This window comes from Neovison vison, chromosome 3 (assembly GCF_020171115.1).
Source record: "Neovison vison isolate M4711 chromosome 3, ASM_NN_V1, whole genome shotgun sequence".
In the NCBI taxonomy this organism is placed as follows: domain Eukaryota; kingdom Metazoa; phylum Chordata; class Mammalia; order Carnivora; family Mustelidae; genus Neogale; species Neogale vison.
In genome coordinates this window covers 130,283,434-130,427,612 of record NC_058093.1, presented here as the reverse complement: position 1 = coordinate 130,427,612, position 144,179 = coordinate 130,283,434, and positions in this window count along the sequence as shown.

Genomic DNA, 144,179 nt, shown 5'->3' with positions numbered 1-144,179 from the left:
AATTTTACCCACATGACATCCTCTCATAATCTGCATTTTATCTTAAAGGTTTAAAAGAAGATAAAATTAGGATAAATATTATATATGGAATGGTTTTAAAGATGCCCTGTTTTGTGTGCTTGGAAATTATCTTCTAGTTATCAAGGTACCAAGTATATCCATCCTTTTCTTAAGCTTCATGGAGTGAGGTCATTGGTAAAAATGGAAATTGATGTCTAAAGAAATTAGCTCAGTAATCCTTTATGGGAAAGGCATTGTCCTAGATCCTCTTTCTGTAGTATGAGTATCACCCACAAAACCATGATGTTGGTATTGGCATACCTGTTGTATAAATTATATATTTAGACTCAGTAAATTGTATAAACTTTCAGGCATAAATAAATGGCAGAATTAGAGTTTTAACATCACTCTTCCTGATTCGACTGCTTGTACCCTTGCCATGCTGACATGCTGATGGAAGCTCCTGTAGACCTCTATTTACTCTGAGTAGCTACGTTGTCATCTCATATGATTTTGTGAGAATGGAACCCCAGGCAGTTATATTTTACTGATTAGAGGAAGAAGAAGGGCAAGGTTAAAGAAAATAAGGACAATTACAAGTGCTCTTAGGTAGTGTGCTCAAAGTGGGGGAGGTTAGTACTGGTCACCAGTCATCAGAGCTAACTGGGCTCTTGAAAAGCGGGCTTTATACAGGGACAAAGGGGAGGAGGGAAGAGGAGTTCTGGCATGGAGGGGGCATTATTTTTGAAGTAATGTGGCCTATTAATAATTTATCAAGAATAAGCACAACTGTTTGCATAGTGTCATATATACATTTGGAACATGTGACTTAAGCAATGTATATATAAATATTTTCAACATAGGAATTGCTATGATATTAACCCAAGTCAGTGCATTACTAAACAGTACCTTTGCAATGGAGATCAGGTTATTTTCCTGTGAGAGTGTAAGTTTCACCAGCCCATTAAGTCAGCACCCACTTTAATAGCTGTATGTGTGCTTGTCATATAAGAGGTTCAGTGTCCTCATAAATTGCACCAATTTTCAAGTTTCTTTGGTCTTTTTGAAGAATTTATTTTATTTTAGGAGGAAGGAGGAGCAGAGGGAAAGGGAGAGAGAGAGTCTTAAGCAGGTTCCATGTCCAGCATTAGAACCCGATGCTGGGCTTGGTCTCACGACCCTGAGATCATGATCTGAACTGAACTGACATCAAGAGTTAGATGCTTAATTAATTGAGCCACCCAGGCACTCCATCTTTGGTCTTTCTGTAGTAATAAGACATATCGTAATAGCAAAAGAAAATGAACAAAACCATAATACTAGTGCATACTGGCATGTACCATATTACATACAAGTTATTCTTGGGTCTTCTCACCCACTGTATTGTAAGCTACTTTAGGGAAGGGGTAATGTTGACTCTTCATTTTCTCTTCAAAGGAGGTAAACGGTGTATTATAGGAAGATTGTAAGTATTTGTCATGTTGATTGACAAATAAGGCATTTGTTTCTGTTTTGTATGGTTTGAAAAGGATACACTTTAAATATGAGAAATTACCTCCTATCACAGTTTTCTATTAAGTTTACCCATTGAATATTTTATAGAGTGGCAGAAAAAACAAAACAGACATCAAAATTGGAACCATGAGAGACTATGGACTCTGAAAAACAATCTGAGGGGTTTGAAGTGGCGGAGGGGTGGGAGGTTGGGGTACCAGGTGGTGGGTATTATAGAGGGCACGGCTTGCATGGAGCACTGGGTGTGGTGAAAAAATAATGAATACTGTTTTTCTGAAAATAAATAAATTGGAAAAAAAATTGGACCACTTAAGTTGGAAAATATGCCAGTTAATGCTTATTGGAGATTTCCTTATCAACTTTTAAAGAAAATGTGTCAAATACAGTCTTCATTCAATAAAAATGGAAAAGAAACACAGAGACGTAAGTCTAACAAGTGTATAGTCAATTTTCAGCTGGATACACCTTGTTTGAAATTACTTATTGTGAATTCTTCTTTAAACTCTATTCTATCATTGACATCTGTACATATATAGAGCAAAGATATTCCTCACATAGGATGTATGAGGATATGTAGGATAGGCTATAGCTCATGACGGGATGTGCAATTTAATATTTACCAAACTATAATGATGAAGCTTAGGTGATAATACTTAGGGGAAAAATGTGTTTTTTACCTTCCCATATAATTGAAACCCTTGTATAATGATTTTTAGTTAATGTCTTAATTTTGATTTAATATAATTAATGTCCATCTGTCTTTGAGATTCTGTGACTAGTAATGAATACCAGATAGTAGTAATGAGCAAATAAGTAGGAAGGTAATAAAATGTTCTTATGTGCTGGTGATATTATAATACCTAGACTATTCCCACGAATGACACAGATTTTTTTTTCTTTCTTTTTTTTCTTTCTTTCTTTCTTTCTCTCTCTTTCTATATATATATATGCACACACCCCCATACACATATTATATGTACTTAAGTTTTAATTTAGATTCTAATTTACCTACTGTGTAATATTAGTTTCAGGTGTACAATTTCGTGATTCAACGCTTATATAAAACAATCAGCGCTCATCACAACACATGCACTTCTTAATCCCTGTCACCTATTTTAACCCATCCCCCCACCTCCCTTCTTGTAACCATCAGTTTGTTCTCTATAGTTGAAAGTCTGTTTCTTGGTTTGTCTCTCTTTCTTTCTTCTTTGCTCATCTGTTTCTTAAATTACACATATGAGTGAATTTTAAGTCATATGGTATGACTCTGACTTACTTGGCTTGGCGTAATATACTCTAGCTCCATCTTTGTCTTTGTAAATTGAAAGATTTTGTTCTTTTTATGGCTGAGATTATACCAACCACATCTTCTTTAGCCGTTCATCAGTCAGTGGACACTTGGGCTGCTTCCATAATTTTGCCATCATAAATAATGCTGTTATAAACATCTGGATGCATGCATCCTCTCGAGTGAGTATTTTTATATCCTTGGGTAAATACCTTGTGTGTGAGTGTTAGATCATGGGGTAGTTCTATTTTTAACTTTTTGAGGAACCTCCACACTGTTTTTCACAGTTTGCATTCCCACCAGCAGTGCATCAGGGTTCCCTTCTTCTCCACATCCTCACCAACACCTGTCGTTTCTTGTGTTGTTGATTTTGGCCATTCTGACAAGTGTGAGGTGACATTTCATTATAGTTTTGACTTGTATTTCCCTGATGATGGGTGATGTTGAACCTCTTTTCATGTGTCTACTAGCCATCTGATGTCTTTGGAAAAATGTATATTCATGACTTCCGTCCATTTATTATTTGATTATTTGTTTATTGAATATTCAGTTTTAAAAGTTCTTTATATATTTTGGATACTAACTCTTTATCAAAGTAAAGTGAAGGAAACAATCAACAAAACTAAAAAGCAACCTACAGAATGGGAGAAGATATTTGCAAATTATATACCTGATGAATGGCTAGTATCCCAAACATAACTATCTTTATTACTAAGGAAAAATTGTATGGAAAACTGTCTGCTCACTAAGCAGCCTTCATCAAGATGGTATAAGTAGTATAATAGCAATTTAATGGAAAATAAGAGATGGAATCTGTGAACCCCCCAAAATGGGGCAATAAAAATAAGAAGCATAGTAGTCTTTCTGGCTAGTAAATACCCATATACAAATACACTAATAAGCAGAACAGATGAAAAAAGTGATTGTTTGTGAAGAATAAAGATATTCAGAATAGCAATCTTATCTCTACAGTGGCATCTCATGAATAAACAGCAAGAATCCATTGTTTTCAGACAGTTCTTTATGTAAAACTCAAATCTGGTAGGTAAGTATCTCCTAAAAGAGGAGATAAGGCGATGGGAACAGTTAGGGGAGTATGGGACTATGGACATAGATACAGCTTCTCTGCTAATTTTAGGAATAAACTATAATTTACTGAAGTTAGTAATTGTCATATTCTTTTAAAAACTGAGTAACTAAATAGAGCATTTCTAAAAGCTGACCAAATGCTCTTCTAGTATGAATCTTTTCATTATTTTTGAAAAATACCATACTATATTAAATATACTTCATTAAAGTGATGCAACTTTTAAAAGGGCTTTGTTTTTCCATCTGTGCATGCTGGAAGCACTCCTTTGAATACTGAATAACAGATGCCATATGCAAGCTCAGTAGATAAAATCAACTCTTTATTCCTATTGCTGTGAAGGCATATTTCTATGTCCAAAAACTCTACAATTAAGATTTTCCATATGTGAGACCAACTGAACAAATACATTTATGCCATAATCAATTTTCTGTTAAGGTGTCAACAGAATTTATATTGTAACGGTTCACTTAATATCCAGTAATAGTACAGGCGAGCTCGAGACTTGTGTAGTGCAGCATCTGAAACTGAACTTTTGTTTGCCGTGAATTGATCAGCAATATGAAACAGGAAGAATTTGATATATACATGTAGATGTTCCCCAAATCCGCACTGTTATTTCAAGAAATATTTTAATCCAATTGTACTTGATGCAAATTTAATTGAATAACAGCTTCCCAAAGTCTTTCGAAGAGATTTACTGAACAGAATATTTAAAATGAGTCTTGCCTCTGACATTATCGTTACATGCATTAATCTTTGTACAGCAGAGAAGGAGCTGGGGTCTTGGAGCTGAGGAGGTGGTTTTTGCTTCCACAAGAGATCCCAGAATTTTGTGCTTCCATAACTGGGTGTTTTACTCTTGTCCATCTGCTCGGGTTTGTCACTTTTTCCCCCACCCTGCAGATGTGAATGCTTCTGATGTTCAAACTCACTTCAGACACGACTGTCTCAGAGAAACCTTGAGGGCAGCTTGTCCTCCTGTGGAGGAAAATTCCTATCATTTATGAAAGGATTTCGCCGCCAAGACATCCTTGCCCTACAACTGCAGGAGGCAGGCAGGCAATGTTCTGTAGCTCTGAGATCCCAAGAACCATCCTCTCTGGAGAGAAGAAGAGGGGTCTTCAGAGCAACCACTGGCTCCCTGTTTACTCTGAGTTGGTGATGGTTGTAGTATAAGCCAACAATTATTGAGGCTAACTCTTTCCTAATTCAGCAATTTCTTATGAGCACCAAATACTTGCCAAATACTGAGCAGGCAGTGTAAATTCAAGGGCAACAAGACAGGGGAAATCTCTATCATGGAGTTTGGATTCTCTTGTGATGTGGACAGACAGAACGCAACGTGGGGACTTGGGTGGAGAAATGAACTTCTTGGAGTCAGTGAAATCTCAATTTAAATTTTGATTCCACCTGTGTTTTCACTTTGAACAAAGTAGTGAAGTTTGGATCTCCATCTCTTCAATGGCAAGATTTTATGGTCTCTAGTGAGAGTTTCATTGACTTGTCTCAAATAATTTGGGTTTATAGTAAAGATACAGATAGAAATATGGAGGTAGAAATCTAAGATAGTTGGTTGACCTCAGGCGGACTACACAGTACTTTCAGCACTGGAGCAGATCACAGTACATCAGATAAATTAATTTTCGCCTCTATCAGCCATATATAGATCCTCCTTTGTGGCAGAAAAAATAGCTCATTTAGCCAGTTTTCGACTCTTCATTTGCCAGATTCTCTTAAGATCACTGAGAACTTAAAAAGCAGTATCTCCATTGTAATAATGCTTTTCTCAATCCTTAAGAGTGGCAGATAGAAAATAAACATGTTAAGATTTTTGTGACATTTTTGTATATCATCTCTGGATACTGTTGTCAATTTTAGAATACTTGGTAAGGGTCCTTAGATATCATTATGGCCTGTAAGAAGCTAAGAGTTACTATGTGTGGTGTTTTTTGTTTTGTTTTTATATTGGGTTAACTGTCTCATTGAGAAGAGAGATGACATAAGTAAAGGTATTTTCTTTTTGAATATTTTATTATCATAAGAACATGTAATATGAGATTTACCCTCTTAAAATATTAAATTTACATTATTTTTGACTTTAGGTCCAAAGTTATACATGAAATCTCTGGAGCCTATTCTGAACAGATGTTTATGCCACTGATACCCCTTTCCCCCTTAGTCCTGGCAATCACTATTCTACTGTTGGATGCTGTGAATGGTCTATTTTAGTTTCCTCAGTAGAATCACTGCAACATTTGTCTTTCTGTGCTTGGCTTATTTTAAGTTAGTGTAATGTCCTCAAGGTTCATTCATACTGGTGCTTATTACAGAATTTCCTTTTTTTAAATTCTGCAAAGTAATCTATTTCATGTATATACCACACTGTCTTTACCTGTTAATTTGTTAAAGGACATCTTGAGTATTTATATTGTTTCCAGATCTTGAATATTGTGAATACTGCTGCAATGATCATAGCTGTGCTAATATTTGAGATTTTGATTTCAGTTCTTTTAGACAAGAGGGATTGCTGGATAGTTTCTGTGTAGTCTGAGCTGCTAACATGTAGTCGAGTCTCATACCAAATCTATATACTTTCACTTCTACTTGATATTATTGACCCAATTTACATCTATTCATATTGTCTATCTTTGAACATGTTTTATCATTATTTTGAATAATTTTGTCTTTTAACTTCTATACTAGAGTTATGAATGATTTACCCACCCCCATTATATGAATGCAGTATTCTGTATTTAAATATTTACCTTTTCCAACAACTTTCTTATGCTACTATGTTGCTGTTTATCATAATCTCTTTTCAACTTGAAGAACTCCCATTAGTAATTCTTGTAGGACAGTCCTAGTTTTGACAAACTCACTCATTTTTTTTTCTGCAAAAATCTTTGTCTCCTTTATTTATGAAGGACACTTTTGACAAGTATAGTATTCTTAGTTGTCAAGTGCCCCCCGCCCCCAGCACTTTGAAAACATTATCTCACTCCCTTCTGGACTGTACTGTTTCTTCTGAGAAACCCAACTCACAGCCTTATGGGTCTTCCTTGTAAGTGACACATTGCTTTGCTGTTGGTGCTTTTAACATTTTTTCTTCAAGGTAGAATTTTGACAAGTTGTTTACAATACGTCAAAGTATGGATTTCTTTAGACTTCTCTTTCTTAGCATCCTTTGGGCTTCGTGGATCTGGATGTGTATTTCCTTCCCCAGATTTGGGAAGCCATTTGCCATTTTTCCTTTGTATAAGATTTCTGATGCCCTCTTCTTCCCTTCTGGGACTCCTAAATATATATATATATATATATATATATATATATATATATATATATATCCGTTCTTTGGATGGTATCCCATAGTCCCTTAAGCTTTTTCATTTTCTCTCTTTTTGTTTTTCTGACTGAATTAGCTCTAATGGTTTGTCTTTGAGCTCATTAATCCTTTCTTCTCCTTGATCTAATCTGAAAGTTGAGCATCTATCATGAATATATCAGTTCAGTTCTTATGTATTTTAGGTCTGTGATGTTTATTATTTGCTTTATATTTCCTATTTCTTTAGTGCAGTTACTACATTTGTTCTTGCATTGTTCTCTTCATCTCAGTGAACATCTTTAAGACAGTTACTCTGAATTCCCTGTCAGGTAAATTCAGTAGCTCCATGGGATCAGTTTCTGGAGACTGGTCTTTCCTCCTTGTTTAGAACATTTTTACCTGATTCTTCATTTTCATTGATTTACTCCTTTGCTGTCTACACATTAGAGAAAGTAGGCATTTCTGTCCTCACAAACTGGCCTTGTATAGAAGACTTTTTTCAGTCAGTCTGGCGAGAGACTGTGGGGGCCTTTACAAACTCTTACCCTTACCAAGGAGAAGCAGGAAACTAGAGTCTTTGGCCAGTTGCTATGTGCTGAGCTGCTGAGTGGGGAGCTGTGTTGTGTATTAGTTCAAATTGCTATCTGTGTTCTTCCCGAGGTGGACAGATTGTGTTAGACTCATCAGAACAACAAAACAAGTAAAATACCAATTTTTTGCATAGCCCTGGAGTATTTGTGGCTTTGGATATGTGGACCAATTCTTCTTTCCCAGAGGGGAGCTAGGATTGCTGTTTTTCATCTGCCTTCCCTGTAGGATGCATGGGAGAGGATCTCTGACTTTCACCAGTTTTTTTACCAGTTTGAAATATTATCTCTGTTCTCACCCAGGGGGTTAGCCAATGCCACACCCGTCAGATCTCTAGGAGACACTACTCATTCGTTGGTAGAAGTTGGAACACTGGATGCACAGATTGAGCACTTCCCTCTCCTGGGTGAAGCAGAGAGCTACAGAATTATTTTCTGGCCCTATGGCATTGTGTCATGGGACAGTGGCTTTAGCAAGCTGGCATCCCAAGTCTCCCTACCAACTTTAATGAATCTGGATTCATGTTCTGGATGCAGAGGCTTTTTGTTTAGTTTCTGAATTTCTGACAAAGAGAATTTCCCTGTGCATTTTTGCTGCATTAGTGTGTTTTGGGGGATAAGGAGGGTCCAGGTTTTCCTACTTTGCCATTTTTCTAATGTTCCTCTTATGTGAAAGTATTTTTTAATTTGACTTTAAAATTCATCCAGTAAAAATTTGATGACCTTAGGAAATGGGATTTGCTTATTGCAACACATTTTCTAATAGGGTAGGGCTTCTAACTCTGCTTTCCTGACAAGTGATCCTATGCTTTTCCTTCACACCATGACTTCATTGCAAGATTTTTCTAACACTACCTTACTATTTCTGTGACTCCAGTGAATTTGATCTCTAATTTATTTTCTCTTAACTATTTTTAATGCGTGATTTGATATTCCCTTCCTGTCTTTAGAAGGTAATTATATACCACATGGATTTAATTCTGGGACTTCAAATGTCATTTATAAATGTTCTTAGATATTTAGAAAAATTTTACCCAATAATGCATCTATATATATTAATGCATTTAACCAAATGATAGGGGCAAGTTTACAAAAACTCCACATATAAATGACCAAACACTGACAGTTTGAAATCTAGTAAGGCATAGCATTATCTCTGCTAATTACTGCCATTGCAAATTAATGGAAGCCTTTTAAATCTCTTGACAGTGGTTATGCAACTTTCTACAGATAGGAAACTCTAGGCAGAACGTAACAGATGCAGTCATTAATATGCAGCTGCATATGCTTCAAAGCTCTGAGTTTTGTGAGTCTTTCCCTGCCTCATTATGTCTCACTGCCAAAATAGATCAATGAGTCTTCCATCTAAGAAACTGCGGAATGGTCCACTTTAAAGGGGTCTTACTTCTTTATGTTGAAACTTCAAAATGTAAAGATTAAACTGTATTCTCTTAAAAAATTCTTGTTTTCACAAAACATGTGGTTTATTATTTTAAATTTCAGAGCTAAAATTATTTATTCTTGTTCCAGTTGCAAGGGTATTTAAAATTCTCTGAATTCACAGGGAAGAATTGATCTAGTCATGTAAATCATCATTGTTTACAGTGTTTTCAGAAAGGGAGCAGGTACATGTTACAGAACTTGTTTTAAACAAAAACAGTTAAAGTTTTCTAAGACTCTTGCATTTTGTAGCCATTTAAAAATGTGCATGTGTATATAAATGTGTATGTTTGTAAATATATATGCACAAGTGTATGCATATACATGAACTGAAGATACCTAGGACTAAGCAAATGAGTAATATTAAATTTATATTTTTGACTGTTTCATATTAAGCCAAGACCTGGATTTCAAGTACTCACAAATCCAACTTGAGATGTCAGACCATCTATGGCAGACTTTCAGAGGAATGCTCTAGTGTGTTTCCATGTGGTAGGGCATTTTCTTTTTTTCCAGACTACTCCTCCCTGCCCCCAGGACAAACCACCAAAAAAAAAAAAAAAAAAAAAGAGAGAGAAAAACATCCATGAATTCTTTGTAGGACTAGTAGCAACACCCCAAGGGATTAGCAATCAGCAGTTCTGGGGAGAAAGAAAGAAAGCCCCAACAGGAGAGTCATTGCTGACCATCCCTCTCTCTCTTCCACATGACATATTTTCCCATCCGACCAGCCATCGTTTTGGCTCTGCAGTCAAACTGTCAAGACCTCACCACTTCTGATCAGCATCCTATGATAATCTCTCTGGTCTGCCTGCCCGTATTGTCCTCTTCACTCTTAATCCTGCTCTAAGTCTCCCCATCCAGCCTGGATTCCAAAGTGTTTCTGCAGAACAGTCAGAGTGATCCTTTCAACAGTGAGTCTCTCATACCTCATCCCTTACTGAAACTGTAGTGGCTTTTCATTCTCTCAGGTGGCACTGATAATTGATCTAATGACCCTATATAATCCTGCTTAATGTTATCTCTTGCTTTTGTAATTATTATATCTCCCTATTCAACTTCTATTCTAGTCTCACTAATTCCAGTCTCATTAGTCTTACTAATTTTTCTTAATCTTTCCCCAACATCTCTCTCCTAGGTATACTCCTCAGGGCTTCTGAATCATTTTTCCTTTTCCTAGAATGCTTTTCCCCAAGTTGACATATGGTTCACTCCTTTTCCTCCTTCAAGCTTTGGGAAATGTTCATTATGTCTCTTTTTTTAACGTTATTGATATGCCTTATTCTGCTCTATTTTTATACCAGTTTAACACATGACATAACATTCTTCTCTTTTTCTTTTAAGATTATTTATTTATTTACTTATTTGACAAAGAGCAAGAGAGGGAACACAAGCAGGGGAAGTGGGAGAGGGAGAAGCAAGGTCTTCAATAAGCAGGGAGTCTGATGTGGGGCTTGATCCCAGGTCTCTAGTATCATGACCTGAGCTGAAGGCAGCTGCTTAATGGCGGAGCCACTCAGGCACCCCAGAATATAGGTGTTTTAATGAACAAGGATCTTTTACTGCTGAGAAGTGATCTCAAGTCTGATCATAGCAAATATTTATATAACATTAAACCACTTGCCAGGTTTTTCTCTAAGCACTTTATGAATTCAATTGATCTTGCCAACAACTATGAGATAGTCTCATAATTCACATATTAAAGTTGAAACAAAGGCCTGAAGTTATTTAGTTACTTGTCTGATGGTAAGTTGATAAATGGTGGAGCTAATATGCAAAACAAGAATTCAGATTACACAATCAGTCTCTATATATGTATTTCACACAGTATAGTTTTGTCTAATGTATATGTATTCTATATGCATATACATGTTTATTTTATGTATGCATACATATATACATTTAGATTAACAGGTGCAAATCTGCATGTAGCATAGAAAAAAAACTGATAGGAAATATGCCAAAATATTTAATGATTTTTATGTTTTTTAATATTTAAAAATTATCTGTTTTGGGAAATATTAATGACAACTAGGTTAATGGAGATTAGGGGATTAAAATTGAAAAGTATTGATAAATTTTAATTTAATTTAAGGGAGGCTGAAACATCTTTAAGTGTTGATGGAAATAGTACTGAGGGAAGTTGGGGAGGGAGAGCAAGCAAGAGAGAATAAAAATATAAAATACAAGAAAGTGCTAATTGATACAAATGAAAGAAAGATGAGGTCTCTGAGATCCTGGTAAGGGAGGTCAGGAGCATGCATGGAAGATAAATGGAGGAACACCTCTTTGGTTGTAGCAAGGAGGAGGAAGGACTATGTGGCTGCGAATGCTAGAAAGCTATGAGGGAATTTGAGAGATTATTTCTGATTTTTTTCCTATATAGTATAAGGATGGATAATATTTTCAGTATTAGAGGTGAGTTAATGGAATTAGATGCTTTAGAACAGAAAGAATATAAATACATGATGCAAGGGGCACCTCGGTGGTTCAGTTGGTTAAGCGGCTGCCTTCGGCTCAAGTCATGATCTCAGGATCCTAGGATTGAGTCCCACTTCTGGCTCTCTGCTCAGTGGGGAGCCAGCTTCTCCCTCTCCCTGTGCTCCTCCCTCCCATTCTCTCTCTCTCAATAAAATCCTATAAAAAATAGACAGTGAGAGAAAAATATAGTTGCAATGTATGAAATAAATACTCTGTCAACTTTGAACTAACAATGTGCATAATACAAATAGGTTCTGTCACAAACTGATGAACAGATACTATTATTCCATTTCTGTGTGAAATGTAAGATAAGTAATTTACCTAATGTCACATAGTTAATAAGCAGTTTCACCAGTATTTATGCACAAGTAGGCACATTCCAGACTCCATGTTTTTAACCACTTAAGTGAGAGCCTCCATAATGGAAGAAATGACTAATTAGAGAAACAAAGAAGAAAAGAGAGGGATGTGTTTGAAGGCACCATTAAAACTGGAGTTCTATTTCTTAAGGTGTCTATTCAGTAAGGTTGTATGATTTTTTTTTTAAAGGTATTTAGAATTCCAGTTGCAAGGGCATAGGCAGACATTTGAATTGATTCATTGTTGCAGTCAAATTTTGGTGTGGGGAACAGAGTGGTGAGAAAAGTCTTCATAAAGTGATAAATAGATTGCATTGAAATAATAGTGATGACTTATCGGGGAATAAAACCCAAGCAGAATCTCTGTCCCTCTCCACCCTAGCATTTGCCTTCTTTCTGAACATTTTGGATGATGACGTCTTGCTGTGCATCCCAGGCCCCCTCAGACTCCATGGGACCTCTGTTCTCCTGGTCAGTTACGTGGGTGCCATCTTGGTAGGAAGGAATTACTGACATGCTCATTCTTGAGTCTAATAACCATACGTAATTAAAGTACTTGAGACTCTTGATTGCCCTCCTACTAATTATTAGTGGCATAATTTACTCTGCTTATACAGATAATTTTAAGAAATCAAAATTCTACTGATAGAATGTGATTTTCAATACCCTTTCCATTTAAGTTTCCTAAGTTGTGCTAGTATATATTTTAAGCAATTTAATAAAGGAAGCAATATAAAAATATGGACTCTAGGTCATATGCAACTATTTAGAAACCTTTACCAAAGTCCATTATAAGTTTTTGGAAGCCTAAATTGCATTCTTACTGAGATTGTGGGGCGTCTTACTGGAGCAGAGGAAAGAGCTGTAGTGTCTTTGAAAGGCAAAATAAAAATGAGCTTTGAATCTAAGCTCTTAAAGGAATACTTATTTAAAGAGTCAGAATGTTGCAACAAATAGCATGGACAATATTATTTTGGTCTGAATGGATTTTGAAGCATCATCTAGCTCTGTGGGAATTTTCTTCATAAGAGGGAACCTTAGCATGGTCTTGAGAGCTCACCAGCTTGGGTCTGCTTCATAGTGAATAGATTCCCAAGTGAGGAATGAGGAGCTGGAGATTTACTTCATTATCGTAAAACCAATTCTAGAGGAAATTTCTGAAGTGATTTTAAAATCATGGCACAGACATTCTGAACTAAATGTCAGAGCTTATTTTCTTTTTTTTTTTTTTTGGGGGGGGGTTTTTTTAGATGTTATTTATTTATTTGACAGAGAGATGACAAGTAGGCAGACAGGCAGGCAGAGAGAAAGAGGGTAAGCAGGCTACCCACTAAGCAGAGAGCCCCATGTGGGACTCAATCCCAGGACCCTGGGATCACGACCTGAGCCAAAGGCAGAGAGCTTATTTTCTGATGAGTTCAAATGTGCTTTCAATAACAACAGGGCAGAATCTTTTAAATTGGGACTTCCCTAGATTTTCTAATACCTTTAGTGATCATAGGGATAATTGGAGGTGAACTTTACTTCCTGACAAGAAGTGGTTTTGTGTTAGAGAGGTATGGTTTCCGTGAGCAGCTCCTACTATATTGCCCTTGGTACCATGAGATAGGAGCATGATATCAGTTCCAGATGAACTCTATTCCTCAAGAAGATCAAGTTCTAGCCCTATTATCTATCTATATATCTATGAATGTGATCTTATTGAGAAATAGAGCTTTAGGAGATGTAATTAAGTGAAAATGAGATCTTACTCCCTTAGGGTGTGTTTTATCCCCATGATTGGTGTCATTAGGAGAACTTGTGAAGACCCAGAGGAGAGCTACCAATAGGAAGGAAGCCTATGACTCTGGAAACAAAGACAGGAATGACGCCGGCAAGCACTGGCAGCTAGACAGGGTTCCCTGAGAGTCTCTGGAGGGCAGTGGCCCTGCCAGCACCTTTGTTTTAGACTTCTGGTCCCAGAACCATGACAGAGCCAGTCTCTGATGTTTTAAACCACCCAGCTTGTGGTAATTTGTTCCAGAAATGTTAGGAAAAACTAATGCAGTCCCCTTGGCTTTCATGGCAAAAACTGAACTCCAGTGTAGTTCTGGTGTTACTCTGTTATAATAGTAAGCGAATCCATTCAGTCTAATCATAGGCTTGTGTAAGAAATTTTAAAGAGAAAATTTCGTAATGGCATCTGGCTAGAAATTCTTTTTTTTTTTTTTTTAAGATTTTATTTATTTGACAGAGATCACAAGTAGGCAGAGAGGCAGGCAGAGAGAGAGGAGGAAGCAGGCTCCCCACTGAGCAGAGAGCTTCATGCAGGGCTCGGTCCCAAGACCGTGGGATCATGACCTGAGCCGAAGGCAGAGGCTTTAACCCACTGAGCCTCCCAGGCACCCCTGTCTAGAAATTCTTTTGTGTGAATCTTGGCTTATTTGTAACTGAGTACAGCATTTAGTAACAACTATTTATTTTCCTAGATATTTGGAAGAGGTGGGTAATCAAACCACATAAGGTCTGCGGTCAGATAAGCTTCCACTAGAATAGGGAGAAATGGGTAGTAGGCAAGGAAACGAAAATGCAAATGACAGCAAGTGCAAATAGGCAGATGGAAAGAAATAATGGGATGTATGTAAAAGACTAACAGACTCACTGGAAAGGGAGGCCAAGTTGGGTTTTTGAGGAAGTCCTCATGAGCAGGTGACCCCAGAGCTGAAGTCTTAACAAAGCAAGAGCACTTCGAGAGCACTGAAGAAATGATGAATCCTGAAAGTCCAGGGCAGGGGCAACTTTACAAGTTAGTGTAATACAGAACAGAAAGCTGGTGCATCTTGACTGTGGAGTGTATGGCAAGAAGAATGCTAGTGATGAAGTGGGAGAGGTGGGGTTGGGACAGATCATGGGGGCATTACATAATTTATGTGACAAGTGGGATTTTTTAAAAAATCCCATGGCACTGGAACATTTTCAGGGAGAATGTCAGGCTTGACCTGATTCATATTTCTGAAAAATTATTTTGGAAGTTGTTTGGAAAGTGCATTCTGTGTGTATGTGAGATGCAACCAGTATTTGAATTAGGCTCTATCTATTGTCCACATGGCTTGGAATAAGATGGTATTTCTGGATGCAAAAATTAGAAGATCTCTGGGATTTTTTTTTTTTTTTTTTTTTGGAGGTTGTGACTTTAGGTTTTGATAGTAGAATTGGGTTCGGTTGGGTGCTTGCAGGAACTAACAGCTGAGAAAGGCTCCAGATTTTTTTAGTTGAAGCAACAGGATGTCTTTTCACGAGTACATAGAAGTGTTTCTAAAAACTGCAGCTTAAAAAGATGTTGTGTTTGGGGCACCTGGTGGCTCAGTGAGTTAAGCATCCAACTCTTTGTTTAGACTCAGGTCGTGATCTCAGGGTCCTGAGTTCAATTCCCTAGTCAGGCTCCCTGCTCAGCAGGGGGTCTCCTTGAGATTCTCTCCCTTGGTGCCTCCCCTCACTTGTGTGACCATGCATGCGCACGCACATACACACACTCTCTCTCTTTCAAATAAATCTTTTTTTTTTTTTTTTAAAGATTTTATTTATTTATTTGAGAGAGAGAGACAGTGAGAGAGAGCATGAGCGAGGAGAAGGTCAGAGAGCGAAGCAGACTCCCCATGGAGCTGGGAGCCTGATGTGGGACTCGATCCCGGGACTCCAGGATCACGCCCTGAGCCGAAGGCAGTCGTTCAACCAACTGAGCCACCCAGGCGTCCCTCAAATAAATCTTTAAAAAATAATAACAAGGTGTGTGTTTATGCACATTCCTTACAGACATTTATGCCAAGAAAAGCCTCTGAGCTAAAACATGAGATTAAGTTGGAAAAGATTCATATTTTCTGAGCATAGCACATCACAACAAAATTATTGATGCCTGTTTATAGTTTGGACTGCTAGTGGAATACTCCTCTGTATATATTAAAATTAAGAAGAAATAATATGAATGTAGTAGAATGAAGGTATAAAATAGTAATACCAGTGAAAAAATAAGCTATCTCACTGAAAGGCCAATAAGAGTTCTTGGCTAAACTAGCCGACTAAAAGCTGCTGGCAGGGGCCCTAAGGCAATTCAGGAGATGAAACAAAAATTCTTCACTGGGGAAAATCTTCCTAAGAGGAGGGTTATAGGCCAGACACCCTGGTCAGAGCTTAAAGGTCATGTACTCGGCAAATTCAGCAAATGGTTATGGAGGTCAGGGAAACACAAGGAGGGGTCCCTGAGGCTCCAGTCCCCAGGCAAAGCCTTGCTCATTTCACACCTGAGGGGAGAAGGACAAGCCGTGCACCTTCTGAACTCCCCTGCCGGCCCCCAGCACATCTCCTTAGCTGTTGAGCTCTCTTCCCATTTGTAGAAAATGCCTGCAGCCAGAAGCTTGTTGTTTCGGACCATATAGAAAGGCCTGATGCCTCGTTGAGAAAGGCATCTCTGCTGGGATGGTACAGAATCCTCCACCATTTCTCCTTTACTTGGGATTTGATGACGATGAAGCCTTAGCTTTATATCCTCAATTATGAAATCCTTTTGTTCTAAGTTCTCTCTTATTAAACCTTCAGATGGGAGTGGATCTTTCCCCTACAGTGAAAGTAATAAGCTGACAAAGTAACCGCGATGAAGGGAGGCTAGGGAGGACATCGTCTTCCTTGTGTCATTCCCAGAAGTTCCAAAACGGAGTCATTCTAGTTGCAGCCAATGCAGCCATCGTTTCCGTAACCCTCACCGCATCCCTTGTGCTTGGGGCACTGGGCGAACCCACACGAGTGGACACAAGTGGTTAGGGAAGAAAAGAAGGAAGTAGGAGACTGATGCGTCAGGACCTTTACGGTGTGATTGATGTTGGGTACGGAATCAGAATGGCCACACCAGCCTTCAGTTAGTGACGAAAATTGACTTGATGAACAGAGAGTAAGCGCATTCTTGGGAAAAGAAAGGGAAAGTAAGGGAAAATATCGAGGTATGAGAGAACATGAAACTAATAAGAGAAAGGAAACAAAAATTTGGCTTTGTCAAAATTTTAAGATTCTCAGTATAAGAGGACACATTTTGGATTTAAAAAATGTTTCAGAATGTCATCTTTCTTCATTTATACCTAATTGTTTAATACTAAATGAAGCTAAATCTTAAAGTTTAGTTTTACACACAAAAATATGTATATATCATTGGGATGCCTGGGTGGCTCAGTGGGTTAAAGCCTCTGCCTTCAGCTCAGGTCATAATCTCAGGGTCCTGGGAATCGGGCTTTCTGCTCAGCGGGGAGCCTGCTTCCTCCTCTCTCTCTGCCTGCCTCTATGCCTACTTGTGATCTCTGTCAAATAAATAAATAAATAAAATCTTTAAAAAAAAGAATGTATATATGGTTATTCTGATGCTTTAGTGGGAAGAATACACTTAAATTATGGAATTTCATATAATAATGAAAAACGAATATATGGTTTAATATGTTAAAATAGGTTAATAATTTTGGGAAAATCGTACTTTAACAAAATTCAAAATAAAATTACTTTTATATGTATTCATATTTTATTAAAAATTAAATGGGGGTATGCCTGGGTGGGTCAGTCAGTTAAGCCTCTGCCTTTGGCTTGTATCATGATCCCAGGTTCCTGGGACTCATGGAGCTCCTTGCTTCTCCTTTTGCCTGCTTCTCCCTCTGCCTGCTGCTTCCCCTGCTTGTGCTTGCTCTCTTTCTGAAAAATAAAATCTTAAAAAAATTAAATGGGAGAAGTACATATTAAGAGAAATATGATGAGGGAACTGTGTGACATTAGAGCAGATTATGACTTTTGTTAACTTCCTATTGCTGTAGGCCACCAAAGACACATGTGTAGTTGAACAATTTTGGTTTGTCATGTTTTGCAACATGGAGAACACGTATCTTGGAGTCCACAAGGTGTCTTAGGAGAATGCTGCAAATAACTTGGAAGATCCAGGCTTATTAGCTGATTTGCAAGGAAAGTTAAGGAAGTGGGGCTTTGCTCTAGAATTGGATGCTGTCAGGAAGCAAGGTATGATTGTGTATCTTTTTAAACTTTATCTGCATGACCAAAGCTATAACTGCCAAAGTAGAAGTGATCACGTATATTAACCAGATTAGGAGACATTTGATCATTTTTGCAACTTGGACAAAGTCGATTCTGTGTTCAGATGTTGGTGTAGTACAGTCTTGTATTTATTTGGATCCTTCTTGTTCACTGAACAGAATTCTGAAATTGAAGTTCTATGAAATTACTGTTTTCAACACAGAATGCTAAGGCCCAGCTGTGACAGTATCAGATAGGATCCTGGATATCAGGGGAAGCTTTATTCTTTTTCACCTTCAACTTGTGATTCTAATGGCAGGTACTAAAATGGAGAATATGGGTAGCTATTACATAAACCTTTATAATCTCTATGAAAGAATGTATAAACAAAATTTAAATGCTCATGTTAAAAATAATTTTTATAACATATAAGGTAGGTTGGTATTTGTAATAAAATTCTTTTTCAGATCAAGGTGATAAATTCTTTTGAAATCAAACAAAAAAGACATAGGAATTTAATAGGTCATTGTGCGAGATTCCAAAAACTAATAAGCCTGTATTCTTGAAAAGTGAATCCCAGTAGTAAGTCAAGAGATAGAAGTTAACATGGTGGTATACTGCATTTTGTCTGCAAGTACAGTGAAGACTGATGATAACCCTTTAACAGGAGTTCTAGCTATTTCTACATGTAATTGACTGTGATATAAAGTGTAATAACCTTAAGAAATACTTTACTTTTGATTCAGTGGTTCAGTTTCTAGGAATTTATCCAAATAAGTAACCACAAATATTATGGGCTTGAGCACAAAGCCATGAGCAAAAAATAGCCATCATAACATTTTTGATCTCTTATTATGAAACTTTTCAAATGTGCACAAAACTAAAATTCTATAATGAACCCTTATGTACCCATCACACAGCTGCATCAAATAACAATTTTGCAAAGTTTTATCTGTGTGTATCCATCTTTGTTACTCTGTAGTATTTTGAAACATATCCCGGACAACACATCATTGAATCAACAGACATTTCAATGTGCATCTCTAACTTAAAAGGTTTTTAATACTAAACACCTCATCATTATCACACCCCAATATTCTAAAATTACTTGTAATGTCTTTAATCGCTTTTAATAACTAGTTTTTACTCAAATTTTAAAATTTTATCAAATTTTATCCTATTTTTACTCAAATTTTATCTTATTAGAATCCAAGTGAAGTCTTCATCTTACAGCATTCTTTTTTTTTTTTTTTTATATATATAAAAAAGTGCCAAGGATTTGTTGGGGAAATCTGGTTATTTAATCTGTTGAAGGTCTCTTGTCCTGAATTTGGCTAAAAGCTTCTGTGGATAGCATTTAAATTATTCCTTTATCTTGGGTATTTCCTGTAAATGCTAAAAGATCTAGAGGCTTGGTTATATATGTTGCTCAACTTTTAGAATACTTTGTAGGTGGTACTGTGAAATTTCTCTTGCTTTTCTATTGCACAAAGTACAGAATGACTGTATGTATCTCTTTTAATGATGCTAACATTGATTAGTATTACAAGGTGGCATTAGCCATCTGTTCCTCAACAGTATGTCACATAAAGAGTTAGCATTCATTGGTAATTATTGTCTTGATCCATATTTATTCAAGAATAATATTTAACAGTTTGGATGGAAAACAACCAAATTTGATTATGTATGAATATGTCATATGATATATGAATATATATGTGAATATATATTTGATATGGTTAAATTAATTGGTGTGGTGTTTTATCATGGAGCACTATAAAACTGCTCAGAAAAAAATTTATATATAAAATAGATGGAATTGTTTAACTTTTTTTTTTTTGCTATTTTTTAAAAGTCATATGAGCTTTAAATGTAATCCAATTTCCAGGAAAATAAGATTTTATATAAATATATGTTAATCTCTAATATTTTTTATTTTGGAGTCTTTATGCAAAATAATGGTTATTTCTACAATGATTATATGTATTTCTTATTTAGTATATGATCAAGTATCAATTATATTAAGAGGCAAATAAAGGCAAAATGCTGACATCTTTGCATTTACATGGTCTGATACATCTACTAAAATATGTTACTTTTTATACCATCATAAGATAGAGTGCATCCTCTTCCTTTTGAATGCTTTCCAAATTGAGGATAATTTGCCTGAATTTAATATCTATTCTAAATAATGCAATAATAAAAAAGTAAGTATATAAAATTATATTTTCTTAATGTTTAGCCAGTAAAAACTGTTGGGTATTTTTCAGATGTTAAATTTCCTTCCTCATAATCAGATCTGGCTACTCTGATTAGGCATCAGTTTTGATTTCTGTGAATCAGTAGGTGAGGGGTATACCCCATGAAAACACCTTCCTTAATTCTGACTGGAGTGTCTTCTCTAAATGTACATCTGACTCCTGAGTTTGATATTATAACTCAGATCACCCAGGATCTCCAGGTCATCCCAATTACAGTCTCTTTTAACCCCAAAGTAAGGGTCAGGCTTCAGCTTCTAGAGTGGAAGCATGAAGGTACACTGGCCGTATACTGACCATCACAGTTGTAATAACCATTGCACCTAGATTGTTTTATTGATACTCTACTTCCGGTTCCAACAGCGGAAATACTGAAGAAGGGACATTGAACACAAGGCTCTTTTTTGAAGCTAGTGAGTGTCTAGGATGGGGTGGAAGAGAGGGGTGAGTTACTGCTCAAAGTGGTCATTGCTACTAATAACTAATATCCCCCTGGAGTTCTGTGGTTCTCCTGGTCTTCCAGATAATTTATTTATGTCGAATTACTCACACTTGAGAAAAAGCTCTTAATATTCCATGTTGGTCAAATGTCAAATGCCACAGTAGCTAAACATCTATTCACTAAATGATGTTGGCAAGAAAATGTCATTTACACAGTGAAATTAAGTGGGTGTCAAATAAATAGTGCCACACATTGTTATGATACCTGAGTCTTGCAAAGTGTTTATTTTGCAGTTCACTATCACCTACCAAAAGTTAATTATTTCAGCATAGAGTTTACAGAATGCATAATAATACTGCATGAATTCCTTTAGTAGTAGGTAGAAATAACAAGTGTCTGAATAATAATTGTTGTAATTGCTCTTTATAAGAAACTGCTGAATATTGTATGAAACATAATTGTGACTGTGTAAGTATAATGTCATTTGATGAGGGTATATGTCTCATTTAAATTTCTTAATGACTCAAGAAATAAAATTGAATATAATTCTTGAGAAATAGATCTTTAGAATATGAATGTGTAACAGATAATTTAATTATAATATTTGGTGTACAATTCATATCTAGAAATGTTGAATAAAGAAAATTCTTGCTGTGTAAGTGTAGTGGAAAAATCTGCAAGTGTTATCATAGATTAAGGAAAACTCAAGTCATTGTTACCCATCTTTTTTTTTTTTTTTTTTGGGTCCCAACCCAATTAATGTTATGTTAAACCTGGTATTTTTAAGGACATAGAGTAGAGGACTTGATATCCTGAAGTGATCAACAAAATAACTGCCTTTTAAGGTTAAAATTGAAGCAAATCTTGTTACTTTTTCTGAGGAGATATGGTCCTAAAGTCTTTTCCCTGTTTAAAAGTATAATAACATGCTCTCAACTATTTGGAAATATAAGAATTGTCAAAATACAGGTTCTCACTTTGGGGTAGATTAATTTAATCTGAAAGAATCTTCTTAGCACGGACAACAAAGAACACAGTTCCTACAGACACAAACTAACTGTTCTGTCATTGTCATGCTATCAAAGTAAATGTTTTTAACCACTGCGTTTTTCAGATAATTCCGTGTGCCCTGATTTTGCGCTATGGGTTGATTATAACTTGTTTCCGTTCTAAATTCTCTCAGAACAGAAGCTACACCCATCAGAGGCATGCTTGCATAATCTATGCAATAGTTCTATATATACAAGTTAATAAACTGATTGGTATGCTGATTTTTTTTTTTCTCCCAAATAGTGAGTTTGATCCCTGCATCTGTGTCTCCAAGCTGGACCTTAATCTTGGATGGGTTACAAAGCAAACATCTAGTCTGTGCATGGGGTAAACCAGCTATCGGAATCCATGAATTGCTAGGGTGTCCAGTTTCCTAGATCAAAGCTTCCAAGTGGGCGGAGGTGGGTAGGTTGCAATTTGTGCTGAGCTCTTGATCCCTCAGCACAGAGAAACAACTGGGGCAGCCTGAATTTTGGATGGTGAACTGCCTCTTCTGTGTCCTCCAGGGTGTGGTATATATTATCCCTTTTTAAATTGTATTTATTTTTTAATTCCAGTAAAACTAACACACAGGGTTATTGTATTAGTTTCAGGGGTACAGTGTTGTCATTCAACAATTCTGTACATTACTCAGTGCTCATTATGTAGGTGTACTCTGGATCACCAACCCCTATTTCATCATCTCCCCACCACCCTCCCCTATGACCATCACCAGTTTCTTCTCTATATTAAATGTCTTTTTTATTTTGTCCTGTTTCTTAAATTCTACATATGAGTGAAATCATCTTGTGTTCTTTTTCCTACTAACATTTCACTCTAGTATTATACCCTCTAGCAACATCCACTTTGTTGCAAATAGCAAGATTTCAATTTTTTTTTTTTTGAGACATTGTGTGTGTACCCCTCTTCCTCTTTATCCATTCATCTACTGATGGACACTTGGGTTGCTTCCATTATTTCATTATTGTAAATAATGCTGCTAGAAACATAGGAGTCCATGTATCCCTTTGAATTGGTGTTTTTGTGTTCTTTGGGTAAAAACACAGTAGTACAATTGCTAGATGGTGGAGTAGTTTTATTTTTAACTCTCTGAGGAACTTCCGTACTGTTTTCCACACCAGCTTGCACTCCCACCAACAGTGCGGGAGGGGTCCTTTCTCTCTACCTTCTTGCCAACATGTTATTTCTTGTGTTGTTGATTTTAGCCATTCTGACAGGTGTGAGGTTGATCTCTCATTGTAGTTTTGATTTGCATTTCCCTGATGATGAGTGATGTTGAACATCTTTTCATGAGTCTGTTAGCCGTCTGTATGTCTTCTTTGGGGAAATGTCTATTCAGTTCCTCTGCCCATTTTTAATTGGATTATTTGTCTTATGGGTGTTGAGTTTTATAAATTCTTTATACATTTTTCATACTATCCCTGAATCAGATATTGTCATTGGCAAATATCGTCCCCATTCCATAAGTTGCCTTTTAGTTTTGTTGCTTGTTCCTTTGCTGTGCAGAAACTTTTTATTTTGACGTAGTCTCAATAGTTAATTTTGCTTTTCTTCCCTTTCCTCAGGGACATACCTAGTAAAAAGTTGCTATGGCCGATGTTGAATGTGTTCTCTTTTAGGATTTATATGACTTCAGGTCTCACATTTAAGTGTTTAATGCATTTCCAAATAATTTTTGCATATGGTATATGAAAATTGTCCAGTTTCCTTTTTTTTCTTATTGCTATCTAATTTTCCCAACACCATTTGTTGAAGATATTTTTTCCCATTACATATTCTTTTTTTTAAAAGATTTTATTTTTTATTTGACAGAGAGAGATGCAGTGAGAGAGGGATCACAAGCAGAGGGAGTGGGAGAAGGAGAAGCAGGCTTCCCGCCGAGCAGGGAGCCCAATTCAGGGCTCAATCTGAGGAAAACAAAAACACAAAAATATGGAGATTAAAAAACATGCTACTGAACAATGAGTGGGTCAACCTAGAAATAAAAGAGCAATTAAAAAGTACTTGGAAACAAATGAAAATGAAAACACAATGGTATAAAACCTCTGAGATACAGCAAAAGCTGCTCCAGGAGGGAAGTACAGAGCAATGCAGACCTACCTTTCAAACAACCTAACCTATTACACCTTAAAGGAACTATAAAACCGAAAAGCAGCAGAAGGAAGGAAATAATAAAGATTAGAGCAGAAATATACACTGTAGAAACCAAAATGAAACCAGGTGGTGGTTCTTTGAAAACATCAATGAAACTGATAAATCCTTAGAAAGACTAGTCATAAAAGAGGGAGGGAATTCAATTAACATCAGAAAAAAAGAGAAAAAAAATAACTTCTGACTCCATAGAAACACAAAGGATGATATAAGAATATTATGAAAAATTATACATCAAGAAATGGGACAACCTAGAAGAAATGCATAAATTCCAAGAAAGGTACAACTATCAAAACTGATACAGAAAGAAGTAAGAAATTTGAACACACTGATAACCAGCAAAGACACTGAACAAACCAAACTTCAGAACCAGATGGTAAATTCTACCAAACATTTAAAGAAGAGTTAATACCTATTCTTCTCATCCTATTCCCAAAACAAAACAAAACAAAACAAAACAACACCACCAACAACAAAAGAAGGAAAATTTCCAAATTCATTCTGAGTCCAGCATTAACCTGATTTCAAAACAAGATAAAAACACCGCTAAAAAAAGAGCTATAGGCCAAAATCCCTAATGAATACAGATGTAAAAATCCTCAACAAAATACTAGCAAAATCCAACAATACATTAAAAACATAGTTCACTATGATCAAGTGGGATTTATTCACAGGATGCAAAGGTGGTTGTTTAATATTCACATAATAATCAACATGATATATCACATCAATAAGAGAAAGGACAAAAACCATATGACCATTTCAATAGATGCAGAAAAAGCATCTGACAAAGTACAACATCTATCCGTGCTAAAATGTCTCCACAAAGGAGGTCTAGAGGGAATCTATTTCAACATAATAAAGGCCGTATATGAAAAACAACAACAACAACCACAACAAAAACCACAAACAAACACATAGCTAGAATCACCCTCAATGAGGATAAACAGAGATGGTTTCCCCAAGGGCCAGGACAAAGACAAGGATGTCCACTCTTACCACCATCCAACATAGTACCAGTAGCTCTACCCAGAGCAATTACAGAACATAAAGAAGTAAAATCTATTTTTGTCTAATATGAGTATTGCTATCTCAGTTTCTTTTTGCATCCCATTGCATGATAAATGCTTTTCCATCCCTTCATCTCAGTTTGGAAGTCTTTAGGTCTGACATATGTCTTGTAGGCAGCGTATAGATGGGTTTTGCTTTTTTATCCCTTCAGTATCCCTGTGTCCTTTTTTTTGGAGCATTCAGTCCATTTACATTCAAAGTAATTTTTGAGAGGTATGTACTCACTTCCATTTTTGTTACTTGTTTTATAGTTTTTGTAGTTCTGTGTTCTTTTCTTCTCTTATTCATTTGCCTTGTGATTTGATGACTTTCTTTAGTGATATGCTTGGATTCGTTTTCTTTTTACCTATCTATTACAGGTTTTTGATTTGTGGTTGCCATTAGGTTGGTATAGAACATTCTACGCATGTACCAGTCGATGTTGAATTGACCTTTGTTTAAGTAAACCCATTCTAAAGCCTCAAAATTTTTACTCCTCCCCCCATAATGGCTTATGTATATGGCATCATAGTTCACATTGTTTTATTTTGTGAATCCCTTCACTGATTTTTATAGATATATTTGATTTTTAAGCTTTTGTGCTTTCATCTCTGTACTGGTTTTATAAGTGATTAATCTACTTTTATATATACCTGTGAAATTCTTTCTTCGCCTACTTTTTTAAGTCCTGCTTAACATTTCATGAAAGGCTGGTTTAGTGGTGATGAATTCCTTTAACTTTGGTTTGTGGAAACGTCTCTATTACTTCTTCAATTTTGAATGATAGCTTTGCTGGATAGGCTATTGTTAGTTGTTGGCATTTTTCTGTAAGCACTTTGAGTATGTCATTCCACTCCCTCCCGGCACTTTCTGCTGAAAAATCAACTGATAGCCTTATGGAATTTCTCTTATATGTAACTGTTTTCCTGTTTCTTGCTGCTTTTAAAATTCTCTCTTTATTGCTACTTTTACCCATTTTAATTATTATGTGTCTTGGTGTGGACTTCCTTCAGTTGATTTTGTTGGGAGCTCTCTGTGCCTCCTGAATCTGGAGGTGATTTCTTCCCAGATTAGGGAAGTTTTCAGCTATTATTTCTTTAAGTAATTTTTCTGCCCCCAAATTTCTGCCCGCTTTTCTTTGTTTTCTTCTTTTGGGATTCGTATAATGCAAATGTTACTACACTTGATATCACTGAGGTCCCTTCATCTGTTCTTTTTGATATTTTTTTCTTTTGCCTATTCAGTTTGTTTGCTTTGTAGAACTTTATTTTTCTGATTTGTTTCTTTTTTATTTGTTACATTTTGTTTGTTATATTTATTTGTTATATTTTACTGATCTCTTCTTTTGCTTCTTCTCATCTTTTGATTCCTCCAGTATATTTTAAATCCAGCTGTTGAGCTCATCTCTGATTGGTTCTTTTTTTTTAATTTTGTATCTCTTTATTAAGGGTCTCACTGAAATGCTCCACTTTTTTTTTTCAAGTTCAGTATGTATCTTTATTGTTATTACTTTAAATTCTCTATCAGACATACTGATTATCTCTGTATCATTTAGTTCCTTTGCTGTGATTTTGTCCTTTTCTTTCATTTAGAACACACTTCTTGTCTCCTTATTTTGTCTAACGCTGTTTTTGTGTATTAGAAAAGTCAGCTCTGTTTTCTGTTCTTGAAAATAGTGGCCTTATGAAGCACATGTCCTATAGTGCCCTGTCTCCTGTACACTAGAACCATGTGCTTCAGGAGTATGTCTTATGTGGGTTGTGTGTGCCCTAATGTTGTGGCTGTGCTGTATTTTCCTTCAGCAAAGTTGGCCACAGTGACCCACTTTGTCTGTTGTGAGCAGGGTTTGGTCCCTGTGTGGTTAGGGGGGCAGTCTTGGACTGCCTTAGGCTTGTAATTGGGTCAGACCATGTACCTGCCCTCAGCCCATTTGCTCTTGTGGTCAGACCTAACTATAGGACACTGTCCTTGCCTTGTCCCTTGAAAGGCTTTTACTAGTGGTTGGGGCCTGCTGTCAGACCAGATGTCTGTCCCCCATCTACTGCTGGGGCTGCAGTGGACCTGGTGTGTGTTTATCTTCCCTTCTCCCCAAGGCAGTAGTCACTTTGGAGTGACACTAGTTGCTGTTGTGGCTACTTGCAGAGTGAGGTGAGTCAGGAGCTGCTTTGAAGAGGCTTCTGCCTTCTCAGGTAGGTTGGATGGGGTGGTCTGCAGGAGAATGCAGAGGCAAGGCATGTGGTGTTAGTGAGGTAGGAGGAAAGTGTGGTCCCAGTCCCAACCAGGCATAATTATACTTTATAATTATATTGATTTATACTTTACTAAGTGCAAACATAAATGAACAATACTTGTAATCATGACTTAATGCAACTTAATCTAACTTCAGAAATGAAACTTTAAAGTTACAGTTGAAGCCCTTTTCCCACCCCTCTTTCATCTCTTCCCCTCGTAAATATATCCTTATAAGTAAACACTATCCTGCATTTTTTGTTTTTCATTCCTGTATGAATTTGAAGTGTTGTAACAGGTAAATACATTTATGAGCATCTAATATTGTTTTGTGTGTTTTAACACTTTCTATAAATGTCATTAAATGACTTAGAAACTAGCTTTTATTTTGTTCAACACTAGCGTTTTGGTATTTATTCATGTTGACAATTACAACTTTAGTTGATTTATTTCCCTTATAGAGCACTGTGTGACATGCATATAAAGAATATTCATTTTATATCTTGTGGTCATTTCCCTAATTATCAATGTTTTGTTATTTTAAACTGTGTTGCAATAAATACTTCTGTATACTTGTACATATTCTTATTGTATCATCATATATCTATGGAAAATTGGGTCTTAGGACATATTAACCTCCATGTTTACTAGTTACAGCCAAATGATACTTTATAGTGATTATAGCAATCCCTTCTTCCATTAATAGTATTCAATAGTATTTAATATTTATTGGATGATCATTGAACTAATGACTAAAGAAGGAAAAATAAATTTGTGTTTGATATTGATACTTCCACATCCCATATTGATAAAATTATCAATTTATTTAGGTCTTTGTTGATGTTTTTCTTTCTTTTTAAGATTTTATTTATTTATTTGATAGAGAATAAGACAGAGAGAGAGAGAGAGAGAGAGAGAGCGAGCATGAGAAAGGGGAGTGTCAGAGAGAGAAACAGACTCCCTGCTGAGCAGGGAGCTGGACTCCAGGATCATGACCTAAGCTGAAGGTAGTCACTTAACCAACTGAGATACCCAGGCACCCTAGTGCTTTTTAATAGTATCTTGGACTTTCTTCCAGATAGATTTTATGAGTGCTTTGTTAAATTCATTTTTATATGATTCTGATCACATTAAAGATTATGCGATTATTTTAAATTCTTGCTTTTGTAAGAGATTTAATTTTTATCAGAATTGAGTATTATATTTTATTCAACACATGTTATGGATGCATTGGTATATCATATAGAGTTTAGGTATTAAAAAATTATACACTTAGCATGAACCATGACAGTAACATTTTATAAATTCTTGGATCAGGTTGCTAATTGTTTCTTTGGATATTTTGTTTCTAAGTTAAGTAAAATTGATTTTCAATTTATTTTTTTTCTTATTTTTCTTATTTTGACATTGGGGTTGTATTTGCCTCTTAAAAAAGTACAGTTCCATTTTTCAGTTTCTTGGTATAGTTTTTGAAAGCCGTTGGTGACTTATTTCTGCAAAGTCATCCAGGTCTCCCCCACTCCTTTATATGTCTTCTTTTTTTTTGAAGGCTGTATTTTCATCATTAATTGAATAATTGTTTTAGAAATATTCATCTTATTTATTCTTATTAGCTTGAATTTGATATATTTTGGCATATTTTTCTAGGAAAATCACCCTTCTCACCTAATTCCAATGCATTTGTCAGTGACATTTTACTATACTCTAATATTTTTCTAATATCTGCTATCACTATAGTTATTCTTCACTTCTCTTTGCTGCTTATAACTCCTTTAAAAGTCTTGTCTGAGACTTCCTACTCTATTATTTTTCCTCAAATAACCAAAGAAATAACATTTTTAAATACTTTATTTTCTTTTGTAATTTCTTCTCAAGTTCATCTTTACCAGCTTTTCCTCTCATTCCCTTTTAATGACCAAAATTTTTATGTTAAATATTCAGGTATTATTTTCAACACTTTTTAAAAATACTTCATTCTATAAATAGTTGCCCTAAAAATTCTCTAAAAAATTTAATTAACTACACCTAAATTATTGTTAGTATTTTATTATTTTTCACTTCTAAGTGTTTTATAATCCCATTAAGATCTCTTCTTTCATAGAAGAATTAATAGGTATTTAGAAACAGATGTTTTTAAATCTGTGTGTGTCCATGTGATTATTATGTGTGTCTTAATTTCCAGGCATTTCTTTAAATTTTTGTTGATTATATTGATTAGTTAATTCTATTTCAGTAAATATTTTATTGCAGTACCAGTTGAAAAATTGCCCAAATCATAAAGGTATGGCTGATGAATTTTCTTAAAGTGAATGACCTACTATACAGCTAGCGTTCAGATCAAAAAAAGAAAATGTGATAGATTGTGGTCTCAGAAAACACCTTCCTATTTTCACAAAGTCATTGTCCTTTCAGGTAAGAAGTCACTACCCTGACTTCTGCCTGCTTCTAATTTTGATATAGATAGAGTAATATAGTATTCATTTTATCACATGTTTTACCTTTTAATCTCTTCAACATGTAAAACACGGTTAAAGTCTGTGTCTGATGTCTGTATGAATTGTTTGTTCCTAATAAATTTTTTCCTTTTGATTTTGATTATGTGATCTTTTCTCTTGTTGCTCCTAATAATTTTTGATCAAGTGCAGGTTGGTTTGAATGAAAATAAAACAAACAAAATAACTGTAGAAAACCTGATGACATTATCTTTGATCAGAGATGGTCACCTTTTCTTTGCTTTGCTTGCTGATCATATGGGGTTGATTACCTAAATTACTTAATGGAACTAAACAAATTTGAAGTTAAGTGGTTTTTGTTTGTTTTTGCTATCTTAGTTTTAACTCAGGTATAAATATACCTATATTTTGGACTTTGAGTTATGGGCAGGCTTTCCTTTTTTGATCATTTCTTGGCTTTAATTAGCATGATTCTGCTTTACTGAGAATTTCTGCTTAGCACTTTATCACCTTGCTCTGTTGTTGCAGACTTGGACAGACTTCTTCAGGGAACTTGTTATATTTCAGAACAAATTCTCTACCACACTGAAGTCAGAGAATTTATCTCTCACGTGTCCAGTCTCCTCTTTCCTTCCCCAAGAAGCAGCCAGAAGGACTGCTGACGGCTCATCCCCGGGTCTTGGATCTTCTCCGAGTTGGGATTCTTGGAATCTTGTCCTTTGCCATATGTAAGAGATATATCCTAGGACAGAATGAATACAGAGCAGTAGCTCACCTCTCTATGGCTCTTTGTCCCATAGCGTACTGGATCTTCCAACTATTCATCCACTCACTGATATCTACAGATTTTCCCTGTGTTTTCCAGTTGCTCTTGGTGAAGAAATAAGTTAGACATAAGGTACTCCATCCTTCTCCAAATCAGAAGTTTTCCAACAGTTGAAAATTGATCAGAAACTGTGTTCCATATTACCTTGAATTTTTTGTTTTTGTGAAAATTTCCATATAGTTAGATGACTTTTTTCTTTGCCTTTTTCAGTGTTTTAAAATGAGTGTATATTTTTTAGCTCTTAGGTACAGGGCTCCAGAAATATAAAACTCTTTTCTATTTTTAATGTGTTCAAAGAAAAGTGAAGTATTTTGTCCTGATTGTAGGATTTTATCACTCTAGTTCCCCCCCCCCCAGACTATGCTGTGTTAGTTTATAGTTGTTCTGTCTTCTTGTGAGATTAAATGTTTTATTGGAGGGTAATCCTGTCTCCCAATAAATCATTTTTTGCCTACTCTCATTTTGGTAAAGAAAACCAAATACTTTCTGGAATAGCTTTGTCCCCCCATAATTTCACTCTCAGAATTTTTGATACCTTATGATCTATGCATATCTCATATTAACAGCATGTAAAAAGATTGTGTTTTTGGTGATTTCTTTACAAGTTGAGGAAAGCTAAGAGATAGTAAAGGGATATCACTTAGCATGTTCAGGATAGGCTTCTCTGTGGGAGCAGGATTTGGATCTAGAAATGGAAGGGTGAAGAATATGTTCTAGGCAGAGTGAAGAGCTGGCACAAGGGACCAAGGAGGAAAACAGTGTCAGTTTTTAGAAACTGAGCAAAGCTCAGCTCTGACCCTTGCTGTATCTTATCTTGGTGATCTTTGCCAAGTCTTTTTCACTCTGTCTTCAGTTTCTTCTTTGTAAAATGGGAGCAACTGTGTCCACTCACATTAATGGAAAACTGATAAAGATTTAATATGGTCTCCAGTTAATAAAATTAATGTTAGTTTTCAGATGATAATTATAATAATGGTATGTAATATGTTAACATTGGGGAACTCTGCATAAGGAGTATAGGAGTACTCCTTGCACTGTTTTTACAACTTTTTTTTATATAAGCCAAAAAATAGTTCACAATCAAAAAGTTAAAAAAATACAACAAATTTGTCCAAATGCAAATGCACCAGAGGAAGGGGAGGGTGACAAGTACCTTAGAAAGTATGTTTGTGACTCCTTAAAACCCTTGGGAAATGGCCATCGTTTCTCTCCCCCTTTTTTTTTTTTTTAAGATCTTCTTTATTTAGAAAGCATGTATGAGAGGGGAAGAGGAGAGAGAGAATCCCAAGCAGCCTCTGTGCTGAGTGTGAAGTCTGCTGTAGGTCCCGATCTCACTACCGTGAGAACATGACCTGAGCCAAAATCAAGAGTAGGATGCTTAACTGACTGAACCTCCCAGGCTCTGCTTCTCTCATTTTACAGAAAAGATTTAAAGCAAAGAAAAACAAAACAACCCCCCCAATAGTACTTTGTTTCTAATTTCCCGAGGCTTATTTATTTATTTTTCTTAAATGAATGACTTGCATTCTGTCGGTCTTTGCCAGTATTAAGATAATTGCTATGGTAGTAAAAACACAGTGTGTGGTGCTGTAGATTGATATCCAAACATCGAACCAACCTCGAGGTCTGAGAACAGCTCCCAGTTGGTCATGGCCTATTATTTTGCCAATGTGGTGGTAGATTCCCTTGCTGATATTTTGTTTAGAAGTTTTGCATCCATATTCAGAATTATATTGGTCTGTAATTTCCTTTGTATGATCATTATTTTGTGTTGTTTGTATCAGTGCTATACTTTATAAAAGGGGTTAAGAAATTTCATCATAACTAAAGGCTAGTTTTAAAGTTGTACTTTTGTGTATGAATTTCAGTCCTAACACCTTGCTCAATGGTAACTTCAAGTATTGTCTCCTATTCACGTGTCTTTACAATCCAAGGTCTGGGGTGGGTGAAGATTAAATAATCTAGCTCCTGTCCGGTCTCCACCCCTTGTTCATCTACCCAGGGTGCTTCAGCCTCAGCGCAGACTCACTGTTGTTGCTTCCACTTTCCTCATTGTTCGTTCCTTTGTATTTTCTGATTTTCATTTGAGTTTAACTTACTACATTTGGTCAAGCTGTTTTAGCTGTAGAAGGAATTTTTGAGTGGTTATTACTAGAAATGAAAGCCCTCTGTTTATTTTTTAAAGGAAAGCTACATCCATTATCACATTGCAGTTGACATTTTAGAAGATTTCATAATCTGTTTTTGACTACAACTAAGGAAATAACATGATTTTGCAGGTTTCATGCTATCCTGAGCCAGAAATAATATAGGCTTTATTTTATAAAATACGTTTCTGGGGGAATAATATTTTAATAGTGAATTATTAGATCATGTTTTTAAAATAATTTTTAACAGTGAATTTAAAATATCTAAATTTTTAAAATATAGCTTTAACATAATTTTATATAATGGTTTTGAAAATTCAAAGTTTTTTTCTTATATGGATTTATAAAGAGAACAAGAATTCTTAAAAAATAATATCATTAAAAATTACTTATTCTTTCTTTCAGATCTGCAATGATTTAACAAAATAATTTATAGCCAAAATGTAAAGACTTTTTAGGAATAAAGCTTTTTCTATGAAACCCAGTATTTATTAGAGTGCTAAGACAATATTGGAATCACTACTTGAATATGCATGATCTTTTTTTACAAAAATTTTTAGAGAATTTTTGGGATGAGGGTTTACTAAATAGCAAAGCATTTATTGATTTTTTTCTTACAAATCTTATTTTAAGATAATCACGTATTTTATATTAGATGACTTTTCTCCATTATTAGCAATCTGTCTAAATCTCCCCATTGTCAGCAAATCGGCAATTTTTCTGGGGAAAAATGATACCATTTGTATGACTCCCAACTTAAAAAAAAACAAATATATCATGCTAAAATGTGCATTACCTTTATAATGCTATATTCAATGGGCTGTTATCTCAGTAACATTTTTCTGTGATATTTTGTTATTTTTCATATTTCCCCCAAATTTTATGTAGTAAATGGATATGTATACCTGTAAATTATGTATAGTTAATGTAATTATTATGTATTAGACATATATAAATGTATTGGTTTATAGAAAAATATAGATAAATTTTAGATAAAACTTCTACCCGATAATGTATTACTTGGACAATACTTAGAAAGACTGACCAAATAGGAAAAATTAATATGTATAGACTCAAATGATAGCTGAAATGCTCACTTTTGGTTCATCGGAGTATTCATTTGGGTTGATAAGCCTATTTAGATACACTTGGTTAGCTGTAACAGAGAAGTAATCTTCAAATACATCAAGCATGGTCTTTAAATAAGATAAGATAAAAAAACCTATAAATAGATTGGAAAGTAATATTAATGCTGAGGATAGCACTACGAATAAGAAATGTTAAGTGTCAGCTCAACCTTTACAAATGCTTTGCTACAGTGCTTCTAATATATACCAATAATAATGATAATATGGAAGAGTTTCCAATTAAATTATGTTAGTTTTATTAGGAAATAAATTGATTCTGCATTCATTAATTTATAAACATTGAAATGTAGTAAGAATGAGGTCTCCACTAAATTGCAGCCAGGAATAATAACCGATAGACATTTTGCATTTAAACAACTAAGTGATGCTTTTTAAATGGTGAGCAGTGGGCTCAGTGGAGCAATTACTTAGAGACTAACCTTTTTTATAACAAAGTAGTATGGGAAAATAGGCAATAATTCAGTGTTCAAATACATTTTAAAAGTTTTCTAACTACAGACACTTTTAAGACTGCAACTATCCTGCAGCATAATATGTAATTTTATACAGTTGCTAAAGATAAATGATCTTTCCTGATCAAATTATATGAGGATGAATAATTTTATACTATATAATTGGTGAACTGGATAATTCAATAAGTCCATTTGCTATGGTTGACTTCTTTTCGCAAGTAGGATTTCTATAATGAGGAAGGCAGTTTTGTCAAAACAGCTGCCAAATAGCAATAGCATTAGAAAATTAATCAGTAAATTAATTAAACATTCTCTGGATGTAAAACATGTTATGTACTAGAAAATGTAAGTAGCTTGACAACATTTGTAATGTTTTCATCAGAGAATTGTAGAAAACAATACATATATGACACCTTTTTTTAACCTACATAAGCTACTTTGTAATGAAAATATCCTATTGGAAAGATTTTTATTGAAAGTATTCAAATTCTAGCATTTTTTAAAAAAAATTACTGTAAATTAAACCATTAAATAATATTTTGTTTAAACTGCTTAGTCTCCATTTCCTATTATCTCCCTTTACATGGACTCCAGTAACCTACATATGTGAAAAATTCACTTATCCTGGAAAGTACTTACCTACTTGCAAAGTAACTATTTATGAACATATATTTATACTTATAACTACAGATATCAGTTCATACTTGCATATCAATAATATACTACCTATGCACTCTCTTAAGTAAAACATAGTACCCTGCATTTCATGCCTTAATTTTTTTTTAATTTTTTAAAGATTTTATTTATTTGACAGACAGAGATCACAAGTAGGCAGAGAGAGAGGAGGAAGCAGGCTCCCTGCCGAGCAGAGAGCCCGATGAGGGGCTCCATCCCAGGACCTGGGATCATGACCCAAGCCGAAGGCAGAGGCTTTAACCCACTGAGCCACCCAGGCGTCCCTCATGCCTTAACTTTTAATAGATGCACCTTTAAGCTATCCTTCATAATTAAGTGACTTCGACATTTTGTAAATATTTTAGGGTATTATTAATTTTTAGGATTTTTAAAATTTCTAAATGTATTGATCATATTACATTTTAAATTTGAAGATGGGGGGCAGTGACTCTCTCTCTAAATTCGATTCATTGGAGACTTCCCACCTACCCACGCTCTCCAGGCCCACACCTTGCTAGGCATGTGTGAAAAATTCTAGTCCATAAAGGTAACTATAAATACTTTTAAGTCAAATTACCCTATTTGACAGATTAAAGTATATTTAGCCAATTTTTACCCTTGCCTGATCTACATGGGAGAAGTATTCTATCCTGCTCCCTTGATGTTGGATTTGGCCTTGAGACTTGCTTTGGCCAATAGGATATTAGTGGATAGAATACAAGCGGAGGTTTGAAATTCATTTGCATGATGGGGTTGGCCGTTTTTTGGTTTTGCTATGCAAAGAAAAGAGCTTCTATGAAGTACCCTGGACTCTAGAATAAACCTGTAGGAGGAAAACCTAGTGTGCCTTGGAGCAAGGGACCAGATTTTGCTGGACATTGGACTTCAGGCAGAGTTGCCCATTGTGGTCCAGCCTAGCTGTGACGGTCTCCCTCCCACCCACAGAGGCATGAGCTAGGATAAAGAGTTATTTGGCTCTAGCATTGTCATGGAAATAGTTGATCCATTCCTGCTCTGGCCCTATCTGATTAATTGCAAAGTAAATTCAGCCTTCATATCTCCTAGCATAGGTGCTATTAGTATTTCTGAGAATCTTATGAGGCTGTTTCAAAAGTGTTTTATGCTTTCCTGCCAGGTGCTGATTTCTGACACCCTGTATAATATCTGGGCTGCTCTCCTGTCCAGAGAATTGAGTCCCAAGAACCCAGCAGTATCCATATGTGAAAGGAGGGAAGCCCAGTATTGGGGTCCCTGTGAATACTTTTGGCCAAAGGATCTTAGGGGCAGTGAAACATGACTTTCAGTCTCCAATTTTCTTATAAACCCCAGACCTGTTGAAAATGTTGGGGTAGTTTCAGTTGTGCCGTGGGAAGTGAAAGGAAGACGGGTGTATGAAATTGGACTCGGCATTTCAGGCAGAGGATGGCAAAGTAATTTAAAGTTGTGCGAAGATGACACTGTAATGGGATGGTGGCGGGGGGTGGTGATCAGGATTCACATTATTTGAAGAAAACCTAAAGAGGGACCAGGATTTAAAAGAAAAGGGGAACTGGGAAGCTGGAAAATTGCTGTCAAAATCACAACTATAATAATGCCGATTGGAAACACAGAGTTGAAAACCTTAGGAAGGGGGAACTCTTGCCCCTACTCCCTCACATACTGCCAAGCAGCACTGAGTTCAGAGTCCTGGAAACTGCTTTTCTTTTTCTTTTTCCTTTGGGTCCCCACAGTGTCACATCAGACATGAGTGAAAATCAGCAGCACTGAGTGGGACCCGAGGTGTACATCAGGACCGCAGCATCACCTGACATGAGGCCCCATTGTCCGCTGTGTGCCCCACGTCTGAGGTCAGCGCGACACCAGATTGTGAGTCTTCACGGCTCCAGAGGCCTGAACCCTGTCTCACATTGCTCCCAACAACACATGCCTCGTGTTTTAGAGGACAGTGAGCCCATCCTCTGGTCTCCTGGTTTTGCTCTCTGAGTCCCCTTTTTCTTTCCATGGGAGGTGACCTGAATTTGTACCTGAATGGTTCGTTAGCTCGCGTCAGTAGAATTTCAGGATTGCAATAGCCTTTTATTTTGTGCTGGTGTAATGGAACCAGAGTGAGTCCACTCCTTGGTGAGTTACAAATAGAGTCCATACCAGGTGGAGGTGTCCCATGAAAGAAACCTTATTTGCAGCAAACTGGGAGGTAATAGGGAATAATTCCCAAAGCTGTGACTCCCGAGCAGGGGCGAATGGGTTCCTACTGTTTAGGGTCAGGACGAATATCAGAAAGAGGAGTTTCACCCTCTTCATAAGGCTGGGTCTGAGGTCACACGTGTGTACTTTGGAAGCATGTGGATGTATGTGTCCTATGCTATGTTACCAAACCTTGCACTCCTAGAGCGGAGACTTCCACACTGAGATGAAGCTGAGCATAACTGTTTGAGAAGGAGCTAGGGACTCGCTCTGAGAGCTGGCGTTTGCTGATCGGGGTTTTGGGCTCCTTATCTTGGATAAGGAATATAGGGCCTTGCTCACTTCCCAAACATCAGTGAGAGTTTTACCACTGATTTATTATCTCTGATAGCTGTTTCCTGGCCTGATAGAGACTTTTCATTTTTGCATTCTTTTTGTCTCCTTAATACCAAGGATTTTGCAGTTCTTTGTCATTCTGAACCTCCTAGGAAGTATGCTTGGCAGGTTGGACTGAGATCCTGTTGGGAGGGCTGGTGGCTAGCTGGACCTAATGCCTTATGTCACTGAAGTTCTATCTTGTCTTTCTTTTTCGGGGGACCGCTTAGTCTTTGTGCTTATACTTCCTCTGTCCTTTTCAGTCTAAAATGGCAGTGCCTTTGCCAAAATTATTTTCTCAAGAACTCTGGGTTTTACTCCAATAGGTATAAGCTACACCCCAAAATCTCTTTGAGATTATCTCTTCTCTGTTTTTGCCTCTTGCATAGATGGCCAAGAGACAATGCCCTTAAGCATCTAAAGGGCCTCTGGTTTGGTGGAAAGGGTCTTAAATACCTTTTTTTCCCCCCCAAAGATTTTATTTATTTATTTATTTGACAGACAGAGGTCACAAGTAAGCAGAGAGGCAGGCAGAGAGAGAGGAGGAAGCAGGCTCCCTATGGAGCAGAGAGCCCCATGCAGGGCTCGATTCCAGGACCCTGGGATCACGACCTGAGCCGAAGGCAGAGGCTGTAACCCACTGAGCCAGGCACCCCATTAAATACCTTTTAATATCTCCTCGGTCTCCACCACTTTGACCATATACATTCTCAATAAATATTTGTAAATCAAGAAGTATAGCTTTATCGGGGTACCTGGGTGGCTCAGAGGTTGGGCCTCTGCCTTCAGCTTGTGTCACGGTCTTGGGGTTCTGGGATTGAGCCTTGCATGAGACTCTCTGCTCTGCTAGAAGCCTGCTTCCCCCTCTCTGCCTGCTTCTACTGATGATCTTTCTCTCTGTCAAATAAATAAATAAAATCTTTGAAAAAAAAAAGCATAGCTTTGTAAAGTATACATGGACTTATGTGCTTTCAGTGTTCTTAGAGTTTTAGATAATAGTTTATTTATTAAAAATGACCAATGAAAATCAATGTTAAAGGTGTCTTATACATTTTTGAATTCCTAGAACTCAGCACCACACGTTTCTTCAGTACACAGTGCAGTACATCAGATGGAGGAATGGGCCACCCCAGTGCTGCATCTGAAATGAAACGAAAGGTTTTAAAACCAGATGTCCCAGATGCAAATACAGAACGGCTAGCTTAGGATGAGACTGTTAACCTTACGCCTCTGTATTCCTGCTCTTTAGGATGGGAATATAGTACTTTCACTTCCAGTTCTTCGGGTGGGGATGTCAAATGAATTATTACACGGAAACTACTTAGAATTGTTCTCAGAGTAAGTGCCATGTAAGTGCTAGTGATTACTGTGGGGACTGCCGATTCCAAGCGAAGAGGGAAGCACTGCCTACCTGACTTTTGGCTGCTACACACAGATTTTCTTTTGGAGGTAAATTCCCTACAGCTGCTGCTCCCTGCCCTGACTTTCTCTACTACTCAGAGACGAGTAAAGCCATACATCATTAAAGAAAACCGACAGTAAATCTAAGTTTGTTTTTTTCCCTTTCTTTTTATTTTTGGTCTTAGACTGAAAGGTTTAAAGGGACCATAGGATCTCTTAGAGCAACAGTCTTCAAACTGACAATCAGGAAGTATTTAGGAGAATTAATTTCTAAATCTTCAACTTTCAAGTTCCCTAAAGTCTGCCACGGGTATGCTTGAGATCTTTGAATTTTCCCTTTCATCTCTTTTCCCAATCAACCCGATTTGTCCTACCCTATAGAAGAAGAGCTTCTATGACTCTACCACTGTACCTCATGGAATTGCCCAGGAGAAATCCTGCAAGGACGGGAGAGATGGGAGCATGTCTTCCTGGGCGCTATCTTTGCAAAGGAGGGCAGGAAAGGTGTCTCCCAGGCCATTTGCAGCAGAGCCACTGGTGTTGGGAGGAAGTACCTTGGGACAGGACCGCACTGCGAATCAGGGAGCTGGGACTTTCAGGGAGAACAACTCTGGGTGCGGTGCCTAAAAGATGAGGACACCAGCGTCCTATCTTCTGAAAACTCCCGTGGGTGCATTCAGTGAGGGAAGAGTGGCGGCAAGGATGTAAATCAGAAAGTCTATACCAAGGTACGATGTGAAAACCACCTAGAGGGAGAGAGTAAATGAACAGCATCTCCCAGGACTTCCCCCAAACCCCACACTTCTTTGTCTTCTCCACTCACTTCCCCTTCAGCTAGGGTAGGCACCCATGGATTCGAACCCCATCCCTGGTTTGGCCTATTTCTTAACTTTATAGAGAATGCGATCATACACTGTTTTCCTTTTAGTTTTTTTCTTTTGCTCAATGTTAAGTTCGCAAGGTCTATCCAAGATGTTGCCCAAATCTCTTCACAAATATAAAATCCCAATTGTGAAATGTATATATAAGAGATTAATGTTTTATTGTCATATGATATTGATAATATTTTTGTAGTAAGATGATTTGCAAATATCAGGAAAGTCAGAGGGAGCTGCAAAGCACCAAGACAGGAGATGTAGGTTCCCTTTCTGAATTCTTTACCTTCATTGGTATGTGATCATGAACAATTATATTCTTGAGTCTATTATTGATATTATTTTCAGTTAGCTTTTTTGTATCCTAGTTCAGTGAGCACAACTAAGTCTCAAGTTCACTAAACTATAAATATTTTATGAGTCTATATTTTGTAGTTCTGGTGAATTCAGACCTACGTTCATCTTGCTCAGTTGCATTTTATCTTATATCCTGACTTATCAATTAGCAAGACAAAGCAAATTTAGAGGCTTACATTATGATAAATTGTACTTATGATAACAGCCAGTTAAGTCATAAGTTTTTGACTATCACTTCAAAGGAAAGAACAGATATTCCGGTAAATGCCAGTTATGAGCTCCATGAGGGAAGAGATGCTCATGGCACATAAGCAGCTTGCTTTGCTTTGTCTTAGCTTTGCTTTGATATTGTTTTGTTTTTTCCTAACTTATGTTTCTTTATTCTTTATTCAGTGAGCATTTAGTGTTCATTTCCCAGATGTCAAGCCCACTACTAAAGGGTGAGGATACTAATGAGGCAAGCCATCATGCGGCTCATGGTGGAGTGAAGGAGACAAATTAAGCAAAGAACTTATAGGCAATGTGATAAAACTCTGAATTAGTGATCGAGCTGTATTTGACTCTGCTTTTTTTTTTTTTTTTAAGATTTTATTCATTTGACAGAGATCACAAGTAGGCAGAGAGGCAGGCAGAGAGAGAGGAGGAAGCAGTCTCCCTGCTGAGCAGAGAGCCCGATGTGGGGCTCGACTCCAGGACCCTGAGATCCTGACCTGAGCTGAAGGCAGAGGCCTTAACCCACTGAGCCACCCAGGTGCCCCTTGACTCTGCTTTTAACCTGTTTGCTTTTCAGGATTTTCAAAATGATAACAGTTGAAATCTTTTGTTGAGAACAAGTAAACACTCTAAAATGTATCCAACACCTACTATCCAGAGACCATCTCAGACATTGCTTGCCACAGATCCGTTGTAAGCACCTATATAATCCCCTCCGCATCCACTGAAGGGATTTGTCTCCTCCGTGGATATCTAGCTTGGCCATGTGACTGCCATTGTACAAGGAAATATCAGCAGAAATGAGATGGTACCGTTTTCAAGACTAAACAGACGCCTGCATTTTTATTTAGGCCATTGTAAGTTTCTGACTTCCACCACGAAGCGTGCGCAATCCAGGTAGACATTGTCCCTCTGATTGAGATGGATGGAAGAGAGCTGCTCCAGCCTTTTGCTTATGCACAGCCTGGAAGAGCGATACACAGTCTAACAGCCGACGAGCCTCACGGGAGCAAATGCCGTCAAGATTAGACGGGTCATGTGGGGTGCTAACACAGACAGGCACACTGCCCCTCTACTTATGGGAGGAATGTTCTCACACATAATTTGCAAACAGTGTGGTAAGTCTTGTGGGAGAGTTTTACTCTGGAGGCACATAGGAGTTAGGATCTGAGGTGAGTCTAAAAGTCTACAAGTAGCCAGTCAGGCAAGAACACTTTAGAGTGAATTGAATTGTGGCATTACAAGAAATTTCCTAATGGAGGGACCAGAATCTACAAAGAAGCATGACAAATAATCCATGTCCAGGGAAGCTCAAGGTGTTAGGTGGTGCTAGTGCAGACAACACCAGGGCAGGGGAGGGGAGTGAGCAGAGTGGAAAGATCTTCGAGCCTTCCCTTCATTAGAGATTCAACAAAATCAACATCTGTTCCTCCCCATGTGTTTCTCTTCAGTGTTTAAGGAAAAATCATATACAGAGAGTCATTTTGTCCTTCATACTAAATTTTAGCTTTAATCATGGAAATCACGAGGACGTCCAATGACACTTAAGGCAACTGAGTTTGTGAGACTATGAATGCGGTTGTGGGGAAGGCTTATTTATGTCAGTCCTAAAAAGAAACCCTAAAGTGTACTTTTGGGTAAGTGTATTGGTGCCTAACTCATTTGTCTTGATCAAGCTCTTAATACAAACAATTGGTTACATTAATTAAATATATAGTTTGATGCCAGATTTCATTTGCTGTGATTGATTTGTAGTTTAATGAAAATGGTCACATAAAAAGATCCTATAATTTAACTGATAGAGATTGGTATTGTCTCATTGTTCTGCATAGAAGTGCTGCTGTATTCAACACTAAAATCACATAGCTTACTCTAAACCCAGTAACCCCCAAATATTATGTATGAGTGTATTGAGGCTATTTTCTGGGCAGGGTATCTGAAGTTTTCTTCAAATGATACTTAAAAAAAACATTATTCTCTTTTCTTCATGGTGCCTTTTGCTGCTACTTAGCCTCTTACCCTCTTCTACTCGGGATTGCTTGTATCAGCAGGTTTTGGGAAACAAAACACAACATAAATTATTTTTAAAATACCATGTTATTTGTAGCCATCATGCACCGATTCTGATAAGCTTTTCTCGATAATAATTCCATGCATTTAGACACTTTGAATTGTTCAGAAATGTGCCAGTGACAATGACAAACAGGCAGGAGAGGAAGCTTTCTTTAGCAATGACTTTGTTACTGATTATGCTTATGAATAAAATGGAAAAGCTATTTCACTATTTATGGCAGTAAAATTTTCCCACTGTACTATGTGATATATATTTTTAATTATTCAGCTGCTGAAATGATGCTGCAGTTTTATGTTGTTAGGCTAGAAATGAGGATGTCGTCAGTGATAGTTATAAATCAGGAAATAGAGGCCAGGAGGACTTTCCCTCTGTAGGAACTTTCAAACGGTGTATGTGTAGAGGCTACAGGACCGTAAAATGCAAACGATCGTCGTGAATGCACATGTTTATATACACATATAATTTTATTTTTTTAAAAGCTTTTATTCATTGGGAGAGAATGCAGGAGTAGGGCTTGGGGAGGGGCAGAGGGGGAGAGAGTCTCGAGCAGGCTCCACGCTCAGCACACAGCCTGTCGCTGGACTTGGTGCCAGGACTCGAAGGCCACGTCCTGAGCTGAGAGCAGGAGTCGGACACCTAGCTGATGGAGTAACCCAAGCGCCCCACACATAGAATTTTAAAACCTTTACATTTCAAATTTACATCAGACTTCTAGAAAAGTTGCAGAAACAGTATGTACAGTTACCTTATATCCCTCATTCTCATCTCCTAATGATATTATTTTACTTAGCCAGAGTACAATTATGAAGAAAATGATCTTAACATTGACATATTTTTATTCTATTTTATATTTTTTTTCGAGAGAGGAAGGGTGCGCAAGAGCTGGCGGGATGGCTTGGGGGTGGAGGAAGAGGGAAGGAGAGACTTTTTTTTTTTTTAAAGATTTTTATTTATTTATTTGACAGAGAGATCACAAGTAGGCAGAGAGGCAGGCAGAGACAGAGGAGGAAGCAGACTCCCTACGGAGCAGAGAGCCTGATGCGGGGCTCGATCCCAGGACCCTGAGACCATGACCTGAGCCGAAGGCAGAGGCTTTAACCCACTGAGCCACCCAGGGGCCCCAAGACTTTTAAGCAGGCTCCACCCCCAGCGCGGAGCCCAGCGTGAGGCTCAATCTCACAGCCCCGAGACCATGACCTGAATCAAAATCGAGTGTCGGAACTGTAAATGAACTGCCCAGGCGTCCCAGCATTGGTATATTTTTCTTAACTATAGCGTGGGAGTCATTCTAGTTTCACCAGTGTTTTCCAGTTATGTTCTTTGTACCCAAGTATTCCGCTGAAGATGCCCTACTGTGTGTAATCCTTCCCCCTAACCTTCTCCAGGCTATGACCTCAGGCTTCTCTTGTACTCCATGACCTTGATCCCCAAAGATCATTTTGTAGACTCTCTTAATTTGGATTTGTCTGCTATCTTCACAGGGTCAGAGTAGGGTTATGCACTTTTTGCCAGAATACCTTAGAAATCACGTCGTGTTCTACTCTATTATATCAAGGGATTAAGGATGGTCATAAATCGTATTACTAGTGGGTAACTAGTTCAGTGAGTGTTTACTGAGTTTGTCCACCCTAAAATCACTATATTTCTCTTCATAGTTAAGTATCTTGGAGGAGATTCCTTGAGACTCTGAAAATCCTAATTCTATATAAACTTGCCCATTAATTGTAGTATCCATCAATGTGCATTATCCAGAACATGTATTTTTGTGATGTTTTTTATTTCTTGGTTATTCTCTGTTTTCTTCTTTTTGTAATTAAAATTCTGTGAGGAAAAGTTGTTTTCTCTTATATATTTAACTATCCAAATATTTGTTTATATCACTAGGCACTCATGGGTATTTAGTTAATTTGTTTCTAAAATTATTTCAAGTCCTTTGGAACTCCTTCAGGTTGGCTCTTCTATTCTTTAAATAAGCCTCCAATACACTTTTTTAAAAAAGTGTTTTCTTATTTTCTGGCATCACAAAATCAAAAAACCTGTTCCAGTTTTACCTTATATTTTCCCTGCTCTAGTGCTGGAATCAATCACTTCTCCAAAGAACTCTAGTACCTTTTAATGAGACCAACATCTGGGTGGTAGGTATACTTTATTACTAAGTTATTAGTGCTTCTGGCCCTCTCTGCAGCAAAGCTAGTTTCTATATTTATATATATATTAATTCACTCTATATATTTCCATATAGATTTAGAAAACAGGAGTTCATTAATAATTTTTAGTGTGTATGTGTATATATGTCCTTATAAATATTATGTATGTTTCTTTAAAGCTCAAATTCAATACAAACTTTTTTCTCAAAAATTAAAACTTAAAAAAAAAAGATTTATTATTTGGGGCACCCGGGTGGCTCAGTGGCTTAAGCCTCTGCCTTCGGCTCAGGTCATGGTCCCAGGATCCTGGGATCGAGCCCCGCATCGGGCTCTCTGCTCAGCGGGGAGCCTGCTTCCCCCCTCTCTCTCTTTGCTTGTCTGTCTGCCTACTTGTGATCTCTGTTTGTCAAATAAATAAATAAAATATATTTTTTAAAGATTTTATTTATTTATTTGACAGAGAGAGATCACAAGTAGGCAGAGAGGCAGGCAGAGAGAGACGAAGGGAAGCAGGCTCCCCGCTGAGCAGAGAGCCCGATGCGGGGCTCGATCCCAGGACCCTGGGACCATGACCTGAGCCGAAGGCAGAGGCTTTAACCTACTGAGCCACCCAGGTGCCCCAATAAATAAAATCTTAAAAAAAAAAAGATTTATTATTTATTTTAGCGAGAACGAACATGTGAGCAGAGGAAGGAGAGGGAGACCCCTGCATGGTGCTTGATCCCATGACCCTGAGATCATGACCTGAGCCAAAACCGAATCAGATGCTCAATCAACTGAGGCATCCAGGCATCTCAAACTCTATTTTCATTAAACACTTTCCTGAATATTTCACGTGATGTTCTCCCCATTCCTTCCCTTGCGTTATGACTTGTCCCTGCAATAGATATCATCTCTCACATTTGCATTTTGACATACTATCTATTCTTCAAGGTTTAACTGAAGTGTCAGTTCACACACGACAATATTTTTTACTTCTCCGTCTTTCGCATCCATTGTGCTTTCCTCCTATTTCTCATGTGGTTTATTTTACCACTTTTTAAAAGCACCCTTATATGCCGTTTGATTGAAGGAGAGATTTGAGTTTTAATTTTATTTGTGTTTAATACTTTCATACCTACACTACCTAATACCTACATACCTAATACCTTGTTGGAAAGGTTTTTTTTTTTTAAGATTTTAATTAATTTATTAGAGAGAGAGAGAGAGATCACAAGTAGGCAGAGAGGCAGGCAGAGCGGGGGAGAGGCAGGCTCCCTGCAGAGCAGAGAGCCTGATGCGGGGCTTGATTTCAGGACCCTGAGATCATGACCTGACCTGAAGGCAGCGGGTTAACCCACTGAGCCACCCAGGTGCCCCGTTGAAAAGTTTTTGAAGGGACATGTTATTTCCCCGTTTCTCCTTATCTAACATGATTAGGAGAGTTCTTGGGATATTGTAGGGGGCGTCTGTTCTGCTCTCTATCCCTTCAAATATAAGCTATTCCTCACATCCAATAAATCCACAGCTCTGGGAGCCTATCAATCATGATGCTTATACTTGGGTTCTCCAGAGAAACAGAACCAATAATAAGAATATGTGTAATAGAAGTTCTGCAATTGCATAGATCTCTTTAACTAGAGAGATTGACAGAAGAAAAAGAAGAATTTAAGAAATTGGTTCCCTTGATTGTAGAGACCAGGAAGTCCAAAATCTGCAGGGTGGACGACTGGAGGCCTAAGGAAGAGCTGATGTTACAGCTTGAGTCTGAAGGCCATCTGCTGGCTGAATTCCCTTTTTCCCCTGCAAACCTCAGTCTTTTTTCTCTCAAGATCTTCAGTGGGCGAGGCAAACACACATGGCGGAGGGTAATCTGCTTTATCCACAGTCTACTGAGACACCTTTGACCAAATGTCTGCATACTGTGGCCTAGTCAGGTTGATAGCTAAAATAAACTAGCGTAATGCCTAGAACACACAGGTTCCCGTTCTTTCTTAAGGGTGGACATGTGATCGGGGTCTACTTGAGCACAGTATTTCATTCCTTTGGCTAAATGAATGGCTCAAGTCACGATACTCAGAAAACATCACTCAGGCTCTTCACTAGGAGTACAATTTGGGCAGTGAGAGGAAGAGCCAAGCTTAATTATTCACTTGGAAATGTCAGGCTGGACGCCGTCATTCTTGGTCCACCCCACAGAGAGATGTGCGGAACTATGAAAGTTCGGATTACATGATTGAATGATCTCTGAAGACACAAGTACCCCAGACTCCCTAAACATGTATGCCTACAAACTTAAACTTTTTTGCTTATGTTTATTTAAATTGGGTATCAGTTACTTGAAATACTGTAACAGAAACTGGTATAGTTTATAGTGTATTGCCAGAGATCGGCAACAAAATCTGGACTTCCCTGAGGTGTAAGGTAAAGCTCTTTCTTTCCCAGCAAGGATGCTGTCCATCCTTGTTATGAGCAGTAAAGCAGCTAATTAAGCCATCCCTTGCTGTGTTTTGGAACTCAGATGGTTAGTGGACAGGAGACAGGAGATTTTAGGAGCAGAAAAAGAAAAAGAAGCATAATGTTGTGGTGTGTTAACTAAAGTTTGAGTCATTCCTTATGCTATGAAAGGAAGCAAAACCTCAGTTCAAACTTGAGTTTTCGAGAGAACCAAGCGTTGGTGTACAGTTTTCCTAAGAGAGGAGAAATCTCCCGATACTAGCAGTCCATGAGCGATGAGATTCAGGTTATTGTGCATCTTATTGGTCATCAGAGCCGAATTGGCTGTCCCACTCAGAAGCCGAATTTAGCAAAGAAGAGGAAGTATAAAACAAAAGATGAAATAATGTCAATGGAGAAGAGTCCCAAGGTGGCCAGAGCGTAACCCCCCAACCTCCTCCCAAACCGAACCTCTTCTATTCTGTGTTCCCTACCTGCTATGATAATGAGCAGGACCACTTTAAAGCATTATCCCCTGCAAATAAGCCAAGGTGCAGAAACCAGTTCAGCGTCGCCTACGTGACTTAGCCAGGTCTTTCCTGTGACTCTGAGAGGAGTGGGGAACAAGGATGAGCATTTAGGTTGAAGCACAGAGCCCTATGCCTATTCCTAAGAGACAAAATGTTAGTATCAAAAGCATGGGCTGGACATGGTGGCAAGCTATCTAGTATTACTTCTTAGTAATAGAATCCCTGAGAGGCCCTATCATCCAATAGTTATAGATTTATTTATACTGTTTCACATATTTCTGTATTGCCTTTTATCTTTTTAACTTGTGAATTCAACTTCATTATCCTTTCTATTTGAGTTTTAAATGAAAGATACCTTTTACTGCCATATTCCTTTTGGCAAATCTCTATTGTTAAAATACAAGACCTATTTCATTTCTTGTGCTTGGATTATTGCATATGCTATTATTTAAGAGCTAAAGAAATTTACTTTGCTCCTTTATTCTTCCTCCAGAAAATTATTGGGAACTTACTTTCTTATGAACCATTGTTCCAAGTGCAATCCTATATCTTCCATAGTATGTGTCTATAATATTTATGTACATTTTATATATGTATGTATTTCCTTTTTACAACAAGCACACTGCTAGAAATTCAGCAACTTGAATTACTAGATTTGTGTTTGTGTCAATTCTATAGACTGTCATATTTTAGAGTATAATTTGCCAGAAAAGACATTTTTCAGAGATGAACAAGTCAAAGAAATATATAACAGATTCACATTCTGATACTCACTATGAATATTGAAATGATTGTCAAAATGCTAATCAAGAATGGAGCCAGTTTTCAGAACTTTCTATTTTTTTTTAAGATGTTGTGTTTATGTTTTTTTCTTTTTTAAATATGGCAAAGCATGGAAAGCAATTTTAAGTTGAAAGGCACAAAACAGAGTAAATAACTGCTATTAAATGTTAGGATTTTAAATCAACCCCATGCCTCTGTAATTATTGCTGAGTAATAAAGTTATAGATCATTTGTATATTTACTTTTAACTTAATTTCAATACCTCAATTATCTAAAGATCTCAAAACCCCAGGTTTATTACTTTTTTCTAATTATTGAGAGCTAATAATGAGTTTAATTGGAGATTCTGATCAGATCAATGCTGAAGTATTTCTGGTATTTAAAGGATAAGTACCGTTTGAATCACATTTCTGTATGTATGAATTCCCACTTTGAATCTTGGAGTGTTTCTTTCCTTTTCAATAGATGCAGAGAGGGACACCTGGGTGGCTCAGTGGGTTAAACCTCTGCCTTCGTTTGGGTCATGATCTCAGGGTCCTGGGATCGAGTTCCACGTCAGGCTCTGCTCAACGGGGAGCCTGCTTCCCCTTCTCTTTGCCTGCTTCTATGCCTACTTGTGCTCTCTCTCTATGTCAAATAAATAAATAAAATCTTTAAAAAAATAGATGCAGAGAGATATTCCCATATCATTTCACATACATGCAAGTTAAATTCTAAACAGTGTTGAAAAACACGATTTTTTTTTTCAGCATTTTGCAACTGTGGAGAGCAGTATTTTTAAGGGAAATATATATACAACTTCTCTACATGCATAGTATGTAGCATGCTTTCATATGGATTTTAATCTATTTAAATATTTTTATGTTAAATTGCTATATGCATATCAGTATATAAATTCAGTTTTTGATGTTTGTAGTCATATTAATTATTTCAGTATTTCCTTCTAGTTCAGATAAAATTTAGATTCATCAAAGTTTTCTTTTTTAATTTGGAACTATGTTAGAACATAGTTTTTTTTTTTTAAATTAACATATAATGTATTATTTGCCCCAGGGATACAGGTCTGTGAATCATTAGGCTTACACATTTCACGGCATTCACCATAGCACATACCTTCCCCAATGTCCATAACCCAGCCACCCTAACCCTTATCCCCCAACTCCCAGAAACCCTCAGTTTCTTGAGATTAAGAGACTCTTCTTCTGATTTGTCTCCCTCCTGATCCCATCTTGTTTCATTTTTTTCCTCCATAACCTCCCCCAAAACCTCCATCCTGCTTCTCAAATTCCTCATATCAGAGAGACCATAAGATAATTGTCTTTCTCTGATTGACTTATTTTGCTTAGCATAATAGCCTCTAGTTCTATCCATGCATTGCAAATAGCAAGAGTTCCTTTTTTGGAGGCTGCGTAGTATTCCATTGTATTATACCAAATCTTTATCCATTCATCTGTTGATAGACATCTAGGTTCTTTCATAGTTTGGCTATTGTGGACATTGTTACTATAAACGTTCAGGTGCATGTGCCCCTTCAGATCACTACATTTGTATCTTTAGGGTAAATACCCAGTAGTGCAATTGCTGGGTCATAGGGTAGCTCTATTTTCAACATTTTGAGGAACCTCCTTACTTTTTTCCAGAGGGCCGCACCAGCTTTCATTCCCACCAACTGTGTAGGAGGGTTTCCCTTGCTCAGCATCCTCACCAGCATCTGTCATTCCCTGACTTGTTAATTTTAGCCATTCTGACTGGTGTTAGGTGATATCTTGTTGTGGTTTTGATTTGTATTTCCCTGATGCCGAGTGATGTGAAGCACTTTTTCATGTGTCTGTTGTCCATTTGGATGTCTTCTTTGTGGAAATATCTGTTCATGTCCTCTGCCCATTTCTTGATTGGATTATTTGTTCTTTGGGTGTTGAGTTTGATAAGTTCTTTATAGATTTGGATACTAGCCCTTTATCTGATATGACATTTGCAAATATCTTCTCCCATTCTGTCAGTTGTATTTTGGTTTAGTGGACTGCTTCTTTTGCTGTGCAAAAGCTTTTGATCTTGATGAAATTCCAGTAATTCATTTTGCCCTTTCTTTCCTTGCCTTTGGCAGTGTTTCTAGGAAGAAGTTGATGCAGCTGAGGTTGGAGAGGTTTCTGCCTGTGTTCTCCTCAAGGATTTGATGGATTTCTGTCTTACCTTGAGGTTCTTCATCCATTTTGAGTCTATTTTCATGTGTAGTGTGAGGAAATGGTCCAGTTTTATTCTTCTGCATGTAGCTGTCCAATTTTCCCAACACCATTTGTTGAAGAAAGAGTCTTTTTTCCGTTGGACATTTTTTACTGCTTTGTCGAAGATTAGTTGACCATAGAGTTGAAGGTGCATTTCTGGGCTCTCTATTCTGTTCCACTGATCTGTGTGTGTGATTTTGTTCCAGTACCGTACTATCTTGATGATTACAGCTTCTTAATAGAGCTTGAATTCTGGAATTGTGATACCACTGACTTTGGTTTTATTTTTCAACATTCCTCTATTTGGGGTCTTTTCTGGTTCCATATAAATTTTAGGATTATTTGTTCCATTTCTTTGAAAAAAGTTGATGATATTTTGATAGGGATTGCATGAAGTGTATAGATTGCTCTAGATAGCATAGATATTTTCACAATATTTGTTCTTGCAATCCATGAGTGTGGAACATTTTCCCATTTCTTTGTGTCTTCCTTAGTTTCTTCCATAAGTTTTCTAGTTTTCTGAGTACAGATTTTTTTTCTCTTTGGTTAGATTTATTCCTAGGTTTCTTATGGTTTTGATGCAATTTTAAGTGGGATTGACTCCTTAATTTCTCTTTTTTTTGTCTTGCTATTGGTGTATAGAAATGCAACTGATTTCTGTGCATTGATTTTACATCATGCCACTTTACTGAATTCTTATATGAGTTCTAGAAGTTTTAGAATGGAGTCTTTGGGTTTCCCACGTAAAGTATCCCATTACCTGCAAAGAGTGGGGGTTTGACGACTTCTTAGCTGATTCGGATGTCTTTTATTTCTTTTTGTTGTTTGATTGCTGAGGGTAGGACTTCTGATACTATGTTGAATAGCAGTGGTGATAATGGACATCCCTGCCATGTTCCTGACCTTAGGGGAAAAGCTCTCAGTTTTTCTCCATTGAGAATGATATTCGCAGTGGGTTTTTTGTAGATGGCTTTGATGATATTGAGGTATGTACCCTCCATCCCTACGCTGTGAAGAGTTTCAATCGAGAAAGGATGCTGTATTTTGTCAAATGTTTTTTCAGCATCTATTGAGAGTATCATATGGTTCTTGTTCCTTTTTTTTTTTTTTTAATGTATTGTATCACATTAACTGATTTGCAGATGTTGAACCAAACTTGCAGCCCAGGAATAAATCCCACTTAGTCATGGTGAATAATCCTTTTAATGTATTGTTGGATCCTATTGGCTAGTATTTTCATGAGAATTTTTGCATCCATGTTCATCAGGGATATTGGTCTGTAATTCTCCTTTCTGATGGGGTCTTTTTTTTTTCTTTTTTAAGATTTTATTTATTTATTTGACAGAGAGAGAGAGAGAGAGATCACAAGTAGGCAGAGAGGCAGGCAGAGAGAGGGGGAAGCAGGCTCCCTGCTGAGCAGATTGCCCGATGCAGGGCTCGATCCCAGGACCCTGAGATCATGACCTGAGCCGAAGGCAGAGGGTTAACTCACTGAACCACCCAGGCGCCCCTTGATGGGATCTTTGATGGTTTTTGGATCAAGGTAATGCTAGCATCATAAGATGAGTTTGGAAGTTTTCCTTCCATTTCTATTATTTTGGAACAGTTTTAGGAAAATAGGTATTAATTCTTTAAATGTTTGGTAGGATTCCCCTGCGAAGCCATCTGGCCCTGAGCTCTTGTTTGTTGGGAGATTTTTGATGCCTGCTTCAATCTCCTTACTGGTATTGGGTCTGTTCAGGTTTTCTATTTCTTCTGGGTTCAGTTTTGGTAGTTTATATATCTCTAGGAATGCACCCATTTCTTTCAGATTGTCAAACTTGCTGGGATTGCATTGCTCATAATATGCTCTTATAATTGTTTGTATTTCTTTGGTGTTGGTTGTGAATCTCTCCTCTTTCATTCATGATTTTATTTATTTGAGTCCTTTCTCTTTTCTTTTTGATAAGTCTGCCCAGGGGTTTATCGATTTTATTAATTCTTTCAAAAAACCAGCTCCTTTTTTCTTTGATCTGTTCTACTGTTCTTTTGGTTTCTATTTCATTGATTTCTGCTCTGAACTTTATGATTTTTCTTCTCTTTCTGGGTTTAGGCTTTCTTTGCTGTTCTTTCTCTAGCTCCTTTAGGTGTAGGATTAGGGTGTGTACCGGAGACCTTTCTTGTTTCTTTAGAAAGGCTTATAACGCATATACTTTCCTCTCAGGACTGCCTTTGCTGTGTCTACAGATTTTGCACTGTTGTGTTTTCATTTTCATTTGTTTCCATGAATTTTTTCAATTCTTCTTTAATTTCCTGGTTAACCCATTCATTCTATAATAGGATGCTCTTTAGCCTCCATGTATTTGAATTCTTTCCAACTTCCCTTTTGTGATTGAGTTCTAGCTTCAGAACATTGTGGTCTAAAAATATGCAGGGAATGATCCTAGTCTTTTGGTACCAGTTGAGACCTTATTTGTGATCCAGGATGTAACGTATTCTGGAGAATGTTCCATGTGCTTTAGAGAAGAATGTGTGTCCTGTTGCTTTGGGATGGAATGTTCTGAATATATCTGTGATGTCCATCTGGTCCAGTGTGTCATTTAAAGCCTTTATTTTCTTGTTGATCTTTGGCTTAGATGATCTGTCCATTTCAGTGAGGTGGATGTTGAAGTCCCCTACTATTACTATATTATTGTTCATGTGGTTCTTTGATTTTATTATTAATTGCTTTATATAATTGGCTGCTCCCATGTTAGGGCTTACATATTTAAAATTGTTAGATTCTTCTTGTTGGGAAGACCCTAGAAAGAGGACTTCTTAAAAGAATGTTTTCCCCTAGATTATGACAATAACTGTTTTTATTTATTTATTTATTCATTGTTTAAAGATTTATTTATTTGACAGACAGAGATCACAAGTAGGTAGAGAGGCAGGCAGAGAGAGGAGGAAGTAGGCCCTGCTGAGCAGAAAGCCCGATTCGGGGCTCGATCCCAGGACCCTGGGATCATGACCTGAGCTGAAGGCAGAGGCTTTAACCCACTGAGCCACCCAGATGCCCCCAATAATTGATTTTAAATACAAATAATTTTAAAGTGAAAACATTACCTGTATTTTTATCTTGCAGGTAAAATAACTTAATATTTTAATAAATTTTATTTTAAAAAATATTATTTGAGAAGAGAGCACTGGTAGGGGGAGGGTAAGGGAGAGAGAATCTTTAAACAGAATCCTTGCAGAGTAGGGAACCCAAAGCAGGGTTCAGTCTCACAACTCATGAGATCATGACCTGAGCTGAAACTAAAAGTCAGGTTCTTTTTTTTTTTTTTTTTAAGATTTTATTTATTTATTTGACAGAGATCACAAGTAGGCAGAGAGGCAGACAGAAAGAAAGGGAAGCAGGCTCCCCACTGAGAAGAGAGCCCAATGTGGGACCCTGGGATCATAACCTGAACCAAAGGCAGAGGCTTTAACCCACTGAGCCACCCAGGTGCCCCTAAAAGTCAGATTCTTAAGTGACTTATCCACTGAGACACCCCAATAAATTTTATTTTTAATATAACTTAGTTCAAAACAAAACTATATGATATATAATTTGTTAATTCTATAATAGGATGCCATTATTATTAGTGTTTACCAGTACATTAATTCTGGCATGTGATTTTCAGAGTCAAATAGTAATTATGAAGAGGTATATATACATATATGTGTGTGTGTGTGTGTGTGTGTGTACACACACATATATATGTATAATATTCACAAAGCTACAACTCTGAGCTAATTCCTCTGGTAGGTTTATATTCTTTGTCATTGTTGTTGTTAGTAGTTTCCCGTACTTTTCATTATAGGAAATGAATTGATAGAAATTCCAAGTGTGTTCTAAGTGTTGATGGGCACAGAATTATAGAGGTTATAAATGTAACATTTATTTTTGGAACAGTGAGTAGATGGATTGTTTGAAGTTGCTCATGTGATGAGTCTTAAAACATAAAGATGGGATTTTTAGATTTTATACTGGAAGATTGTAGGAATTGCTAAACATTCAGTAGGAGAAGGTAGAGGCAAGGCTTTAATTTAGAAATTTTGTCAAGCAGTAATGAGAATGATAAGTGTGATAAGGAAACTGGGAGCAGGTAATACATTTAAAAAATAACCTAGAAGTCTCATAAAAGGTAAAGGAAGTTCCTTTTTTAGGGGTAAAAAAGAGTCTGGGATACATAATATAAGAAGGTGATGAAGAATAAGGGACATTGCTAAGAAACTGAATGTATGAGGGAAACAAAACGAATTCTGGATTTTAGGTATGTGTTATTTGAATGAGCAGTATTAGGGAAGGAGAGCAAGAGGTAGATTCTAGAGAAATAATGCACAATATCTGCAAAAGACTAGACAGTTTCAAAAGCATTTTCATTTATAATATTTCAGAAATCAGAGCTGTCTCTGTTGACAAGTATGATTCAAAACCCTAAGTATTTTCAAATCAGATCAAGATAATGATATAAAGTGTTTTAACTTTCTAAAAAACGATCACTTTTTACTCTGTAATGTATTAAGGCAAAGGCATTGGGATAAATATTCTAATACATTTATATATTTGTCGGCTTACTCTTTTCCCTCAAATGTCCAGGGCCTTACATCTAAGTCATTATTGAATTTTTGTAAGCTAAATTAAAATTTTGATATTCTAATTGGAAAATATATATTTAAATAATTTCAGCTCTTTCTCAATTGGCTTTCAGAATACGTTTTCTAAATGGTGGTTTTTGTGAGAATTATGCCTCACAATGATACTAATTCATATTTATTCCTATTCCCTGCAATACCATCTCCTGTAAACTTTGTTCTCTCCTGCCACTTTGACACCTCTATATAGTCCCATGGAGTTATTTTTAGGAAATAGCCCTGCAAGTCTTTTTTTGTGTTGCATCACAGGACCCATCTTTTCCCACATATTTTTTTAGGCAAGCCCTCACTTTCACTACTGTCTTTATCCTGATGGTTTGATACTGGAATTTGAAGAAGAGCTGTGTTTGTAAAGACATAATCTCCCAAATTATAGATATCTTCTTATATGACACCCCTGCTCTAAGGCTTAGGAATTACTTGATCATGCACATATTTTTAAAAATCACTGAAGATCAACTTTATTCTTTCTAGAATGGGGACAATAATATAAATCCAATGGAGTTGTGAATACCAATTTTTCTCAAATTTTATAAATATTCAATGAGTATATTAATTCCCTAGGGCTGTTGTAACAAAGTTCCACCAACTAAGTAGCTCAAACAACAGAAATTTATAGTTTCACAGAGGCTTCAAGTTTAAGATCCAGGTGTGGGCAGGGTTGGTTTCTTCCAGGGACTGTGAGGGAGAATTCCTTCCATACCTTTCTACTGGCTTGTTGTGGTTTGCTTGTGAATTTTGGCATTCTTTGGCTTATAGAAGTATTGCCTCAATCTCTGCCCTCACGGTCACATGATGCTTCTTGTCTTCTTGTGTTCTGTGTCTAAATTTTCCCCATTTATAAGGACACCAGATATTTTGGGTTAGGGTCCTTCATAATAACCTCATTTTAACTTTCTTACTTCTACAAAGACTTGATTTCCAAATAAGGATACATTCTGGTGTAATATGGGACACCAACGTGTTTTTTGGGGGACACATTTCAACCCATAACAATGAGTGCTTAATAGCACTGAGGAGTCAGCAATAGAAAGGGTTTGTCTTCAAGGATAAGTGCCAAGAGGAGGCCAGATGTAATGAGTCTAGATTGGGAAAAATGAGTAGTCTTCCCTGAGACATTGAAGTTTGAAACACTGTAATGTGGTCTACAAAAGACATTCAACACATCACTTGCCTCATAAATAAATTTGCTCTATAAATACATCATTTTTCTTTTTTTTCCAATCCCTTTCCTTCAAATATATATTCCGTTGTTAGACTGCAGAATCAAATCTAGAAAATAAGGTAATTTCCCTATAGACTTCTGAAGCCACTTATCTCTTACTGGTCCTGCAGTGTGTTCCTGTGGTCTAAATGTCCTTAGGGCTCAAAATGATAATCTCATTTGCTCAGAGTCTAGAACAGTGGTCCCTATTTACTTTTTGTTTCAAATAATTTAGCTTAAAATACAAAAACAAACTTCCTTTATATTGTAGGGAGGGAAAGAGTTCAAAGCCATGAAATTTTATCTGATCCTAGATGCTGTCTTTTTGCCTCCTCCTTAGTTCTACCTCAATGTTAAAACTAAAACTGTCCCATGATTTTTTAAAATCCTTGATCACTGGTTTGCCTTTATTAAGTCCTTTGTTAATCTTAATGACATAATGAGTAACAAAGCATTTAAAAATTTCTTCTTTCTATCTTTCTTTCTTTCTCTCTCTCTCTCTCTTTCTTTCATTTCTTTCTTTCATCTCCTCTTTCTTTTTTCATTTTCTTTTCAGTGTTCCAGAATTCATTGTTTATGCACCACACCCAGTCCTCCATGCAATAGGTGCCCTCCATAATACCCACCACCAGGCTCACCCAACCCTCCACCCCCCCTCCTCTAAAACCCTCAGTTTGTTTCTCAGAGTCCACAGTCTGTCATGGTTTGTCTCCCCATCCAGTTTCCCCCAACTCATTTCTGATACTTTGCTTTGAATTATTTTGGTATGCTCTGAATTATGTTTTAATTTACTTTTTTTAATTTTAGAATATGACAAAAACTGTAAAATTCTAAATGTTGACACATTAAATTCTTACTTTGTGTAAGGAACATAAAATCCAGTGGCTTGCTAACTTGGAAATATTTTCTCATTTTTAATACAGCATGTATTTTTTTAATGTGGAAACATTTCAGTCCTACTAAGCTGCTAACCCTGTATTGTACACTAGTAATGTTATTGTCTAAAGCTATAATCAACTTTGTTACACTGCCGTCCTATATTTCATTTGTTCTTAATCATCAGAAAGAAATAGGTTTTATGAAGGTATTTGAGAAAGGTTTTTTATGAAAAATAGAAAAATCTTAAAAGTTCATTATTTCAGAAGATATTTGTGTAAATATAATTCCTCCATCTCATCTATTTTTTAAGGGAAATTTTGAAATAGTGTATTAAAATAATTTGTACTTAGGAAATTAAAAAATGTTCAAAACCTGGGTAACTTCAAGTAACTTTTTGTGAAAGTGAAAAGTTATAAAAATGTAACCACATATTAATTTTTCCTAGTGATACTAAAGAGAAACTTACTATCCCCAATACCCTGCAGCCAGTGTGCTTCTGTAAGAATTATGTCAAAATATCATTGAGAATTCCAACTCTGCTATGTTCAAAGTTACAGTTGTAAGGTAGACTATTGAAAATTCTAGTTGAGAAAGATTTAATCCAACAATAACCTACTGCTGCTAGCACTTGTCTTTCAAAAAATATAAATAAGTTGTACTTTCAAGAAAACATAGGGCTTGCTTGTGATGCTGCTATAAAGCGATCAAATCAAAGCAGTAGTCAAGTGACTATGGAAGGCGGGGAATATAAAATTATGTGCCATTTTGCTAATGTCACAACTGCCCAAATTGATGGCTCATTCATTCTTCCGTTGAATGATCAAGCATGGTAGCCACAGGTGAATGGAAGGACTGTTGGGGAAGGGGGAGTACCTATTAAGACCCCAGGTGGTTGTGATTTTCATCTCTGCCCCTTTGGAATGGATGAAGATGTGAGGGGGGCAGTGAGTGGAGTGTGGCTACATGCGGAATGGCTCATTTGAGACTCTCACGTCCAGAAAATAGAACAGTCACATGAAAACAAAGTTTAGGTAGGCTGCATGATGAAAATAATGAGCTCCTCCAAATGATAAGCCTCTGATTCCAAGCATGTACCTGTCTTAATACAAGGAGTCCTTCATGCTAGGATACTTCATTTAGTTATGTAAATGTTTGGAGGACAGAAGGCTATAGAGTAAACTGTAATCTACTTTTATAGCTGTCATATATAAACTTTAGTGATGAGCAAAATCTCGGAGTCACTCAGAAAACAAAAGATCAATAGCGTAAGGAATGACTGCTGAGTAGATCTGTTCAGGTAGTAGAACATGGTCAGGAAGGGATCACCGTGCATGAGCTGATAGATAATCCTGTATCCTGGAAAGAAGGGAATATTCTCTGGCCCAGGGGACTGCTTCATAAAGGAATTTGCTAAATCCTCTGCATGTAGTCCAGCTCAGATGAATTAATATACAGTGATGCTGGAGGAGATTAAGAAAAGAGGTGTAGGAGCAGGATGCTGAGTTGATTCCACCTGTGAAGGTGGTGAAAATTTCAAAGTGAGGAGCATAGTGCGATGGTGACACATAGTAATGCTTAATTCATTCTTGTTAATTGTGCCAAACAGTTCTGTAGCTAGAACTGTTGCATTTACAAGGCAAACTTGTTGCGTACTAGAATTCATCATTAAAGCTGGACAGATCAATTGATTTTTAAAAAATTTCTTATGGAAATGCAAATAAGCCAAACCACTCTCTTATTTATATGCCCTAATTTGCTCTGAAATAGCCAGCATACCTGTGTGCTGATCATTAATTGTCATTGTATAAAGTGCTTTCTATTCTTTTATCTGAAGTGTGTGAATATAGTAATAAATACTGTCTGTGTATAGTATTTAAAAATTATGCTGTATCTGAATCTAGCTATCTAGGTACAGTAAGTGGCTCAAAATTAGAATTTTGCCAGCTTCAGGTAATATACTTGAAATTCTAATTAACCTATTACTCATACTTACTAACTTATAAAATATTCATTTTAATTCTCATCTTGTAATATCTGCTTTTAATATCAGTTTAAAACAATTAAAGATGTAAAAGGTAATTTTTTAAATGCAGAATGTCCTTATTGCTGTATAGTTTTTCATTTAAAATAATAACCATTTGTTTAACCAGTGTTAATCTGTAGAATTTGCCTGGTAGCTTGCTACTAAAAAGAAAAAAAAAAAAAAGATTCTAAAGATGCACACTACATTTCTAAACTCCAGATATAGGAAGAAAGGAAAAAAATGTATTATTTTATTTTAGTATGCTTCTATTTTATTGAGGTATGATCACATTTTAATTACTAGTTTAATTACATTAACCCATGCTCCTCTACAAGTAATATAGTCAAAGTTTTCCCAGACGTTAAGGGGGAAATGGCCACATTATAGTATTTATTTTTAATAGTTTGTTTTTATATAATACAGTGAAAAAATTGTCATTAACATGAGCATTCTTAAAGCACCTATGAGAGTTAGATAAAATATTTATTAAATATATGACTTACTATTTTGTTCATAGGTATTCACATGCTCAGTTGTCAAAATGTCAACTTTTTTTATTGATCAAAATTTTGCTGAACTTGTCTTTGATGTGCAACAATAGCAAATATAGCCAGGCAGTTACTGACATTGCTAAAGGCCACATACCTTACCCCCGTGAGTAGGGTAAGAGCATCAAGGTGGCAACTAGCTCCTCTAAAAGGAAACAAAGAAAGAAAAAGAAAAGACCAAAACAAAACCCCCCAAACAAGGACTGACATGAACACATTAGGTTACTTCCCTTGAGCTCCTCAAACTCATCCACCAGAAAGGATGTGTCTTACATCCTGTGAAGGAGGGAGGCAGAAGCCAGAAGTGTTCCTCTAGTGGAAGTTTCTTCCACATGAGAGGAAACATCAGGAATACAGAATACACATTCTTCTTCTGTGGTGTCAGGTTTAAAATAATTAATAAACACAAATTTATTGTGTTCACCCTTGTTTCAAGAAACAGCAATATCATTAATGAGGATAAAGTCTGTTTATTTCCCTTTTAGTCCATTTCATAGGATCTTCTGTATAGAGGGGATTGGGAATATGTAAAAATGATGATATCTTAGTAATACACAGACTTTCTTTTTGGCAGAACAATAAGTGACATTTTCCAGTACATCTCGATTTTAGGAACATAAAAGAAAAACATTTTGTCTTTTGTAAAGGCATCAGGTTCTAAAAGCATGTTATTTATTATTTTTGAGGGAAATTCTTAAAGTAACATCTTTCTAAAAAAAGAATTAAATGCATCATGAAGAATTCATGGTCATGGCAGTAAAAGGGTAATGACATTTGATTTAACCTTTACCAAGTTCCTGATAAAAAGCTGTTGAAAGTAAGTAAACTAAAATAATGCAAATGTTCCCCAGGCCCGGAAACTTAATGCTTCTGGGCTAGTGTTACTTGACAATAGTTCATAAAGATGTGTTTGAAGAAAAGTATCAGGCACTAGATGTATTGCTGTTAATTTAGTTCTTTACTCAGTTCAGCATAGAAAGAAACGGGAACCAAAGGAAGCTAAGAGGACGCGGTTGGGGTTGGGGTAGGGTAGGTGTGGAATTAGTGAGCTAGATTTAAAGGGATTAAGAATACACTTTTGCTGAGAACTGAGTAATGGGTAGAATTGTTGAATCTACTATATTGTACACCTGAAACCAATATAATTCTATATGTTAACTATATTGGAATTAACATAAAAAGCGTAATAAAAAGGTGTTGAAATCTTTAACTATACGCACTTGTTTCCTGACCTACTATTGCAGACTGAAGAGACTCACATACTCTGAGATTATAATGGTTAAAAATAAAACATTTCTTTTCTAAAATGCACGTTTCTGGTTTTAAGTAAGTATAGTTGATATTTAATTATTTGATTCTTCATAGTATGTTAAGATGTCAGATGCATTATTTCTGTATTCATCTTTGAGAGTTCATATGTACAATTTTGCTGGTAAAAAAATGTGGTACTAGTTGGTTAAGCCCACAATGATCTAAAACATCTGCCATTAGTGGTGCCTTGATTGCTGTTTTTAATCAAAGATTCTCTACCAGTATTGTCAAGAGACATAAAGATGCTGGATATAATCTTGCCACTCTTTTCTTTATGGTGTGCATTAAAAACCAGTGAGACAGCAACTAACAAAATAATTTGAAACATTTCTCTGAATTGTCCTAGAAATATCATAACACTCATTCTCATTGGCTTCTTCTTTAATTTGCATATTATTCATAAATTCTATGTGGGGTGATATGCAGCCTTAGTTTTGCAAGTTAGCCATTAATGATTAGCCCTCATTCTGCTTATTTTTTCTTTCTCTGTGTGCTTAACGAGTGCGGTCTGTTTCATCATATTGGAGCCTGGCATTTTACAGCCTTATGTTGCCATTTTTGAAAAGTGTAACTTTTCACATTTATTTTACTTCTTTTTTTAAATAATTCAGGCAATATGGTTAGAAAACTATTAAATATTTATGGAAAATATTAATTATTAATTCATATTAAGCAAAACCAATTTAATATCTCCTCTCTCCTCTTGCCTGAGATGTTGGTTTTCCTCTGGACAGCTCCTCCCACTCAGGGCTTTTCAACGGAGCACGCTGTTCACAGTGACAGTTCCGACTGGTTACCGGGCACCGTGAGCTCTGTGTTTACATATCAGGAACTTCAGAACCATATATAAAACTGCCCAACATGCATCCTCTTCTGTATCTTGCAGGGGCTTCACCCTCAGCATATCCACAGATAAACTCAACATTTCCCTCTCTCAGGCCGGCACCTCCTGCTTTTTTCTCGGTCTTTGTCTCTAATATCCACACACCAACAAATGCAGAATCTCAGAAACATTTTTAATAACTACTGCTCAACCTGCCACCAAAATTGGTCACTAAGCCCTTTTAATTTTCTTCCATAATTCTAACTCATCTTTGTATTGTCATTACTGTGGTTTTATTTTAGAAACTGTTCTTTCTCACTTTGACAGCAAACATAGCCTCCTGTGTGTGCAGCTTCTCCGTGTGCCCCGGAAGGCACTTTGTATGGCCCGCCGTGATGACGTCTTTCCAGGCGAAAAGCCATTCTCTTCTGAATAGAAGACAGACATCTAACTACTATGGATGAGATTGTTGAGATCTGAAGACATTTCTGAGGATTGCGGTTCTGGGACAGTTAGGAAGGTGCTAGCCCAGGTACCATGGCTGGTACTGCACTGAAAAAAACCAATTCTTTTATTTTCCTTTAGGGCTTATCTCCTCCAGGGGCAGATCTCAAAGAAAAGACATGCTAATATTAGTCCCTTCAGTTCACCCTCACAAAACAGCAGCATTTCCTGCTTGATTCAGAAAGAGATGACTTTTAAGGAAAATTAAACTTAAAAAAAAAATCTTCAATATTTAATGTAATTTTATTATGTTTTAGCCTTCTGATATTTTGCCATCTAGTATTTTCTGGAGAGATTGCAATAGGCAACTGGTTTCCGTGAAGCCCACATTGCTGATATATGACCCTGAAACAAATGGGCATTTGTAAAAGGAAAGAGAAGGGTGAGATGGGAAAATTAAAGAAATATGCCTCACTCCTCTGAAAACACTACAATGCTTTGAAGAGAAGGTTGAGGTATCACTCATTAACCCTTACTTGACTTAAGGCTTGGGATCCTTCTTGAATACTTGGGCTCCAAAACATAAAGGCAATTAATTTTTTAAGACTTTATGCATTTATTTAACACACACACACACACACACACACAGAGAGAGATCACAAGCAGGCAGAGAGAGAGGGAGAAGCAGGTTCCCCGCCGAGCAGAGAGCCAGATGTGGGGCTCGATCCCAGGACCTGACTGAGATCATGACCCGAGCCAAAGGCAAAGGCTTAACCCACTGAGCCACCCAGGTGCCCGAAGGCAATGAATTTTATAAATCATGCATTCCATAAGCTTGAAAGAACATCTCATAGAGGTTACTTTACAGGAGTGATTTTTCCAGGTAAATCATCAGATCTCACTCTTTGGATGAAGTTTTATTTTATAAAATTGAATTTTTCAGAAGTGTGGTAGGTAAGGGAACAAAAGAGATACTGTAGGTGTATTTCCACAAATATTTTCCCTAATTTTAATTCTAGTGTAATGTACAGTGTTATATTAGTTTCAGGTATGTGAGATAGTAATTCAACAATTGGCATTACTTAGTGCTCATAATGATAGTGTACTGTTCATTACCCTTTATCTATTTTACTCCCTCACCCCCCCACAGCCATCTTCCTTATGATAACCATTAGTTTGTTCTCTATAGTTAAGTATATATATTTTTTTGTTTATATCCTTTTTTCTTTGTTTGTCTGATTCTTCAGTTTCATGTGAGTAAGACCATATGGAATTTGTCTTTCTCTGACTTATTTTGCTGAGGCACTATACTCCCTAGATCCATGCATGTTATTGAAAATGGCAAGATTTCATTCTTTTTAAGACTGATAGTCCAGTGTGTGTGTGTGAGTGTGTTTGCACATCTTTATTCATCTTGTAATGGACACCCGAGTTGCTTTCATAATTTGGCTATTATAAATAGTGCTGCAGTAAACATTGGGGTGCACATATCTTTTCAAGTTAGTGTTTTCATATTATTTGGGTAATTACTTGGTAGTGGAATGACTGAATCATATGGTAACTCTATTTTTAATTTTTTTGAGGCATCTCCATACTGTTTTCCACAGTGGCTCTATCCATTTGCATTCCCACAAACAGTGCAAGGAGGACCATTTTTCTCCACATCCTTGCCAACACTAGTATCTTGTGTTTTTTACTTTAGCTGTTCTGACAGGTGTGAGGGTTTATCAGTGTAGTTTTGGTTTGCATTTCTCTGATGATGAGTGATGTTGAATATATTTTCATGTGTTTCTTGGCCATCAGTGTGTTGTCTTCTGACTTCTTCCTATTTTTAATTTGTTTGCTTTTTGGTGTTGAGTTGTATGTGTTCTTTATATATTTTGGATACCAATCCTTCATCAGATATGTCGTTTACAAATATCTTATCCCATTCAGTAGGTCATCTTTTAGTTTCATTGTTTCCTTTTTTTTGCAGAAACTTTTTATTTTGATGTAGTCCCTATAGTTTATTTTTGCTTTTGTTATCCTTGCTTTAGGAGACATAGCTAGAAAAATGTTGCTATGGCTGATATCAGAGAAAATATAGCCAGTGCTCTCTTCTAGGATTTTTATGGTTTCAGGTTTCACATTTAGGTCCTTAACCCATTGTGTGGGTAAATGGTCCAATTTCATTCTTTTGCATGTAACTCTCTAGTTTTCCCAACACCATTTGTTGAAGAGACTGTCTTTTTCCCAACACCATTTGTTGAAGAGACTGTCAAAGATTTATTGACCATAGAAATGTGGGTTAATTTCTGGGCTGCCTGTAGTCTCTTCCATTGATTTATGGATCTCTTTTTGTGCCAGTACCATACTGTGCTGAGTACTACAGCTTTGTAATTTATCTTGAAATCTGAGACTGTGATACCTCCAGTTTTGTTCTAGTTCAATTTTGTTTGGGTTATTCATGGTCTCTTGTGGTTCCATACAAATTTTAGAATTATTTGTTCTAGCTCTGTGAAAAAAAATGCTGTTGACATTTTGATAAGGATTGCATTTACATCTGTCAATTGCTTTGGGTAGTATGGACATTTTAACAATATTTTTTTCTTCCCATCCATGAACATGAAATATCTTTCCATTTGTTTGTGTTGTCATCAGTTTCTTTCATCAGTGTTTTATAGTTTGCAGAGTACAGGTCTTTCAGCTTCTTGGCTAAGTTTATTCCTAGGTGTTTTATTATTTTCAGTACAATTGTACAATTTCAGTACAATTTTCAGTACAACTCCCAGTAACTGGGAGTGTTTTCTTAATTTTGTCTTTCTGTTACTTCATTATTATTATTTCATAGGAATGCAACAGATTTCTGTGTATTGATTTTGTGTTCTACAACTTAACTGAATTTATTAGTTCTGGCAGTTTTTGATGGAGTCTTTAACGTTTTCTGCATGTAGTGGCATGTCATCTACAAATTGTGAAACTTTTATTTCTTCTGTATCAGTTTGAATGTCTTTTATTTCTTTTTGTTGTCACTGTGGCTAGGACTTCTAGTACTACATGAAAAAAAAGGAGTGAGAGTGAACATCTTTATCTTGTTCAGGACCTTAGGGAAAAAGCTGTCAGTTAATGTAGTTAATTGTATTATATTAGTATGCCAAGGCCAGATGGACATCCTGTCCAGACTTTTGCTGCATCCCAAATATTTTGGACCGTTGTGTTTTCATTTTCATTTGTTCCTTGTGTTTTTGATTTGTTCTTTGATTTCTTTTTTTTTTCCCAATTTATTTATTTTCAGAGAAACAGTATTCATTATTTTTTCACCACACCCAGTGCTCCATGCAAGCCGTGTCCTCTATAATACCCACCACCTGGTACCCCGACCTCCCACCCCTCCGCCACTTCAAACCCCTCAGATTGTTTTTCAGAGTCCATAGTCTCTCATGGTTCACCTCCCCTTCCAATTTACCCAAAAGCACATACCCTCCCCAATGTCCATAACCCTACCCCCCTTCTCCCAACCCCTCTCCCCCCAGCAACCCACAGTTTGTTTCGTGAGATTAAGAGTCACTTATGGTTTGTCTCCCTCCCTATCCCATCTTGTTTCATGGATTCATCTCCTACCCACTTAAGCCCCCATGTTGCATCACCACTTCCTCATATCAGGGAGATCATATGATAGTTGTCTTTCTCCGCTTGACTTATTTCGATAAGCATGATATGCTCTAGGTCTTTGATTTCTAAGTTGACTCATTCGTTACCATCTTGTTTAACCTCTATGTATTAGTGTTTATTTCAGATTTTTTCTTGTGACTGATTTCAGTTCCAGAACTGTGGTCATGGAAGATGCATAATATGACTTCAGTCTTTTTAAATTTGTTGACTTGTGTTGTGGCTTAATATGCGATCTATTCTGGAAAATGTTCCATGTGCACTTGAAAAGAATGTGTATTTTGGTTATTTGGATGGACTCTAATCTGTTAGATCTATCTGGTCCAGTGTGTCATTCAAAACCACTGTTTTCCTTGTTGATTTTCTGTCTGAATGACCTATATATTGATGTATGTGTGATAGTAAAGTCCCCTACTATTATTGTATTACCCTTTTAATGTCATTTTTATTTAAATTCTAATTAGTTAAAATATAGGGTAATATTGGTTTCAGGTGTAGAATTTAGTGATTCATCACTTACACATAATACCTAGTCCTCCTCACAAGTATCCTCCTTAATCGTCCATCTAGTCCATCCCCTGCCTGCCTCCTTCCATCAATCCTCAGTTTGTTCTCTATAGTTAAAAGTCTCTTAAAAAGAATAAAGTTCTTTATGGTTTGCTTCCCTCTTTTTATTCCCCTACCCCATGTTCATCTGTTTTGTTTCTTGAATTCCATATAGAATTGAAATCATATGGTATTTGTCTTTCTTTGGCTGACTTACTTCATTTGCCATAATACACTCTAGCTCCACCCATATGATTGCAAATGGCAAGATTTCATTCTTTCCCATGGTTGATTAATATTCCATTGTATATCCAAACATCAGTATGAACATTTGGGCTCATTCCATAATTTGGCCACTATTGATAATGCTACTGTAAACATTGGGCTGTGTGTTTCCCTTTGATTCAGTGTTCTTGTATCCTTTGGGTAAATACCTAGTACTGCAATTGCTGGATATAGGGTAGTTCTAGTTTTAACATTTTGAGGAACCTCCATACAATTTTTTAGAGTAGCTACACCAGTTTGCATTCCCACCAACAGTTTAAGAACATTTCCTTTCTCCAGATACTCACCAATGTGTTGTTTATTGTGTTATTAATTTTAGCCATTCTGACAGGTATGAGGTAGTATATTATTGTGGTTTTGATTTGTAGTTCCCTGATGATGAGTGACGTTGAGCATCTTTTCATGTGTCTGTTAGTCATCTGTAAGTCTTCTTTGTAGAAATGTCTGCTCATGTCTTCTGCCAATTTCTTAATTGGCTTATTTATTATTAGGGTGTTGAGTTTGCTAAGTTCTTTATTGATTTTGTATACTAATCTTCTATCAAGTATGTCATTTGCAGATACCTTCTTCATTTCATATCTTGTCTTTTAGTTTTGTAGATTTTTTTCTTCACTGTGCAGAAGCTTTTTATCTTGAGTCCCAGTAGTTCATTTTTGCTTTCATTTCCCTTGTTTCTGGAGCTATGTCTAGTAAGAATTTGCTGTGACTGAAGTCAAAGAGGTTGCTGCCTGTGTTCTCCTCTAGGATTTTGATGGTTTCCTGTCTCACATTTAGGTCTTTCATCCATTTTGAATTTATTTATTTTTTTTTAAAGATTTTATTTATTTATTTGACAGAGAGAGATTACAAGTAGGCAGAGAGGCGGGCAGAGAGAGAGGAGGAAGCAGGCTCCCTGCTGAGCAGAGAGCCCGATGCGGGACTCGATCCCAGGACCCTGAGATCATGACCTGAGCCGAAGGCAGTGGCTTAACCCACTGAGCAACCCAGGCGCCCCATTTTGAATTTATTTTTGTGTATGGTGGAAGTGGCCGATTTCATCCTTCTGCATGTTACTGTCCAGTTTTCCTAACACCACTTTTTGAAGAGACATTTTCCCATTGGCTATTCTTCCTTGTTTTGTCAAAGATTAGTTGACCATATAGTTGTGGGTCCATTTCTGGGTTTTCTATGCTGTTACATTGATCTGTGTGTCTGTTTTTGTGCCAATATCATACTTTCTTGATGACTACAGCTTTGTAATACAGCTTGAAGTCTGGAATTGTGATGCCTCTAGTTTTTCTTTTCTTTTTCAAGATTGTTTCAGCTATTTGAGGTCATTTGTAATTCCATACAAATTTTGGGATTATTTTTTCCAGCCCTGTGAAAAGGGTTGGTGGTGTTTTGATAGTGATTGCATTAAAAGTGTAGATTACTTGGGTAGTATTGACATTTTAACATTTGTTTTTCCAACTTATGACATGTGATGTTTTTCCATTTGTATCATCTTCAATTTCTTTCATAACCGTTCTATAGTTTTCTGGGTACAGATTCTTTATCTCTTTCATTAGGTTTATTCCTATGTTTTTTTCTTCTTTATGTTTACCACTAGCTGCTTTATGTACTTGAGTGCACCCATGTTGGGTGCATAAATATTTATTGTTGTTATCTCTTCTTATTGGATCATTCCCTTTATGATTATTTAATATCTTTATCTTTTTTTTAATTTATTTTTTATTTTCAGCATAACAGTATTCATTATTTTTGCACCACACCCAGTGCTCCATGCAATCTGTGCCCTCTATAATACCCACCACCTGGTACCCCCGACCTCCCACCCCCCGCCCCTTCAAAACCCTCAGATTGTTTTTCAGAGTCCATAGTCTCTCATGGTTCACCTCCCCTTCCAATTTCCTCCAACTCCCTTCTCCTCTCTATCTCCCCATGTCCTCCATGATATTTGTTATGTTCCACAAATAAGTGAAACCATATGAAAGTCGACTCTCTCTGCTTGACTTATTTCACTCAGCATTATCTCTTCCAGTCCCGTCCATGTTGCTACAAAAGTTGGGTATTTGTCCTTTCTGATGGAGGCATAATACTCCATAGTGTATATGGACCACATCTTCCTTATCCATTCGTCCGTTGAAGGGCATCTTGGTTCTTTCCACAGTTTGGCGACAGTGGCCATTGCTGCTATAAACATTGGGGTACAGATGGCCCTTCTTTTCACTACATCTGTATCTTTAATATCTTTATCTTGTTACCAGCTTTGTTTTGAAGTCTATTTTGTTTGATATAAATATTACTACTCTGCTTTCTTTTCACTGCCATTTGCATGATCATTTTTTCCATCCCTTTATTTTCAGTCTTCCTGTGTCTTTAGAACTGAAATAAAAAGTCTTTCATAGGCAGTATATAGCTGGGTCTTTTTATACATTACAGCACACTGCATCTTTTGATTTAAGTGTTTAGTCCATTTACACTCAAAGTAATTATTGCTAGGTAGTACTTACTGTCATGTTGTTACTTATATTGTGGTTGTTTTTGTAGTTCTTCTCTTTTCCTTTTTTCTTTTGCTTTTACAGTTTTCTGGCTTTCTTCAGTGATATACTTGGATCCCTTCCCCATTCTTTTTGTGTCTCTCTTACAGGTTTTAGATTTATAGTTACCATTAGGTTAGTTTGTATGTTCTTTATGTAGCAGTGTATATTAAATTTATGGTTTCTTAAGTTTGGACCCATTCTTTGCCCCAGCCCCCTCCCAACATTTTAGGTATATGGCATCATAGTTTTCTTTGATTTTGTGAATCCCCTGACTGATTTTATAGATAGACTTAATTTTACTGCTTTTGTGGTTTCTACTTTTATTACACCTGGTTATAGTCTTTCCTTTCCAAAGAGTCCCTTTTAACATTAGTTGTAGGGCTAGTTTAGTAGACATGAATTCTTTTAACTTTTTCTGTCTGGGAAATTTTTTTCTTTCTCCTTTTATTCTGAATGAGAACCTTGTGGGGTAAAGTATTCTTGATTGCAGTTGTTTTGTTTTGTTCTTTCTTTTAGAACTTTGACTATATCATGTTGCTCCTTTCTGGCCTTCAAAGTTTCTGCTGAAAAATCAGTAGCCTTTTGGGGTTTCCCTTTTATGTAACTGTTTTCCTTTCTCTTGTGGCTTTTAAAGTTCTCTTTTTATTATTATTTCTTGCCATTTTAATTACTATATGTCTTGATATGGACCTTCCTTGGTTGATTTTGCTGAGGACCCTCTCTGCCTTCTGGGTCTGAATGTCTAGTTCCTTCCTCAGATTTTGGAAGTTTTCAGCTACTATTTCTTCAAATAAATTTTCTGTCCTCCTTTCTCTCTTTTCCTACTGGGATCTCTATACTGAGAATATTATTATGCTTGAGGGTTTCTCTAGTTCCCTTAGTCTATTTTCATTTATCTTTTTTTTCCCTTTGGTTCTGATTCTTTTCATTACTCTGTTCTTTTATAGCACTTCCAGGGCACTGATCTGCCTTCCTCTAGTCTGCTATTTATTCCATTTAGTGTATTTTTAATTTCATTGAATGAATTTAATTTCATTGCATTAGGCTTGTTGAAATTTAATTTTATTGAATTTTATTGAATTCTTGTTTGTTTATTTATTTATTTATTTTTATGTTTTCTCTCTTTTGTTGAGGGTCTCATTGAGGTTCTCTGCTTTTTTCTTGAGACCAGTGTCTTTATGACTATTATTTTAAATTCTCTGTCTGGTGTATTCTCTGTTTAGTTTAGCTCTCCTGCTGTGATTTTGCCCCATTCTTTCATGTGGGGACATAATCCTGTTTCCTCATATTATCTAACTCTCTGTGTCTCTGTGTTAGGAAAACCTGCTATGTCTCCTACTCTTGAAAATAGTGGCCTTAGGGGGGTGCCTGGGTGGCTCAGTGGGTTAAAGTCTCTGCCTTCGGCTCCGGTCATGATCTCAGGGTCCTGGGATTGAGCCCCACATTGGGCTCTCTGCTCAGCGGGGAGCCTGCTTCCTCCTCTCTCTGCCTGCCTCTCTGCGTACTTGTAATTTCTGTCTGACAAATAAATAAAATCTTAAATAAAAACAGTGGCCTTAGGAAGAAGAGGTCCTGTAGTGCCCTACAGTACAATGTCCCTTGTTTCCTAGAACCTGGCACTTCAGGGGTGTCTCCTCTGTGTGTTGCATGTCCCTTACTATTGTGGCTGAACTGTGTTTACCTTTAGTTCATGTGTCTGCAATGGCTCTCTATTGTGGGAGGGGTTTGTTTGATTCCTGTGTTGTTAGTGGGTCAGTCTGGGGCAGCCTCAGTCTTGAGTTGAGTCAGATCAGATATTTCACAGAGATGCAGTAACATTGAAATACCATGTGTTCTCTTTGCACAGTCCTCTGACATGCTTTCTTTGGTGGGTGGGGCCAGCAGTCAGACCAGCTGTCTGCCCCCAGCCCACTGTTGGGGCCACATTTGGACTGGTGTGTGTGGTTATCTTTCTTTCTCCTTAGTGTGGGAACCACTTTAGTATGGTGTTGGCCCCTGTCAGGACTGCTTACACCCTGCTAGGCCTGTTGCAATGCTTTGGATGGCCTCTGGCCAAGGGCATATGGGAGGGACTGGGCTGCAGAAGAATGTGGGGGTGGGGTGCATTTTGCCATCGGGGAAGGGAAGTTGCAGCTGCCTAGGAAAACTGCCAAAGCTAGTGGGTCAGAAGGGGTGGATGCACAGAAGAGCATAATGTTGGAGGCATGGTTTTCGCAAGCTCAGTGGAGATTGTTGGAGCTGGTTTCTGCAGGTGTCTGTGTATCAAGGCTGGCAGGCAAGGGATTGAAATGGATCTTGCCAGCTGTTTTGTTCTTGGAAATGTCTCTCAAATATTCCTGCCCCTCCAGCACATGCCCTGAGATTGGTAAATAAAGCTCTTTCCTGTATACCCCAGTGTTTTTCAAAAAGGTACTTCTATGCTGAATATCCATGGGATGTTTGTTGTTCTATCCTTTTAAGGGTGGAAACTCCACCCTCCCAGCTTCCAGAGCAGAGTCTGCTGATATTTAAAGTCTTCACCTATTTCTAGGCCTGTCTGGTTTTTAAGAGCCAATATTATGGGGGCTCATCTTCCCAGTGTGGGTCCTGCATGCCCAGAGTGCCTGGCATGGGGGGTCTGTTGCACTTTACTCTCCATGCCTGTGGCATCACTCTCGCCTGAGAACAGTCCAGTGCATCCTTTTGACACCTGACCACATTTCCAGCCTTCCTGTTCTCTTCAATGTGGTCTCTTCTCTATGTTTAGCTGTGGGGTCTGTTGTGCCAGTCTTTAGGTCATCTTCTGTGTTTTTTACAGTAAAGTGTGTGTTAACTAATTATGTATCTGACAGGAAGCGAGCTGAGGATTCTCCTCTGCCATCTTCTCCAGGAATCTTTCAAACAATCATTTTAAGTTATTTTCTTTATTCCCCATTCAATGACAAGAATGTTGACTTTTTTAGGGTCAGCTTCAATTCATATTTTGGTACTTCTGTCAGTTTGGCTGCAATCAGCTTCCTTTTCTAATCATGGAAATTAAGAAATTAATTGATAATGGTCATCAGTAAGTATCCTTGCAGGAGTTGTGTTTTTTGCTGTCATTGTTTTGTTGTTTTGTTTGTTTGTTTGTTTTGTTTTTAAACTATGAAGTATAAACTGTACATTTCCAGAATGCATAGCAGGAGATGTATATGAATAGAGGGGGCCTACTTATTTTCTGACTGTCATCTTTATATCGGATCTTCTTAGAGAGGAACAAAATGTAATACTGGAAAATGAAAGCTCCTTAAATTTAAGTGGATCCAACTCTGTACTCATAGGTGACATTATTTGGACCTGTGACCTTATCTTTTGAGTTTATTATTAAGAGAAACTTTCCTTCATTTCCATATAATTCGCTCTTTGAGTATAAAATTTTACTCTTTCCCTCTGTAGAGTGAGAGAGTAAAGCTGTTGGTTACTCTGTCTACTTTGACTACCTCTCTTTTCACATGTCCATGCTTGAAACTCTCCACTGCCAACCTTGAGAACATATTATGTTACCCCTATGTCCCAGGCCCACCTGCACCCCTCCTGGAGAAAGTTCACTTGAATCTAGATACAAGTTTCCATTTATTTCTATCTCACGGAGATTCTGTAGGCTGCCAGGCAACTCAGACATTAAACAGTTGGCTGTGTTAGGCATACAAATTGTTATGGTAAGGATTTATAGTTACAGTCTTAACTCTGCATTCTGACCTGGTATATTTCTTCACATTAATCATGATTTTCCTTATATTATCCATCATCATTTATATACTTTTTTATATGAAATCTTTCTGTGGAAAAATTGGAATAAATAAAAATAAATCAAGTTTTTCCCCCCATTCCCTAAAAGTGGTTTATTATTTTTTCTGCCTTTGGATTAGTCTAATTGTTTGATTAAATTAGCCAGTTTTGTGAATGGTGAAAAGGACTGTTGCAGCATTTTCAGAGTAAAACTAGTAATAACTAAAGACATGATGGTCATGAGTTATTGTCAACTCCTGTGTTTAGAACCTGTTCTTGAATGTAACCAATATTAGCATTGTGGTATTTAAATCTGAATTTTAATTTTAGATGTTGAGTCACTTATGAGCTTAGAATAACTAATAGCTGAAAATATTAATGTAATTTCTGCTTCTAAGTTACCTTGAGGCCTGGACTTATTTATGAAAATTAAAGAAGTAGATATTCTGAGTTCTATTATTTTTTAAAGTGTTTATTTGTGTTTTTAAAAATACATAAAATATGATGACTATAGAAAAAGCCAATCACCTGAAGTTAATTTGTTTAGTTCTCTTGTTAGGAGTAAGTTGGTTCTTTTAAATCAATTATATGCATTGATTATGAGAAGTCATAGCGAAGTTGTTTCACTGAATATGCTGCTGCTGTTTTTTTTTTTTTTTTATTGTAACTGAATAGTCTGAAAATGAATTTTGTCAGAAGCGATTCCTTCTTATATTCTTCCAACCCACACCTGATGTAGAAGAGCAGATAGGGGTTAGAGAAAACCAGTTAGGTCTCTTTCTCACATATTTTTGCTTCCTTTCTTCTCAAAAGCAGTAATCTATGTCTGCCTCTGGGTAATCGACCTCCAAAGAATGTATGTTATGCCTCTGATAACAGCAGGACAAAATAACTCACTTTACTTCTTTTCTGTTTTAACTTATTTTGGGATTTCCCTACACCCTCCACACATATGGATAATGTATTTCATTGGGCACATGTAATTTACTGAGCTTTGTTATTACTGTGAAACCCAATTATTGCAGAAAAAGAAAGATTGCTCCCATAAATACTCTTGGGCTAATCTTGTTTCAGACTGGCATTACAGGTACGGTGCCAGGCATGCTTGGTATGTGGAAGGAAGGAGGACATTTTGTCTGATGTAAGAGATGTTTCTAGACCCAAGGAAATTCAAGAAGCAGATGGTGGCATTTTTTATTGTTAGCTGTTTGTTTTGATTTGTCTTGTTAATGATAGAGTAGCGAAGAGATAATGAAAAATTCAGAATAATGTGAATAGCTGCGTATTTATTAAATAAGAAGTGTGGGTGTGGTAATTTTAAAAATACATTTTAAATATTGGGTTTCTGAATCTCATAGTTGGAAGAGCTGTGCACCTAAGGGAAGTTGAACGTTAAAGTCAGAGTCATAGACAGATGTTGGAATAAGTTTATATTTAGAAGTTCTTAATCAACATTCATAAGTATGCTCTACAAGTACTTTATTCCTTTGACTATTTTGTGACCAGCGTGTGTGGCTGTATAGAATATTGTACCTTCCTTGAAATGTTCAAATGACTTGTTTTTTATACACTTAATTGCAGCAATTTAAGTATGTATTTATATGTACAGCTATCTAATGATATGTGTTAATTGAAGCAAGTCAAGAATAAAAATTTTGAAGTATTTAGAATATATAGATATAGTGGAATATGCCAAAGGAACTTAGGGTCATGTACATACTTCTTCCTGCTTCTTAAAAAGTGAAACTTCAATTTAAGCAGTACCTATCCTTTGCACTGAGGTTTCCCCTCTGAAATTTCCTACAATAGCTTATTGTTTGTTTGTTTTGTTTTGTTAAGATAAAATGTTCTGGGTATGTGAAGAAATTGATTTTGTTATATATTTTTTACTGTATTCTTCTCCCTTGTCCCAAAGCAGATAATTTGTGCTCTAAGTACCTTATATTTGTGGATGTTTGTGGTTTGTATGACTTCTGCAATTTTTCTAGGAAAACAGGTAAATATTTCTTCCAATACCACTCAAGCAGAGTTGGAAGCAAAGAATACCAATTTAAAGGCAGAACTAGGAATGGAGTTTTCTCTCTTTCCAATAAAATGGAAAGAAGCAGACAGGAAGCCATAAAATCCCTAAGAGTAGAAAAGTTCATAATTATCTACCCAACTACTTAGTTATTTGTCCATAATAATAATACACTGAGATTTGGACATGTTCTGTGTCATTGAATCTTCCTAAATAATGAGAGAAGGCTGCTTTCTAGACTTTTGTTTTCAAGTTACCAACCATGGCTTTGAGGCTAGAAAGTCTTTGTTCCAAAGGCAGTATTAAGAGGATTTTTTCTTGGTAAAAAAAATTATATATATATATATATATATTTTGGAAGGGATAAAGAAGCTAGGCAATGTCCACAGTAAGAGTATAGAGATAAGTAGCCCAAACTGGGTTTTACTTTGAAGAGAGTATTGATTTTGAAAGGACTGGTAGCAATGGCGGAGACCAAAGCAGTTCTTCCGAGCTCCTGTGAGGGTGGGAGTCCCATGATCCCCAAAGAATAGACCTTGAACTTTTAAGAGCCCTTGGTCTTCACAGTCAATACCAGCACTTCTTCCCCCACTTTATGGGTCATAGAGTACATTAGTACTCAAACACGGTCGAGATTGCATTTTTCTCCAAAATGGGGCTTTGCGGTCAGAATTAGATTTAGAAAAGTAAACAAATGTGATGTTTCTAGTCCCTGAATATTTGACAGGATAAGAAAATTTAGCAGTGATAATCTCGGAAGGTTAGTTCAGGAAAGTATTGGTCTGTATATGATGCATAATAAACAATTTATCATCGGGGTTTGGGTGTAGCTGTGTGGGCTCGTTAACTTGTCTGTGCAAAGCTGCTGTTGCATGGGATCCGGGGCCTGAATCTGCCATCAGTAAATCAGGTTAGCAGTTGAGACATGTGGTGGGGCGGAAAAAAACATAAATTGGAACCTATAGGGTTGAATTGAAACATAAAAGGACAAACAAGAGCCTACATTTATTTATTCTTTCTTTATTTTTTAAAAGATTTTATTTATTTGACAGACAGAGATCACAAGTAGGCAGAGAGGCAGGCAGAGAGAGAGGAGGAAGCAGGCTCCCTGCTGAGCAGAGAGCTCTATGCGGGACTCGATCCCAGGACTCTGGGATCATGACCTGAGCCTAAGGCAGAGGCTTTAACCCACTGAGCACCCAGGCGCCCCTAGAGCCTACATTTATTCCCTGTCATCTGTGACCCAGATGATGTGGGTGACCTGCAGAAGCTCCCAGCATTCCCCCACAGAGTTGGATACAAGCCTAGCTGGGGATTCAGAGAAGTCAAAAAATATCGTATGGAAGTTAGAAATTGTTATCACCTGCAAAGCCTAACTCAAGTCTGTAAAAGCAAGGTGACAACAGATTAGACAAAATATGTGTGAGCTGTCTCAGAATGTGGTGCCCTACACTGAACTTTGGTTCATAAAAAAGATTGTTTCTTCAGGTCTGAATTAAAAATAAAATATTAAAATATTAAAAATAATACACATATTTTTCTTCAATCCAGCCCTAATCTGGAATTACACAAGAAGGGGAATTCTGGTAGAATGTAGTTACAGTTTGCCAAGTTGTCCAAGGGCAAGCTGGTCTCCTGTAACTTTTCTTTTGTCCTTATGGAATTTGCAAGTAAACACAGAAACAAAATCCTGTTCTTACCTCCTATGATGCAAATAATTCTTGACACAAATGAAAAACATGCTTATTTCCCCCAAAGAAATTAGATAATCCCTTTATCCATTTGGGTGCTGATCATTCCTTTTCTACCTGAACTCATATTCCCCCTTTGAGATCCCATATCTAAATGTTGAGATATATGTTCAAATATTAGTACATTTAGAATTTCAAGGTAGGGAAGAGGAGAGAGGAAGAAAATAATAAGTCAATCTCTGCACAAAAATGTTATATTAAAGTAAGAATGAGATATATGACTATTACAGTCCTCATCTTTATGTTTGTAGTTCTAACTGGCGTTTATAGTTATCTTTTTCCATAGCCCACTCTACTTACCCTTCCCGTTAGCACTTGGCCATTTGTGAATCTTTGTTTGATGGGGTACCCCAAAACTTCATAGTTAAAGAATCTGGGTCATTTACAGTCCTGCCTATGTTGGAATGTTGCAGCTTTCTACTGATTTTTCTCATAGGATGTGAATATATTTATGAGTGGCCTGAAGATATTTCTTGCCTTTTGTACATACTCATCATTGTGTTATTACACCCAAATTTCCCTTTGAAAATCAGAGTCAATAACTCCAGCCAACAGAGTACTCTTTGCTTGGCGTGCTAATTGATATGAGGAACATGGGCAGCAGAACCAACTTCCAGTTTAATAGACTATTGCTGTATGTCCTGGTGAAAGCATTCCTCCCTTGAGAACTAAGGCTGCTTACCAACAGAACCCCAAGAAAATTTTTACTAATTGGTCAGTAGAAGTAATAGAAGAACCACTTACTGTTTCTACCCCTTGATTCCTGGATCCATGAATTTGGATCTTAGGAGAAACAATATTGTATAGTTCTTGCTGATTTAGGGCATATATCATATCCTGAAGGACATTGTTTCAGATTCACAAAGCATTCCTACTAGCTGGCATGGTTTTAGCGAATATTCAGAAGTTTATCCATACACTAGTCTATCCAGTCAACTGCTTTTGTGCTGATCTGATCAGAAATATGTTAAGACCAATGAATTCCATTAGTAAAGGACCATTATTTCACTTGATTTGCTGTAAGATTACTTTTTTGGTCAGAAGCAATGCTGTGTGGAATATCAGAGTAGAGGCATTGTGTAATTTCATGGATATTGGTTTTGGCAGAAGCATAGTGGACAGAGAGGGCAAATCCACAGGCAGAGAGTCTGTGCTAGTGAAAACAAAGAGCTGTCCCTTACATGATAGAAATGGTCCAGTATAATCAACACGCTCTATGGGCTGACTGACTGCCCCCCGCCCCGTATCTCCTCCATACCCGCCTCCCCACCCCCCGCCCCGAGACATGTTGCTTTATCAAGACTCACTGTTGATTTCTGCAATTAGCAAGTTAGGCTCAATAGTGCCTGTAGCTAGACCGATTTCGTGGGTGGAGGCCCATGGTGCTGAGTCCATGTATTACCTCTACACCTATCCCAGTGGTCCCTTTCATCATGGCGTCACTCAGCAAAGATAGTGGTGGTTGAGAAATAAAACAAATACGGTCATCAAAAGAATGGGTCACCTGATCCATGTGATTATTATCCTGCTTCTCTGCTAAAATTTCTCTTTGGCAAACATTTGCATGGGATGCAAATGTATTCATATTCTCTCTCAGTTAAGAAATCTCAATGTCCATCCTTTTTTTTTTTTGAATTTATTTATTTTTTTAGAGTTCTAAAATTCATTGTTTATGCACCACACCCAGTGCTCCATGCTGTACATGCCCTGCTTAATACCCACCACCAGGCTCACCCGACCCCCTATACTCCTCCCCTCCAAAACCTTCAGTTTGTTTCTCAGAGTTCAGTCTCTCATGGTTCGTGTCCCCCTACAATTTCCCCCAGTTCACTTTTCCTTTCCTTCTCCTAATATCCTCCATGTTATTCTTTATGCTCCATAAGTATGAAACCATAAGTCTGTGGTTTCTAATTTTCTTTCTATTTTTTTTTTTAAGATTTTATTTATTTATTTGACAGACAGAGATCACAGGTAGGCTGAGAGGCAGGCAGAGAGAGGGCAGGAAGCAGGCTCCGTGCCGAGCAGAGAGCCCGATGCGGGGCTCAATCCCAGGACCCCGGGATCATGACCTGAGCCGAAGGCAGAGGCTCTAACCCACTGAGCCACCCAGGCGCCCCGGTTTCTAACTTTCTAATGATTCTTTTATTCCCTTTCCATTCATTATCAAACTATTAAGCATCACACAAGAATCCCTGTAGATTGTTCCTGGGGCCATGACTTCTTGCAGGCAAAGTATATAACAAGGTCAAAGAGGTGCTGCTTAAAGTTGTTACCCCTGTTCTGGGCACGGCCTAAACTGTGGAGGTAAGCACTGCGATGCTCCCCTTCTAGGTACTGTCAGTGTGGGATGTAGAATCTTTGGTGAAATCGGCCCATATGTTTTTCTTCTTCCGTAAAGTGTTCATATTGTCTTTACTTACATATTGTAGCAGGAATACAGACCATGGGACTTTGAACCATGTGCTCATTCAACTTCTTCAGGCCATCAGGACATTATAGGAGTGGATATAGCTTATTTTACTTTCATTTGATAAGGGATATGGGGTCGTTCTCCACTGAGCTGTAACTAACCCAGCCCAGGACTCAGAATTTGAGGGGTGAGCTAGAGTTAAGGTTGGATGATAATCTGGTTTGGGTGCTACCCAGGCCAACAAGGTGAGCCGGCAGATCCCCTGCAATAGCATGGGCTGCCACAGTGCCTGATACCCATGTAGAACTTCACAGCGTAAAACAAATGGTTTGTATGCTTGTTATGTTTTATCTCTTTGGCATTTTATGTTTAAATTCTACCTATAATAGTTTCTTCCAAAATATCATCTCCATTTTTTTCCTATAAAACCATTCCACTTCCTAAGAGGAGGCCAATAGTCTAGGTAGTATATGCTCCAGCTTTGTTTTCTGTTATCCTGCTAGGGCCCAGCATTCTTTAGAATGTTGTAAAGGCAAAACACCACACAGTACATCCCAAAAGATCAGTGCTACCCTTTGTCTAGCTGAAAGCAAACAGGAAGGATTAGACTGCCAGGAATAACATCCCAGGTCTTGAACAGAATAAATTTTCCACGGCAATGGATTCTGTAACACACCTCACCACTGTGCTGAATACCATGTGTTATCTTCCGGGAAACTAAAATGTGTGCCCTTGCCTGTTGGATTGTTGTCAACCACAAGTAGGTCCTCACTGGCCTCTAGTACATCTTCAGTATGGCAAGTGGTCAGCTAAACTCCTTGTCACCTCCAAAGAATGTCAAGACTGGAGAGAATGATGGGAATTTTCAACCTCAGAGTTCTCAAAGTGAAGTGAGTTCTCGAGATTAGCCAGAGAAAGAACTAAGCCTCGGAACGGGAAACTGGGAGTCTTAGGCCCAAATCATCCATACTTTCATATTTTCCCAAAGGAGTCTAGTGCCCCTTTACACCAACTTACTTCTGATGCATGAAGTGCTCTGGGCAGAGGGAGAATATGCCCAATTATAACATATGAAGGAAAGAATATACTGATCTGGGGCACCTGGGTGGCTCAGTGGGTTAAAGCCGCTGCCTTCGGTTCAGGTCATGATGCCAGGGTCCTGGGATCGAGTCCTGCACCGAGCTCTCTGCTCAGCAGGGAGCCTGCTTCCTCCTCTCTCTCTGCCTGCCTCTCTGCCTACTTGTGATCTCTGTCTGTCAAATAAATAAATAAAATCTTTAAAAAAAAAGAATATACTGATCTATCGAATATTGATTTTGAATATGCTGGGGTTATTGAGTACTGATTCAGAATCTGCTGGGGTTGGGGCGCATGGATGGCTCAGCTGGTTAAGCCTCTGCCTTCCGCTCAGGTCATGAACCTGGAGTCCTGAGATGGCGCTCTGTGTCGGGCTACCTGCTCCGTGGGGAGTCTGCTTCTCCCTGTGATCCTCCCCCTTCTTGGGCTCTCTCTCACTCTCTCTCTCTCTCAAATAAACAAACAAAATATTTTTTAAAGAAGAATATGCTGGGGTTTTTGTTGAAAAATGAATATTAATAATGATAATTTAGATTTTATAAATGCTAAATAGTACAACTTTAATTCTAGTTACCTTACCGCTCTTGTAAGTGGGCTTAGATCTTACATACTTCTTTCTGCTTCTGGACTGAATCCAAGTACCCCATCTTTTCCAGACTTCAGCTTAAGGTAACTCAGATTTTGAGATGGACCTGTTGTTAGCCTCACAGATATATTCTTTAATAAAATAATGAATATTTAAACTATTAAAAAATATTCTACATGGTTGAAAATCATTAGTCTATCAATACATAATTATTTTCTCTTACAAAGGGAAACTTAACATAAAATGTGTAGTTTATATAGTTTATAAATCAGATAACATTTTTCTTATTTTAATGCTGTCAGGCAGAGTGTTTTACTTTGGAAGCTATAGTTTACTCTGTATTGTGAATTCTGCATCAGAGTACAGTGAAAAATCTGGGTCTTAAAAGGTCTCAAACCTCGAGCCACTTTATCTATCTGGAAAAATTCATGCATTTCTTATGAAACAGAAAGCCAAGCAATATCTCTCTATTTTGAAGATCAAAAGTATCATTGACGCAGAATTCCTGGATTTATTTTGTGAACTTGTACCACTGTAGTTGCTAGTATATGGTTCAGAAAGTTTTGGATTTATTGAATCTGAAGCGTGACAGTTTGGCCTCTAATGATTTTCCATGAATGGTGGCAAGTCTAAAGGTGGTCACCTCATGATCGTTTTGTCTTTCTGCACAACCATGGTTAACTTATCGGCAAGTGGCCCTTTCTGTGCTCAGGCATTTCCCTTGTGTTCTGGGCAGGCAGGACAGCAAGAGCAAAAATGCAGCCGACAGAGCCTGCTTGCTTTTAAAAGGCTCCCTAGAAGCTGACCAAGGGGTTCGTTATGCATCTCATTAATGAGAGATCATGTTCATATGGCTCTCCCTCGCTGAGAAACCAGCTGTTACTCTTTTTCTCTTGCTCCCTTCCCCAACGTGTACACACACACACACACACACACACTACATATATATATATATTCGGAGCAACTATGCCATATATGTTAAGGATGCTCTGAATTGTGTCTGTAGATAAGAAGGTGGAGAGCATGGAACACGGCAGCCAGCCAGCCATACCAACTGAGCCTGCAATGCCTGAAGATTATCAACACAGTTTACACTGTGAGAGTGTAAGAGAGTACAAGGTCCACACCTTTGTTACTGTATCTCTAGACCCTAGGAGAATGTCTGGTTTATAGTAGGTGCAAAGTACATGTATTTGGAGAAAGAAAGAAAGAAAGAAAGAAAGAAGGAATGGGTGCTTATCATAAAGCAGAATGCCTTCAGCTTCTAACGAGGCATAATTCTCTTTTTCTTCCTTCTTCAGTTTCTTCCAGTCATGGTCTAAGGGCTGTGATGGTGATAATGATGGGCTTCTGCTTTCACTCCAAATGGGCATGGGGGACGTGCATCAGAATGTACTCAGCATGCCTAAACATATGGGTTTTGAAGGTGAACACGTTTGGATCAAAATCTGCACTGACTCCCTTAGCTATCAATAATTGAATAGTTTCAGTCCTACAAAGGCACTGAATATTGATAAGATAAGTGTATTCACTTGCTGGAATTGTTAAATATTAGTGTCAAAAGTGACCTTAGAGATCATTCAGGCTGTTTTAACAGATGAGAGAATAGACTCAAATTTGGTGATCATCTGTTTTTGCTCGTGAGGTAACTTCTTTGCACTGCAAGACTTCTGGTTGGCAAGGCAGAATGCGCTCACCGCCTCAGAGAGGGCTTGCCAAGGTTTGTAGAATCACAGTGTGCAGAGCTGCAAAGAGAATTTGGGCCTCCCAACTGCTGGTCTAGTTGTTCCTCCCTCTCTATTGTATTGTGAGTGAGCAGATTTAAAAATGATTATGAATGAAATTCACATTGGGAACGTGTTCAAAATTCCAAATTCTCGGGGCAGATGTCCCTGAGAACCTGATTCAATGTCTGGATGAGGCCCATGAAACAGCATTTTTAACAAGAACCCTGAATGATTGTGATGCAGGTGGTACCCAGATCCCAAACTGAAACAATAAAATAAATGAAATGAGGCTTAAATTTTATAGCTCCTAGAAGAGCTCATGAAAATTCTTAGCAAGTAGAAACCTGGAAAAAACATGACTGCATGAAACTAAAGACAAGTGTTTTCCTGATTAAAAAATCAAAAGCACAATGTTTAAATATGAATAATCCTGCTAATGCTCACTATGATACTGTACATGCCTAATGGGCTTCATTAAGACATACATTTTATAAACTCCATGCCACTTGCATAGATAATTTATGGAATGTAATTGCCCTGGAACTGGTGTTTTCACTGCAGAAAACCAGCTGTGGCTGCCATCCAAAGGGGAACTCTGTTCCAGGAGCTCAGTGTTTGCTGCTTTATTTCATGTAGCATTTACTTGGCCGCCCAAGAATATATTGCATCCAGCATTAACCCTCTTAAATATTTACCTTAAATTATAATTCTGAATTCTTTATTTTGACGTAACAGAAAAAAGAAGCTGTAGCTAAAAATAAAGTAAAAAATCTAGCTAGTTCCTGTATATATATATGTGTGTGTGTGTGTGTGTGTGTATATCTTCTATATAAATATAAAAATATAGAAATTAATTAAATATAAAATATAAATAATTTTTAACCTTCTGACCTTAAGAGAGAAATTATCTCCATTTTATACAATAGAAAACTGGAACTCAGATTAATAAATCTGTCTCTCTTTGAAAGAATTGAAACAAAACTAAGACTTGAATATTTCAAAGTATGATCTTGGTGTTGTCTCTCTGCATCTCTCTCTCTGACCTGTCTCTCCATCCATGCATCCTGTTGGTTTTTTCCATCTTCCTCCCCAGTTTTCTCCTTTCCTGCCACTTCTCTATAGAGCATTCTTTAATTGAAAATAGGATTTTTATCAGGTGCCTTGAAATTTTATTCTAAGCTTTATCCTAACTATCCAAACTAGAACTTCTACCCTACAAAAAGTCATAGAGTTTTAGAGTGGGATTATTAGTTTGACAAACCATCAAAATCTCTCCTGTTATATACAAGGAAGCTCAGGTCCAGGAAAATCAAGCAACTTCTTCACACTGGGATATTGAGTTATTGGCAGTACTTGAGTATAGTTAAGTGTTTGACTCATAATTCATTTTTTCCATTGGAACTTTAGGTTAAAGACTACTAGTTAAAGGCTGAATGAACTTAAATATAGCATTTTTAGGCAACAAAAGAAGGAGAAAAATCTATTAAGAGAGTCAGTTTTTTTCATGAGAGATTTAGTGGAAGTAGTGGTTTTACTAACCATGGGCAGTTGCAAATTCCAGAATGAATATGGTGCTTCCTAGAGATTGATACCGCTGTGTAGTTCAGAAGGCCCCATTTCCAAATGAAAACTTGCCACCCTATGAGATAAATCTTTGTCAGATTCTGCTAAGACTTTGGTTCCTGTGGGGTTAGATTTGGCTGTACCTATCTAAGGTACGTCTAGCAGTTTTGACAAGGTGTTACAGTAGATTAGCCATCACCGTATTAACACTTACAGGGTGTATTCTTGACCATTTTAAAACATTCAAATGTCAGTACTAAATGATGCAGAATAGAAATAATATCAGGGTGTTTATTATTGACAGTTTTATGGAAGATGCTTAACATATGATATTAATGTCAATCCTTGCAACCGTTCCATAAATATATACTAATTTTGAAAATATTTTTTACTCATATTAATGTCTTCATTTTATAAATTGCCAAATTGAGATTGAGAAGTAATTTCCTCAAGAACACGTGGACTCACATGAGCTTTGCTACTTGAATAATAAGCAGGTACATATGTATGTATATATATATATACATATACATATATATAAATAAGCAAAATATATCTAACTGTAGTATACGTCACAGTATAGAGGAATGCTACAGAGAACACATATCACGAACTATGAAAAATAAATGTAATGGTTCGAGTTGTAGTCAGTAGTTGATTTGGATGAGTTTTATAGTTAATAAAAAGGTAATATTTTTAAATGATGGATGTGTAATAGTTTTTCCCAAAAAATACTTCTTAACTTCTGTTAAAGTATGTAGCTATATAAAAAATTCAAGTATGTGCTAAACCTATGAAACACCTTATTGTGTTTAGTAATATAATAATTTGTGGCTTTTTTAAAAGGATCATACTACCCAGGCTTTTAATTCAAGAAGTTTGCAAAATCACTGGAATCGTCCCTCTTTTTTTTTTTCCCCAGACTTTATTTATTTGACAGAGAGAGAGAAAGAAACAGAGAGCTTTGACAGAGAGAGAGAGAGAGAGAGAGAAAGAGGGCACAAGCAGGCAGAGCAGCAGGCAGAGGGAGGGGCAAAAGCAGGCTCCCAAGTGGAGAGCTTGACTTGAGAATCCATTCCAGGACCTGGGATCATGACCAGAGTGGAAGACAGATGCTTAATCCAGGAGCCCCTGGAATCATCCCTCTTAACGTTTTTAAAACTTCCATGAAAATGGTTTTATATTCCTAATTTTAAAACCATCTCTATTAATTAGGGTTCTTTAGAGAAACAGAACCAGTAACATCTTATTTTATTTATTTATTTTTTAAGATTTTTATTTATTTATTTGACAGGGAGAGACACAGCGAGAGAGGGAACACAAGCAGGGGGAGTGGGAGAGGGAGAAGCAGGCCTCCCTCCAAGCACGGAGCCCCATGCGGGGCTTGATCCCAGAAGCCCGGGATCACGACCGGAGCTGAAGGCAGATGCTCAACACATGAACCACCCAGGCATCCCTAACATTTTATATATATGTTGTTGAAATATACATACATGTTTTGGGCACTTTCTGTGTGGAAGGGGGAGACTTGGGTAAGGGTAATAAGGAAAATTTCCCTCTTGTGGCAGTGTGTAATCTTTTCCTAATTAAAATGAATGTTTATCATCGTAACACCTTCTTGACAAACAGAGCGGGAAGCAATGAAACAGTTGCTGAGTGATGTGGGAAGTTATAACTTGTCTCCGGTGATATTCCCTACCTGGAAAGAAACAAAACACTGGCAGCTGAGAGCCCTGGAGACCATTGTCCCTCCTTGGGACAGACCTACACTACATTTAAAGGTCCTGAGCTGGAGCCTGTAGATTCCATCGCTTCCTCTGACAGCTTACTCCAGCATTTAATCCTTCTGACTGTAGTAGTCAAAAATTCAAGGTTAGGGGCGCCTGGGTGGCTCAGTGGGTTAAGCCGCTGCCTTTGGCTCAGGTCATGATCTCAGGGTCCTGGGATCGAGCCCCACATCGGCATCTCTGCTCAGCAGGGAGCCTGCTTCCTCCTCTCTCTCTCTGCCTGTGTCTCTGCCTGCTTCTCATCTCTCTCTGTCAAATAAATAAATAAAATCTTAAAAAAAAAATTCAAGGTTAACTTTCATGAAAGATAAATTCACACTTTTGCCTGAAAGTCTTAGCAATAATGAGATAAATGTTTTGTAAATGTAGGGTTCTAATTTATAATTTCCATAAGTAGGATTAAAATAGGATGGTGTTATCATTAGTGTATTTTTACATTTACTACTTTCCTTTATTCAGAAAATATTTATTAAATGCCTACTATGTGTCAAGAACTGCAGTGCCCTGTTTATACTCTCTTCATCAGAAGCTGCAACTTTTGTGATTTCTTTATTTAAACTCTCCTAGTGACAAGTTTTATAAATATTAACAAAAGGTTTATAGCACTATTCATTAAATACTAACTTAAGTTTCCATGTGCTGATTTGCTTTCATGGAATATGAGAATTTAACTCATTTAGATGAGAAAAGCATATGGTTCTTTCTTGTCAGATGATTGAACTCATTAGCATTATTTGATATTTGACTTTTTGTTTTAATTTGGATATAAATATTATCTAGTTTTTAAATAATTAAAATGATGTAGTTTGTGTCTCCCTGTCCTATGGAAACAAATGATATGCTGTGCAATTAAAAGTCACATTCAAGTATCTGAACAAATCTGTGTCCTGGCTTACCGGAATCTGTCTCATAGGAAAATATCTGTACTATTCACATGACCTCTGCTTTATTCATTGCATTTTAGTCTACTTGGTCTTCATAAAACTCGCTGATGGATATCAGCTTTTCTTGTTATTTTTGGGATGAAGAGGTTTTCAAATCAGTAGCTTAATTTACCCAGTATAAAAATACATCTAATGATAAAAATTACATGATTTATCTTTACTGCCTTAGATTTTTGTTTTTATGTTGAATGTTCCATTTTGGGGCAATGCTTCTTAATAATTCAATCCTGGTCTCTAGCTTGGGTCTGCAGGATTGTGGGGTGCTCAGTTAAAGTGGAGATTTTCCTTCACCCTCCCCACTGCTGGTGTTCATTGTGTCTGGAATCCGGTCATGGTCTGGTCATGCTGAGATAGATGTAATTAGGGAATAAGTGCAATTGGTAAATTACAAGCTGAGTACAATTTCTAGTGAGAAGCAACTCTCCCTGCATCAGCCCGTGTATGCTCTGCCTTGTGTACTGGAGACCACCACTTACTGTCATTTCAGTTTTTCATCTCTCCGAGTGATTAACTCCACAATTAATAATAATATATTTCTATCACTTTGTTAAATTGCCAGCTTCAGATGTCACTCACTGATTTGCCATCATGACATATGCATGAGATATAATTTGATAAAGAATGACTTTCTGATAACTGTGTGTCTCAGTTCTTCTGGACGTCCATCTCTAACCAAGTTGTACTTGTGGTTGGAATGGTTTCTCCTCCAATTTAAGCTCCAGGAAACTACTACAACTATTTTTTTGTGTGTGTCATGATTAGAGAGTCCAGCCTGAAGATGAAGTCATTTTGTGAACAGCAGGGTTGAGGTATAGAAGAAATACAGTCTATTGTGGTATAACTGGAGCCAAGCATTTCTCTCTCACCTAACATGACACTGTCCATTCAGAACTCTTTAAAAAACAAGCCATTAAATTATATTCATTTTTCAGTTTGAATTGTCTTTGGTAATTGATAGCTAGTTATGAATTGACTGAAATGGATGACTCTATAGTAAGATAATCATTATTTCCAAAGCAGTTTATGAATTCAGTCATATTAGATAAAAATAAAGTCATTCTTTTAAGGAAGCATTCTTAAATACAGTTACATTTGACAAAAAAAATTGGTATATCTATGAGATTATTTAAAAGAGGGGGATCAAATTCTACAAGATAGTTTTAGAAGCTAAAATAATATATAAAATACTTATTTAAAAATATTTAAAGTAGTTTTAGAAGCTAAAATAACCCAAGATGTCTGGTGTTCTTAAGAGAGAATCAGAAACAGGCACAGAGAAATTTCTTTGAGAAGTTACCAGAAATACAATCCAGAGAAGAAAATTGTGTTAAATTGGACTTCTCAAAAATTAAGAATGTCTGCTTTCCAAAAAGATGGATAAGACAAGCAAAAAGACAGATACAATTTTTAAATTTGGAATCTCAAATATTAAAGCATGTAGCATTCCACATGCCTATTATGTATGATTTAATGAAACGTAATTGAATATAACTACACATCACAAACAGTATTTAGATATACAGTGAGTCATCTATGTAAATTTAATTTTTGTCATTGGTATTATTCTGATACATGGGAACTTGTTGAAGTTTTTATAAGAATGAACTTTTAAGAGGACTTGGCCATCCACATGGCCTCAGTACTGAAGGCAAGCATTGATATAATCCTTTTCCTTGAGTATCATTATTAGGATTTTTACTTACAGAACTATTGTTAAAAATAGGCTACACATTGACATTGATGTGACTGGCACACTCATAACTGAATCCTCATTTTTCCCTTTTATGCCTCTGGTTCTGTTGCCTAAGATGAACAGAAAATATGCATTCTGCCCTCAGCTACTTTTGTTGCGTATGTTCTCTTGCCTCCCTAAAAGATAAAATATATTCCCTTTATTCCTTTTTTTTCCTGGTATGTTTGTTCTTTGTAACTTATGTTAATTTTTCTCATTCTGCATCAAGATGCCTTATATTCATGAACTTGAATTTTTCTTCTCACTTATTCAAACACTAAGAGCAAGTTGTCATCATAAAGACATCACTTTGCCTTTTTTTCGGAGTTATTTTTGTTTGCCTGTTGAAATTTATGCATCTTTTATTTTTCTAAGTCCCTGGTTTTATCGTTGGCCCATCTCGTTTGATAGCACCACTGTACAGTGCTTCTGTTTTCGCAGTATGACACGCAAAACATGAACACACGACAGATGTTGTAAATTTGCCTAATTTGATTTGGGAGAAGAAATTGGGTCATTTGTCTTAGTAAATTCAAAATATGGCTTCAGTTAATTTTTTTTTTTTTGTTCTGTAAACATTAACAATTGAGACAAGCCCCCATACCCTACCTTTTAAAATGTTTCTTCATGACTCTATCACTGCATAACTAAGAACACTCTAGTAAATAATACTATTGACATTATCAGTATAGATTTACATTTACTATTAAGGCTTTGTGATATCTAACAGTCACAGAGACTGGTAAAAAGACCAATTAGGAGCACTGGTTTCCTTTTACAAGACTGGCATTGTTACAAAACTTAAAAGTGCTCATTGCTTAAAATCCATGATAGTTCACTAGGTATTTTTTTCATAGTTCCATATCATTGATTTGAGTGGGGAGGATATCAAAGATGTGGCATGAAGCAAGAAGCTGTGTCCATTTTCCCAAAAGGCCATAAATACTGAGAGAAGGTGTTTGGAATTGAGCCTCTTGCCAGAATCTTCGGGCAGCCATCAGGCATGTCAAGGAATTTCACAGATAACCAAGATCAATAATAATGACCAACACAGGATTGGATGATACAGGTCTCACCATGGGCCTTTGTAATCTCTCAGCATGGTGTTGGATGCAGGATAACACCAGGGAGACGTGATAGCCTTTGTGAGACTGCTCTCTTTGACCAAGATCAATTCCCCAGGAGATGCCTGAGTTGTATAAGGTCAGAGCCAGGAAATGAGGTTTTGGGTTCCGAAGGAGGAATCTAGGCAGTGTACCAGATCATGCAGTATAGTTGTTACACCAGAGTGGACTGTCCCGCCCCTGGGGCTGACCTGGAGTGTTTTGACCGGGTCTTTATTGACCAGGTAGTTTGAAGACTTATGGAAGCATTCAGCGTAATTCTTGAACTGTTTATTTGCATATAGTTTGAAAAAATCTTAGACCCCAAAATATTTTCTCTACTAGGTAATATTTAATAGACAATTACCTCAAACATAGAAGGAGAAAAAACAATCAAAAGTCATTGCCTTATGCCTTTATTACAACATTGCAACATGAGACCGTTCAAGATTGTGGGGAGCCAAGTGGGTTAAGGGTTTTGTGAGATAAGATTGAGGAAGGTAAGTCATGGTTTAGTCTTATTTCAAGAATAATTCATTGTTCAGATTCTTGGAGACAATGGGAGACAGAGGTATTATTCATGGGATGAGAGGCAGAGACTGCATGGCCTAGTTAAGCAGTGGTTGGTCAGTTTGGATTTAACAAGAAAGGTGCAAAGGAACTATTGAAAGGAAAATATTGCAAGGGTCAGTGCAACATTTTAAGTTCTTAAGTTCTTCCATTGGCCAGCATTTATTTATCTTTTTTAAAGATTTTATTTATTATTTATCTGAGAGAGAGAGAGAGCGAGCATGAGCTGGGGGAGGGACAGAAGGAGAGGCATACTCCCTGTCAAGTGGGGAGCTGGACGCAGGGCTGAGTCTGAGGACCCCAGGATCTCAACCTGAGTGGAAGGCAGATGCTCAACCAACTGGGCCACCCAGGCCCCCCGGCCAGTGTTAGTTTAAAGCATATGATGCTTAGGCCAGTGCTCAAAGTCTGGATTGTTACCTCTACTGAGATTTCCGTGAGTGCCACCCAAGACCTTTGGAGAGCGTGAATCTCGAGAGCCTTCAGCAGCTCTTCCTATGAGTTTGAGAACTTTATCCCTGCCTATGTTCTACTTTTGCAGTTTTGCTAAGGTTATTAGTTTTTCAGGGAGAAGATATGCCAGAAACTTTCTCAACAATTTTGAGTAAAATTGCTGATGTTGATTTAAGCTTACAGCCAATTTTTCTGTGAACATTATAGCTGATTACGGTAGCCAACATTAGCAAAATGGACAACAGTGGCATCTTAGGGGATGATGCACACAGCTGATTTATAAGAACGTCATTCATGATTACTCTGGGATAAAAACACATTGTAACAGTGAGACCATTGATAAATCTCTATGGCCTTTTGATTTATATCATGAAGCACTCTGTAATTGCCATAGATTGTTCCTGATTGATTTGTACATTAAACTCTAGAAACAAATATTAACAGCCTATGTGCTTTTTCCCTTAACTTGAGAGATATGCTGAAGTTATTTATACAAAAATCACTGAAGTTATTTGTACAAAAATACTTTACTGTTTTATATATAAGGAAACTATGAAAACTGGACTTCTCCATTTGTCAGGTCAATTTTTCCCATTGTGGGTTAAACTTGGTATACAAAGAGTTCCCACAATAGTTAAGAATTAAAAATTGGATAGTGCCAACAAACTTCTTATTATCTTTCCATTTATATTTTATTAATTTTCAAGATTTTATTTGAGAGAGAGACCTTGAGTGCCACAAGCAGAGGGGAGGTGGAGGGAGTGGAAGAAGCAGATTTCCTGCTGAGCACAGAGTCCCATGGAAGGCTCTATCCTAGGATCTTGGGAACACGAATTGAGCTGAAGGCAGAGCCACCCAGGCACCCCCTTTCTTTTCATTTTTAAAGTGATGGATGTTCAAAGATAATTTTAGGCATAAATAATAAATTTATAGATTTGTTTTTCAGAATTTGGATTGTGAATTTGGAAAAGGTAAAAACAAGAATTGACAGAAGTACAGATAAGAACATAAATATGAACATAAATTTTTTTAATGTAAGAAATAATTTAAAAGCTACAGCAATATGGAATAATGATTACTCAGAACATAGTCTTTTCAAAAATTAAGGACTTTTTCACTATCGGAGGATAGCATAATCTGATCATTACATATGAAAAAATTTACTTATTTTGTATATTATCAAGTAGTATTTTGAAATAAAAGATGTATAAACTTTTCTCTTTATGGATGTAATGAAACATTAACACTGAACCAGTTTTTGGACCCAATATTTTAATTATTTTTCTTTTATATTTGCTCATAATCTTAATATGTCATTATATTTATGTGTTTAAATATACACAAATATGTAATCATGATTATATAAGTATATAATCATTATGTGTTTAAATATACACAAAATATAAATAGATTATAATATCACACTTGTAGTTTTAGCCTTAAGACACAATTAACTTCATAAGTATATTAAATATATCAATATTTTATATAAAATTTCCCATCTTAAACTGTAGTGTGTTATATGCTGTATTTTACATTGTGTGTATCATATATGCATACATACACATATATTCATGTATAGATATAGTGTATATGTTTACATGTATTCATGTGTATGTGTATATGTTTATAATCATCCAGAAGCATTTGCACATTCTGAAACATTTAAGAAGAAAGTTTGTTTAAAGTTAACATTAGTGATTAAAAATAATATTTTCCTCCTATTTTGATTTTATCCACACATTCAAAGAATTTTCATTTAATAAAATCTGTATTAACCTATTTTAAATTTAAGGAACAGTAAATACAATTTTGATGAATATTGTCTCCCCTCTTTTTTTTAAGTGTTATAAGAATTTATGGTAATAATCCTTTAAGAAAACAACCTTTATTTAAATTGTATTTGGTAAAAAGGCAATAATATATTTTTGCAGTAAAAGATTAATATTGTCCAGAGAGAGGGTTGTTTTTTGCCACTGGCTCCTGAGAAGTCACCTCTGAGTCCTTGCAATGTCCTGTGTGATTAAAAAGGGTCTTTGTTTACTTGGGGTCTTGATCAAAGACAGATAGACAATTTTGACAATGTGGTTTATAGTGGGGGCTTTTGATCACCCAATATCAACTCAACCTCCAGAGGGACTGGAGGCCGTCAGCCATGTGGGCAGACATTCATGGCAGCCCATGTGACCAGCCCCCCAGTAAACTCTGTATACCAGGGCTTGGGTAAGTTTCTTTGGTGGGCAATACTCCATGTGTTTTATCAGACATTATTTCTGCAGAAATAGGCCCTGTCCACATGATTTCTCTTGGAGGGGAACAACTAGAAACTTGTGCCTGGTGCCCTGTGGCCCTCCTTCTGTAGTTTCATCTGTATCCTTTCGGTGTAGTGTTCCCTAACACTGAAAATCATGGCTCTTGAGAGTTCTGTGCATCCTTCTAGTGAAGTACTGAGCCTGAGAGTGGTCTTGGGGACTTCCACACTTGCAGTCAATGTCAGGTGTGAGGGTGGTTTGGGGGGCTTGGGAATTTTGCCATATGTAAAATCTAAAATATTTGTGAAAAGAATGGTAACTTACGTGAGGCTTAAAATCAACATGGAGAATTTTAAAAGTTTAGAACGTGACTTTAACTGTGTTAGTGAATAAACCAGCATTTTGTGTTGACATTAATTTTACATAATAGAAAAGATGAACAGTATGCTAACCCTGTGTTACTTTCTTATTCTAATTAGTCCAAGGCATCAGGTATTTTTTCAAGAATATTACATGAACCTGCATGGTTTTCTAATACAATTTATAAACCTTTGAATCCGCAAACCAAATTTTAAAGACTTTTAAGTACATCTTTAGAAGTTCTTCCCTTTTTTGTTTGGACGAATGATCTGTTTATCTTGTAAGTAGTGAGCAAGGTTCAGAACTAGATTGCATTTCTTAGGCTCAGTTTGTTTTTGTTCCTTTTTGTTTTGTTTTTTACACAGCTCATATTGTTTTGAAACTCTGATTATTTATGCAAGCTAGATATTCCTCGAGTCCAAGCATAATGATAGAAGACAAAATTTTGATTAATAAGTCTCTAAAATTCCTCAAGAAGAGGGAAGAGAGGGAGATGGAAAAACAAAAACAAGAAGTGGCAGGAGAAGTAAGTAGGAGCCAACTTCAGACAAATATTAAATTATCTTTGGAGAAACCTAATTATATTCCTTTTGCAAGGAGGAGCAAGGATTAGATGCAGGGAACTGATCTTTGCAATAACACACACTCACATAAGCACACACCCGAGTTTATCACAGCTGGTTGAAATAAGGCCATCTCTCCATTACATGAACACTCTCTCTTAGACAGCAAAGCAAATCTCTTGAGAATTTTTCCCTCATGTACCTCTGAATGAACAACGTTATGTTGAAAATCATTTAAAATGATCATTATAATTCCAGACAGTCCTTCGGGAGTGTTATGGACTATTGATTGTGTCATTTCAAATTTCTTATGTTGAAGCCCTAATCTCAGTGTGACTATATTTGGACATGGGGCCTCCAAGGAAGTAACTGAGGTTAAATGAGATCGTAAGGAAGGCTCTCAGGATTTTGGGATCTCATAGAAATAGTGTCTTTATAAGACGAGACTGGCTAGCTCTCCTCCCCTCATGTGTGCACGAAGAAGTAGGCATGTGAGCCTACAGCAAGATGGTGGCCACTCGTAAGCCAAGAGAAGAGGCTTCACGATGAAACCAACCCTGCAGGCACCTTTGTCTTCATTCCCCAGCCTCTAGAACTGTCATATGTCAGTTTCTTATTATTCAAGCCATCCAATCCCTGGAATTTGGTTATGGCCATCCTAGAGGGCAAATACATTGAGACTCACCTGGTATCAGTATTTGGTGGTGGTTACACTGTGATATGTTGTAGGTGGTCAGAGGGCCACTGGCTTGGTTGTCCACAACTGTTCTAATGGTTGTAGTGGTGAGAACAATAAAGAACCACTCACCCTCAGTGACAGCTCATGGTACCTCTTTATCTCATACATGAAAGTCACCATCAGTGACGGTAATGATATAATAAAAGTGAGATAGGTATTCTTCTAACACAAAAGACCAGGTTTCCAAACAGGTTCAGAGCTTCTCTGGTTGTCTGGTCACCTCAGTCCTGAAGAGGGGAAATAGTGGTGCTTCCAGACTGTTTTCAGGGAAGCATCCCAATCTGCCAAATGCGGAGTCTGGTTGTGATTCAGATCACTCTGGAAGGAGAAAACTAGCTGGAAGCCATTAGCTTAAACTAATTAGAATATGCAAATAATTCAAGGTGTGGGATTTGCGCAAGTGGCTTGCAGGTCATAAATCACAAAGTGAGATAGAGTGAAGTTCAGCTTTATTCTGAAAACTGTTCTCTGTGTCTGTGTAAGTTCTTGGAAGGTATGGGAACTTGGATTTGTTGGTTATGCTATAGGATCTAGCAGCAGCAACACTAGGGGGGTTTTTCATATGTTATTGACTCCTGGAATTTCTCATCTGTGATTTACTTGTTCAGATCCATTGTAAATTTTTTTCTAATGAGCTGTCTTTGCATTATTTATTCTCTTATAGTTCATTATATCATATAGTTCATCATATCTGTATCTATATACCTCCTCTCCCTAGGTCATACTTATCTTAATATTGCTTATTGTGCATTTTTCTTAATTATATATTTCTTTAATGTTGACAAGTCAATGTCATAAGTCTTTTTTTATATTTTGTACTTCATATTTGATTTTAAAAGTTGACCCTTGATAAAGCACTTATACCTTATTACATCCTGGGCAGATTATTTATTTTATGTCCACATACCCTGCTAGAGTTCTCTTTCCTTTCATGCAGTTATTTTTTTTTCCTGGGAATTATTAGTTTCATTTCCCCCTCATCTCTTTATGTTCATATTTCCGAGATAATGTCGCAATTTCATTTTTCCAACTCTTAAATTTAATTATTTATTTAGCAATCATATTTTCAGTTTCCAAGAACTCTTTTTTCTTAATTTATTATGGCAATTATATTTTTTAATATCCAAGAGCTCTTTCTTTCCACAGCCTCTTGTCTCATGATATAATACATTAAGTCCCTCTGAGATACTAATTAGAGATTTTGTTTGTTTTAGTTTATTATTAAACTTCTTGACTTTGAATCATTAGTATTCTTTTTGAGCTTTTAATCTCTTTTTTTGGAGAGGTGGGGAAGGGGGTGTGTTTCTTTCATACTACAGGCTTTCCTCAAACAGCCTAAGATCCTCTGTCTACTCATATTTAAGAACAAAGCAATATAAATTTGACTGTGAATTAAGTGTATGGTGTCAGCCTTCTCTTGACTTGAGGGCTTTCATTTTGTGTGAAGATTTGGGGAAAATCCCCATATATTTGTATAAATAAGATCTGTGTATTTCTTCCCAAACATTATTTCTTGAAAAAATAATTCTATGATTCTTGCCCAGAATGGTAGATGTCCAGTTAAGTCTTTTGTGAAGAAGTGTGATATACTATTCCTTAGACAACACTTTTATTTCTCTCCTGACTTATAAACTCAGTAGCCAGCATTTTCTGATTCCTCTGCCTCTCAGAGTTACAGTCTTATTTGTGAATTCGTGGGGATTATAGTTCCACCAATTTCCACCAAATCCTAGATATGTGTTAAACTGTCTTATAACTTGATGTCTCTAACTTCTCTGTATTATTATAAGTTTTATAATAAAATACTAATATTTTCATGTAATTTCCATGTGTCTTGGAGATGAATACTCATGTGATCAGTCTGACATCTTAAACTGGAAGTTTCATTTTTTAGATTATCATTGGAGGATTAGTGAAATCTTTAGTTATTTAGTATTCCTAATTATTAGGTATATACATATATATAATTAACTTTACCACCTTTTTATGAATTGAATTTTACTTTAGAAATATATTAAGTTTTCCAAATTCATCCAGGAGATATAATTAGCTTGGCAGCATTTGGTTTAATACTAAAACAGCTATAGCTACAAATTTTAATTTTTTAAACGTTAAATGTACTTGAAACAGTTCAGATACCTCTATTTATCCTTGTCTGCTACCATGGGCTGGGTGGTGTAGTTTTACACTTCAAAAAGAGTCAGATAAATACCGAAAGCAAATACAGAGTTTTGTGAAATTCATGGGAGACATACTCACCAAAATAATTGACCAAAACATTGAAGTGTAATTTAAAGGCATTAAATATGTGGTTTTTAGAGAGTATAGAAGAGTGTCACCTGACCTTAGTATTTAAGTTAGATTTTTAAATAATGGAAATTGATAAATTCACATATCAATAGGTTAATTCTCTACAGGGATAAAGTTTTAAAATTCACATGGATAAATTGTTCATCTTCTGGGGGCACTTGGCTGTTTCAACCAGTAGAGCATCAATTCTTGATCTCAGGATCCTGAGTTTCTAAGTACACATGGAGTGTGTACCTAATTGTTCATGTTCCATTACATAGATAATCAGTATTTTTTTTTTAGAAAACAGTAAGAAAAGCCTGTATAGTCATGCCTACAACACATTTATGTATTTAAGGAAACAAAATATTACATTTTATTGTAAATACTAGATGATTGTAATGGCTCTTTAACTTAGATAAGTTAATATTTGATCTGTCAATATTCTTTAAAATGTATATACACACACACCCCATCTTTATTCATCTGTGATGGACATTTGAGTTGCTTCTGTGTCTTGGCTAATGTAAATAATGCCGCAGTAAACATAAGGGTGCATATTTTTTAGAAATTCATATTTTTGTTTTCTTCGAGTAAATACTCAGGGGTTGATGTATGTACGGGGTTATATAGTAATTCTATTTTTAATTTTTTGAGGAATCTCCATACTGTTTTTCATAGTGACTGGACCAACTTGCATGAGGGTTCCTTTGACTCCACATCCTTGCCCAAACTTGTTATTTCTTGTATTGTTGATTCTAGCCATTCTTGCAGGTGTGAGGTGGTGTCTCATTGTAGTTTTGATTTTCATTTCCCTGAATAGTGATGTTGAGCATCCTTTTTGGTGTCTGTCAGCCCTCTGTATGCATTCTATGGAAAAATATCTATTCAGGTCCTCTACTCATTTTTTAATTGGTTTATTCAGAGGTTTTTGTTTTTGTTTTTTTGTTTTTTTGTGTTTGTTTTTTTTTTTTGTATCGAGTCATAGAAGTTCTTTGTATCTTTTAGATGTAAGTCCTTTATCACTTATATCATTTGCAAATATTTTCTCCCAGTCAGTAGGTTTCTTCTCATATTTTAGTGATTTCCCTCTTGTGGAAAAGCTTTCATTTTGGTGTCATCCCAAATTTAGTTTTTCTTTTTCTTCCCTTGCTTGAGGAGACAGAAAAACATTTCTATTGCCACTGTCAAAGAAATTCCTGCTTATGTTTTCTTCTAGGAGCTTTATTGTTTCAGTTCTGTTTTAGGTCTTTAATGCATTTTCAGTTTATTTTGGTGTACAGTCTAGGTAAGTAGTCCAGTTTCGTTCGTTAGCACATAGCTATCTAATTTTCCCAACACCATTTGTTGAAGAGACTGTCTTTTTCCCATTGTATGTTCTTGCCTCTTTTGTCCTAGGTTAATTGATCATAAAACATGGGTTTGTTTCTGGGCTCTCTAATCTGTTTCATTGATCTATGAGTCTGTTTTTGTGCTAGTACCATACTGTTTTGATTAGTATAGCTTTGTAGTATATCTTGAAATCTAGGATTGTGATACCTCCAGGTTTGTTCTTCTTAAGATTGCTTTGGACTGAAACTTACATTTTAAAAAATATCATGTAAGAGAAAGATTACAACATGTATTTAAAAATATACACCGCATTAAGTTTGTGTAAGATGTTACCACTTTTAAGTTTAGGAAACTTCTTCCTTATGTTCCTATAAGATATGGCTATTGAAGTGAACATGAATTACAAAGCTTTTATCAAAGCCAGAGTTCTAGAAAAGAATTTCTAAGTATTTTATGTGTATACTTATGTACATAAATACAAACTTATGTATGTGTTTTCCTTATCATAAGTGAAATTAAGACAAAATAATAGGGATATGTATATTTAGTTATTGATCTTAAAGAGCTTTCAATTTTGTAGAACTTGAAACAAGATGTTTTCCCATGAGATTAAAAACAACCTCTAATGATTAGAGAAATTCTAATCACAAATATACCTACATACAGTGGACTATTAGCCATAAAAAAATAACAACAACATGTATGAAACTAGAGAGCATAATGCTAGGTGAAATAAATCAAAGACAAATATCATATGATTTCACTCCTGTGGAATTTGAGAAACAAAACAAAACCCCCAAAGATTCTTAAATACAGAGAATAAACTGGTGATTGCCAGGGGGGGGGTTTGGGTGGTAAGGGTGGGGGAGGGGAGCACGAGTTAGGGGGACTAGGTAAGGGATTAAGAGTACACTTATCTTGATGAACACTGAGTAATATGCGTGATTGTTGAATTATTTTATTGTATACCTGAAACTAATATAACAGTGTATGTTAATTAAGCTTTAATTAAAAATGTGTTTCTAATTAGCATATATAGTATATGTTAATCCATATCTATTTTTATGTATATCCTCTGTGTATCACCCAATATATGACATATATTTATGTGATGTGGGGTAATATATTTTCATGCTCTATAACACTAATATGCTTTGCATAGAGTATATGCTTAATAAGAACATTTAGAATTAAATTTGAGGGGATTCAAGTTATTTCCCATTTCTGATATCCAGATTTTCTTTCCTATGTGACTCCTTCTTCCTTTGTATGTTAGATTTTCAAAACCTATTTTCTTGCTGTTTCTACATACAATTATTTTCTGTAAAATTTTCAAAACCAGTAATACCTCTTTATTTGTATTTCTTTATTTGTTATTTCTCAGGTGTTTCCCATGTTTCTCTACACATCAATTACTCAAGTAATTTTTAACTTATGTTAAAATAAGATGTCATTTTCTATGGCCCTGAAGATACATAGTTTCTTAAAGTAAATATAAGAAGTAATTTAGTGGAATTGATACTGATTCAGAAGGCCCATCACTTATGTTGCCTTTCTTTTCTGTATAACCCTGTTGAGTACCAAATCTAGTCATAGTCAAGAGTTACCAACTAACAACCAAGCACACTTAAAACAACATAAAGACCTACTCTATTTCCCTAAGGCTGAGATAGAGCTTGGTGCGAGGGTTTTCACACATACCTGAGTTCTATTTAAGTTCTGTAGGGCCCTTACTAGTTTTAAAGTGTGTAGATGAGTTTTTACTCATAATTCTTGACTGCACCTTCATTAATACTCATGAGTACTCTTTTCTCTTTCTATATATCTATCACGTGTCATGCTATTCTGTATCTATTTATATGTTTATCTTCTCCAGATTCAGAACTTGGGAGAAAACAAAACAAAACAAAATTGTGAACATGCCTGAAAGCACTGGTTGTGTTCCCTAAACTGCAAGATGAGCGAACCAGCCACTCCTACACTTCACTGAGGTTCCCCTGCACAGAGAATAGAGTTCAATCTCTTTGCATGCCTCAGCCAACTTCAATACCATGACACAGAGCGTGACACACTGAGGTCAGACTTCGTAGATCAACTTCCAGTTCCTTCATTTAATAGCTGTGTTACCTGTGGCCAAGTTTTCACATCTGTCTATAGGGCTGTCATTAAAGTTTAATAAGGTAATTTTCACCATATAATTGTAAATTGATTTTTCAAATTAATTTAAAATATGTCATCATTTCAGTAACTATCAGTTATTGATACAACCTAACCTCCATGTAATAAAACAAGGCACCAGATGATGAAACAACAAAATGAAAAAACAAAACAAAACAAAAATTCAAAATACATCCAATAAATATATATGGCGAAAGATAAAAATAAAATCTGTGACCTGTTAAATAGGATAGAGACTATTCATTTTTTCCTCATTGTCAAAATTGAAGAAAATCTTTTATAAGAAATTCTAGGAAAATCACTGTTAGATGCTTAGAATGAATATATCAGACAAAGATAAAGAGACAGAGTAAAATGGGGAAAAGGGTGGAGAGAGAGATTCTAGAATGGAATCTCTAATGTATATTATGCCCTTACTTTCAAAATGTGCTGAAACATTAATCACTTTTTAGGAAAAAAATTACTATATATATTTTTCTAATTCGCATTTATAATGTTTCTCAGGTAAGTAAGTTCAAGATGTAGCTACTTTAGTAAATTAAGATAAATCACTCTTTGAGCAGTCGGATCTTGCAGCATTTATATTGTACCCAACTCTGGGGGATTTTAGTATTTCCCACTGCAGACTCATCTAGGTAGGCAGCCATTTTAAGACCTAATAACTGAAAAAGACAAAAGGTAAATTTTGAAGAGTTGGGTAAGTATTAAAATAAAAATTGGCCAAAGATGGAATGACCAACATCATTATCAACATATACACTCAAATATAAGATTCTGATATATTGGTGAATGTAATTATTTTGAAAGTATTAGGAGAAACTGCAAAAGTTACCATCTCTTTGTAAGAGCCAAGAAAAACAAGGAAAGTATAGTGCAGATTACAATAAGAATATGTAATGAAAATGTTGTGTAGCTCTGTAGGATTTTGAACATGGGATGATGCCCTCATGGGGTGGTAGCTTTCTTCCCTGTCAGCTGCAGACTGGACCTCCTACTATAAACATTCCATTCCGTTGAGTGCCTCACCCCTACCCTACTTCTGCTCACCAGAAGGATCATCAGCCCCATCCAGGATAATCTACCTTTTGAGTCAGTGAAAGTCAACTGATTTGGTGTTCTAATTAGATATACAACCCTCCCTCATTTTTGTCACATAACACACCCATTCACAGGAATGAAACCCATCATATCCATAACCCTTACTATGTTTAAATGGAGGAAATTATATGCCAGGGATCAAGAATCGTGAAGTCTGTCTCAGAATTTTGCTACTGTAAGCTGCATGGTGTGGTTTTAAACAAAACAAAAAGAAAGAAAAAGAAAGAAAGAGAGAAAGAAAGAAAGAAAAAAAGTCAGATATATGCCAAAAATAATTACAGAGAATTTTGTAAAATGCAGGAGAGACATTCATCAAAATAATTGACCATAACATTGACATATAATTTAAAGGCATTAAATATGTTTTCTTTAATAGAACTTAGTGGAACCATATCAAGTGTAATATTCAAAATAAATTTTTTTAGATAATGGAAACTGATAAATTCACATATCAATGAGCTAATCACTTCCCTAAAGGGATAACATTTTAAAATTCACATTGATACATATTTTATCTTCTTCCATTACTTATGTAATCATAAAAATATAGCAATAAGTAAACATTGTATAGAATGGCTTCCAGCATATTTATGTATGTAAAGAAACAAAATATTATGTTTTATTGTAAAATACTACATAATTGTAATGGCTCTTTAACTTAGATGAGTTGATATTTGGTTTGTCAGTATTCTTCAAAATGTTTCTTTCCAAAAGAATCTTTCTGTTTTAAGTTAGGTCTTCTTTTAAGTGTAAATTTTATATATATTTTTTCTGAATTCTTATATTTATAATTTATTAATCAATATTGATGAGAATTTGAATGGGTATCCTCAAGACTGATTTGAGAAGCATCAAATTGCTCCCTGGCTAGGAACTATTTCCCTATGTTTGTATATATATATTTTCAATAATTTACTAAGCTTTGGTTCTTTGGGTTACACAGAAAGGATAAGACAACCACATTGTGTTTGATTAATCTGTTGCATATCTCATAAAAATTCTCTGGAAAACTGCCCATCTTCCCTCTATACCCTGTGTTGTCCTCCATATTCCAATGACTGTTTGGAAAGACAGTGAAGTTTTGTTCACCTTTTCTCAGTGGTGGGTATGCATAGGGGGTTACCCTGCTTCAACCTTGCTAGGAACGTACACCAAGGAAGTGTGCTTGGAAGATTTTTAGAATGTGCTAATGCATTTATGATGACAAAGAAAAGTAAAATGAAACAGAAGATTAATGAATTTATCCACTTTCCTCTAAAAGTGTAACTTTGTTCTAGAAGCAACTAGATTAAGTCAACTTAAAACTTCCAAAGCCTCCCTCATTTCTCAATGCTCTTCTGCCTCATTACTTTTCAGATGGATCTGGCTCTTATTGCCACAAGTACTCTTACCATTCTCCTTGTGATCATTATTGTTGTCTAGCTGGCTTGTTTTATAACCTCCTAGTGCCACTATTTTTGCATAGAAACATGCAGATGAGAGAAAAAGAGGAAAGTGAAGAACAATGATAAAAAAGCACAACTCTTTAAACAAAAATCAAATGTATTCTACTTGTAAACATATGTATTTTTTTCCCTCAGTATCTATATCTTAAGGGAGGGACTAATTTAAGTAAGTGTGCTTAAACATTTAGGAGCTTTGTTAGTCTTATATTTTGGTTGTCAAGTAGAATAGCAAACAGAAAACAAACCATATAAATGTATAGTTTTTGTGCAATTCTTTCCACTTTGAGGTAAAACCATATATCATCGTTGAAAGGGAATGAGCTTAGGAGTTGTTTGGTATTATCATACAAGGGTTTCCAGGTTTTGATTTTGAAAACGTTATTCATCTTAATATTATTATTTTCATTGGAAAAATAGGGATGTATCTCCATCTTGGACAGGTGTTATGATTAAATGGTGTAATACATATGGAAAGCTATCCTGGTGCTTGGTTCATAGTCAGACACTTCCTGAATTATTATCATCTTTACATTTCTTTACAGCTAATTTTACAGTGTCGTGGTTGCTAGTCCACTGAGGTAGCCTTAGAGTTCAGTAGATTTACTGTACAATCTAAGCATAAATCTTTATTCTCAATTTAGAGGGGAGTTTGTGCAGGCAAGAGCTCTATTTTTCTTTATTTTTATTAACATTTAGAAGGTATTGAAGACTAACCTTGTGCAGGTATTAATGCACGTCTGAAAATGTGTGATCTGTTCCTAAGGAGCAATGCATGTGCTCAGGGAACCCACTTGAACTTTGCTTTTCTCATTTGTCATGACAAAGTCTACACAGTTGGCTAACTTTTATGAGCTTGATTTGGTGTTACTGGCAATGAGGAAGGAGTAACATGAAACACTCTGGCCATTTCCTCCACCCTTTGCTTCCACCTGATGTAGTTTTGTGTTGATGATGGTACAAGAACAGAAGTCCTCTAGAATTCCTTCAAGCAAGAAGATTCTGGAGTGTTAAGAGATGAGTTTCCTGTAACTTCTTCAGAAGCTTCTTTCTTTATATCAGAGAAGAATTCCATTGAAGAGAGTCTAGTATAGATAGAGCTAATAATTTCTACATGTAAGTCAAAAGAAAAGAGGGAATGTGGGAAGGAAGGAAAATAATGAAAAATAACAAAGAATAAGAGAAAACTTCATTAAAGAAAAATCACTGGACAGAGAGCAGGTTGGGAGTTGGATGTTAGGCAGGAAAGGAAAAGGAAAGTGGAAGAAAACTGACGATGATAGAAAAGAGAAAGGAAACGAAAAGTTGGAAAGAAGTTGGTCTCTCTTCCTGTTGTACATATGCTAATCAATGACCTGTGTGCCCGCTGCCAGAGTTCCATTTGTTTACACCCCAGTGTTTATTTTGTTATCATGGGCAGTGAATACAGGATGTGTTTTTTCCACCATGTAATCTTCGATTTCCTGCTTTTGAACTCTACCCATTTCCCCTGTTTTGTTTTGTTTTTGTTTTTGTTTGTTGTTCTTTTGTTTTTTGTTTTTTTTTGTTTGTTTTTTGAATAGTACTTCTGTTTGTATGGAGAGATGGCTGCTGATGGGGAAAGTACACAGGCAGAGGGCATAACTTGGAGGCTGGAAGCCACAATTGTCTGTGTCTAGATGTGGCATCTGTGGACTTAAAGGAACAAATGATTCAACTAAGTGACTAATACAGACTTATGGCATTTGAGCCGGAAGATAAACAGAAGGAGTTTATCACTGACCTGTGTTTCTTTTTTTTAACCCCCCTTTTTCCACTCTTAATCCCTTAGTCGCCTAGTTGAGGTGATGCCAGGGTAAGCCATTCCCTGAACAATCTACTGGGTGAGCTCCCCTGTAGCTGCCAGGTGGAAATAACATTTTGAACAGTCTTAGAACTCAGGTGCATACTTGATAATAATTCTCACTTGTACTTCTGGCTATAGAAATTTCTAGGTTTAACATAAATATTCAACACCCATTTCTACCTTCGTCAGCTGTCAGCTTCAACTCATCTCATATCTTTGAAAGTTTAATAACTTAGATTTGTATAGCACTTAAGTGTTTTCAAGTCGATTTCAGAAATAAAATTTCATTTCATTCTCAAACAATCCCTCAGATGTCAAAATTAATATCCCAATTTTCGAGACAAAGGAACTGAAGCCCAGAGAGATTAACTGCCTTTTTCTGGGTCCGTGGACAGGAACTGGCAGGAATATGATAACAATTTAACTTTTCTGATGCCTATGTTACTGAAATGAAAGCTATTTCTGTTTTGTTTTGCTTTTCATTTTATAAGACAAGCATTTGTAAGGGGAAAAGCATGATCTGCCTAACCTCTCTTCCCTGTAAATGCACAGGCCCTCCTATGTAGGTCAGACCTACTACAGTTATGCCCATCAAAGTGTTGAGAGAAGAGACTTGTTCTCTATTATTCTACACAGAATAGTTCAACTTATAGAGGCAACTTATGTTGGAAGAAGGATTCTGGCCAGGAAGAGAACCTGGTAACAATTCCATTCATAATGGTAATACCTGAGATGTCTTCAGAGTAGTCAGAGATATTTAGAGCCACAACTCAACCAAAAATCAGTATCCATTTTATTTGATACTTCACCATGTTTTACTCCTTCATGCATTCATTTACCATTCAGATAATATATGGCAACACAGCACCCTAGATTTCAGGAGCTTGCCACCCAATGACAAGCTTTTTTTTTTTTTTTTTTTTCTTTTTTTCCTGAAAGAAGAAAACTGAGACATAAGGGAAAAAATGTTTAAAAAGTAAAAGATAAGGGAAAAATTCATTATGTAACCATTACCCATACTTGGACTAGTGGGACACTTCGCCTGCAAGAAATGGTTGAATTCTCATTCCAATTTGTAAGACATCCTTGCATTGTCCCTGTGGTCAAGACTTTCTGGTGATGAATGAATCTGACTTTTACATGCCTGGGTAGTTAGGCTGTTTTTGTTAAATGATTCATTAAACCCAGTAAGTCCAGAAAGAGGAGCTAGTTAGAGGAGATACAGTATTTCATGCATGCTTGTTAAGCTCTTTCTTCACATAATGAGCAGAGTTTCAAAACTTTTGACTACACTGCCACCAGCAATAAAATACTTTCCTGAGACATGTATGGTTTGGCTTTCTGTTTCTGGAACATATCTCCTATAGGTAGACAAAATCGGTAAGGGCCAAGTGTCACACATGTTCCATTATCTCAAGTTAGTACATTTGGAGCATTAAAAATCATTCTTTATTCTATTTCACAGTTTTTATTTTTGTTGTTGTTGTTGTTTTTACTCATAGAGTTGTTTGTAATTCATTGTGATAAAATGGCTTAGCTCTTTTTCTTTAAAGAGTATTACTTTATTTTTTTAAAGTTTTTATTTAACTTCCAGTTAGCATACAGTGTGATGTTAGTTTCAGATATAGTGACTCAGCCTTCCCATACAACACCTGGTGTTCAACCCAAATGCACTCTTCGGTTCCCATCACCTATTAACCCTCTCAGTCCCCTTCTTATAACCATCAGTAGTTTATAGTTAAGAGTCTGTTTCTTGGTTTGCCTCTCTCTTTAAAAAACCTGTTTGCGCCTGGGAGGCTCAGTGGGTTAAAGCCTCTGCCTTCGGTCATGGTCCCAGGGTCCTGGGATCGAGCCCCCCATGGGGCTCTCTGCTCGGTGGGGAGCCTGCTTCCTCCTCTCTCTCTCTCTGCCTGCCTCTCTGCCTGCTTGTGATCTCTGTCTGTCAAATAAATAAATAAAATCTTTAAAAAAAAAAAAAAACCTGTTTGCAAGGAAGATGGCTACTTTTTGAAAGAAGAGATTGTATCCTCAGTTTTGGTATGTGCATATGTGTTTGTGTCTGTTTCTGCTTTATAGTATTTCATATCTGTATGAAATACAGAATCAAATTTAGCATAAGCATTAAATTTTAGAAATGACATATTTGTTATATATGTAATATATATTTTGGAAAATTTTGTGTCATCATTAAGCATACTTAGAAAACACTGAACTAACAACTCATGACATTACAGAATCTAATAGAGTCTGGCTGGCTATTGTGGGTTGGGATCTTACATATCACTCTACAACTAATTTAATGGAGGATTTTCATAAAGTTAAGTGCTGTTATAACTGAGTTTTTCTGTTGACAGATGAGGAAAATTGTCCACCAATCTATCATAGGGATATTCCTGTAGGTAATTTATTTCTTTTGATTAATGCATTATGTTTATTACATATTCAATTAAACTATGTCTGCAAATATGTTTCATATTTGTTATAATGGGCCTACTCTAGTGAGATGTCTACTGTCTTCTGTCATAACCTATGTAGTTCATGATTTCAGAGAGTAGGAAACATCTTGTTATCTTGACAGACTTTGTGTTAGTTGTTCTATTGGGAGCCTCCCCTCCTTAAGATATAAGATTTTGTACTTTGTGTATTTGGTCTTAGGTCTTAGGTATAACCTAGAAATTGCTTTTTTATGTAATTATTTCCATGGTTCCCTTCTGAATTGAGGTGTTCTCTACCGGTACAGGAACTTGTGGCTAGTATTAGCAAACTTGCTGATTGTTTCACACTCTAGGATTTGTTCTTCTATTTAAATATTTACTCTGCTTCATGCATTATTTTTGTTGTCCATTTCTATAAATATATTTTTGTGCTATCTGGAGAAATAAGAGTTGTAATTCTTAGTCAGTTTTAGGTATATGCTCTAAGTGGCCTAGAAGTATTTTTTTCTTTCATTTTAATAACTGAAGTTTACTCATTGACAAAGTATTTTACAGTTGAACCCCCTCTCCCTTCTCTTGTCCACCCTACCCTCTTGTATGCTGTATTTATGCCCTCACTTTGTAATGTTCAGGGAATGAGTTGGAAATTCTCTCTTTCTGTTGATGGTTAGAAAAAGATGTCAAGATAATTTTTACTTATCATGTTTAAGGCCTTTTCTAATGCCTGTTACCACTCCAGGTGATTGTCTGATTGCCAGCCTGCAGCTGGTCTGATGTCCAAACATTAGATTAGGGGTCAGGACACCTGGTTCTCATTATGTGTCTAAGCATCTGTGTCTAGGACCACAGTGCTATTCTGTGCACTGGTTGCCTGTATTTACAGGTATCTGTAAAGGGTTTGGAATTAACTGATTATGCAACCTTAGAGTTGAAAGGATATAGATTCTTCTAAGGAATACTATCCATTTACATGGCTGTTGCTTCTGTCAAGAGAAAATTGAGGGAGCTTCACCTGATGGGAATATTTTCTGAGAAACAAGCTGTTTACAAACAAGGAGACATTAAACTCAAAGTGGTTGGAAATTCAGCTTTAGTAGTTACAGCTCAGCTTAGAAAGCATGACCCCATGAGTCTCCTGAGAGACGAGAAGCTTCTCCCAGCCAAGCCTGGCCCTGCACTGGTATGGAGTGTCCTCTCCCTGGTGTTGTGGCTGCTTTGTGTGCAGCCATCTCTATCCAGCAGGCAGAGTGTGGCGTTGGAAGAAGGAAGCCAATGTTCTGAAATGTTTCTGGTTGTCTCACTTCTAGTTCCCTGTCCCCAGCGAAGTGACTGCCGAGAAACAGCCCTGTTCTCAGGAGTGAGGACACTAAGGATGGGCTCAGCATGCTTCAGGGGGGTGAAGCAATCAGAAAACATTATGCACACACACACAGACAAGGTGATTGTGTGTGTATGTGTGTGTGTGAGAGAGAGAGAGAGACAGAGAGAGACAGAGGCAGAGAGCAACACAGAAAGAAAGGAAGAGAGAGAGAGAGATGAGAGGAACATTTTCCCAATTAACTCACTGAGATATGTCTCTTATGGGACCACTGCAGAAGGCGTTTGGGAACTTTATAGATAAGACTCTTACATTCATTGTGGCTCTGAACCAGTGGTCCTGGCAGCTGCTTTGTTTTCCTTTGTTAAAGATAGGTCTTACAAGCTTTTGAATTTGCTATTTGGACAGATTGAATTGTCTCAGCTCACACTTGAGTGTTCTACATGTTACCCTTCCTGTGTGTCAGTACTTTGTGCTTCCAAGTAAACGCATTGTTTCCTCTTGTGACTGGTTACTAGAAACTCACCTCTATTTTCATTGCACAAGTTGACATAGGTAGCTGGTTACTTAGGAAGCCATCCAGTCCTGCTGATAGGAAGAAAACGTAAGCTGTGTTTAAGGTCAGAATTAGCATTTTGGGGAAATTGGGACAGTGTCAAGTTCGGGTTTAGTGACTTTCTGTGTTTGTTCTGGGAGTATTTTCAAACAGCCCTGCTTTTGGTTTTTATTTCATATCTCCTATATAGGAGATCTATGAGAAAAAAAGAAGAAAAGGACATGACTCGCTGCTGATTATATACTTAAGGCAATTCTCTTGAAGTTGCAAGCTCCAAGAATGAGGTATAGACAGAATGGAAGGATAACATGTGCAACCTTAAGGCTTAAAACCTCACATACCTAAAATTTTAGCTCCTGGAAAATAAGGTGAATATTAACAAAGTCAATTCCTATTCTTTGCAACAGCAAATCCATTACCATGTAAAACACCGGAATTTCAACACCAGTATGCAGATAAATCCTGTCCATGCACAAATCGTTTCAAAATAGGAACTTAGGTCAGTAGAAAACAATTATTTCAATCAGTCCCCAGTCTTTAATCTCTCACCTATTACTTTTGGATCTTCGTTTTTTAATGCTTGGTTTTATCTCAGCAATAAAATTAGGATAAGATCCCTTATAGTTGCTGATTTAGATAGGGAAAATGAGTCAAAAGTATATTTCTCTTAGGAAAAAGAATATCCAAAGTTGTAAAGGATGTTTCCAGGTTTCAGATTTAGAGGATAGGGATGATACCACATAATGCTTGAAAATGAGTCTTTTTGTTAAAAAAAAAATTTTTTTTAAACAGAGCTAGTTGCACAGAAGGGAAAGACTTAATGTGAGGACTGCATGCAGTTTTACTCATAATGGCCCCAAACTGGAAACAGCCCAGATGCCCTTCAGCAGGAGAACGTTTTAACAAAGCTGTCATACACCCATACCGTGGGATAGTCCTTAGCAATAAAAAGGAACTTAAATGAATCTCCAGGGAAAAATTCTCAATAGAAAAAAAAAATCTCATATGATTTCATTTCTATGGCGTTCTTAAAATGGCAACGTTATACAAATGGACAGCAGGATAGTGGTTGCCAAAGGTTAGGGACAGGGCTGGGGTGTGGGAGAGGAAGGTGGGTGTGTTCATCAGAGAAGAAGTCAGGGAATTTTGCGGGGGCTGAGACTGTTCTGTGTCTTGACTGCATCCATGCTAAGACCCTAGCTGTGATGTTGCTCTGTGGTTTTACGAGATACAACCCTTTGCGAGAAACAGGGTAAAACATGTACAGAATCTATTATTTCTTACAAATGCATGAATATACAATTGTCTCAAAATAAAAGCCACTTCAAAATGGTAAATAAAACAAGAGAAACGATGAATAGAATACTGTGCAAACATTCTGATTTTTAAAATATCGACACATTCAGTTTTTTAAATAAATACTCTTTGTAGGTTGAACATATGTAAGATGGTGTTGCTTCCTCCTCTCCGATCCTACACCCACCCCTTAAAAGGGGCAGTCTAATATCTAATGCAGATCTTTAGACTAAATGCAACTGTTCCAGTGATGACGGATCATGTTCCAAACCCTACCTCATATACTCTAATTCCTGCAGGCCCTAGGTAAGGGCCATGCCGCTCCACTGGAGGCCGAGGCTCCTTATCTTTTGGATTGTCCTTCTCTTGACAACATTGATGCTTTTGCTACTCCTTTTTTACCTTTTTTTTTTTTTTTTTTTTTGTGGACTGGTCTCACACGGGTGCTGTGTAATGTCCCCAAAGCTCCCTTTGCACATTTGGTTTTTAGGAATTGAAAGTAAACTGTAAGTGCTTCTGTGATGTAGCAGGTATGATCTTTGAGCTTGAGTTTTATTTTTGGAATTTTTAGAAAATCTGCTTTTCTAATGAAGACAGTTTATGAAATTGTGTCCTTCTGCATACCTAAACTACCTTGAAGCTCCACAAATGGGAGGATTCTCTTGAAACACTTCTGTTTCAGGATGAACTCTTTGACCTGTCACACACACAAGAAAGAGTAAACAAAGCAAGGGCAAGGTTTTGTCTCTTGTTTAGAATTACCTGATATGCAGCAGGTGCTCATTAAATGCATGAATGAGTATATCTGTATGAATTATCTGTCATTCTCCCAAGTTCTATGCTATAACCTGATTTCTGAACCATTAGCTATTCTAGCTGCAGGCTTTCCTTAGTGAATTTGTGGTCTCTGTAGGAGTTATACGGACATGTTTTTAGTTCCAAATGAAGTTATGAAGTCTTTATTAATAAAAACTTCTCTCCACTTGTGTTACTGATAAACTATGATACCAGCTCTCAATAAACCATAATCTGTGATAAAAATCACACACCAGTTCACTACAATTCACAATCGTTGCCAAAGCTTATTTCATAAAGCAGAGATAAGTGCAAGTCACATAACTTGTTAGGATGATTGTATCTAGGTCGTGTTTCTTGTAGCTTTCACAGGCCTCTGAGTAAGTCATGCATATGCATATATTACACTGCATCTTCTTTTTAAAATCTATCTAAAAAGCAGTTCTCTAATTTTCATGGAAGGATGTGATTACAAGTACTTCCCATTTTACATGTGAACATTCTCAACTTGTTCAGGAAGGTTTTCTTTCTTAAGAGGCAATCACAAGGATTAAGGTCAGCAGGACAGAGGACTTTGTTGCCCTGGTGAAACCTTTCCATCACCCACAAATGCACACGCGCGCATACACACACACACACACACACACACACACACACACACCTCATACCTTCACATAACACTTGGTGGAATGAAGCCTTGCAAAAATCTTTGAATCGTATAAAGCTGGCTGGGATTTGAATGGAGGTTAAAAAATAATTTCAAATTCTGGATGCTATTACTCAATCTGTTACTCTACAAACACCCTCCTTAGAACGTTAGGAAGAATCCTGTTCATCTGTCTTTCCCCAATTTAAGTCCTTAAAATACCACCAAAGTATATTCTGAAAGGTGTGATTAATTTTTCTCCTTTTTTTTTTTAATTTTATTTATTTATTTATTTGACAGAGAGAGATCACAAGTAGGCAGAGAGGCAGACAGAGAGAGAGAGAGGAGGAAGCAGGCCCCCTGCTGAGCAGAGAGCCCGATGCGGGACTCGATCCCAGGACCCTGAGATCATGACCTGAGCCGAAGGCAGTGGCTTAACCCACTGAGCCACCCAGGCGCCCAATTTTTCTCCTTTTTTAAATGTATATAAAGTTTTAAAATCTTGAGAGAGAGCGTCATGGTGAGCTAAGTTTTGCAAGTAATCCTAGTCCAGCAAACAGCCGACATTCCTCTCTGCCTCTGGGCTACCTGTATTGTGAGGCAGCAGAGCTGTGAGATAGGCACATGGTCTGTCTTTTGTAGCTGAGGAATTTTCAGGCGTGGGGAGTTTTAACAGAGCCCTGGGAAGTGATTAGCTCCGTTCAAACCCAGCCAGTCTTACTCAGGTATAGCAATCCTGGCTGGTGATTGCATTATACACAGGGTACACATGGCATAAAAATAGCCCCGTTTCGTTCCCCTTGATGAAGAAGAGCAGATGGCTTACTTTATGTTCCTTAGACATTGCTGGAGCTGCAAGCAGTCCTGTTGGCTGGGAGTTCAGAAAGCAGGTGCCGGGACCGCCAGCTCCTGGAAGCCCGTGTCTCACACAGACTCCTGATCCAATAGCTGCTCATGGCTGGCCTCTTGGTCCACAGGCCAGCCCTGCTGAGGCACTGAATTTGTCTAGATTCCCCAGTAGGACGGAGAGCGATATTGGTACTTCTGTGCATGCTGGAGATTTCTGGTGGAAAAATTTAGAAGTAAAGTGAGAAACAAACATTTGTTTTCTCAGGGATAGTCTGGTGTGAATGTCCAGACATCAGAGATTGGGATCCAAGGGAAACAACACAGAGAATATTACTAATTTCTTGGCTTGTTGGGTATAGCCCAGTGACCTTGGGTCCTTGGGCACTGGAAGGAAGTCAGCTGTAGGCTCTGGTGTTGGGACAGTGTCTGTGTGCAGTGGGCCCCTGAGTGATGTCTCGTTCTCTGTCCCTGATAAGATTTAAGAACATACCTGGTATTCTTAAATTGATGAGACTTTGTGTTAATTATTCCTCAGTGCTCATGTTTTCAGGCTCAGGTTCCATCTAAAAGGACAGTCTGTAAAGCTCTGGGGGTCCTTGAGGTCATGAAAGGTATCATGGAAGTCAAAACTATTTTTCAAATAATAATGAAATATTATTTGGCTCTTTCATTCTCTTTTCTTTGTGAGTATATAATTAAATTTTTCAGAAACTATATGGCAGGTGATATTGCAATAAATCAAATATAGAAGCTGATGGGAGATTTTAGAGAGATTTAACAACATGCTAAATAATGACACAATCTCCAGTATGTATTTTGAGAAAATATGGCTATTTTTTTCCCATAAAAATGTTACTTATATTAACACATTCTTATTTATTCTTATTTTAGATTAAATATTTTTAAATATCTCAGTTTTAATTCTAATACAATAAATATCGATAAATATAAGCCACACAAGAAGAAGCCCTTTAGGGTCCTCAGTCAACTTTAAGAGTATAAAGGGGTCCTTAGGGTTGCCTACACTTTGAAGACCTAAGCTTTCTTAGAATAGTTGCTTGCTACTTTTGTTTTACTGTTGACACCATGGCTATGTTATTGCTACAACCAGCTTAAAAGTCGAGGAGTAGAAAGGACCCTAGTAAATAATGGTATTTTTTTTCCTTAAGATTTTATTTATTTATTTGAGAGAGAGAGAAAGAGCATGAGAGGAGAGAGGTCAGCGGGAGAAGCAGACCTTCCCTGCCGAGCAGGGAGCCCGATGCAGGAGGACTTGACCTGGGACTCAGGATCATGACCTGAGCCAAAGGCAGCTGCCCAACCAACTGAACCACCCAAGAGCCCCTAAATATTTTTGAGAATTTTGTTGATCATTAACAAAAAACACCTTCATGATGGCAATGAGAGTTAAGTGACCATTGAACAGAGTGATGGACTTCTTTCAGGGACAGGAATGAGTAGGTAAATTATAAAATACATATATATGTATGTGTATATAATTATATATGTTTACAAAATACATGTATAAATACCTATATAAAGTTAGTGTGCATAAAATATATATATATATACACATATATTTGTATAACATAAACATGTTGAGAATGTGTGTGTGTGTGTGTGTTTTAGGAACTTCTATCTTTAACTGTTAAAAGACATGTATCTGAATAAAATTGTAACTTATGAAACATATATGTTTTTCAAGCTCCAAATTATGACTCTAATAAGAAGCATTTTTTGTCTAGACAGACATTAATCGGATCATGGACTTGTAAAATATAGAACATATACCTACGTATATACATATTGACTGAAGCTGATACTGAGTAAAAATGAACTTTGACAAGATTTGCAAGCATATCCTATATTTTTAAGCTTTTTAAATTTTGATTATTTTTTTAAATTTTAACACCCTTTTAATTTAAGTGACTTTCAAGAACTAATTTTCTGAAAGAATTAAAGAATTGAGAACTAATAGTTATGATTATTTTTATTAACATTAGTAAACAGAGAGTAAAACTTTTTGATTAGTTGAGTATCATAGAAATTTGAACTTTACCTGTCCCTGCATGTCTGAAGTGTTAAGAGTTCTGGGAATAATATTTCAATTCTATTTCATGTATATAACACATAACCTAAAGTGCTCTTTATGCCATTCTTTTTTTTTTTTTAAGATATTATTTATTTTGAGAGAGAGATACTGAGTGCCTGTGGGTGGGGAAGGGCAGAGGGAGAGGAGGAGGGGAAATCCCAAGTAGACTCCACAGGGAACACAAAGACCGATGCAGGTCACAAGATCACAAACTGAGCCAAAATCAAGTGTCAGATGTTCAACCTATGAACCACCCTGGTGCCCCATCCTTAGGGAATTCTTTTTTTTTTTTTTTTTTAAGATTTTGTTTATTTATTTGACAGAGATCACAAGGAGGCAGAGAGGCAGGCAGAGAGAGGAGGAAGCAGGCTCCCTGCTGAGCAGAGAGCCTGATGCGGGGCTGGATCCCAGGACCCTGGGATCATGACCTGATCTGAAGGCAGAGGCTTTAACCCACTGAGTCACCCAGGCGCCCACCCTGTGACATTCTTAACATATCACTTTAGATTTTGTTTCTGAGCATAAACTGCCTTAATTAACTTGAAAAAGTCTTTTGGGGGGGGTTGAATTATAAAGCAGGAGTACTTCTCTCGATCTCCTTTTTCCTCAATATCACTGAATTCCGAATTGGTTCTATCATTAGTAATAATTTAATGTGTAATAGTTATTAAGAAAAAGCACCTCTATCATTTCATGAATGCATTCAAATTTGTAAGTATCTCATTGTACAAATCATGGTGAAAAGTAAAATGATATGAGCAGAAAAGGATCACTGTGTTTTGCATGATTGTCAGGGTCAGCATCACCTGTATTGCTGTGAAAACAGATGCATACTTTGTAGTTCAAATGTTTAGTATGATTGACAAATAGATAAACATCTATTAGGAAAAATTAACTATTAGTATTATATTAGGAAAAATATTTCCCAAGCATCTCTTTACTTACTGGCAAGACTTTTTTTTACGTCCAAATGAAATAAAACAATAGTCTTTGTTGATACCTCACAGCAATAAATATGGTAATTTAGAAAGTGTCTGAGATAGTTTAGATAAAAAACTCCTCTTATGTTGGCATTTTGAAGTAATAAGAAATACCAGATTGTCAAATCAGGCTCATAGGAGTTAGATGACTTAATAGTAAGCATCACTTAATCTTTGATAATTTCATATACACAGGTCATCCCAAGGGGACCTCTACTGCTCCCACTATGTTAAATCCTTGGCCCACATTTAACATATAAGGTTTATAAATATTTTCTCATTTGGAGTCTTTAAGTAATATAAGCACTCACTTCACTTATATGGAAAGAAAATATTTTCCCATGAAACAATACCTTTTAGACTTACATAGCTTACCTGATATTTTTCAGGAGGTTATTCCCACAAATCTGTAATTTCCAGGTTTCTTTGCTATAAAGCAGCCAAGACAGACCAGGTATATCCTATTAAAAGCGTTCCACCAAAAAGGACTCTTCCACAAGCAAATGCCATTGACTCATTGTCTGGTGGTCTATCATTAGCATGTTTACAAAGGGATAAGGTTGGTGACCCAGGGTTATCTAGGGTTGTTGCTTTGGTAAAATAAGAGAATGAATTTTTAAGCTGCTGTTAACCATCTCTTCCTTATTTCTGTTTGTTCTTAAATGGCTTAGATTTTGGCCAAGTTGTGTTTACTCATAATTGTGTTGGTATGACTCTTAAACTAATTCCAGATGTTTTCAGGTTTCTCAGATATGGTACATATTTTGATCTGAGTCATAAATATTTGATGTAGACTTTCCCTTTTTTATATGATTGTGACCCAGAGTTTGCAATTCTAGATTTGAAGGGGAAGAAATTTAAAGCCCAGAGACTGGAAAATTTCTTAAGGCTTTGCATATGTTCATTGGAAATGCCTTCTTCACATACCAGTGACAAGTCAGGATTAGGTCCATTCCATGACCATAAATCTTCAATATGCTAAATCTTATTTGCAAGTTTTTTTTTTTTTAAGATTTTTATTTATTTATTTGATAGACAGAGAGAGATCACAAGTAGGCAGAGAGGCAGGCAGAGAGAGAGGGGGAAGCAGGCTCCCTGCTGAGCAGAGAGCCCGATGTGGGGCTCGATCCCAGGACCCTGAGATCATGACCTGAGCCGAAGGCAGCGGCTTAACCAACTGAGCCACCCAGGCGCCCTCTTATTTGCAAGTTAATTATTTTCACATCAGTTTCCATTATTTATTGTTTCCATTGGGTTGGAATTTAGAATTCCATTACTATTTTATATTTTAGTAGAGAATTATATATTATTTTATTAAAAAATACATTTATTGACACAGAAAATTAGAGAGAAAGGTGGACCAAAAGTAGCACATGTGATCATCTTTAAAAAAAAAAAAGTAATGCAATAAAATTACTTCCTCATAATAGCACTTAAATTTAGTTTCAGATAACCATAAAATTTCATCTGGATTATTTCCAGTATCTTTAATATGACTTTTCACATCGTAAGTGTTATTTTATAGATTATTATTATTTTCGTAGATTAAAAAATATATGGAAGTGTATAAATATTGAGTGACCTTTACTGATGTGACTCATGGTGAAATTTATCAATAAAATCCTTAGACATATTTGCCAGTCCCTTTCTTTTTCACTAGGAGAATGGGCTTTGTACTTTATTTCATTTTTTTTAAAGATTTTATTTATTTATTTGACAGACAGAGATCACAAATAGGCAGAGAGGCAGGCAGAGGGAGAAGGAGAAACAGGCCCCCTGCTGAGCAGAGAGCCATGGAGATGCAGGGCTCCGATCCAAGGGCCCTGAGATCATGACCTGAGCTGAAGGCAGAGGCTTAACCCACTGAGCCACCCAGGCACCCCATGGGCTCTGTATTTTAGAAACTGAATGAATCAATGCAACAACAAATATACATCATTTGAAATGTTTTTAAATAGATTGTGATGTCGACAAAATGACACAAACATGCTATTGGTAAAAATAAACAGGAGATAAAGGAGATAAAATTTCATATTTCCAATTAAAAATTTTATATTTACAATTTTTATATTTACAATATTTAAAATTAAAAAAAAATTAAAAATTTATGTCTTGTATGCCATTCCTGTCAAAGTGGCTGCTTATACAACAGAGACACATGAATTTTATGTCTGGAGTACTGCTTATTAAGATTTTTGAATGAAGCAGTTTGTGAAGACATAAGGAGCAGTCGTCAAAATAGATAATTGGAGTATTGCTAGCCCAACGTGCCATCACAGATGCCAATCCTTTATTACTGTTTATAAAAGAAAGTAATGTTTTTAGAGTGAAAGTAAAGATGGAATGTTTTATGCGTTCCACATGTAGCATTTTTTTGGATTATATAATAAAATTCTCTGTAGTTTAAACAGAGAAAGATTAAAACACAAACATTTTTTTTTCCTGTTTTCAAAAACCACTCTCTTGAAATGTTTTAAGCATGCAGAGGGGACAGAGTGAGATAAGGTCTGAGAGCTCACTGAGAAAGAGCTTTATTTGCCTTATATCTCTGCTCTTGTTGCGGTGTGATAACGTTTTGAAGAAACGTTCTAGGGCAGTGATTGGTCAGCCTCCCTTCCTGTTTTGCCTCTTCAACACAGAGTCAAAATAGAGGTATCCAGGTAGGGACAGACAATTATGTGAGTTCGTCCTTAGGTTTTGCTCCTTGTGATAACATTGTATTGTGTTTCCACGTAGACTGCCGAACTTAGATGCAAAAATGCACGTGCATATATTGTTACATGACTTTTCACAGAAAAGCCTGCCCTCAGTTCTCCCTTCCTTCCTGTCCTTTGCATTAAGCACATTAGACAAATAGTGTGGCTGGGTGCCCATCTGCATTGCCCTTAAGAGCACCGTAGTCTCTCAGCCATTACTGTATATCTCTGTGAGATCCTGGCCATTCCAAACTGACGGTCATTCCAAACATGCCCCCCATATATGGGAATTCTATCCACCCTGCCTCAGACAGTTAAATGCTGCCATCTGGCCTCAGCTCTTCCGGAACCCATTCATCCTGCTAATAATAGAATTTTGAAATATCCTTTCCAACCATAAGTCCTAACCTATAGAAAATTATAGTAAGTTGAATTAATCAATAAAGACAATTTCCTCTTACAAGCATATTTCTTAGATAAGATCATAAAGCCTAGAGTGGTTGGCACGTATAGATTCTACTGAGGTATCCCCATTTCAAGCGTAAGGACTATCCTTTCTTGGGCCCTCCCTTCCACACGAATGGATTTGCAGAACCTGAACATGTTGTCTTTTCTGAAAAGTGAGCACTCATTCCATGGAGTCCTGTGCCCATTTTCTGCTCTATCACTTCTCCAGCTCAGTCAGTTAAGGGTCTAACTCTTGATTTCAACGGAGGGCTGTGAGAGCAAGCTCCACATTCGACTCCGTGCTGAGCACGGTGCCTGCTTAAGGTTCTCTCTCTTTCTCTCTCCTCTCTGCCCTTTCCCATCTGTCTCTCCTGCTCCTTAACAAACAAACAAACAAACAAAAATGTAGTCATGGACCCTTTGCCTTGTATCGCTTGCTTTCCGATGATGATGACCTGTCCTGGAGCTCATACCTACTCATTTTAATGCATCAAAGGCACTTATCAGTAGCCAGCACACAGTCCCCACCAGTACCAAATTGTTCCTTCCTCTCAATCAAATGCCAAAGGTATGGCTCAAGCCAGTGGATCCCTTTCTACCCTTTCATGCCTCAATTTGGTGCAGTGTAGATCTCTGCCAGCATAGGGCCAGGTGGTGTATGCTACACATGCCAATGTTCACTTAGCCGCCAAATTCACTAGGAATTGATCTGCCACAGCCCTTGAAGCTGAGGGAGCTGCCCCATGGGTGCTCCGTCTGCTAAAATAGCTCTGCGGAGCGGGGCCTTTGGAGATGGGTACGGCACCTAGCTCAGAGTGCCCTGGCTCCCACTTTGCACACTACTTAGTCCTGTCGGTTTTTCTGTAGTGTGTCAGAAGAGATTTTGAATGCTTGCACTTTACTGCTTTTGATTAGTTATGTAGATTGTGTCTGCGGGAGCGCTGTCCCAGAGCTCTCTACCGCCTTTCCATAGCTCTGTCTCATCGACGTGGCCTTGCTCCTTTTTACCAGCTTTTTACCCGCTTTCCATGCCATCATCCCCACTAGGCACCTCTATGCTTTACTAACTTCTTGCCCCTATAACCTTCTTTGGGGGATAACTTTGGGGGATAACTTTTGGGGTCAGAGCCCCCTAACCACGTATGAAGGATCAGAAGTGGTTAAAATTTTATGTCTCTTTTCTCCTCTTGTGGAAGCTGTCAGCTCCTGATTACCTAACTTGAAGTACAAACCTCCTGCTCATTTGTCTGAAAGCAGAATAACTCCTAGACATAATTTATAGTCCAGAGCTCTCCACGGTATCAGGCAGATTTGGCTTTTCCTACTTTCCTATCCTGTTTCCCATTCACTTGCTAACACCTCCTGGGAGCACTTTTTAAATAAATTGCTCACACTTGAATTTATTGGCTCAGTATCTGCCTCTGAGAGGGAGGACCTAAAGGACTATATATATATAATGACTTGCGGGTTTTATATATATATATATATATATATATATATATATATATATGCCCATACAGGATACATATAATAGTATGCCCATGACTTTGCAGGAGCAGCCCCTGACAGAAAGCAAAGTCATAAAATAAATGGACCGTGACAATAACAGGGGCAGAACCCAGTATTAAAGTCTTAGTAAAGAGTTTCACATCAAGAGATAATAGACAGGTAATAGTTAAAAATCATTACATGATTCAACTGTGTGTTACGTTTTGGTCTATAGGAAATACATTTTGTCATGGAACAGCAAAATGACACTTTGTTGTCATAACGATTTAAGGAGTGAATGGAGATGGGGGAACCCTCCCCAATGCAACTGAATTCTGATCGTTTGGTTTATGTGTTCCTGGATCGGCAAGTGACAGCTGTGGGATTCAGACAGTGGGCCTGTATCATGAGCCTTCCCAGGAGTTGAGAATAGTCCCTTAGGTATGGCAGTAATATTCCCCTGTACTCCAATTCCAGAAACAAGGTACAGGTAACAGGGTTTCTGGATATTTAACAATCAGGAAGGAAGAGCAATTCCTTTTCACTTCCATAAATGCTCATATCTTTCCTTTATTGTCCCATAAAATTTGAGCCACTATTGCGTGTGTCATGTCTATGCACATAGCATCATTTTTTTTAGTTATTATAAGCATAAAATAACTTTTTAAAATTATATATATGTATATAATTTTCAGCATAACAGTATTCGTTTTTTGCACCACACCCAGTGCTCCATGCAATCCGTGCCCTCTCTAATACTTACCACCTGGCTCCCCCAACCTCCTACCCCCCGCCGCTTCAAACCCCTCAGATTGTTTTTCAGAGTCCATAGTCTCTCATGGTTCACCTCCCCTTCCAATTTCCCCCAACTCCCATAGCATCGATTTTATAACAAACTTGTATTATGAAAAGGGACTTGAAAGGAATGCTAAACTCTGTTCAGCCTGTGATGGGGGAGAAGGGAGCACAGGGCAGTTGCCAGTGGGTTTGATCCAAATACTGCGTAATGCAGATTCTTTAGTCACAGGATAAGTAGGGAAGGTCAGTGAATATAGGGCATCTGAGGAAATTGTGAGAAATTATGGGGCTTTTGTGTTCTGTTAATTTTTAAAATAATAAACTTTCAGAAGTGATTCTTTGTCAGTAGTATGCAAAACACCTTCTACTATAACATAGAATAGAAATAATAAGCCCCTCCAGAATATTTTAAGCCACTGCAAAAAGAATGTTCTTCAGATTGGATAGTAGAGGAGAAATATCCCTTTACCATATTTTCAACAATGCCCAAATAAGATGGTAACTCGGAACCTATTGTCAAGGAAGACTGTGATTTGAGTAATTGGGCACAGAACAGTATGTGAAGACTCTTCTGTGGAAACATCATGTCGGATTCAAGTATTTATGGTGCATTCTTGCATGACTTTCCCCAGGTATTGATTTTCCAAGAAGTTAATTTATAAGACACCGTAGGATTATATTAATACGTTTAATTAATATAATTCATCATTAACTCCCTAGTTAGTTTGAGATTTTGGCATGTTTCTCCCTTGTAATTACAAAGTTCCTGATTTTGTGTGGGTTTGACCTAGTTTACAGCTGTTTAGTATTAGAGGATCATGCCATTTTTGCTTACACGTCACCTTCTAACTTCCATGGTACTCATGTCAGGGTCTTCTGGGGAATTCTCACTTGTTCTAAACTACACCAGGCATTGGCTGTCAAATAGTTGGCCTGACTTTCTCACTCAGAAAACTATGGTTCACCCACTTCACTAGGGAATGAAATATATTTCTTCTCATTTGGAGTCATACCCTTCTCCATTCTGTTTTCTTGAAGTCTTGTCTTCCTTCTCTGATATCTCGTATACTTTCTCTTCAATCCAAGCGAGGCGCTCTTTCAGGGTTCTGTAGAAACATTTTCTCTTCAGCTCATCTAAGATCATCTCCTTTGCATCTTCCAGGATGTGACATCAGCTATTTCTTACTTACAGCAGGTTATATGAGCAAGTGACAACTCAACATTAATTTCCACACCGCACAAGTGAGCTGGAACATCCCTGGAGGAGGAATAAATAATAATGTGTTGACGATGGGAAAGAGAAGGCTCAGTATGCAATCAAAGTATGAAGACTTTTCCCAAGTTGACTCTTCATAGTGTTACATTAACTTCTTGATAAGGATAGTTCATCACTGGCCCACCTTATCACTATAGTTGTGAACAGTAGTTACAGCATTTGAGGTTTAGTGTGTATATTCGTGTGTGCATGTGTGTGGATTTATGATTGAAGTAATTACTTTTTGTGAACTGTATACATTGTAATCAAAAATTTAATATCAGTAATTCTCCCTCCTTTTTATGTCCTTGTACTGTGTACGTAATCTCATCACGTCTTGCAAAAAGTAGATACATAACCGGATGTGTCCAAAAAAGCAATTGTAGTAAAGTTGCCATCTGGCTTCTGCACCTGAAATTAAGTTGGCAGATTTGGACATTGGTTTCTCTATTGCCATATATAAAACTTTTTCATCAAGTCTCATTATCCTTGAGCAGATGACACCGTTGACCATTTCTTTTTTAATTTTTTTCTCCATTGGTTTTCATAAAATTATTACTCCTGGTTCTTCTGTGTTACTGGTCATTTCTGATCTTTCTTCCTCTCCATCTTATTCTGATTTTACTTTAAATTTTTATACTCCTTAGCATTCTCTATTCATGGCTCCTTTTCAGATCGATTTTATTTTCATAGAAAATGGCTTTTTAACTGGCTTATGCAAAAAGAAAATTTATTAGTTTAAGTAACAGAATAGTCTAGGGGTAGGCTGAATTTCACTTTGTTAATCAAAATATGTTACCAGGATGCACTTACATTCTTTTCCCAGGATCAGCTTGATTTTCTTCCTCCAAGTGTAAGTTTTTTGCTTTGTTTTGTTTTGTTTTTGCTAAAAGTATGCTAGCAAGAATAGAACAGAGCCAAACTGTGAGCTTTCAAATGTAAACTTAAGTGAAAACTCCCTGGTTGTTATCCATGAAGCCCCAGAGTGAATGTTCAGCCACATGCTGGCTCTCATAACGATGAGTGCTGTATGCTGAATAGTGTAGGTCAGTGTTTGGCAATGGACATTTTGAATAGGACAGTTTTTTGTGCAGGAATGTCTGAGCATTTGATGGTGGTTAGCATTCCTCACCCTAGGGAAATCTTACCAGCGACATCCTTTCCTCTAAACACCCACACACTGCCGATTGTACCCAGTGGGCCAGTAAAAGGACCATGTGAGTGGAAAACTACTACTCTAGACCAATCAGAATCCATTTCTGAATAGGGTAGACTCTATCTGACCTGACATCATAGGCTCAGCATGCAGGAGAATAGATTTCTGATAGGAAATTCATGTTTATTATTTAATGAGAAACTGTGAGTGTTGCTGTGAATAGATGTTGCTGTAGGATTTATCAGTTTCTATACCATCTTCCTAATAATATTACCTTTCAGATGTTAACTATCAGTATCAGGCTAATGGCCACTGAATCAATACAGCAAGATATGTCTTCTGAGATCCCGGCCATTACATATAACATAAGCTCATCTATAACTGTAATCACCGTAGGGACTAATTCTGAATTTATCATTAACTCTTCATTTCAAATTTATTCTTCCATTGTAATTCACTTTCTGTTAACTATCCCATGACTTTAGCACCTTCTGCACCCTCCCATATCAATTAAACACGAAGTCCTATTGACTTTGTTCTAACTCATTCTTTGTCCTTGATCACTACAATACCTTGAACTATCAAAAATGTATTTATTACTAGAAAGATGATTTATCTAACTCAGCCTGGTATCTTCCTGTCCATCCACTATACAACTAGCAAGGTATTTTTATACCAACTCTGATTATTTCAATACATTCTGTTATTACTGTTCCTTTATAGGAGGAGTTAACCAACTTCATCCTAAAGATTAAATTCATCCCATGGTTTGTTTTGGTAAATAAAGTTTTAATGGGACACAGTCTTCCACATTCATTTACATGTTGTTTGACTATGACTGTTTTCATTCCACAAGAATAGAGTTGTTGCCTTTTACATAGAAAGTATGTGGACACTTGCCCTGTGAATATAATCCCAGCCCATTAGCATACCATAAGTACCCTACAACATCTTACTTCTGCTAACATGTCCTTAACTACACGTGTCTTGAAAACTCTCTCACTCTACTCTTCAGTACCAGATTCTGTGAGTCCATGAAGTGCTACTTCACAGCCTCTTCCTGCAGCACTTCCTATCTGCTCCGTTTGACCCAAGACAGACTTCTAGACTTGTCCAGCTGTTGTTGCACTTTGTTCCTGAAAATTCATCTCAAACATGGTTTCTTTCACAAACTCTTTATGATCCCAGGTAGATAGACTTAACCATTTTATTCCTGCTTCACACCTCCATCCTAGACTTTATTCTATAGTCAATTATATTTTTTGTCTAAAAATCTATTTTTTGCTTGTCATGAACCTTAAAGATAGAGACTGTGCTTTACTAGTATGTTTGTCTTAACATTCCAAAACAATCTCTTTAATGTGGTGGGTTATAAGTATTTGGTGAGTAAATAACTGAATCACTTTTAATTCCAAATTGTAGATATCAAATTAATGTTATTTCTTATACAGTGGTGGCTTAACAGCCTAATTCCATTTGCACATATCTCGTTTTATACCACCAACAGAGTTCTATATGGTATATATATTAAAAAAATGAATGCTCCTCTAATATTGCTAATGTTAGCTCCTACTTAATGTAGGAATTCCTATCGGAATTACGTTTGAGAGAAGGCTAATGTGATGCTGATGAAGAGGAGTTACTACGTTCATTGGTGTAACTCGTTCTTATGAAGCTGACCCCATGTTAGATATGTTCACTGAAAATGGCCTAAGAAGTTCCACAGAAGTTTTCTTAGTAATACAAATTATATTTAATTTAATAAAACAGCAGCTAATGCTTATGATTTGTCAAGTATTGATACTAATGCTCTTCAACATAGTGAAGATATTTTTTTAACTTAATATGATTTCTACAATTGTTTGATTTTGAAGTAGTCATCGCAGCGTCGCTGAGTAACACTTCGGCAGCCCCTGCTTTGCTTCTCACAATGGCCTCCACACCCCCCTGCATCCAGCCTTGCCTATGGTTCATGAAGCCTTTCTTCACATAGGCAAGAAACAGTTTTGCTGCTCACCCCTGCCCTCTTGAGTAGATTATAATCAGTATATTCATTCAGACAATAGGAAATTTTATACTCATGGAGTATCTCTAGGGTTGATTTGACCTGGCTGGAAGGAAGTCCTGGGTGTTCACACTGTCCTTAAGTAAAGCAACCTCTCTTCCTCTGACCCTCCTGTTGGGCCAATCAGAAAAACTGACTTTCTGATTTAATCCTATTCCGTGTTTATTATTTTCCTTTGTAATTTCATTTAAAGACTGCAGAGCCACCCCAATTCCAATCCTGTTTACACGATGCCCTATTTTTACGTTTCATCCTCCTTCCTCAGTTTCCAGTTCAGTTGGCGTAGTGACTATTATGTACGGTTATCTGAGGAATATGCCCCATATCTTTGGGATGCCAATACTAAATTCTCCAGATTTATGCCTTCTCCTGTCATTGGATTTTATTACTAAATGTTGCTTGAATCATTTTTGAGATTGTGAGGCCAGTTGACACACTGTCAGACATACGTAAGTCATGTATTTCTCTAACTCTAGTGTGACCCAGTCAATTCTCCAGACTGATTTTGTAGGATGTCCAGCTAGATCACTGCATCTTCTGACTTAGAACCGAGTCGGTGGGGGCTTCTCAAAATGCCTGTAAACCTAAGTCTAAGACTCGTCCAAAAATATATGAAGTTACTAGACAGTGGCGGGGATAAAAATGCAATGAATAATGACTCAGCTTTTGTCCACAAAATATTCTCATCCTTGTAGAGAAAGTAGTCAAGGAAATGATTACATGTATTGCAAAGTGCAACTGATGGCTGAGTAGAACTATACATGCATATAGCACAAGTTTATACAAAAATAACCCTTACTTTCTGATGAGATCTAGGGAATACTTATCATAGACATTTGACTTACAATTTAGAGAATAAAATTAATTTTTCATGTACATGTATATTTCATATTGATAATTAATGGAAGGACACCATTCTGAGGAAAGATGTAGTAAAAAAATGGAAAGATATAAAAATAGAGTAACAAATTTGACATAGTGGAGACACATATATGATAGACCAATTCAGGATGGATTAAATGGAGAAAAATAGGTCTGGTGAAATAATGATTAATGCTGAGGCCATACATGATAATCAGTGCTTTAGGCTGAAGGAGGATGTGTTTTTTCCAGAGTGAATTTTTATTTCATAGCTATAAAGTAGGCCAATGATGCTTGTAAGTTTTCTGTGTTGTGGAATTGGCACAAAGGTCAGGTTTTGTGTATTGTGAACATTCTTCTTCGGTGACCCCTGAAGAACAGTCCTAAAAAAAGGTTTGAGGGGGGAAAAAAGGATAAGAAAATACTTAAGCAAGAATTATTTTACTTCAACTTAAATAGTTCTATATGGCCCACATAGGAAGTATTAAGAACTTATTTACTATGCTGAAATTGAGAATAACAATATACATTGTTCTTTGTCAAAATCCGGCTTGGATGAACACTGACTGGGCTTCATCTCTAATCACATGTGGCAGTTTTTCTTCTGACTTTCCCAGCTTTTCCCATGTTCCACCAAATGCATTAATGCCAGTCCCCTCAAGAACCAGACCAGTGCTATTCCATAGAGACACTTGTTAAGTAAGCGTTTTATTAAGGAATCTGCCACTGGTAAATATCCATGTGCAGGTGTGATGCCATCTCAGATATTTGTAAGTGAAACTGGAAGTACTCCTCTCTGAAGCTGAATATTTCCATCTTTTTGATATTTTTTGGTCCCATGGAAAGCAAAACAGAAGAGAGAATCTATCTTTAATGTGTGTTATGAAGTTGTGGATTGAGGTAGAGTGGGAGCTCCAGGTGTGTAAGATTTTGCTCTGGTGGAGAACACAAAAATTCTGTTGTCATCCCTGGTGACTTTTTTTTTTTTTAAGATGATAAATTTTATGTTTTGTGTGGTTTTTTTTTTTTTTTTCAGTGTCCCAAGAGTCTTTGTTTATGCACCACACCCAGTATCCATGCAATTCTGTCCTCCTTAATACCCACTGCCAGGCTCACCCATCCCCTATCCCCTCCCCTCTACAACCCCCAGTTTGTTTCTCAGAGTCCACAGTCTCTCATGCGTCATCTCCCCCTCCTATTTACTCCAATTCACTTTCCCTTTCCTTCTCCTAATGTCCTCCGTGTTATTCCTTATGCTCCACAAGTAAGTGAAACCATATGATAATTGAGTCTCTCTGCTTGACTTATTTCACTCAACATAATCTCCTTCAGTCCCGTCCATGTTGATACAAAAGTTGGGTATTCATCCTTTCTGATGGAGGCATAATACTCCATTGTATATATGGACCATATCTTCTTTATCCCTTTGTCTGTTGAAGGACATCTTGGCTCTTTCCACAATTTGGTGATTGTGACCATTGCTGCTATAAACATTGGGGTACATGTGGCCCTTCTTTTCACTACATTTATATCTTAGACTCTATTACTTCTAAGCACCATTCTGTAATCTCATGAGCCCTCCAAAAACAATTCTATCTGATTTGAAGAGAGAATTCTGTCTGATTTGAAGAGAGACACTATCTCTAAAGTACTCAGAGAGTACTCTCAAAGTAAAGAGGTATTTGCCCCAAGTTTAATGTATAGAAGTACTGAGGCTAAATTTTATTTACATTTAAAAACCAGTTCATCAAATACCTGAAATACTTTTTAATTAATTTATTTATTTTTTAGAGAGCAGTTGTTTTACTGTGAAATGAAATCTGTAATTGATTCTGATATCATATCAGGGTATTAAATAACTCCACAAGTAATCCCATAGTTTCTGCTGTATGGTTCTTTGAGGGTACCACTTATTTTCCAAAAAAATAGCTTTACTGCTGAACGGGTACTCAGTCACTGATACTCTAGGTTTTGAATGATTGTGAATTTTGGTGCATTTGTATGTGCTGGTTTGCATCGAGTATGTGAATTTTGGTGCATTTGTATGTGCTGGATTGCATTGAGTATTTATTTCCTACTGGTTGTGCCATCCCTTGTAGAAGCCAGTGGAAATGTTTGGGGATTGGCATTATTCTGATGGGGTTGCTGTGGAGTGCATGCTTCCGAGCAGAACACTGATCGTTTTTCTTGGGGGCATTTTTAAGAATTACCTTCTAAAGTGTTTCACTTGATCTATGAGAATCTGCAAAGATTTACAGTATCTGTGTATGGTATGAGAATATTATTGCTTCAAAGTGAAAATGAGATTCTAAGACCAAATCTTTTGAGGATAAAATAAAAGTAGCCTCTCTGGAAATTTTTCCATTACTAATTGGTGTCATTTTTAAATTTTTCAATCGTTCATGAAATTTATTGAGCACATACCATATACCAGATATTATTATGGAATCTAGGTTAACAGTGGAATAAAACAAGCAAAACTTACTTTCTTCATGCAGTTATGGAATTCAAACACTCAGAGACCAGTTATGATTTCAGAGAGAGATGCAGAATTTTCTTATAGCCATCACTCATGATTTCCCAAACATTTGAAATACAATATTGAAATAGAATCATACACACACACACACACATATATATATATCTGAAAAAATAATCCTGTTGATATATTCCTAAAACAGAGACCAAAATGATACCTAGTTATAAGAAGGTGTACCATTAGTGTTGGCAACTAATAATGTAAAACTGAATAGATTTATTAGATCATGAGTTCAGATTAAGAAGGCAGTTTAAGGAAAAGATTTCAGCTATAAAAACACATTTTAGAAGTAGTCAACTACACAGTAGCTATGTGTTTTTAAAAACTTTTAGTCAATATAAATATGGACACATGGTATGAACAAAATGAATGCAAATGAATAATATTGAAATCCAAGAATATATTTACCATAGTGAGAAGTGGCATATTTAAATAGTTGATACTATCTGGAAAGAACTATGGATAAAAGTTGTGCTTCTAGTTAGGTAATAATATTGATGACTGGTAGGCAGTTTAATTCATGTAATAATTAATGAGCATATTGCATTGCAAAATATATTTTTACATTCTGCGAAAGCTGAATTAAGCAGCACTGTGAATATTGGTCCCTATTGGGATAAGCGGTTTCTTTTCTTTCTTTCTTTCTTTTCTTTTCTTTTTTTTTTTTGGAATAAGCAGTTTCTATTCTGGATCTTTCATGAAAAGGCTATCCCTCTAGAAATGCTGAGATTTATGGGAATTATATAAAACAGATTCTGCATAAGGCATTAAAGTTTGAAAGAAAAATAGGACAGAGAACATGTTAGTTCTACTTCTCACTTTTGCATGTGTTGCTAAACAAATCACTTTATCTTGTTGCATCTCAGTGGGTTAGGGTTCTCTTTGCATCCTAGAAGGTTGGAAGGTCTTGATAAAAGAATAGGAGATTTTCATGGGTAGATTTGGGGCACAGAGAGCTGCCTTAAACAGTTGTGAGCATAGTACCCTCAACAGAAAGTTGGAATCAGAACAAAGACCTGATAAAGGTACAGGTAAATGTCAACAGTATTTGAAACACCCTAAACCAGAAATCAGTGATCAGGGTCAACATTTAGTCCAGATAGAGGAGGATGTGGACAAGAAGCAAATGGGAACACGGGAGATAAAACAGATCAATGGGAGGATCTGGTGATGTGGAACAAGCTCTTGAGGCCACATCTCAAGATTTGAGAATACCTGTGATCTAAGAACTGCCTATCACAATCTTTTATCAAGAATATCTGTGCACCTGAGCACCGCAACATTTGAAATTCCAACAGATACTACTTTGGCTTCTGAAGGATTTGTTTCTTTAAAAACAAACAAACAGAAAACAAAACAAAACAAAAAATTCAATTAGATCTGCCAGCTAGCTAGTTTACCATTTCCTCATTCGTGTGCCATTGCACGACACCTAAACTCTGTGTGTCCATTTGTGGCCCCAAGAATAGGTCTCTTCAGTGGCATACAGCCTCCTCTTTGATGAGACGGCTTCTGGTCCATGTTCCTTGGTGGGGCCTGTGCTCTCCTCTTCCCAGAGTGGTTCACACTGTGTGTGTTCACTGAACATAACAACCCTCTCTACACGTCTACAGAACTAAGGCCCCAAACAATTGAGAGGCTATTATTCTGCCATTCAGGCACCATACCGAACAATATTTTCTGATTTTGCTAGCTTGAAATGTGTTATTTTCATTTTACTATTACTGGAGAACTAAAAGCCTGCCCATCAAAATGTAAGCTAATTAATTGGCTACCCCTAGAATTTGTTCAAAGACAGATCCAGGTTTTGAGAGGCCTGAAGCTTATGCAGTGTGGGCAATCATCTTTTAAAAATGCATACAACATTACTAAAACTCAATTAGGTACAAGGCTCTGGAAGGAGCCCATGCAATTGGAAGGCCCTGAAGCTTAATCTTCATTAGGTTCACAGTAAATCTGCCTTTGTATAGAATAAAATTGCTCCTCCCTTATTAGCAAGCATGGAAGGGCTGGTGAAATCAGCAGGTGGCTGACCTCTTGGAGCTGTAAGCAAAGTCAGAGATTGGCTCTTGCCACCGGCTTGATCGCTTTCACAGACTGACGCTGAGGACGTTTTCACTAAAATGACATCTGAAGAGCAGAAACTGTCTAGGGAGTAATGGATCACAATTCGTTACTTTTTAATTTCCCATCCCTACTGCCTCTGCATCGTGGGTCTTCTATTTTTAAGGTCCACTCTTACTGGTATACAGCACAGGCCAAGTCTGCTTTTTAGTAGTTCAGAGTGGAGTTGGCAAACTTGTTGTGTCTGCATGTATTACACTTAATATTTTAAACAGACCCTTATATACTACATAATTTACCCAACTATTAATTATATCAATATCTATTATGAGTTTAATTGCATCCTCCTGAAAGATATGTTAAAGGATGAACCCCCTCACCCCCCGCCAAAACTCAGAATGTAATCTTATTTGGAAAGAGGGTTGTTTGTTGCAGATATAATTAGTTAAATTAGTATGAGGTCATAGATGACAAGGATGGGCTCTTAATTCAATGTTTGATGTCTTTATAAGAAGTGCAGAGACAGGGGCGCCTGGGTGGCTCAGTGGGTTAAAGCCTCTGCCTTTGGATCGGGTCATGATCTCAGGGTCCTGGGATTGAGCCCCACATAGGGCTTTCTGCTCCGTGGGGAGCCTGCATCCCCCCCACCCCCAGTCTCTGCCTGCCTCTGCCTACTTGCAATCCCTGTCTGTCAAATAAATAAATAAATAAAATCTTTAAAAAAGAAGAAGAAAAAGAAAGAAGAAACAGCAGCAGCACAGAGACAGACTCACCAGGGGAGACACCAAGTAATGATGGAGGCAGAGATAGGAGCGCTGAAGCTGCAAGTCAAGGAACTCAGAGGTTTATAGATGAGATTAAACCACAACGAGCTGGGAAGAGGCGAGGAAGTTTCTTCCCTAGAGGCGTGTCAGAGGGAGCACAGCTCTCTGGACAACTTGACCTCAGACTTCTAGCTCCAAGAGCTGTGGAGGAATACATGCGTCATTTTAAGCGACCTAGTTTGTAGGCCGTGCAATACCCTAATATGGTATCTAATACACATTGTGGGGGCTAGGTGCTGGGCATATAGCAAAGAGTAAGAGAGCATATTGATTTGGGCAGTTGATCTGTTGAGGAATGTCGACTCTCAACATTCTCTATCATCCTTCTCTATGGTTCTTTAGATTTCAGTTTCTTTTCTAGGTCTCTAACACAGGTATTTCTGATTTGGATAAAGTTATGTTTATATTAGATACATGTTTATATATTTTTATTTAATGCATATTATATAAAATCACCTTATAAAGTAGAAAGCATACTAAATAATGGTCAGAAGGTAGTGCTGCACAGGCAAAGTACTAGATTAGGTGCTTTGACAGCGTAGGACAAAAAAGAAAAAAAAAGTGATGGAAGGATTGGGTAGCTGGCTCCATGGAGGATCACAGTTTCAGGAAAACCATTTGTGGCCCCGTTGATAGAGAATCCTATACAGTGTGTGACACAGAATAAAATTAGTGGCTAGAGCAATAGGATACCTCACAGAAGGGGTAGGAAACCTTGGGCAGAAGAAAAAAAAATCATTAAAAGGCAAATAACATTGGATCCTCCTTTTGCATTGTGTCATGGTCCTCACGCTTACTACTAGGTCTTAGGCACTTAGCACTGTGAAAGTTTATGCACTATTTTCAAATCTGAGTTAAAGATAGCTATCGTGAAAGACTATTTATGAAGACTAATTCAGGTAATATATATAAAACACATTATTTCTTCAGACTAGGTAAGCCAATTGGTATTGTTTGTGTTGCCAAGTATAATAATGCTCTTCCCCCTTCCCAGTGGTATGCACATGTGTGCATGCACACGGAACAATGTTTCCATCCTCATCCCAGGAACCTGTGACTATGTTAGGTTATATGATAAAAGGGAGCAGATGGAATTTAAAGTTGCTAATCAGATGACCTTAAAATAAGGAGACTATCTTGGGTTATCCAAGTGCACCTATTATAATCGAAGTCTCTTTAAAGAGGAAAGTACAAGAATCAGTGCCAGGTAGTTTGATATCAGAAAGACTTGACCCCACAGACCAATGTAAGAGAAACTGGAAAGGCAGTAACACATATTCCAAAAAGAAATGCATCCTCGCTGCCACAGTTATTTAATTTAGTGAACCAGATTTTGGTCTCAGTCATTAAGCGTGTAGTAATTTGTTACAGCAGCAATTGGAAACTAATACAGTTATTATAATCTCACTAAGAAATACAGGGCACTTCCCAGGACAATGAAGGTAATGAGGCTATAATGAGGAAACACACGATCCTTCATGAAACAAAAACTAACAGAAATGCGGGCATATTGTAGGTGATTGCTGTATACTGTGATTAAGTGCTTCATAGAAATGAAGTTTTCTTAACTGGAACATTAGGTTAAAGATGAAGAAGAGCTGCTGGGCGGGAGGGGTGTTGGGGAATGTGCTTCATGCCATGCCCCTGGAGTTGTGCCTGATCCGTGCTTTGGGAAAGGAGAAGGATGAGAACTTAGGAAAAATTGAAAAGCTGAAAGGAGTTCTGGTTAAATAGAATTTAGGTTCAATGGGTCATGACGTGGTAAGTGATTAAGCCAGATACAAACATTGTACTCCAGGTATCCTGTTCCGCACACACTTTTGCCAGATCCTATCCTGGCTTATCCTTCACTAGGTTATTTATCTACTACTGCGTGCTATTTCATACCACAGCATACCACACCGTCCTAGCAGCTGTTGAATAGTGTAGAAAATCAGCATGTTTAATCAGTCTGGAATCTGATTAAATTCATTAGGTCCAGTAACTGGCCAATTACTATTATCTTGGGTAGATAAGATAACTTCTGGAAGCCTATCTCTTGAACTGGTAAAAGAGGGATTAAAAATAGGTCCTTATCTGACAGGGTGTTTTGGAGATTAAGTGAGCTAATATAGCACCTGGAACACAGTTACTGTAGTTACTATATGACTGTAACTGTAACAGAATTGTTACTATAGACTGTGACTGTAACTATCACACAGTTACTGTAGTTACTATATGACTGTAACTGTAACAGAATTGTTACTATAGACTGTGACTGTAACTATCACACAGTTACTGTAGTTACTATATGACTATTACAGCTGTCAACTCAGGAAGCACATTGAAGGCACTGTTGAAGAGTTTGAGCTTTACCTTCAGAGGAATAGGAATCCAAGGAGGATTTTTTGTAGGAGGGAAATAATCCAATTTGCATTCTAGAATAATTGTACAAATAACATAGCGGAAACACACACACTTTCCCTATCTTCCTTCTCAATATTCATTTAAACAACAGCAAATGAAGAAAAGATTCAAACCCTCACAAAGAAAAAGAGGGAAATGTCTCCAGGAAAGGAGACAACACTGGAAGAGAGATGTCAACATCATTTTGGAAAATGTTAAGACTGGTGGGTAAATGAGAACTGAGTTAGCAAGGCAAAGAAAGTTGAATCCTGCATGTCTCTCATGGAGGAAAAAAGAAGTCAGCCTCTTTGCAGCACTACCTTTGAAAGTCTCTGAAAACTGAGGAATCATGTTCCTACAAAATCTGGTGTTTCGGGAAATGCTGAACTGATGATTGAGCAACTGGCCCTCTCAGCCACTGTTGTCTATCCCAGTCTGTAGCAAAAGATGAAAACCTGAATCTTCAGAAAGGCTGAGCTTAAGGGATTCTGGAAAAATGGAAACCAGTGATAGAGGGGTTAGGAGGGAAGTGCTGCACTGTTCGAGGGAGGTTTGAATAAATGTTTGCATATGGAAGAGTGAGAACCCCTAGTGCCCTGCTGGACCTCCAGAATTCTAGCAACCAGGCTAATGCTGTTCTGGCAGTGGATGGAGTGTTCTTCTCTGGGGAATATGTCTACGTTAAAACAAAACAAAACAAAACAGACTATAATCAATAGTTATTTATGCGTCCTTCAAAGAAGCTGCTGAGTTCCAAGCCTACTTTACTGTGGGCTAGCACATGAATGCCTTTCTAATTACTTCCTATTTTCCTCCTTTCCTTTTTTCTACGTAGACTTCCCCACATATCACAATATTAACTATATAGTTCTATTCCCCTTGCTTCATTCTGTTCACTGCTCTGTCCCCACTGCCATCTAGAATATTAGAGGGCACTCTCCCTTGTGTGCACACACTGTCTCTCTCTATAGATGCACATACATATGTATGTATGTAGAATTATAAATAAAATACATAATTTTCCCCCTCTCTCTGTATATACACACATGTACATATGTATAAGTTTATGTAACATAAATAGCATAACTTTTTTGATAAGTTAATATTGAACAATTAGATTTCTACCTTCTCTTCCTTATTGCCTTTGTATTCAAGGAAAAAGATCAACCCCAAACAAATAGAAAAATGGAGCTCAATAGAAATGGGGACAATGTACTGAGCAGAAGAAAACCTGTGAAGGAAAAGTACAAAATTACAACATCAGGAAAAATAAAGGATACTGCATGCTAATTACAAAAACAGATGCTATATATATTTAAAAAAGCAAGCTAATGTAAGTTATGAATGACAGTGTTGAAAATACAGCTTGATTCTAGATATGACCAAGAATGGTGGCATCTGTATAAAATTTTCAGATAGCTTTTTACTTAGTTATGAAATATTAAACAATTTCTAATAAGATTACTAACAAGGAAACAACATCCACTCTCACGAACTCTGATCAGTGTAATATTGATCCTTTCCTGTGGAAGAGGGCAAAAAAAAAAAAAGGCAGAAAGTTCAGAAAGGAAGATATTAAATTATCTCAGGTTACAGGTAATATGAGTGTTTATTTAGAAAGTCCTCAGTAGCCCACAAGAAAAGTAGCTAGTAGAACTGAATGATTTTAGAAAAATCTTAATGGAACAAAATCTTCACATAAGTTATATTTTTATAAGAACACAGACTTATAAAAATTAGATTTTTTAAAAATAATACTTTTTGTAGTGTTGCCTAAAACACAAAATAGGAATAAATGGAACAAAAAGGAACAAAAGAGGTAAGAAAAATAATCTAAATTTGGAGCTTCAGATTTACATCCTTTTTAACTTGGACTCTTACACAGTTCCATGAATTCCCATAAAATAGACACGCTGCGTCCTATTCCTTAAAAATGCTGCTCTATCACATTTCGAAATTAGAAGACCCTTCCACCAGATATCCACATGCCCACTCCCTCACTTAATTTGTATCTTTTTCAAATATCGTACTTTCACTGGTTACTTCTTTGTTCACACTACCTAAGAAATCGCTGATCAGCTTTCTACTGATTTTTACAAAAAACGGTATGAAAATTGCACTTTTCTCATTCTAAAGATGAATGAAAGGATACTCAGTAGATTCTTTTAAATTATTTATTAGAGAGAGCTTATACATGCAGGGGGAGGTGCAGAGGAAGAGAGAAACCCAAGCCGACTTGGCGCTGAGCTCAGAGCGCGAGGCAGGACTTGATCCCAGGACCCCAAGATCATGACCTGATCTGAAACCAAGAATAGGCCACTTAATGGACTGAACCATTAGAAGGCTGATGCCCTGATGCCAGGTGCCCCTCCTCAGTAAGATTTTTACATTTAATTTCAAGAATATACTAAAATAAAGACCGACATTAAAAAATAAAGCAAATTTATTTTTGAAATACCTAATGGACAGATTTTACAGATTAAAACAAAGGAATAAAGCATTTATAGATTGGAATATAGAAGTAAAAAGTTACCCATAATGTAGACTGGATAAGTCACAGATTGAAGATATTTTAAAAAGTTAATTAAGGGACATAAGACACAGAACCAACAGTCAACATGCCTGACGTATTGCAAATAAACCATGGTTTAAAAACAACAACACATTCTTGGTAATTATTCTTAGTAACTCTCATTTCCCTCCTGCATGTTCAATTCCTTACATACATTAGGCTTCCAAAATGCATCAAGTATTTGCACAGTATATAATTATAAAAATATGCCTAAAATATATTGACCTACATGTAAATTATAATTTTTTGCTTCTTTCTTTTAACTTGTTTTATTTTTATTACAATAAGAAATAAGAGAGGACATGAGAACATGTTCTGAAGATAATTAAATGTTTCTAAAATGACGAAAATTATGAATATTCAGCTGACAAAACACCAAAAAACTCCCAGCTGGAATAGTTAAAAAAGGAAGCAATTACCTAGCTGATCTAAGTGAATATATAGAATTCCAATTGAAAAGAAAAATATAGTGAAAACAGCAAGCAAGAAAAGATATATATACATATTTTTATAATCAACAGTTGTTAGATATACAGTTGATTTCTAGTATGCCATAATGAAAGTCACAAGACAATAGGATAACATTTTTAAATTACAGAAAAAATGTATGTTTGTATAGACAAGATAGCCATATTTTAACACAGTAAGGGCTAATGTCAAGGAGTTAACATTGTTTTAATTAATAACATTGCTTTTCTATGATGGATGTCACTTGGACATGAATATTCTCTGCTCTGAATGTCCAAATATCATATCTATCATCATAACTATTATCAATGCAAATTGTAGCTTTCCTTTTTATAACACCTGTCACTGAGCTTCTTGATGTATGTTACCATTCAATAATATATTTTTGTTCTATCTTCTACTTTACTTTATTAACTATTATGGTTAGGATATAATGATGAGTCTTCTCTATATCTCCCATACTCAAGGAAAGTTTGATGCTTTTTTTCTCCTCATTGTTTCCCCAAAATTGCAGGTAGCAGCTCTGATCAGGACTGTCCTTTGAAACACACAAAGACACTTAGCCTGAAGGGTTAAAATAAGAAAACAAGATTGGGGCTAATTGGTAATGAGTTACCCATTTGAGCAAAGTTTCAAGGTAGGAAGCAGTAATAGTCCAGAAAAACAACTGTAACCATACTTCTTCCTTACTTTCAGAATTATTTAATCCATTTTTATAATTATTTAGTCAGCAAAAGGCCTACGTATATAAGGATGTATTTCAAGTCGATGCTTAAAGTTCTAAAAGCAAATTGAGAGTCTAAAAATGGTCTTACTACAACCACCTACAGACACATGCTATTAGATCTGGGGTTCTTTTATGTCCTGACCTACTGAGAAACCTCACACCACCACCTCTCATCCTTTGCATAATGCCAGACTCAACATATCTCCTTGGTTTATATCCTACAGAAATGACAAAATTAAAACACAAAGTAAAATGGCTAGTTGTAATCATATGATCTCCCTGATATGAGGAAGTGGAGATGCAATGTGGGGAGTTTGGGGGTTGGAAAAGAATAAATGAAACAAGATGGGATTGGGAGGGAGGCAAACCGTAAGTGACTCTTAATCTCACAAACAAATTGAGGGTTGCTGGGGGGAGGGGGGTTGGGGGAGGGGGTTGGATTATGGACATTGGGGAGGGTATGTACTATGGTGAGTGCTGTGAAGTGTGTAAACCTGGTGATTCACAGACCTGTACCCCTGGGGATAAAAACACATTATATGTTTATAAAAATATTTTTAAAAATTAATTAAAAAAATGGCTAGTTGTAAATTTTCCAGGTGATGCAAATCATTTGCAAAAGCAAAGAAACACCATTTTTTCCCTAGCTGTTACCTTAAGCCGGAGATACCAGTACTCATGGATTGATTTAGCAGTGGTTGAAAATATCATTCTATTTTCAGGGGCGCCTGGGAGGCTCAGTGGGTTAAAGCCTCTGCCTTCGGCTCAGGTCATGGTCCCAGGGTCCTGGGATCGAGCCCCGCATTGGGCTCTCTGCTCAGCAGGGAGCCTGATTCCTCCTCTCTCTCTGCCTGCCTCTCTGCCAACTTGTGATCTCTGTTCGTCAAATAAATAAATAAATAACCTAAAAAAAAAAAAAAGAAAATATCATTATATTTTCAAATTCCTAAAACTGGAAAGCAATTAATCAGTTGTATAGACTATAACGATTAACTCATGATCTGTTATTTAATTGATGATTGGATTAAGATACTGGAACCAATGCTGAATGATGTTTACTTTCAGAATTCAATCTGAGACTGAGAACAGCTCTTTTTTCCAAAAACCCACTCATATGAAAAAAAAAAGTGCATGGAACATGCATATTTAGTAAAAGGTAAAAGGACATTGATTGGAGTCTGTATATGTGTGGGTGTAGGTTGTACAGTTATAAATTCTGAGTACGATACTCAGATTCTTTTTGATTGGTTCTCTCTCTTTTTAATTAAGAGAATAATTTAATCAAATAATATTTCTTGAAGAAGTGCAGCACTAGGTAAGGCAAACACATTCTGCCGGATTAAGATTTAGTGATTTCCAAAATACTTTGGGACATAAAATTGTTTTTGCTTTCTCGGCATATTGCAAATTAACTTTGCTTTAAATAAATATATTCTTGATAATTTTTACATCCCTGCTAAGATATTCTCTTATTTGTATATGTAAGTCTGAAAAATATAAGTGCATATGTAGTACATAAGGATAAAAATTTACATGAAATATATCAACCTGTATGTTAGTTGTCCCTTTTGTTTTCTTATACATTTTTTTAAAGATTTATTTATTTATTTATTTATTTGACAGAGAGAGACACAGTGAGAGAGAGAACACAAACAGGGGAAGTGGGAGAGGGAAAAGCAGACTTCCACGGAGCAGGAAGCCAGATGTGGGGCTCAATCCCAGAACCCTGAGATCATGACCTGAGGCAGAGGCAGAGGCTTAATGACTGAGCCACCCAGGCGCCCCTCTGATACTTCTTTTGTTAATTTTTACTTCTCTATAGCTTTTTTAATGCACTCATTACTTTTTTTGTCCTTAAGTTGAAGTTGACACATTCTATATATGTATAATTGAAAAATGATCACATTTGTATAAAAATATCTCCTTATTTTTTTAAAGATGGAAGCTGACATGCTTTGTCACCGTATTTGACCAAAGAGAGGTATGTTTTATCAGACAGAATTTAATCTTCAAAATGTGAAAAAACAAAACTAGTTTTAAACTTAAGGCTGCCATATTTCCTCTTAATGCCACTGTATTTATTTACACTGATACTTATGTATTAAATATACTCAGTTTATAAAGGTTTAAAGTTCTGTATTTTCTCCACTTAGCACATGAGTTATAAAAACAGACAGGTCTTTAGCTTTTCAAAGTCTTGTCACATTGTTGCTATTACTCACTTGTGTTTGGTGCTGTTTACACTCTCTTCATTCTTTGTTTGTCTTTATGATAATGAGTAAGCAAAAACCAAATAGTATTATAAATGTAGATGGAATAATTCAGGAGTGAATTATCTAGAATAGTATTATCAGAAGTATTTCACTTATATCATAAATGTGGGCCTTTTGTATTTACTGCAAAGTTCCTATTTTGATAAGTAAACAAATTAAAGCCTACTTATCAAAATGTGACTTTCACAGCAATTATCTCCCTGTGCCATGGTTATATCATGATTTTTTTTTTCTTCTCTTTACAACATTACTTTGGATTGAGGGATCAGCCGTCCAGATCGAAATGACAAAGTGATGGACGATGATCAAGGCAGAATAGAATCTCTCTTGCTCTTTCATGGCTCATATGGCCCCTTCTTTACTAATATCAGCCAAATTTAGTTGTGTCCAAAACATCAGCAAATAAGACTAGAACCAAAAGCAGGGAGAGGAAAGATGGATAAAGAATGTGCCATATTAGCTCTGGCACCTTGGGGACACTGACTCCTTTGGTGAGTTTATTCATGCTCAGTCACCCAAATTCAGGTTCTGGAAGTCATGCCATTGAGGAGCAGAATGACTTGTAAAATCGACCATTCAGCAAGTAATATTCAGACAGTCGGATACAATGCGTAGTAGGTAAGAGCAGTTTCTCAATCCCTGGAACCTTGGGAAAAGTTCAGGGAAAAGAAAAAGAATATTCACTATCAGTTCAATTTTGCTAATGTGTATTAGTGTATTAGCTCCCCTTGCTAATACACTCCAACAAAAAACACTGTGTTCATGTGAACTGACTCCACCCCAAGATTAAGTACTTATTGAGTATGTCAGTGAATTATTTTCAAATTTTTTGATAAATGTATCAAACAGTCTTCACAAAGAAAGTGGAAATTTATTGTGATGCCAGGAATGTACAAAGATTTTTAAATGAATTTTATTTTATTTATTTTATTTTAATTTTATTTTTTTTTCTATTTTATCCTATTCTATTATTTTTTTAAAGATTTTATTTATTTATTTGACAGAGAGAGACACAGCAACAGAGGGAACACAAGCCCGGGGAGAGGGAGAAGGAGGCTTCCTGCTGGGCAGTGAACCTGATGCAGGGCTTGATCCAAGGACCCTGGGATCATGACCTGAGCCAAAGGCAGACACTTAATGATTGAGCCACCCTGGTGCCCCATGAATTTTATTTTTAAAAATTTTTGAGTATAGTTGACATATAATGTTGCATTAGTTTCAAGTGTACGGCATAGTGATTTGACAAGTCTGTAACATTATGCTCTGCTCACTACAAGTGTAGCTACCATCTGTCACATACAATGCTATTACACTGTCACAGACTATATTCCTGGTGCTATGCTCTTTATTCCCGTGACTTACTCTTTCCGAAACTGGAGGTCTGTATTTCCTACTCCTTTCAACCACTTTGTGCATCTCTCCACTCTTTTCCTTTGCATCCATCAGTTCTCTGTAATTACAGGTCTGATTCTGCAGAGACTTCTAAAGTAGTAATTTTACTATGTGGTCTTCTTCAATTACCTTAATCATTTTCCTAGAATGAAAAACCATTTTTTTAAAGATTTTATTTATTTATGTGACAGACAGAGATTACAAGTAGGCAGAGAGGCAGGCAGAGAGAGAGGGAGGAAGCAGGCTCCCTGCTGAGCAGAGAGCCCAATGCGGGACTCGATCCCAGGACCCCGAGATCATGACCTGAGCCGAAGGCAGCGGGTTAACCCACTGAGCCACCCAGGCGCCCCTGAAAAACCATTTTTAATGTGAAACTAGAATCTTTTTAATAATTAAATGTTTAACTTAATAAAGATTTGTTTCACATACTATCAAAACCTTTATTTAGTAATTCAGTTATGAACTTTCATTATTGGTATTTGCCTATTTATGAGTACAGGGTCTTTATCACCCAACAGATAGATAATTATGAAATACAATATTTAATTTGCATCATTTCTTTAAAAATGTAATCTTTTCAATATAATTCCTGTTTTATATTAACAAAATAATTAAACCATAATTATATGCTAATTGCCTTAAAATATAACCTATATCTTAATCCTAAATACACAGAGAGTTAAGCATGAAAAAAAGGGAAATAAAACCAATTTGTAGACTTTTCTTATGAAAATTAGCACTATTAATACATCTTTAAATCATACACTCAGATGAGCAAATAGATTATGTATTTTTTTTAATCTGTATGTACCTATATATGAAGAAAATGATATAATCCTTAAATCAGGGTAGTGGCACATTTTCATTTAATTCTGTACTTTTTCTGTAAATAATAAAACCCAGTTATGAAACATTTTTTAGAAGTGTCAAAAACAATGAATAACATGTTCTAGGAAGTTCTGTTCCTTATTTCAAGTTTATAATGTTTGCTAAGGAGAGATTATTTAGCAAAGTGAATAAAAGGACAGAGTAGCAGCTATGAAGTCAGGTGACAGGACCGATTTGCAGACGAAGCAAGAGGCTCAAGGCCTTGAAACTTGGTCAGAGCAGGCTCTTCACTAGCAAAGGGATTTTCCAGAGCCTGCTTTAGTCAGCCACTAGCTTCTTTTTCAGTGCTCTTCAATTAATCCCAATTTTACCACTTAAAGTATAAACCTATGGAGAAGTTTTATGATAAAGACTTATAAAATCATCCTCAAAGAGTTAGGAACTAAAGAAATTACACTTAATAGACTAATTGAAATAACTGGTGAGCTAAAGAAATAGAGTTTTCCGTTTACATTTTATGTGTAGTTATGCCCTATGATATATATCTATGATATATAGAAATTTACCTGACATTTCGCTATTCACATTTTAACATTTCCTATAGGGGAGGTTGTAACCTCCCCTATATGAAATTCCTAACAATCTTCTGAAATATATGTTATTGATGGATAAGACATTTGTTTATATAAAGATGTGGGAAATATTAAAATCATGTCAGGGAAATAAATGTGAGCCCATCAACATAATTCTTTCATTTTATATTCATTTTCCTTTCCAAAGTTTTTTGTGTTACACTGCTTTTGTAATCATTTTGAAAAGACTACTTTCTCAGTAATGGACAGGTGCTTTCACTGATGGAAAATCTGGATTAAGTAATCATTTAAGACCACAGCTGCATTTGGTGCATGATGGGCAAATTAGTTGTCTCAGGAGAATGTCTGTTGAGAACAACTCATGCATTAAGTTGTATCCTTTGGACTATCACACTTACATCCCAATCTCATAAACTCTTAAAGATGACCTATTTTTTTTAAGATTTTATTTATTTATTTGATGGAGAGATCACAGGTAGGCAGAGAGGAAGGCAGAGAAAGAGGGGGAAGCAGGCTCCCTGCTGAGCAGAGCCTGATGCGATGTGATGTGGGGCTTGATCCCAGGACCCTGAGATCATGACCTGAGCCAAAGGCAGAGGCTTAACCCACTGAGCCACCCAGGCGCCCCCAAAATGACCCATCTTGTGTCTTGCTAAGGTGTGATACATTGTATTTTAAACCTAATTGGATGTACTGGATAGACATTTAGAGGAAAAGTTGTATTCCCACCAACATTTTTATTTTATATATTCCTAGAAATCTGAGC